General features: G+C 51.9%; 5 protein-coding genes across 14 annotated transcripts; 1 reads left to right on the top strand and 4 right to left on the bottom strand.

Moving 5' to 3' along the window:
- The first annotated feature begins 6,302 nt into the window (after window positions 1-6,302).
- On the top strand, window positions 6,303-24,944 carry TBC1D20 (TBC1 domain family member 20). Of its 3 annotated transcripts, XM_081795325.1 has the most exons (10): window positions 6,307-6,518; window positions 6,754-6,981; window positions 8,020-8,131; window positions 14,346-14,531; window positions 16,185-16,265; window positions 19,785-19,971; window positions 20,165-20,266; window positions 21,203-21,344; window positions 22,156-22,343; window positions 22,615-24,944. In XM_081795325.1, the coding sequence occupies exons 4-10, from the start codon at window positions 14,432-14,434 to the stop codon at window positions 22,868-22,870; spliced, it is 1,056 nt and encodes a 351-aa protein (XP_081651451.1). In that variant the 5' UTR covers window positions 6,307-6,518; window positions 6,754-6,981; window positions 8,020-8,131; window positions 14,346-14,431; the 3' UTR covers window positions 22,871-24,944. The 3 variants fall into 3 exon arrangements, with proteins under 3 accessions (XP_060470485.1, XP_081651451.1, XP_060470491.1); XM_060614508.3 differs by lacking the exon at window positions 8,020-8,131 and having other exon boundaries at window positions 6,754-6,977; XM_060614502.3 differs by lacking the exons at window positions 6,754-6,981; window positions 8,020-8,131 and having other exon boundaries at window positions 6,303-6,518.
- A 3,031-nt stretch (window positions 24,945-27,975) lies between these two features.
- On the bottom strand, window positions 27,976-44,980 carry RBCK1 (RANBP2-type and C3HC4-type zinc finger containing 1). 6 transcript variants are annotated; one of them, XM_060614518.3, is made up of 13 exons: window positions 44,942-44,980; window positions 44,235-44,324; window positions 43,007-43,151; window positions 38,160-38,253; window positions 37,817-38,015; window positions 36,532-36,653; window positions 36,236-36,409; window positions 34,918-35,078; window positions 33,687-33,798; window positions 30,740-30,919; window positions 30,147-30,245; window positions 29,655-29,798; window positions 27,976-28,668 (listed from the first exon to the last, which is right to left on the bottom strand). In XM_060614518.3, the coding sequence occupies exons 2-13, from the start codon at window positions 44,254-44,256 to the stop codon at window positions 28,588-28,590; spliced, it is 1,533 nt and encodes a 510-aa protein (XP_060470501.1). In that variant the 5' UTR covers window positions 44,257-44,324; window positions 44,942-44,980; the 3' UTR covers window positions 27,976-28,587. The 6 variants fall into 6 exon arrangements, with proteins under 6 accessions (XP_060470501.1, XP_078300305.1, XP_060470499.1 ...); XM_078444179.2 differs by lacking the exon at window positions 44,942-44,980 and adding an exon at window positions 44,827-44,935 and having other exon boundaries at window positions 29,655-29,759; XM_060614516.3 differs by lacking the exon at window positions 44,942-44,980 and adding an exon at window positions 44,827-44,935.
- A 7,148-nt stretch (window positions 44,981-52,128) lies between these two features.
- Window positions 52,129-62,044, bottom strand: TRIB3 (tribbles pseudokinase 3). Its single transcript, XM_060614530.3, has 4 exons — window positions 61,824-62,044; window positions 57,384-57,674; window positions 55,317-55,609; window positions 52,129-53,383 (listed from the first exon to the last, which is right to left on the bottom strand). The coding sequence occupies exons 2-4, from the start codon at window positions 57,672-57,674 to the stop codon at window positions 52,891-52,893; spliced, it is 1,077 nt and encodes a 358-aa protein (XP_060470513.1). The 5' UTR covers window positions 61,824-62,044; the 3' UTR covers window positions 52,129-52,890.
- Window positions 62,045-82,447: 20,403 nt separating this feature from the next.
- Window positions 82,448-95,989, bottom strand: NRSN2 (neurensin 2). Of its 3 annotated transcripts, XM_060614540.3 has the most exons (4): window positions 95,851-95,989; window positions 91,903-92,101; window positions 86,668-86,862; window positions 82,448-84,186 (listed from the first exon to the last, which is right to left on the bottom strand). In XM_060614540.3, exons 2-4 carry the CDS (start codon window positions 91,990-91,992, stop codon window positions 83,761-83,763), a joined length of 711 nt encoding a protein of 236 aa, XP_060470523.1. In that variant the 5' UTR covers window positions 91,993-92,101; window positions 95,851-95,989; the 3' UTR covers window positions 82,448-83,760. The 3 variants fall into 3 exon arrangements, with proteins under 3 accessions (XP_060470523.1, XP_060470518.2, XP_060470526.1); XM_060614535.3 differs by lacking the exons at window positions 91,903-92,101; window positions 95,851-95,989 and adding an exon at window positions 90,155-90,287; XM_060614543.3 differs by lacking the exons at window positions 91,903-92,101; window positions 95,851-95,989 and adding an exon at window positions 89,997-90,148.
- Window positions 95,990-101,886: 5,897 nt separating this feature from the next.
- On the bottom strand, window positions 101,887-105,241 carry SOX12 (SRY-box transcription factor 12). The gene has a single exon (XM_060614547.3). It carries the CDS (start codon window positions 104,732-104,734, stop codon window positions 103,790-103,792), a length of 945 nt encoding a protein of 314 aa, XP_060470530.1. The 5' UTR covers window positions 104,735-105,241; the 3' UTR covers window positions 101,887-103,789.
- Between the last annotated feature and the right edge of the window lie 6,669 nt (window positions 105,242-111,910).

The following is a 111,910-nucleotide window of genomic DNA, read 5'->3' on the forward strand; positions in this document are numbered from 1 at the left end:
AGACTATCATTCTGTCTCTTTGAATTTTTAATTAATCTTCTGAAAGCTAAGTAATCTTGCAGTATAGCAAATTTCAGTGTGGATTTGGCTCCCTGTGGCCAGGATAATCACCAGGGATTCTTCGTGGTCTCGCTATAATGTCTCCAGATGGGAGTTTATAAAATGGCCAATCCATTTCTTGGAGAAGTTCCTGAGGGGATTGGGTATTTCTGAGTCAACTTCATTCTTGCATCACCCGCTTTGACGGAGTTTTCTTGCCTTCTCTAATGAGAAAAAGGAAAAGCAGCAGCAGCTGGTAAATGATTTCCTGGTCTCACCCTGTGAGTCAGTCTCAGCTACAGATTTGTAGACGTCCCCAGAAAGGGAGGACCTTGCTTCTTTCTGTATGAACGGTTCTGGGAACCCCACGGTGAATTTCCTACGAAGAAGCTTACATACCCACAGCTCTCCACACTCTGATAAATACTTTCTTCCGTTCCCTGCTCACCCACTCAGCTCCGTCCCCCTCAGCCCAGTGTCCTTTATACATTCACCTGATTGACTGGTCTTTCCAGATGTCATGTGTTTATATGAGAGGCCCTTCAGCAAACATTAGTTGGTGTTCATGAACCTGGCCCTGTGCTAAACAGTGGAGATTGAAAGAGATGAGACATAAGCCCAAGGGGAAATGTGTTCTTGTCAAACAGAAAAGTGGGAAACAAAACTGTGCAAATGGGGCAACTGTACTCAAAAGAAAATGTTTCCAGGAAAAATCACATTGCCAATCAACATAGTAGACCCAGCTAACTCAGATAATCACCTGCCTCTTGTTCTAAATACATGAAGATGCTGACTAAAATAACACTTTACTTTCAAGTACATAGCCAATTTCAAAGAAAGAAATGGAAATTCCCAGGTGGCAGAAGGGAAGACCATTCATTCTGAAGGTAAGTGGATATTGGAAGTCACAGTGACCCCCAAGACCCCAGGCATGGAGACAGATGGGCCACAGAGGCTAGGGGGTAGGGTTTGAATGCCCCAAGGGAGATAGGAGACAGCCTCAGGGCCTTTCAAGGTAGAAACTGAAACAGACTGCCCCTAAGGAAAAGATTGGAAGAAAATAAAATACTAGCTGTAGTCACCTCTGGGAGGTGAGGTTAAGATAAATGTCACAAAAACTCAATCTGCAGAAAGGAATCCTGAGCACTTGGGGCAGAGAGAACAGTCAAGGAAGCCTTCCCAGAGGTAGGGCTGCTGGAGCTGGTTAGGAAAGAGGCTCAGCCTGAGCAAGTTTGAGCTACCACGGCCTGCACCTGGGATCAGACCCCATGTCTCCTGGCCCAGTTCTTCCTGGACTGCCTTTCCATAGCTGCACTGCCAAGAATCTCTGTCCAGGTTTCTAGCCAGTCATTATAAACTTTTTCTTTCTCTCTTTTGCTCTCTGTTCCTTTCACCAAAAACACTAACTCTTCACACAGATCTCTAGGTCAACTATAACTATAGTTCAGCTGATCTAAACTGGATTCAGCCAAACAGCTCTGCTTCAGGTTAAGGCTGGGCTGGGCTCCTGTGTTTTTGGACTCTGGTTTGCTCCATGTGGTTCCCTTTGGGACCCATGCCGAAGCTACCCAGGGTATGCTCTTCTCACGGTGGGTTGTTGGAGCACAAGAGGCCAAATGAATTCATACAAGCAAAGAAATACTTGAAGAAATAAAGGTTGGGAATTTTCCAGTATTAAGGACAGACAGCAAGCCACAGATCCAAGAAGTTCAGAGAACACCAAACAAATCTATACACACACTAAGCATATCAAAAATGCTAAAACAAAGAATCTTAGAGGCCAGCCCAGAGGGAAAATAACATATGATATACCGGGGAAGCCAAAAATTACCAAATGATGCAAGACAGAAGACAATGGAGTGACCAGTGCTGAAAGAAGAAAACCTATCAGCCTAGAGTCCCACACCCGGTGAAAATATCCTTGAAAATAAAGGACAAATAAAGCCTTTTCTAACTAAAAAAGAACTGGAGGAATACATTGCCAGAAGATCTGTTTCTACAAGAAATATTGAAGTTCTTCAGGCAGAAGGAATATGAAACCAGACAGAAATGTGAGCGAGCCTACCGTGAAATAAAGAGTGCCGGAAATGGAATAAATGAAAGCAAAATTTCAAAGTTTTGAATTGCCTTAAGACTAAAGAGGTCAGCAAGCCTATAAAGGAGCAGGTAAATATTTTAGGTTTTGCGTGTCCTCTTGTAAGCACTCTAACGCTGTGGCATGAAATGAGTCTTAGACAATAGGTAGATGTGCATGGCTGTGTTTCAATAAAACTGTGGACTCTGAGATTTGAGTTTCACGTAATGTTTATGTGCTACAAGTTAATTCTTTTGACTTTCTCCCCCAAATAATTTAAAATTGTTTTAAAGCCATTCTTGACTCATGGGCCACCCTTTAGAATGTGTATTTATAGCGAATGTAAAAATAAAAAATATGTATACATGAATGGTGGTATATCTGTACAATGAAATACTGAGCAATAAAAGGAATAACCTTCTCCAATAACATGGATTGATTTTGAAATAACTCTGAGTGAAAGCCAGACAAAAGTATGTACTGTTTGAGTTCATCCACGTAAAATTCTAGAAAATGCAAACTAATCTCTAGTGACAGAACGTAGTTAAGTAGTTCTCTGCAAGTGCAGGGTGGGGGCCAGGGGTGGGAGAAGGGGAAGAGAAGGAAGGGATTTAAAGTAGTAGAAAACAGGAGCACCTGGGTGGCTCAGTCAGTGGAGCGTCCGACTTCGGCTCCGGTCATGATCTCGCGGTTCGTGAGTTTGAGCCCTGAGTCGGGCTCTGTGCTAACAGCTGGGAGCCTGAAGCCTGCTTCAGATTCTGTGTCTCCCTCTCTCTCTGCCCCTCCCCTCCTTGCACTCCGTCTTTGTCTTTCGAAAATGAATAAACATAGTTTGTTTGTTTTTTTTTTTTAAGGAATAGGGGCACCTGGTGGCTCAGTCGGTTAGGCGGCCGACTTCAGCTCAGGTCATGATCTCATGGCCCCACGTGGGGTTTGGGCCCCACGTCGGGCTCTGTGCTGACAGGTCAGAGCCTGGAGCCCGCTTCGGATTCTGTGTCTCCCTCTCTCTCTCTCTCTCTCTGCCCCTCCCCGACTCGTGCTCAGTCGCACGCTCTCTCTCTCTCTCTCTCTCTCAAAAATAAACATTAAAAAAAATTTTTTTTAGTAATAAAGAATAAAGTATATGACCACAGCATGAAGAACAGAAGGGAAGAAATGGGAATCCACTTTTTTAAGGCCTTATACTGTACACGAAGCAGGATATCCTTTGAAGGCAAACTGGTTAAAGACGTGTGTTGTAAATCCGAGGTCAATCACTAAAATTAGTCTCTCCATCTCTTTCCCACTCTCAGCCCCAGAGTTTGGTACAGGGTTCCACCCTGGCTTAGTGGTGGAGCAGGAGACTCAGGCCTAACCAATCAGCATGTAGAGGCCACAGTGACTGGTCCAGGCCCAGGCAGGTGGCAGCACCAATGGGACATGTTCTGGCTGTTCTCGGAAATTCTGGGACAAAGACAAATCCACTGTTATTTCACAGAGTCAGACGTAGAAGTACGTGAGACCCTGCCAGAGCCCTGTTGTGACCCAAGACCTGTAGGTGAGTGCAGTCAACAGGAAGGGGCGAGCAGCTGAGAGATGGAGAGAGGACACAGAAGGGCAAGAACCTTTCAGTTCTGTGAGCCAATAAGGCTTTTGGCCTGAGTTTGTTTGGGCTGCGATTTTCAGTCACTTGCTGTGTAACAAAGTACCACAAATGTATTATCTTTCCCACGGCTCCGGCATCCGAGTGTGGGTTAGCTGGGTCCTTTGCCCTGGGTCTCACCAGTCTAAAATCAAGCTGCCCACCAAGTCTCTGATCTCAAATGAGGCTCAGGGTCCTCTTCAAGCTTACTGTTGGCCAAATTCAGTTCCTTGTGGTGTAGAACCGAGCCCCTCCCTACCTAGAGGCTGCTCGCCTCCCTGCCATGTGTCCCTCTCCGCAGCATGGAAGTTTACGTCTTCAAGGTGAACAAGAGAATGTCTCTGCTGCTTTGACTTTCTCCTGCAGGAAGGCCTGCACCTTCTTTTGAAGGACTTCTGTGATGAAGTCCACCCAGGCCAATTTCCCTTTTGACTACTTCAGAGTCAACTGATTTGGAACCTTCATTATGTCTGCATAATCCCTTTACCTTTGCCGTGTAACATTATGTACTCATGAGAGAAAAACCCATCATATCCACAAGTCCTGCCCACGCTCAAAGGGAAGGGATTATTCAGCCACGTACACCACGGAGTGGGAATCTTGGGGACCACTTTAGAATTCTGCAAACCACAGACACCTGATGCCCTTGTGCCTTACACTCAGTCATGAATCAGTTTCTGGGATTTTCCATGTTCTACTAGACTTCAAGGTTGTTTCCTGTCTGACCTGTTTTCACTTGGCTTTACAGTTACCTGGTTACTTGTCTCTCTTCCCCATCAGAAGCTAAAAAACTGAATGAATATTCATCATTCTACATCCCAGCTCACAACCTGGCTCCATAAACATTTGTTGTATGGATAAGTGGAGGTGATTCTTACACTGGGGATGAGGATTAATCTAGATGGCTTTAAGGACCGCATTGATTGTGAAAATTCTTTAATCCCACCCTGCTGACTGCATCCAGTCCAAACTCAAGTATGGTTTAAGAGGTCCTACTCGGGGCGCCTGGGTGGCTTGGTCGGTTAAGCGTCCGACTTCGGCTCAGGTCATGATCTCATGGTCCGTGAGTTCGAGCCCCGCGTCGGGCTCTGTGCTGACAGCTCAGAGCCTGGGGCCTGTTTCAGATTCTGTGTCTCCCTCTCTCTGCCCCTCCCCTGTTCATGCTCTGTCTCTCTCTGTCTCAAAAATAAATAAATGTTAAAAAAAAAAAAAAATTAAAAAAAAAAAAAGAAAAAAAGAGGTCCTACTGACTTGCCCCATGCACACTTCTCTGCCCTCACCACTGTCAAAGTCCACTTCCCTATCATACTATGCTGTAAGAAAGAACATTAAACCACTTCATTTCTAGGCTATGGTTTGCTTAGTTGTTTCCTTAGCCTAGAATGCTCTTCCCTACATCAACTGACTTAATCCTGCTGTTCATCATCTAAATAAACAGAAATCACCACCCCAGGAAATTTTTCTTCATCACCCTCTCCTGCCTCTGTGTGTGGCTGATGCCCCTCCTTGGGCTTCTATAACCCTCTAAGCTTCTTTCCCCCTTTCCTAGAACTTGTTATCTCTTGTAAGTTGAGTCCACCTCCCCTACCAACTTGAGCTGTCCCGGAGAGCAGAGAACAAAGCTTCGTTATTTGGGGTCCCAACACTGGCCTGGTCTGGGTAAGGACCACGAATAGTTGTTGGACAAAGAAATGCGTTCCATCTCTATTTTGTGATTTAGGATCTTTCAAGATATTCATACTTCCCGCTGTCCTGGGCCCCGTGGCAGGCCAGTCTAGCAGGCCCTGGTTTACCTACAGGTTCCAAGCCCAGGCCACAGGGCAATGGGCATTGGCCATCACAATGTTCAAACGACAGGCTGTTTTCTATTGGCCCGGGAAGGCTTTTTAAAAATTCTCGTTCACCACCTAGTGCTCCTTTCAAAAAGAGTAGGCATGGGGAATTATGAGGCTGGCATTCCTGGTCCCGCTCTCACTTAGAGCTTCACGGTGATGAACTGTAGTTAGACAATGTGCTGCCCAGAGATGAGGAACCAGCCTGAGACAAGAACTGGTTACCTCCTCTGGGACACCTTGTTCCAGTTGCTGAGCATTTGACAGTAGCTTTTCCCTTTCCCTTTTCCCTGAGAGCCAGCCACCCCCCTGTTTTACAGAGCATCAAAGTTGGCCCAAGCCTTGCTAGGACCACACACTTTAGCCCTAGAGCTGTGACGGGCAGGAGAGCCTGTCTCGGTCCCATCACTCCCGCAGGCAAGAATTGAGCTGTGTCCCTGTGCTCTACACTCAATCACGAGTCTCGGTTTCTGGGATTTTCTATATTCAAAGACCTGGTTAAGACAGTACTTTTATCATCGTTATCATTTTACAGATAGGGAAAGCAAAAGAAATGACAAAATCTGGTCCCGTACACACCCACTCAAGTGTGCCGCACGCTATAGCTCGGCTAGAACTCCGGGGCGCGCGCTTCCTCTCGCCGCTTAGGGCGCCCGCGCGCGTGTCCCCCGACCGCCGTCGGCCTAGCGTAGCGGCTGGTCACGTGCAGGCGCGGGGGCGGGGCCCGCGCGGACGCCTGCGCGCCTGCGCGCTTGCGCGCCGCGGGCTGACCGATCCCTACCCTGTCCGGCGGAGCCGGCGCTGGGTCCCGCGGCCATAGCCGCGTCTTCTCTCGGCTCTGCCACCAGCCGGGGCTCGGGCCCGGGCCCGGGCCCCCGGGACATGGCCCTCCGGAGTGCGCAAGGCGACGGCCCCACCTCCAGCCGCTGGGACGGCGGCGCCGAGAAGACAGGTACGGAAGCCGGCGGGGGTGCCGAGGAGCGGCCTTCGGGGACGGCGCGAGGGGCAGGGGCGGCCCTGCGGGTGGAGAAGGGGGGAGGCAAGGAACAGCTGTCGGAGGAGCGGCCCCGGGCGCAGGCGGCGTCCAGGAGGGGCCCGAGGGACCGCGCGGGGTGCGCCCAGCGCCGCGGGCCGGGGTCGGGACGGCGGGAGAGGAAAAGGGTGATGGGCCCGGTCACGTCTGAAAGGGAAGCGATCCTGGAACTGGGGAGCCAGCGGATGCTGAGACCACAGGAACCCTGCTGGCAGACTCGCGTCCCCTGTGCGAAGGAAGGGCGGGGGAATCTGGTCCGGCTTCGTCACGTCTGGAGAGAATTGGGTCTCCCGGAGAACTGAGGCCAAGCCTCCACCCCCGGCCCGAGGCTGTCCGGCCACGTCCGCACGCTCCTGGTGCCTCCTCCCTAGTTGTAAGGCAAGTTTCCCAAACTTCATTCATCGCTCACCCGCTTGATTTACGCGGTGTACGTGTACCACCTATTTGTTTTAATTGCCATAAAAATCCAGCCTTTTAAAATGTACAGTTCACTGGTTCTTAGCACATTTACAGTGTTGTGCAATCATAGCCGCTGTCTGATTCCAGGACGTTTCTAATTCCCAAAAGAAATCCATCACTCCCCATTCCCCAGTCTCCACAGCTCCTGGCAACCACTAATCTACTTTCTGCCTCAATCCTGTGCCACCTATTTGAATGTTACTTAATTTTGTAGGAGAAAGCGATTCTCCCAGATTTTCATAGTTTCATACCAAGCAGTAATTTCTGTGAAACCATGGTTTCATTGTGCACTGGTTTTGAATACGTTTTACGTACAGTTAAAATACGGCACTTAAAATTATTCACGTTTACTCTGTACCGAGTAAAATAATCTTTTTCCCCTAAGACTAAGGTGACTTTCCCACCTTTCCGTCCTCTGATGGGCGCTGCCCAGAATAGAACCAACCACGTATTCAACCCATATTTTTGGTGAAGCACCTGGTGTCCACATTTTGTTTCTCTGGGCTCATTTTCTGTTATTTTCTTTTTCTCCTGTTCTAATCCTGGATGGAAGTGGAGCTCACTCGTATTATTTCTTTGGGCTCTTTGGCCTTTGTCAACCCTTTGCTGGTGTTTTAGTATGACTGGCATCTGTCCTCATGGCGTAGTAGTGCCCCGAGTAGTATGGGTTTTGTGACCTGTTATATCGTGTGGCTGTGCCTAGGTTGTGAGACCTAGTTTCCTTGATGTTTTGCTTCTCTGGATGAATGGGAGGAATTTAGAGATGAGAGTTTTTGTTTTTGTTAAATGTTTTTGTTCTGTTTTTAATCCTATTGGAGACTTGATGGCAAAGTTACTAATACTGGAAGCCCCCCTTTGTAGACTTTACGATCAGAGTGGTTTACTCTCTAGAATATTTTTTCTTTATTGTTAGGGTAAAGCAGTCTTTCTTAATACATGCTTGTCTTCATGTTTCAGGTAGTTAATGGATCTCTGCTAATTTGGATACTGTTTGTTGAAACTAATTAGGACTTCCAGAAACAGAGGCTACTTTGTTTTCTTTTGTTTTTAATAGGAACCTTACTCCAAGTAAGGTAAGGTGTTCCTCTCCCACTGTCTTTATCTGGTACAGATATGAAGTTCAAACATAAAACTTTAAGTTATTTTCCAGTGTCAACATTAGGAGTTCAAGGGATGGGGCAGGGGCGTGTCTGTTTAGGGGGACTCTCTATCCCCTCTGGCCGTGTCTTCCATTGTTTTGATTAAGGCTAGCGTGGCTTGATTTGAGTTTGACTTCTGTTTAAAAACTGTCAAGCTTTCTCAGGGTGCCTGGCTAGCTCAGTCGGTAGAGCATGAGACTCTTGATCTCAAAGTCGTGAGTTTGAGGAGGTAGAGTTTACTTAAAAAAAAAAAAGAAGACTAAAGCATTCTTGATATGCAAACTTAAACCGAATAATCAGTATGGAATTTTGTACTCTCACACAGATTTCATTATTAAGTGTCTAGCATCATTTACCTCATCTAAGTCACTAACATGTATTGTGCTGATATGGAAAAACTTTTAGAGGAAGCATAGCTAGTGTTTGTTTATCTTTTCTCATTGTCCTTTCCCTGTATATTAAGATATATCTTAATATACCATCTGTATATATCAGATGGTTTTGGGAGATACTTATTGCTCGGAGGATCTTTACCTGGGTTCTGCAGCCAGAGTTGAGAGAGGCGTGAGAAAGTAATGGGTTCAGCCATCCTTCTCTGAACTGTTAAGAACCACTGTTTCAATTCTCTTATTAAAATAATTTTCACGGAGAACAGGTCAAATAGTACTTATATCATTGTTCCCTCCTTGTTGAGGGAATTACTTTTCAGATATCAGGCTTTTTTTTTTTTTTTTTTTTTTTTTTTAATAGCAGTGTCTTACATTTTGCAGCCAGTTGTAGGATAGTTACTTCACTCTGTCATGGTTATGATAGCCAAGACCTCTACTGTAAAGGAATTTGGAAAGTATCAGCTTCAGAATATATATATAATACATCTCTCTCTTAAGTGGGGGCAAAACGAAACTGGAGAAGAAAGGATTCAAGGGACTTTGGATGACCTATATGCAGATGTCTCAAGTGTAGCAATGTGTGTCTCACCCCAAAATCCATACATAAAATTTCTCTTAAAGTAGATCGTAGATGTTAAACCTCGGTGTTTTCCTGCACATCCCCAGAATAGGACTATGATTTTTCTCTCTGAGGTGAAATTAGCTGTTTAGCTGACACCACTAACCTTTTCTTCCTTGTTGTGTAGCTTAGCAGTTGACCTTATCACTCTGTGCTTTCTCCATCTGCAATTCACTTGAGTTTTCTGTTTTCTCCTTTTTTACATCACAACGAGAGCCTATATATTAGGTGCATAAATATTTGTTGAAGGAGGGGAGTGGCACACACAGGCGTGCCTTTGATATTGGACCCTGAACAGACAGCAGCTCAAGTCCACATTGGAGCAGTATCCTACTCTGGGAAGTACCAGTAACTTTAGAAAAAGGCCAAAGAGTCTGGAAATCTATGGTAGAGTTGTGCAGTGAGCCCATTCTTAACAGGAGCATGGGGAAAAAGAATGTCATTTGCTGTAGGCCAGTTTTTCCAGAGGAGCAGTGGCTGAGCTAAATTATTTATTTTATTCTGCACATATTTGTTGGGTTCCCACAGAGTGCCAAAAACCAAGAAGACAGGAGTGCATTTTGAAATGCAGGATTAAAAACAAAATCAGAGTAGAGTGTTAGGAGAGATAAGTGTTGGAGCTGTGGTTCCGAATTAGTTAAAGTTCTGGCAGATTATTTGCCAAAGCATAATGGGAATCTGGCTGATTGCAGACAGTGTTATTTCCCCCAAGTTACTAGCAACAGTTTTCCTTTCCCTCAGATTGCCAAGCAGCTTACTTGGGAAGGGGGTGATATGGATAGATATCTAAACAAATTGAGGAAATCTTTCCACACTCTTAACAAGTAGGTTAACAAGATTTCTAAATGTCAGCTTACCTCAGGCAGCATTCAGTGTTATCATTCTAAGTGTTCTTAGTTTGTGATGTGTAGAAAGTACAAGGGCACTCTAAATTGGGGGGGGGGGGAATATATATATATATAAAATATCTGCTGCTTTTTCTTTCTTTGCCAGAACTTAATCCAGTCCCTGCCATATTTCGTCTCAGCCTGTGTTGTTATATAAAAAGTCTTCTTTTTGGGGCACCTGGGTGTCTCAGTCGGTTAAGCATCTGGTTTCGGCTCAGGTCGTGATCACAGTTCGTGAGTTCAAACCCCATGTCGGGCTCCGTGCTGACATCTGGGAACCTGAAGCCTACTTCAGATTTCTGTGTGTGTGTCTCTCTCTCCCTCTACCCCTCTCCTGCTTACACTCTGTCTGTCTCTCTCTCAAAAATAAATATTTAGGGGCGCCTGTGTGGCTCAGTCGGTTAAGCGCTGACTTCAGCTCAGGTCATGATCTCACGGTCCGTGGGTTCGAGCCCCGCATCGGGCTCTGTGCTGGCAGCTCAGAGCCTGGAGCCTGTTTCAGATTCTGTGTCTCCCTCTTTCTCTGACCCTCCCCTGTTCATGCTCTCTGTCTCAAAAATAAATGTTAAAAAAATTTAAAAAATAATAAATAAATAAATAAATATTTAAAAAAAAATTTTTTAATAAATAAACATTAAAAAAAAAAAAAAGTCCTGGGGCTCCTGGGTGGCTCAGTCAGTTAAGCGTCTGGCTCTTGACTTCGGCTCAGGTCGTGATCTCACAGTTCATGGGTCTGAGCCCCAATTGGACTCTGTGCTGGTGGTGCAGAGCCTGCTTGGGATTCTCTCTCTTCCCCCTCTCTCTGCCCCTCCCCTGCTTGTGTGCTCAGCCTCTCTCTCAAAATAAATACATAAACTTAAAAAAAAAAAAAAGGTCTTCTTTTCTTCCACATGTCTACATGTCTTCTCCTCCAAAGGATGGCCCTTTGACCCGTAGTTTAAAATTCCTTCCTTGTCTTCCTCTTGAGTGCAGGATAAAACCCAGACTCATTTATGACCCACATTTCCTGCAGTCCTCCCAGGTTCTGTTTTCTCTCTTTACCTAACACTTGAGCCTCACAGACTCTCTCTGTGTTTTCTGGACATGGTGTTTCTCTCATGTGATAAGGTCTTTGCACGTACTCTTTCCTCCGCCTGGAATGCTCTCCAGCACAGTCTTCCATGTGCAAAATTTGCTTTAAGAAGGTGGCAGAATATATTTTCATTGAAGCCTTTCCTGATTGCCCCAGGAGTAGGCATTCTTTCCTCTGGATTTTCATAATTCGTTATGATTCTGTTCTATAATAATTGTGTTCCTCCCCAACGTGAGCCTCTCAAAGGCTGAGGGGTCATATTCATCTTTTTATCCCAGTGTGGTGCTTAACTACCAGTAGATGCTCATTGGGTGATGGACTGATACATGGATGGATAGACTAATGAGTGGCTGGGGAGATGGAAGGGAGGAAGGAAGGAGGGAAGGACGGACGGACACACACACACTCAAGCCAAGAACTTGAAGCACCTTATAAACAAACGTCTGACTAGCTAGGTGCTCTGCTAACAGAGGGCATTGGGACTTGTTTTTTCATGATTTCTAGGTAGAGTAACCATTTAATTGAGCATCCAAACTGGGACGTTTCTGAGAGTGCAGCTGGCAGGAGGGATTTATGTGGATGATTATCCTGGGACTCTAGGCGCAAACCAGGAATGTCTCAGACAAACAGGAGTAGATGGTCATCCTACTAGGTGAAAATAACAGTCTAGCCAGGAGGACAGGTTTCCCCAGGTGAAGAGTCACCTGTGTTGCATTTGTAGCTGCACCTCCCGTTGCATGTGACCGCAGTGCAGTGATACCTGTTTATGTGGTTAGTGTGTCACAACTGTGGTAGGTAGGTTACCAGGACCACCTTTCACTGGTGTTAATAATGTGCGTCTTTGTCCTGGAAACAGTTTGTGGACTGTTGTCTCAGAATAAACTACTACTCAGGAAAGTTGCTTTGTGGCTCTCCTTTTTTTTTTTTTTTAAATTTTAATTTTATTTAAATGTTTATATTAGAGAGAGCACGCAAGCCGCAAGCCAGGAGGGCTAGAGAGAGAGGGAGACAGAATCCAAAGCAGACTCCAGGCTCCTGCGGTCAGCACAGAGCCTGACACAGGGCTCGAACTCACGAGCTGTGAGATCATGACCTGAGTCGAAGTTGGATGCCTAACCGACTAAGCCACCCAGGCATCCCCCCCCCTTTTTTTTAAATTTTAATGTTTATAGTTGAGAGAGAGCGGCTTTGTGGCCCTCCTAAAGCCTAACCGACTTCCAGCGTTCATCTTCTCTAAAGCCCAAACTTCCTTCCAGTGTTACCTTCCACTACATTAAGTGTAGTGTCTTGCACCTTGTATTTGCTACATAAACATTTTTTAAGGAGTCGATTTACTGTTAGATGGAAGGGACTTGTGTTTCTTATCTCTCGGCCTTTCTTCTCTCTACCCTGCCCTCTGCCTCTTGAAATCCTCCCCTTCCTTTTGAAATTGCACTCTCCGGTAATGCCTTCTCAAGTTAGCCTGACCTACAACGGTCTCTTTGAACTCTTGGTGTCCGCACATCCCTTTTTTGGGGCAATTATGGTACACTGCTTTGTAACATCTCTTTGGTATTGTCTTGTTTAACTTGCGTTTGCAGTTCGCAGTTCCAAAAGTTAGGCATTCCACATCAAATTGTGAAAGCATGTTTTCTGCGTTATTTTCTTTTCCTTTTTTTTTTCTTCTAAAGATATGGCTTATTTATTTATTTATTTATTTATTTATTTTTAAGTTGATGTATTTATTTTTGAGATAGAGAGAACACCAGCAGGGGAGGAGCAGAGAAAGACAGAGGATCTGAAGTGGGTTCTGTGCTGACAGCAGAGAGCCCAGCATGGGGCTTGAACTCATGAACCGTGAGATCATGACCTGAGCCCAATTCGGATGCTTCCACTAAGCCACCCAGGTGTCCCTCCACATAATTTTCAATAGAAAAATTATAATATGATACACATCAACCACAAATCTCAGCCAATTTCCTAAAAAGGAATTTAAACACAGTAAAATGCCAGTGTATAAATAAACTATCACATAGGGATGTAAGATGCTTAGAACATCACCCTTACTTAATATGGTCATCAGGAAACAGTTGCTTTGTGTGCAGCTATCATGCCTGTCTTATCACCAGCCACGCTGGAGACCCAAGTATACCCTTTGATCTGTTTTTGAAAATATGTAGGGTCTCCTGTCTGGCTCAGTTAATAAACTGTGCAACTCTTGATCTCGGGGTCATGAGTTCAAGCCCCATATTGAGTGTGGAGCTTAAAAAAAAAGAAAGGGGCGCCTGCGTGGCTCCATTGGTTGAGCATTGGACTCTTGGTTTCAGCTCAGGTCACGATCTCATGGTTCGTGAGTTCGAGCCCTACATCGGGCTCTGCGCTGACAGTGTGGAACGTGCTTGGGGGCACTCTCTTTCCCGTCTCTGCCCATTCCCCACTCGCTCTCTCTGTCTCTTAAATAAACTTCGGGGAAAAAAAGAAAGAAAGAAAATGTCTCTGCGTAATTCTGAAATGTTATCAGTTGTATTAGCATGTAACTGGGAAATTTTTGTCTCGTGGTTTTATTTTAAAATGCAGTATTGAGGGGCGCCTGGGTGGCGCAGTCGGTTAAGCGTCCGACTTCAGCCAGGTCACGATCTCGCGGTCTGTGAGTTCGAGCCCCGCGTCAGGCTCTGGGCTGATGGCTCGGAGCCTGGAGCCTGCTTCTGATTCTGTGTCTCCCTCTCTCTCTGCCCCTCCCCCGTTCATGCTCTGTCTCTCTCTGTCCCAAAAATAAATTAAAAAAAAAAAATAATAATGCAGTATTGAATTTTGGCGATATGCATATAAACAGGAAAAACCATTATATATATGTTCTGTGAAGTTTGGGATTAAGAAAGAACAAGCATTGTATTCTATTCTGTCCTATCCTATCCTATCTTATACTATACTATCCTATTCTATCTTATCCTAAAACATTAACAGTAAATGTTAGATATGCCTGAGTTTAATGAGCACTTATTGTAATTGTAATTCCTTGTTTGTTACTTACATGGTATATATCTCCTTAGTGTTTTGCACATTATGTGCTAATTACATGTTTGTAGGTGGACTTTAAGAATATCTACCTGTACCCCAAATCAAATAAGGAGATTGAGCCCTGCGCAGAAAATGTACACATGCTGAATACGTGCCTAATGCCTTTTTCCCCTTTGTTTTGCAGACTTTACCGCCAAAAGGAAAAAGAAAGTGGCAGAGATTTACCAGGCTCTGAACAGTGATCCCACTGACGTGGCTGCCCTTAGACGCATGGCTATCAGTGAAGGAGGGCTCCTGACTGATGAGATCAGGCAGAAAGTGTGGCCCAAGCTCCTCAATGTCAATACCAATGACCCACCTCCTATATCAGGTAATGGTGGGGAATGGTTGTGAGGGGAACTTGTCTAAGATGCGAGGACAAAAGAATTTCAGGATCTTTCATTCTTAATGCTCATTTTAAACCAGTTGTAGATGAGTAAATCTGAAGCATTTTAGGGCCCACGCTAAAAATTGGGCCCACTCTGAAAATAAGGCCAAACTGATAAGACTTTTCTTCAAACGTGGAGTGAGCTTTTACGAGGTTGATAGGTAGCTTTTATCGGCTAAGTGGGGGAGTTTATATTCTGGTCTGTGTTCACTTAGAGGTGGGTTGTAGGGATCTGTATTTTAACAAGCACCCCAGCTGGTTCTGGTGCAAATGAACTCCATTTTGAGAAACTTTAGGCCATGGGGAGAGAGAATATTTCTCCGGTCCTTAAGAAAAACAAGGCCAAACGAAACTTCTTCGTTGGGAAATACTAAGATTCTTTTGAAAGCTCAAATTCTGTAACTGTATAAAAAGCTGTTCCTTAACTAGTTTGCAAGGCCCATGCAGTCGAAGGAGTTTCTTGGAATATAGCACAACGTACAAAGAAAGTACAATCCACTTTGTCATTCATTCACTCAACACTGGTGGCTTTCCTGCCTTGTATAGCAGAAGTCCAGTGCTGGAGATTCTTCCACTCATTTGGCAGGTGGTCCTTGTGCTCCTGTTGTGCGCCCGGTACTAGAGATGATTAGAACAGCCTCTGCTGATCAAAAGCTCGCAGTGTCATGGTGCACACTGCAGCCGAGTGGGTGTTAAGTCGCCTCTTGTTCGTCTCTTTGAAACCGGCTGCCTCGGCGCAGTCAGCTGTGGGTTGGAAGGAAGCTACATCACCATATTCACACTCTTGACTCCTGAGATGATGTCCTTCTCTCAGATCGCAAACTTCCCAGATCTTTATAAGATGAAGTCTGTATGTGGGGATGTGTTACACCTGCTCCTCGGTAGCTTTCGATTGTAGTTGTGATGGAAATGCGCACTTGTTACAGAACACTCGGTTTGGTTGAGGAAAGTGTGCACTTGCTGCGTATATACAGCAGCTAGAGGCTGCCGCGGTATTTTCAGTGTTGGATTGGCAGCTGAACACAAGTACCCACTCCTGTTTGCACTCAGTCCTAGAATTTCAGGGTCAAGAGAGGTGAGGTACTTCTTTGTGTGCGTTTATCTTAATACTCCTTTCTGAGTGGCTCAGTGCTCCCTAGGCTGTACAGATGTTTGAGTTTCTCTAGCAGTCTGTGGTTTCCCCATCCACGATCTCATCTGATCCTTGCAGTAACCTGAGAGGGGCATATGGAAGGAAATATCCCCATTTTACAGACGTGGACCTTGAAGTTCAGGGCCGTCCCCCGGTGACACACGGTAGCTGCCTCCAACAGGCCCCCGGCCTCCTGACTCCTTGTGCACTGCTCCTTCTGTCTCAGGGTTGCCTCCTAGACAGTCCGTGTCCCTCCTCTTACAGTCACTTTAGCTTGAATGAAACGGCGGGTTTGGAGCTAACCTGGGGGTTCCTCTCCCCATGTTGTCTCTTGTGTCATATGTCCTCTTGAGGAAAAAGCTTAAGTGTGCCCTCCCGGCCTTTGGTGCCATAGCAGAATGTTCTTGTCCCTGCTCCGGCTTCTCAGACTTTGCTGCGGTAACACGTTCCTTTTCCTCCCACAGGGAAGGACCTGCGGCAGATGAGCAAGGACTACCAGCAAGTGCTGCTGGACGTCCGCCGGTCCTTACGGCGCTTCCCGCCCGGTGAGAAGCAAGTGCTCCCTCGGTCTTGCCGCCCCAGGAGCTCCCGCCCCAACTGCACCCAGCGGGACCCGGTCGGGGACCTTGTACTCACGACTGGGTCACCTTCAGACCCCGCACTGCCAAAGTCTGAGCCAGAAGTCCTTTCTCTTGGCCTAGAGGTGGTGGGTGAAAACCCTAGGGGTTTTTCCCCCTTCAGAGCCACGGGAGGGACTCCGTAGGGACCGCTGTAGCCATTGTCTGGCTTTAAAGAGCAGCTTGGCTGACCAGTGGGCGCTAACAAGAGCCAGGCATACCTTCATCCGATTGGATTTCTAAGTAGGGATTTCTCCCACATGCCTCTGTTGGGTCCCTGGACTGGAAGGGAGGCCATTCCCTGCGCGGTTAAAGGGGCTGTTTGAGAAACTGCTTCCCACGCTGGGGAGAAGGAGAACAGTGGCCGGCTCTGGTCTCTGTCTTCGCAACAGAGGAAGCTGGGTGACAGACCTCGTGCTTCTGATCCCGTCCTCTCCCTCTGGCAGCCTCGCCTTTGCGTAGGTCTGGGGAGGAAGGAGAATTGCTGCAGGGGACGAGAGCCTCTAAACCCATTGCCTCCCTCTTCCAAAACCGTGCTCTGGCTCAGATTTTGCCCGTTAAAGCGCCTTCTTCGCCCCTTGCAGCCTTGCTCCCAAGGCGATGACACTCGCCATCCCTGTGTGGCCGGTAGCTCTTGAGAAGAACGTGTGCCCGTGGCCCAGTCCCCTTTCCCTAGGCTACAGGTCCACATAAGACCGCATGGGCCAAGGCCCCATTTCCCCCCAGCTAATCTTTTCCTTGGAACCCTTTCTGCTTCTTCCGTTTATGGACCGATGGTGCGTGAGGCTCTTTGTGTGGGCTGACCTTTCCACGTGCTTTCATATTCTTCTTGTGTCTGTGTTGTTCTGAACTTAGCCGACCTCTCTTACTCTGAAACTTCAGAGTTTAGGTTAGTCTCTCCTCCTTCATTACTTTCCCTAACCATTGTAGCTGGTCTGCTCCATTTTCTTTTTGGCTTATCTTTTACAGTATGCCTTTTTGAGAAGAGGTGGTGTAAACACGAGCAACAGATGAATTTGCTTTTACCTTAAACCCTTTGTTCAGGGTCGTTTGGGCGCTTCCATGAACTGTTTTCTCTCAATGTCTGTCATAACTGGAAGAGCTAATGGTGTGGGAGAGCAGTGCTGGGGCCACTCCTCCAAAGCAGCTCACAAGGCCACGTTTTGGCAGTTTCCTTCTTTCTTCCTTTCTCTCTCTCTCTCTCTCTCTCTTTCTTTCCTTTTTTTATTTTTTTATTTTTTTATTTTTTTATTTTTTTATTTTTTTTAATGTTTATTTTTGAGAGAGAGAGCAAGAGAGAGAGAGCAAGCAGGGGAGGGGCAGAGAGAGAGGGAGACCCAAAAGCAGGCTCCAGGCTCTGAGCTGTTAGCACAGAGCCCGACGCAGGGCTCGAAATCACGAACCGCGAGATCATGACCTGAGCTGAAATCGGAGGCTTAACCGACCCTGCTACCCAGGGGCTTTTTTTTGGCATTTTCATACTAAAAGCCACATGAGAGGCGCCTGGGTGGCTCAGTTGGTTAAAGGTCTGACTCTTGGTTTCGGCTGTGGTCACAACGTCATGGTTCTTGAGCCCCGACTCAGACTCTGAGCTAACAGCAGAGAGCCTGCTCGGGGATTCTCCTCCCCGCTCCTTCTCTGCCCCTCCCCAACTCATGCAAGCTCTCGCTCTCTCTCAAAATAAATAAACTTCCAAAAAATAAAAAAATAAAAGTCACATGAGCAGAGGAGCCATACTGACCACTGCCAGAACCAGCTGCGTTATCTGCACTATCTCCTGAGGCAGGCTCCCCCGTTTCTGGAATATCTTAGATCAAGATATAGTCCTGGGGGAGTGCCTGAATGGCTAAGTTGGTCAGGTGTCGTGATTCTTGGTTTCAGCTCAGGTCATGATCTCACGGTTCAGGAATTCGAGCCCTGTGTCAGGCTCTGTGCCGACAGTGTAGAGCCTGCTTGGGATTTTCTCCCTGTCTCTCTAACTCTCCCTGCCTCACACGCATGTGTTCGATCTCTCTCTCTCTCTCTCTCTCTCTCTCTCTCTCTCTCTCTCAAAAATAAACTTAAAAAAAAAAGGGGGGGCGCCTGGGTGGTTCAGTCGGTTGAGCGTCCGACTTTGGCTCAGGTCATGATCTCGCGGTCTGTGAGTTCAAGCCCCTCATCAGGCTCTGTGCTGACAGTTGGGAGCCCGGAGCCTGCTTCGGATTCTGTGTCTCCCTCTCTCTCTGCCCCTCCCCCGCTCATGCTCTGTCTCAGAAATAAACATTAAAAAAACTTAAAAAAGAAAAAAGGTTAGATTCCTGTGATGCTTAGGTTGGCTTAGAGGGGAACACACAACTCTTAAATTTTTTATTTTTATGTAGTTTCATATCTATAGAAAAGTTGCAAAAATAAGACTAATAATTCCTCAGATACCTTTTGCCCAGATTTCCTTATATGTTAGCATTTTGCTATATCTGTTTTCATATTGCTTTGTGTCTTTCTTACACACACACACACACACACACACACACACACACACTTTTTTTTCTGAACTATTTAGGAATAAATTACAGACCTGCTGCCCCTTTACCCCTAAATATTTCAAGGTGTGGTTCCTAAAACAAGGCCCTTACATAATCACAGTGCACTTATTAAAATCAGTAACACTGAAAAATACTGCTTCTCATGTATATTTTATTCAGGTCTCACCGTTTACTGCAATAATGTCCTTCACAGGAAAAAGAGATACAGATGCATTCATTTCCCATTTAGTCATTGTTTCTCTTTAGCCTTCTTTAACCTGGAATAGTTCCTTTGTGTTTTATGACTCAGTTATTTTTGTAAAATTTCCCTCGGTTTGGGCTTGTCTAGTATTTCCTTATGATTAGATTCAGGTTTATGCGCTTTTTTTGTTGTTGTTTATTTATTTTTGAGAGAGAGCACAAGTGAGGGAGGGGTAGACAGAGAGGGAGACACAGAATCCAAAGCAGGCTCCAGGCTCCGAGCTGTCGGCGCAGAGCCTGACGCAGGGCTCCAACTCCCGTGCCCTGAGGTCCTGGCCCGAGCCGGTCGGACGCTCAGCCAACTGAGCCCCCGGGCGCCCCGGGTTTATGCGCTCTCGATGGGAATTCCACGGAAGCGATCCTGTGTTCTCGGCGCGCACATCAGGAGGCTGGTGCCGTCACGTAGCCACACCCCTGGCAGTGTCCGCTGCGGGGACCTGGTTAGGACGGCGTCTGCGGGCTCGCCCGCCGTGAGGTGGCTGCTCTCTGGCTCTTTCCCGTGTGCCAGGTGGTATCGATGGTGTATGGGTTCCTGTGTGTTGCCCAATTGTTCCTAATTCGGTTTTTTGTTTTTGTTTTTTGTTTTTTAATTAAACGCTTTGGAACTCCTTTGCTGCCCGTCCTAACCTCCTGGTTACCAGGCTGCTTGCTGTGTTCAAGTGCATCTCCCCTCCCCCCTCCGCAGGCATGCCAGAGGAACAGAGGGAGGGGCTGCAGGAGGAGCTGATCGACATCATCCTGCTCATCTTGGAACGCAACCCCCAGCTGCACTACTATCAGGGCTACCATGACATCGTGGTCACCTTTCTGCTGGTGGTCGGCGAGGGGCTGGCGACATCTCTGGTAGAAAAATTGTCCACCCACCACCTCAGGTACTGGTGCGGAGGAACAGAGGAGGAAGGCGATCGCTGCCCGAGGCCCCCCGCCCCTCCCCCGCCCCGCTCCCGGGAGAATGCCTCGGCCCGGTGTCTGCTCATTGTTTTCAGCGTGGGAGCCCCGTTCTGCCCCCTCAGCCCGGATCCGGGTGTCCGGTCGGACCGAGCTCAGTGCGTTGTTTCCCTCTAGGGATTTCATGGACCCCACAATGGACAACACCAAGCACATATTAAACTGTCTGATGCCCATCATCGACCAGGTGAATCCAGAGCTCCACGACTTCATGCAGAGGTATATACGCCCCTCCGTGCACGCGCAGACGCACCCCTTCGGCTTTCTCTTGGCCCGTGTGTCTTCCCCGCGAGTCTGGCTCGGTGTCCCCATCATCGTATGTTGATGAGCGTTAAGTTCTTCAGGTCGTCCTTTCTGTCTGCCAGCGACCTGGATAATCCAGTTCTGTACATTCTGGGAGCATTTGGGGGGTACCGTGCTCCCGTGGGGATACAAGAGATGTCACAGCACAGGCCCTTGAGGACTTTACATCTGGTGAGGGGTGAGGAGAGGTCGGTGAGGTCCGCGTGCCGAGGTAGACTCTGAGGTTACTGCCACCAGAGAACTGCATAACTACTGTGGGATGCCCAGGCGTGAAAGACAAAGTCAGCTGTGGGTTGTTTTACTCACCAGATACCAAGGAGAAGAAATATTTCTTTGCAAATCTCACGGGACTTTTTTCTCTTCTGTGTAACTGGCAATGTGTCTGACCGGCACCTCACCCTTTTTTTTTTTTTTTTTTTTTTTTAAATAATATCTGTGTCTTAAGGTGTTTCAGTGATCTCTTAACTGAACAGTTAATACAATTATGTCTTTAAGCCTGAGAATATGTATATTGCCTGTGCCCCCAGACGGATATATGACTTTCTCAGAACGAAAATGATGGTACATTGTGAAAACAGCTACTTCTTTCTGTATATGACATTTTTTGGCCATTAAGAAAATAGCCAGTGAGATAAGGCAACCAGTACCCTATCATAGTATTAGTGTCATGATGGTGGGTATGTTTTAAGGACTTTGTATTTTGTGAGAAGACACTGAATTCCTTGGTGGCTGAATTTTCCAGAGAGTGTCTTTCCCAAACTCTTCTCATAAGCGCGGAGGACAAAGACACCCCCGACAGTGGGAAGGGACAGCCCAGCAGGGAACCTAACATCTGGATTTCCTTGCCCCTAGTGCCGAGGTGGGAACTATCTTTGCCCTCAGCTGGCTCATCACCTGGTTTGGGCATGTCCTGTCTGACTTCAGGCACGTTGTGCGGTTATACGACTTCTTCCTCGCCTGCCACCCGCTGATGCCCATTTATTTTGCAGCCGTGGTAAGTACAGGCCGTGAGCCGGCAACTAGGTTCACCGTCCACGATCATTTTCCCTCAAGGGAGACCTGGTGACGAGGGAAAGATGGGAAAAACAGCATTTCCCAGACTGACGTCCCTGGACACCGTTCCGTGCATTGTTAATGGGAGTGTCATGGGAAACGAAGGTTCTGTGTAAAACAGGCTTGATAAATGCTTGGTTGAACCAAGTGAAACCAGTCTGTTGACCGCATGTCTCCTCTGAACCTTTAAAACGCTCGCGTGCATTGGGGGTGGTCAGTGTTCCTGTTGACGTCTTCCGGAAGTGGTATAGACCGCAGCTCCAGACTCGGGAAGAGGCGAGGTGTGGTATGACGAGAGGACACTGACGTGGCTTGGTGGGGGCTCCAGTCAGGAGGGCCTGGATCGTGGAGGTCAGAGTGGAAGTGGAAGCACACGGGAACCCTTCGCTGTTTTGGGGAGGGGAGCAAGCCTGTTCTTTCTACTGCTTTGATCCATTTCTTCCGTGTTGGAGCTCCAGGCATCTCCCCGATACCCCTTTCCTCTTCTTCCCCCCGAAAGAACCTCGCTCATTTTATTGGTCAGCCTTCCACATCCCGGGGTGGGAGTTTGCCGGTTGTAGGAAAGACCAGCTCACCGGGAAAAGCACTCAGATACGTGCGTTATTGCTTCCTAGATGGACACGAGACTTTGTTGAAGGTGCAGGGCCAGCCCAGTCTGTCACCAATTTAAATTCATCGCTAAGGAGAATGACGTGCCAGCGGCGAAGGCCCCGTATGTTCTGGTCTCTGACGCAAGGCCTTGCTCCCCACAGATCGTGTTGCATCGAGAGCAGGAGGTCCTGGATTGCGACTGCGACATGGCCTCGGTCCACCACCTGTTGTCCCAGATCCCTCAGGACCTGCCCTACGAGACACTGATCAGTAGAGCCGGAGACCTGTTCGTTCAGTTTCCCCCGTCCAAGCTGGCTCTGGATGCAGCTGCCCAGCAGCAGGCCGAGAGGTGAGTGAGGCCAAGGCTCCGGTTGAACCGGGGGTGTTCGTACGTGAGCAGGAGCGGCGAAGACCGTGTCTGCTGGGGACAGGGCGGGGCCGTGCTTCTAGAGATCTGAGCTTACGCCAGCAGGACCCCCACTTGGGTCTTCATGAGTCTGTATCAAGAAGAGCCTTCTAAGCAGTGGGTGGCTCTGCCCTCAGCCTCTTTCATAATCCAGTTTTTCTTTCCTTGTCTTCTTTCGCGCCATCTCGTTCTTTCCGTCTCCTTCCCTCTGCAGGACGGCAGCCTCTACCTTCAAAGACTTCGAGCTGGCGTCGGCCCAGCAGAGGCCTGACACGGTGCTGCGGCAGCGGTTTCGGGGCCTTCTGCGGCCTGAGGAGCGAACGAAAGACGTCCTGACCAAACCAAGGACCAACCACTTTGTGAAACTGGCAGTGATGGGGCTGACGGTGGCGCTCGGAGCGGCCGCCCTGGCCGTGGTGAAGAGCGCCCTGGAGTGGGCCCCGAAGTTTCAACTGCAGCTCTTCCCCTAGACGCCAGAGAGGACGCTTCCTCTTCCGTGACATTAAGGTCTCACCCTTCCATGGAAGGATTGGGAGGGGGTGGAATTTCCTTTATTAAAAGGGTTTCTGTCAAGGGTTTTCTATTCCTGCCGGCCCTCCCTCCCTGCCCGTGGTTTGCCTTTGCTTCAGAGGCCAAGAGGGGAGCCCGCCTGGCATCTGGCACCGGCACTTGGAGGCCTGGCTGCGGGACTCCTCTCCTTCCGGGGGCGGTTACTCAGCGTCCCCCCACCCCCCCCACCCCCGCTGCCACCTCTCGTGTTGGAGGAACTGGGTTTCTTGAGCTGCCCACGGCTGTGGGAACCCACTGGGCCTGGTGCCTGGGGACCCTCTCGGCTGCCCAGTGGTAAGTAAGCTGGGCCACCGAGCGCCCGCCTCGCGGCTCCTCCGGTTCTGTCTGCGGCGGCCAGTCAGAGACGGAGGGAGCCACTGCTGAGGAAGTCGGACCTTGGAGCAAAGGCGAGGGACAGAGGCTGCCGGCCGGGACCAAGACCGGCCCCTCTCAAGAGCAGCTCTGCTAGCTGGCGGAGCTGGTCAGAGATCAGACAGGCGTGAACTAGGTTCCTAGATAAATCCTGCCTGTTTTCAACCTAGAAGGCACTTGGGCATCTCCAGTCGAACAGGAAGGGACATCAAGTTGTAGGGCCCAGATACAAACTGGTTTTGCCTGCCTTGTGTCTTTTTTTCCTGTCTGTTCTCTTGCACACGCCACATGATGTTGCTTTTAAAGGACACTTTTATTACTGTTTTTAGAATTACACATACCCAACGTGTAAAGTGCCCTCACTTTAAAAATGATAGTTCCTTCATGGGAAAAATAGTTCTCATCAGAAGGATGAGCTTCTAAGACCCTGAACTTCCTTTCTCCCCAGTTATTTAACACCTCACTTGAGCTCGAGTTGCTGTGTGCTAACAGCCCCGCTCCTCCGGAGTGCCCACGTGCCCAGCTTTCCTTCCTTCCTGTTTCCCTCAGACCACTTTCCTGCTCCCATGTAGGCACCCGCTCACCACGCTGGCTTCATTGGGGGGGGTTCAGTTTATGCCCTCGACTGCTGGTCTCTCCTTCCTGGTTGGAGATGTCACTGGAAACTCGTCAGCAACCAGAAAGGGACACACTGCAGCCTGCAGAGGTTGGGGGAAGCCGAGAGCAGCCAGCTCCCGCCCTGAGCTTCTTGGGGACCCTCCAGGACTTAGGGGACAAGATGGATCGTTCGGTCCTTCCTGGACGGCTTTTCCCGTAAGCGAAGCCAAGTTTCTTTGAGATTAACTCTGGCTTGAAAACAAAAGTGCCTTCTGCTGCTCTGAAGAGTTGAGGCGTATGGTATGAAGCAGCAATGTCCTTTCATTTCCCTGGTCTCTGGGGCACTGTTCTCTTGGCAGGTGTTTTCTTAACGTGAACATGCCAGAAGTCCTCTCCCTCGGCGTACCCAGACCACGGAGTGGAGGGCATTTAGTGTGCCAGGCAGCCAGCGGGCCCAGAGCAGTGGGGAGTGGTGTCTACGCCAAGTCACGTGAAGTGACACTAAGCACTTTAAAACAGAAGGTCAAAGTGATGGGTCATTCTCTGTAGCAGGAGCCCCACTTGGGGCGAGTGTAATGTGGGTGGGTTAATCTAGACAGTGGGGGATTCGTGAAGACCAAGGAAATTCTTCTAGGCCCCCGAGGTGGTGATGTGACAGATAGTCCCAGTCTTCTCCCCCCAGCAAGTTTGTCCCCTGTCATCTTTAGGGACAGATGGCAGCACGGACGCCTGCTACCCCGGCGCTGGGGCCTGGAAGGAATTGATGGGGAAGAGGGAAGGAGGGCATGTGATCAGGGTCCCAGGGCCACGGCCTTTAGATGCCAGGAAGCAAGTGTCATATGCTCCCGCCATGGCCTAAGGAGGGGGTTCGTTTGTTTTGTGGCTTTGCTGACATCAGGGTTCCCCCTGCCAATGAGAGGAAAGCATTATCCTTTACCTTCAGGTGGTTTACTGTTCTGTAAAGAATACATGTAAATATTTTGTACAGAGCCCTGTATAAAATAAATAGCCATACGTGGTTACTAATCAGTCTCCTGACATGGTGTCCTGCATACCACTTGTGGGGAGTAGACTCTGGCCTTACGCACCTGGCCTTGGGGCGCCCCCTTCTTCCACCTCGGGCCTGGGACTGCGCTGTAGTCTGCAGACTCTTGGTTGGCCTTGACTTGCTTGGGGAGCTTGGGGATTACCTGCCGCCCTGTTTCTCTTTCAGCCGCACACCAGGTGCTGCCTGGGGGTACTGGTCACCGCGCAGGCCACGTGGGGTATTAGTCTGGGGTCGTCTTGCCTATTCTCCACATATTTCTGGAGATGCCTTTGGCTCTAAAGGCAAGGCTGACATTTGGTTTGGGACCTTCATCGGAGTCTGATGTGAATGTAACTTTATTTCCACATGTGATTTCCAGCCACAGAGGAGCCATCGACAGCTGTTCTTGCCAAGCTCTTCCAACATCCTCAACACTCCCAGCCGTTGGGTAGTGGGGGCCCAGGGCAGTGCCAGGTGCCTGTGGCCTCCACCTTGAGGATGGGGCCATCCTGGAGGAAGCATCTGAGTTGTCTGGGATGCTCGTTAGCGTTTCCCTGGCCCAGAGGGGAGGGGCACCCGAGACGGAGCAGGCACCGCTCAGCTCTTGGACCTTGCCCCACCACCTCGGGCCAGCTGCCCCTTGACCCGACGCAGAGCACGGGGCTGTCTGGGAACCGCCCCGCCCGTGGGAGCTCAGGCATCAGACCGCTACGTTGAACAAGCAACTTGTTTTGAGAGGCAGATTTGGCGTCCGTTTCATCAGAGTTGATGGTTAAATATAAAGAGGAGAATTTTGGTCCTTCCAACATTGAAGGAAGCGTATGGGCATAAGAAGAAATAACTGGGTTTTGTCCCCTAAAAGCCTTGGAATTTCCCAATAGGAGCGTCTTTTGTTCACAGTGATTCCGTTTGATTCCCTGTGAGTTTCTGCTAATGAGGTGACGAGGTGGGATCACTAGAGTTTCCAGAATGGACAGGTTTGGAGGGTGGGACTTTTACCCTTCCCACTGACTTCCAAGGAGGCGAGGGGACTGGTGGAGGGTGGGGGGGCGGCGGGGGGAGGGGGCGGTAGCTGGGGAGCCATGGCTATACCAGCTCCGGATTCAGAGATACGGAAAACTTCTGGATGAACACCTCACAGTGCCAGGAGGCGATGCACCCAGAGAGGGTTTGGGGGCGCTGCACCTCCCTCCCCTCAGCCTTGCCCCCTGCATCTCTTCCATTTTAGTTTGGGGAGTTGTATCCTTTATAGTCGGTAAACGTAAGCAAAGTGTTCTGTGAGCCCTTCTAGCAAAGTACTGAACCCGAGGGGGTGTTGTAGAAACCCTTGAATTTGTGGTTGACCGGAGAGAAGTGTGGGCAGCCTGGGCGCCCCATTTGCGGCTGCATCTGAAGTGGGACCGAGTTAACCTGTGAGGTCTCCAGGTAGTGTCAGAATTGAGTTGTATTGTTGGGCCAGTTGGTGTTGGGGAACTGGAGAAGCGGTGTCAGAAAATGCCACGTGATAGGCGAGTAGAGGGGGAAATAGTGTAAAAACAACAGCCGACTAAAGTGTGGGTGGGGGGTGCCTGGCTGACTCCGCTGGAGGACGTGCATCTCTTGATCTCAGGGGTCGTGAGTTGGAGCCCCACACCGGGTGGAGAGCTTACTGGGGAAAAGTGTGGTGGTTTTATAGAGATGAAGTAGGTCATGCCAGTGGAAGGGGACTTGGGGTCCAGGCCAGGGACAGCTCTGAGCCCTAGAGAAGGGAGCTGGGACTGGGTGTGAGAGACCTAATGGTGGCATGATGGCTGGTGTGTCACTTCCTGGCAGCGTGAGCTGCTCTGAGTTGCACCCTCCCTGAGACTCAATGTCAAGAACAGTAAAATAGGGATAGTCCCATCCCACATGGGCGGTTTAATGAGACGAGCTTTGTGGAAATGTACAAACTGTGAGGCGCTGCGAGTGTTTTAATTCGGTGGAGTTGAACGTTTATTGATCCATAAACGCCTTTAGCCAGCCCGGAGCTAGGACCCCCAAGTTCACCCAGGGAGCAGGCGGTGCCTGCAGGGAAGAACAGGCCGGAGGCTTTTGCCACTTGTGCCAAATCCAACCAAGAGACCATGGAGCCTGAGGCTCAGCCTGGCTTTATCTTCTTTCCCTGCCCCGCCTTCTCCTGCAGCCTTCATTCCTGTCCTTACAAAGGCCCTCCAGTTGCTCGGAGTCTTTTCTCCAGACTTCCATGTGCTGGGATCTGCCCAGCAGCCTTTGTGAGCCAGCAGGCCTGTGGGCTTGCCTCCAGCTTCCTGCCTTTTAAGTGAGTGGCTTTGATGCCCGCCCCAGACCCTCAAGGAAGATGTGTCGCCTCCGGCAGGGGCTGTGAAGCCCATCCTCCGCTTCCTGCCCGTACCAGCAGCAGCTGCTCTTAGCAGCGGGCTTCCTCTTGTCTTCCCCTGCTCTGGGAGAGACAGGCTGTCCCGCAAGTCCCACAAGTCCACGGGGCCTCCTGCCGCTTCCTCGGGCAGGTGGCTCGAGTCCAAAGCCCATGGGGTTTGGTTGCAAGTCCGCCCTGGTGAGCTGGCACGGGGCTGTCTGTGGTCAGGGCCCCCGGAAATGGGCTGTCCCCTTGGGAGTGGAGGCATCTGCACTTGACCCACAGTAGGGAGCACTTGCAGTCTGCCCATCTAGGATCCTTCACCCGCTGGCACGGAAGGTGCTAGAGGCCAGAACCTGGGCCAGCCCTGCACCCCTCTGTACTCCTGACCCTCTCTGCTTGGCTGCAGCCAGACTCTGCTCTGTGCACCCTTGCCACCCTGCAAACTGCCTGTCCAGTTGCGACTGGCCCAAGAGCATCCTGCCCCTCAAGGTGGGCACAGGGGCGCCTAGACGGAGCGAGGACCCCAATGCTCCGTCACGCCTTCGCTCCACCACTGACAGAGGCCAACCTATCAATTTCCTGCTGCAATTCCCAGATGGCTGGGGATCCCGCCTGCGTGTAGGGGTCCCAGCCCACCGCCCTTTCACTCCCTCTCACGACATCATACTCATCCCTTCCTGAAAAGCCATTTTAATTAGCTTACACAGCAGCAAAGAGGGAGCCATGGGCGATGAACCCGATGGGCTGTGCTTTAGAAACCGCCAGGTCTCTCTCGGGGCTCTGAACAGGACTAGCAGCAGTTCTATAAGAGGCCCCAGGCCTCTGACCGCAAAGGCAGAGAAAAGCCAGCCCCACAACGCCGCTGGTGAAGTGGTGGGCTACACGTGTTCGGCAGACGAGGGTGGTGGAAGCGAGGAGTGTGGACTCACACGAGGCTCTCAGAGATTCCATCCTGCAAGACCTCTGGCCAGGGCCGTGTTTAAGTCTGGGTCAGGCAGAGTTCCGAAGAGCCGAGAGGTCTAGCCAGCAAGCCCCAGAGGGAGGGCAAAGGCACTGGGGCAGATGCAGCCAGGGACAACACGCACTGGGAGCTTAGGCTGCAACATCCCTTGCAAACAAAGCCATCCACGTAGCTCAGAGGCCTTGGTCTCCACAAAGCCTCTGTCTCAGCCAAGCACAACGGGCATCTCCCAGGCCACAAATGAGAGCCAAAGCACCAGCCCTGTCCCACAGCAGCATGGGGATGGATGGGGGGCTGGGTCAGCATGGGACCGGACCATCCTCAGCTAGTGGCAGTTCTGACAGCTGGGGTGGCAAGGAATCCCGTTCACCCGGCAACGGCAGCCCCCACTGGTGTCTCCTGGGCCCTAGAGGGTGGGGAGGAGAGAAGGTCATGGCGGTGAAAACAGTGCCCCCGCCCCCAGCCCGCCCCGCTGCTCCATCACACCCTCAAAGCCCTGCACACCCCCACTCCGGCCATTCGCTCGGGCAGGGCCGCCTGCCACGAATGGCTTTCTTGGCCTCAGCTACCTGGCAGAGGCAGTCAGTTAAGATCTTTCTGGGCTCCCACAGCACCCCTAATTACAGGGTCCCAGTCTATGCTCCCCTAGACCCAGAGTAGGCAAGGGACGTGATGGCTCTCTGCAAATCCTGGGTGGGTCAGCACATTGGCAGCTTAAGAGACGCTCCCTCTGCCTCTGTCCGTCCCAGGGTCCACCCGGATACAACTACGAGCCCCCGACCCCAGGAACTCAGCCCTGATAAACACAGCTGCCTTTGGCGGAGCCCTTCCCTTGCATGCTTTCATTTGGTTTTGAGGACAAGCCTGCAAGACGCCTGCCATCATCTCCATTTCACAGATGAAGAAACTGAGGCTCAGAACAGCCTAACCACACAGCCGGCGTGCACCAGAGCCGGGGACCCGCTCTGCCTCTGAGCCCAGACTGAATCCTCACTCACTGCCCTCTAGGATGCGGTCAGCAAACTTTTTCTGCAAAGTGCCGCTTCCATCAGGTGTCTGGGGCCATCGGGCCTCAGCCTTTGTAGTGCAAAAGCAGCCACGGACGGTACACAACGAATGCACGTGGCTGTGCTCCCAGAACACGCTGCTTGTGGACGTGAAACTCGCGTCTCGCATCATTTTCACGTGTCACACCAAACAAATTCTTTTCTCGATACTTTTCAACCATTTAAAAAATGTAAAAACCGTCCTCACTTTACAAACTGGACGGATCCAGGCAGGGAGTTGGATTTGGCCCAGGGGCTGTTCCCCACTCTGGGGGGAGGCCCACGGGCGCCCCCCCCCGTCATGCTCCCCAGCCTCTGCTTCCCCCCGCCCGCCCCCAAGACTCACCCCAGGCCCCCAGCGTGGGCCCTTGGTGACCCAGCAGATTTCGGTGTGGCAGACGGTGCAGCGGATCCAGTCACAGCCGTCCTTCTTCTGCACCACGATGTGGCACTGTGGGCAGTGCATGGCCTCGCCCTGCTGCAGCATGGACTGGGGCACGGCAGGTGCCAGCCTTCAGCCGGGCTGGGGTGGCTGCCGGCCAGAGCCCTCCCTGACCCCTGGCCCACCGCAGGGACAAACCGGCTGGCCCTCTGGGGGTGTGGGGTCACTCTCCTACGCTCTTCTGCCTTTTGTAGACGTGCTCCCCACCGCTCACCCCCTGACCGCTTGTCCTAACCAGTCCCGCTTCTGGATGGCAGTGACGCCAGAAAGGGGTCGGAGCCTCTGTCCAGGGCTGTATGAACCACAGCCCTTTCTGAGAACTGAGAAGCCCCCAACCCGCGGACCGAACCCTCCCAGAACCCAAATCCCCAGGCCTCAGCCTTGACCCTGCCTCACCCTGAGCATCTCTGTTGTCTGCCTGGCAGCCACATCGTTCTGGGCCCGCAGGGCCAGGTCGTCCTGGTACTCCTTGCAGTTCATCTGCTCGTGGATGGCCTGTGGCGGGCGAGGGGCTCGATGTGAGAAGGCTCCAGACCAGTCTGGAGAGACCAGAGACGGGCATCGTCTCGTCTGGTCTCGAGACCAGTCTCGTTAGGGGTCAACCACTGAGACGATGAGGGCGGGGAGCGGCCTGAGGTCAGGGTCCGGCAAGACTCAGTCTGGGTTTGGGGTCCGGGCTCAATTCAGGACAGGGGTTGAGCATCAGTCTGGGGTCAGGGGCGGGTTGGTGTGTGACTAGGAGGCCAGGGTCAGGGCTCAGTTTCGGGCCGAGGCTCAGGCTAGGCTGAGGTTCCATCGAGAGCCAGGGCTTAGTCCAAGGGTTAGGCTCAGTTTGGGGCCCGGACCAGGCCCCGCCATCGACATGCGGCTGTCCGTGGTGAAATGACCAGGCTGGGGTCACAGCTCCCTTCCCAGGAGAACAAGCACCGAGGTGCAGTGAGCTCCTGGCAGGACTAGGGTGACTGCACAGCGTGGGCCCCTGTCCCCACCTTACACAGCAGGCAGTTGACGTGGAAGCACACTGGGCAGGTAAACTCGTTGACATCATCCTCAAAGAAGCACCATCCCTTACAGTCCGGGGTCTTGCAGTGGTAGCTGAAGGCACTGCGGTTTTCCGCGATGGAGACGCCCAGGTCCAGAAATCGCTGGTAATCCTCGGGGGGCAGCAGCTGCCGAGAGGCCACAACCTTGTTTGCTCAGGGTTCAGAACAGCTGACAAGGGCCCTCCCAGCCACCAAATATCCTCCAGGAAGCCCTCGACCCAGGAAGTCCAACCCAGCCCTGCTCAGTGTTTAAAAACTCCATTCAAGGGGCGCCCGGGTGGCTCAGTTGGTTAAACATCCAACTTTGGCTCAGGTCATGATCTCACGGTTCGTGGGATTGAGCCCTGCATCGGGCTCTGTGCTAACAGCTCAGAGCCTGGAGCCTGCTTCGGATTCTGTGTCTCCCTCTCTCTCTCTCTGCCCTTCCCCTGCTGGCACTCTGTCTCTTTCTCTCTCAAAAATACATAAAAGCATTAAAAAAAAAAAATTTTTTTTTTAAATAAAAACTCCATTCAAAAAGTGGATTAGAAGTCCTGGAGATGGACAGTGGTGATAGGTGCACAACAATGTGAGTGTACTTAATGCCACAGACCTGTACACTTAACATGGTAAAAATGGGGGGAGAAAAGAAAAGAAAAACAGTAAAAATAGGAAATTCTGTTATGTATATTCTACGATTTTTTTTAAAAAAAAGGAAAAATGAACAAAAATAATAACCAGCAATGCTGGCGAAGATGTGGTTAAAATAGTATCCTGGTACATCACACTGGGAGACAGCCGTGTGGCAATTATGTTTCAACAAAACTTCTCTGACCCTTTAGGACTCACTCCCCATCTACAGGTTCATCCCAAGAAAATAATGTACAAGAAGAGACACCATTCAAAAAGTTCTTGAAGCATTCATTACAAACTGAGAAACTGGAATTATTAAGAGAAGAGATATAAGCAGGATACATGCCATAGAGATTTATAATAATCCTCAGAAAAGTTCTATAGCAACATAGCAAAAGGTGTATCTATGCTGGTCACAAGTAAAAATCATGCCTACATTCCCCATGTTGATTGGGGGCTGGTTACGAGAGTTACGTCTGTCAAAATTCACCCAAATGCATGCTTACAATGGGCGCTTTTTATTGCCTGCAAAGTTCACCTTAGTAAAGCTGATTTAAAAAGGAATAAAATCATGTCTGCCCACAGACACCAAGGGAAACGGAAAAAATGTATCCGGGGATTTTCTGGGATGCGGGGGTTGTGGGTGACTTTTCTCTTTGATTTCTGTTCCGGTTCTATGTGGTTTAGGCATGTTTTTTGTAAAGATAAACTCCACTGCGTCACCCTGCTGATCTCTGCCCCTTTCTCCCTCTGCCACACCTGAGCATTCTGAGTCTTGGGTCAACTCCCAAGGCCTCTGGGGAAGCACGGGGCCCTGCGGCCCCCTGGAAGGAGCTCTGGCCCCATCACAATGCCCTTGGCAGGGGTGGACCTCAAGGGAAAAACCCCTGGATGATGACTATGGGTGCCGGGACATCTGGAAGGACCCTATGTCTGGGGGCCTCTCCAGGCCCGAGTGAGAAGGCCTCAGCAACCACCCAGAGCCGCCCTTCCCCGGTGCCCCACAGACAACAGATAAAAATGAGGCTGTTCTTGGATGTGGGGAGAAGTTCCCCAAATTCTACCCTTTCTGCCTCCCCTTTTGGAGCAGAGGTAGACCCCTTGGGCTCCAGGAAATACGTGGTACAGTCAGGGACGTTCTCGGAAGCAGGATCCTAAGGGAGAGGCAGGAGGTACAGAGGTCTTATGGATGTGCCTGTTGGGGGGGGGGGGGGGGTCTCCCATTTGGACCTCAGCCACTTTGACCCTGCCTCCATGTTTTGGTCTGGGAACCCCAAGATGTCCAATTCTGAGAAGGCCAGTCCCGAGCAGTTTAAACACCACGAATCAGGCCCAGCAGTCGATTTTCCAGGTGGGGAAATGGAGACTCCAAGAAGGGTGGGATCTTGATGATAATCATAATAGTAACAGCGAACACACTCGTGCAGACGTGTGCAGCACCGGAATGGATTGCTGAAGAAAGGGCCCTGATTTATTCGTGTCTCCCTGACTCCACACCCTTGGATGGTGCCCTCACGGGGACTATGGGCTCGAGCATGCTCACGGGGATGGCAGCAAGTAAAAAGAGCAGACACGTGGCAAGCACTCTTGCACTGGAGCTCCCTGCTGGCTGCTCCGGGGCACCCTGGAAGCCACCAGCCCGGGAGCAGGCCTTGGCCAGCCTGCCGGTGGGTGACAGAGCACAGCGGAAACAGGCCCAGCCGCCCCGCCATTGCAAATAAGGCCATCATAAATCAGCCCATGACAGCTGATCCACCGGCTAAACCCACATGGGACCAGCCAGGCCCAGCTGGAGCTAGAAGAATCATCTGGCTAAGTCCAACCCCGATGACTCACTTGCAGATTCGTGAACTAAATAAACAGTGGTTGTTTGAAGACACTACGTCTGGGATAACTTGTCAGGTGGCAAAAGCAAACGGATACGAGGGCTCACCCATTACTCTGAAGTCTTTTACACACACACTCTACTATATTCTTCGCAACCTTCGAAGAAGCTAACTGCAACCCTAGCTGAGATGAGAAAACCAAGGCACGGGGTGAGGATCTGACCGGAGGTCACCCAGGCCAATGGCCCCAGAATTTCCCCATTCTAATGGCTCTGCTGTCTTTCCTTCCCAAGAGTGCTTTCTTTACCACCTACTTCCCCCAAGTCCCGTCCTGTTCACTGCTTGGCCCTCAGCAGCCCACACAGAAGGCTCCGGATAAATGTGTGCTGAGACCGGTGCCCCCAACCCCATCCCCACCTGCCAGCTCAGGGTGCGCCCTCCGCCCCTTGCCTTACCGCCCGGATCTCCCTCTCCAGCAGCTTGCCCGAGCACGAGTACGTGTTGTCAATGAAGGGGCAGGAGACCTCGGCCTCCTGGCTGTTGCGGATGGTGCCCTGCAGACACTCCCTGGAGGGGGTGAAGGGCGGGAGGGGGAGGTTAGGGTCATCTGAACCCCATCCACCTGGATTCCACCCCTCACGTAGTGAGGCCTGACCCCAGGCGGGCTTCTCTTCAATTCCCCTCTTCCTTCATATCCCTCCCATAAACCCATCTCCAAAGCGTCCACTTCTGTGCACCCCACAGCCACCCCCCATTGCTCTGGTCCAGGCCCCCATCACTCCTTGCCGGAGCAGAGCAGAAGCATCCTTCCTGGGTTCCCTGGGCCCACCTCGCCCTCCGACACCATTCCCAACACACTGGCCTCCGGATCCGCCCAGAACAAACCTGCTCGCCTCACTACGGCTCACAAGAGCCCGGAGGACTTGCCCTCTCGAACTAATCTCTCGGTCCATCTCTGCTCCAGCCACACTGACGCCTGCTTGGCCACAGACAGGCCAGGCACACCGCTGCAGCAGACCCTCCGGTCTCTGCTCAAATGCTACCCCCTTAGGGGTTCTCCTGACCTGCTCCTGGAGCAGGGCCCCTGTTCTTTGATCAGAATCCACTAATCACAATCCGCTGGTGCTTAGCATTTGACACAATTTACAATTCCATCAGCGATTAGTCGATTAATATCAGACTCTCTCCACCGGAACGTAAGCTCCAAAGAGGCAGGAACTGAGCTTCTTTGTTCCCTCCTGGATCCCCAGGCCTAGCACAGTCCCTGGCACCCAGGGGCCGTGCGAATGTCCGCTGCGTGAAGGCGGACATGGTCTGCACAGCCCAGGACCGGTGGCCTGGCGGAGCCTCAGAGAAGGACGGTCTGCCCACCAGCCAGGCGGAGAGCGGGGCTGGCTCAGTCTGCCGGCGCTAGGGCCTCAGTGCCCTTGGCTGGGCCTGCCGCAGAGAGCGGCAAAGGGCGCAGGCTCTGGAACCAGAATGCCTGAGCAGTGTGGCCTTGAGCAAGCGGCTGGCCTCCGAACCTCACATTCCCCCTCTGCAAAATGGGGAGACAGCGCCTACCTCGCAGGTTTTTGTGAGCGTCCAATGAGATGTAAGCGCACAGGCCCCACCCACTCTCAGCCCTCCGGTAATCGGCGGCTGCGACAAACGCTGCGTTGCTGGGGGTGGGGTTGGGGGCCGCACCTGCAGAAGGCGTGCAGACACTCACGCAGCACCACGGCATCGCCGGGCGCCAGCACCAAGTAGCACACGGGGCACTCGGTGGGCTCGGTGTTCAGCACCAGGCTCCTCTGATCCAGCTGGACGTGTTGCAGGTAGTTTCCCTCCTGCTGCTGCTGCTTCCGCTGGGCACACGGGGCGGGGCCGCGGGGCGGGTCAGGGTCTCGGGGGAGGGTCAGACCAGGAAGGGGGCAGGACCAGGGGGGGCCAGGTCAGACCCCGGAGGCGGGGCAAAGCTGGGGGAGAGTCAGGATCCCTGGGTGGGGGTGGAGGTGGCCTGGCAGTGGGCGGGAGACGAGATGATGGGAAGGATGGGGCCAGGGCAGGAGGGGAGGCGGGGAAGCCAATGACAGGAGGCGGGCCAGGCAGAGGCAGGTTGGAGCTGCAACCAGGGGTCAAGCCACGAGAGGGAGTGATGGCAATAGTGAAGGGAAGGAGCTAGGGTCTGAGGGGGTAGTCTGGGGGTCTTAAGAGGGTTCACATCCCCGCCCAGAAGCAGGGCGGGGGGTGGTGGAGTCGGAGCCCGTCAAGGTCACAGAGTGGGTCAGGGGTATGGGGGTGGTGATAAAGCTAGAGAGCAAAGCAAGACTGGAGAGAGGACGGGGTCTGGGCCAAGGTTGTAGGTAAGACCACGAATGAGGTCATGGCTGGGGTGGGGCAAGGGCAGCACTGGGTCCGAGGAGAAAGCAGGTGGGGGGCATCCAATCAGAATGGGGGACACTCAGGGTCTGGCATCTGTGTAATCAGGGCTTGTGTCAGGATCGGGGGGCATAACTACGGAAGGGGCAGGACAGAGGGCGGGGCCAATCTTACAGGGAGCAGTGAAGGGCCCGGTCCAGGCTCCTAGGAAGTCAGGGGTGAACCCCAACAGGGAGGGAGGGGGTCGGGAGTAGCAGGGTCCAGGGTGAGGTCATGTCTAAGTGGAGCAGTAACTACCACAGGTGGATAAGGGGAAGGTGGATACGAGCGTGGTCGGAAACAGGGTGCGGGAGTCACAGCCTGGGGCAGTCGTGTGCACAGTGGGTGTGTGTCAAAGCTAGGGGCGGAGCCACAGCCGAAGTGGGGGCGGGGCATGTGATCACAGCCTGGGACCAGGGTCTCAGCACTTAAGACCTCCAGGAGAGGGCGGGCCACAGTCAAGTGCGGGGTCAACAGCAGCGGGGGGGTCAGGAGGGGGCAAGGCAGCCACGGGGTTGGAGCGGCAATGCGGAGGTGCCTCCCGTCCCACCGTACGCCTCCCCGCCCGGTCCACAGGTGTTTGGTCCGAGGCCGCCGCGCCCACCTGCTGGTACTGGCGCAGCGCCTCCTCCTCGCCCGCCAGGCGCGCTCTCTCCTCCTCGTCCGGCTGGTACGAGGCGGGAACCTGGTAGGCCTCAGGCCGCGCCCGGCAGCACATCTCGCAGCCAGGCCTCGTGGGCTTGTTAATGAAGGTGCAGCCGGGGCACTGCCAGCCCACCTGGGGGCAGAGTCGGAGGGTGTGGGGCTGAGCACCGCGCGGGGAGGGGTCCGGGAGCGTGGAGGCGGAGTCGGGGGCGGGGCGCGCGGTCAAGGGCGCGCGCGGAGGTGGGGGTGGCTTACCGGCGGGGGTTCGGGCGCGGCTTCGGGCTGGCCCCGCCCCGGCTCCTGAGGGGCTCCGGGCTTGGTGGGGGCTCGCTCCAGGGGGCCCCGGGGCTGAAGCGTGAGGTCCTTGAAGCCCAGATCTAGGGAGGAGGATTTAGGGCGTGGCAGATCCACGCAGCCCACTTGGCGCACATTCTGTGCCAGCCGCGCGCCCCGCACAGCTCCGCTCCTCGGTCCTCTCCCTCCTCCCTGGGGGAGTCTCCAGCTCGGTTCGCCAGGTGAGCCCAGACCTGGCTGAGTGTCGGACTCCCACAAAGTCAGAGTCCCTCCTCCACCCGTGAATGCTCCCGCGTGCTCCCGGCTTAAAACCCCGCCGCCTAAAGACAGGCCTCCTATGCTCAAGTTATGCACCTAGAGGGACAAACACTTCTGTCCTGCTCCTGCTAAATCCTGAATCTGCATCCATTCATGAAGGGCCATCGGACAGAAAAGCGGAAAACAAACAAACAAACAAAAAAACTGGCTGGAGTCTTCAAGTATCAGGACAGTCACAGGAAGACTAGGGCACCAAAGACTGAAAGACCCTGGGAGACACGACGCCACGGCCAGGTCTCCTGCTATAAAGGACATTAGTGAGACAACTGGTCAAATCTGGGTAACATGTGTGGATTAGATAACAGTACTTTATCATTGTTGGTTTCCTAAATTTGGTAGCTGTATGTGGTAATGTAAGAAAATGACCCTATTTTAAAGAAAATGCACACTGAAATTTTTAGGGGAGAGGGACATCATGTCTGCACTTCAGAACCGTTCAGAAAACAGAAGTATTTATGCATATAAAAACAGTTGTGTATAGAGAATGATAAAGCAAAGCAGTTGTGGTGAAATGTTAATATTTGGGGGAATACACGCGAAAGGTCCTTGGGAATTTGTTATGCAATTCTTTGTACAACTTTGCAACTTTTCTGTCTGTCTGAACTATTTCCAGATAAAAATTTTAAAAATTGAGAATAAATGCTATTATTATCATGGTATCCAATTTACAGATTTAGAAACTGAGGAGTGGAGACAGGAAGGGACTGGCCCAAGGTCACACAGCTGATAAATGCTGGGGCCGGGGGCTGGACTCAGCCCCTCTCCCCCAGACCACCGGCTCCAGAAATGGCTCCCTCCTGGGGTGTCCTTTGTGCACTATGGATAAGGTCCTCCTGGTGAGAGTTCCTGACCAAAAGTCCACAGACTCTGCTCCCTCTTGCCCTGAGACCTCAGATGAGTCCCGTGCCACTCAGAGGCAGAGTCTCACCTTCCAGCATCCGCAACTGCCTCTCCCGCTGCAGCTCCTGAGGGTTAAGTGAGGTGTTGCAGGCTGACAGCAGGTAGAGGTAGGCGCTGTCCCCATTCCGCCGCACCCCATGGGAGTGCAGGGTTTCCTGGTCCCGGGCCAGCCGCTGCCCAATGACCCACTGCTGTAGGACGGGTGGAAAGCCGTAGTCCAGGAATACCTGGCGGGGACACGGAGAGAGGGAGAGGGGAAAGGGAGGACCAGAGTAAAGAGAAGTGGACGTAAAATGGGAAGCGTCTGCCCTGATGTTTCGCTTTCGTGTACCCCCTCCACTTCCGCCTGCACCCCCCCCCCCCCAACTCACCATGTCCTTGAGGGAGGCCACGGTCATGTCCGGACGCACTGTGAGCCAGATGGTGACTGTGTGCATCTGAGCATCCTCCACACTCACCCACAGCCTGCGGAGAAGGTCACAGGTCCAACCTCAGCCACCAGCTGCTGGCACGTACCTGTCTGCACGCTTGTGCACGCAGCTGCACGTGTACATATACACGCGCACGCGCCCACAGACGCCCAGTCTGGGTTAGGGGGCCTTTCCTGGATTCCCGCAGCCCTGTGCTTCCTCCTGAATCAGAACCCGCTGCTTAAACCCCTGCGGTGGCTCCACGCTCTTCTGAGAATCCAATCCGGACTCACTGCGGCACACGGGGGCCTCCGTGATCCGGGCCCCTCCCTACTCTCCAGCCTCGTGTCATTCCCTCCTTTGCTCTTTAGCCAAACCACCAATCGTTGTTATTTACTATATGCCACGATGCTTCAAAGCACTTAATATGTTTCTTTTTTTAATTTTTTTAAACATTTATTTATTATTGAGAGATAGAGCATGAGCAGGGGAGGGGCAGAGAGAGGAGGAGACACAGAATCCGAAGCAGGCTCCGGGCTCTGAGCTGTCAGCACAGAACCCGATGCGGGGCTTGAACGCACAAACCGCGAGATCGTGACCTGAGTCGAAGTCGGACACTTAACCGACTGAGCCACCCAGGCGCCCCAGCACTTAGTATGTTTTAGCCCATTTAATCCTCTCCACAAACCCAGGAGGCAGATACTGTTGTCACTGCTGTTTTACAGACAAAAACACGAGGCACGGACAGGTTACGCTGAGGTTACCAAGTAACACTGAGACTGTGAGAGGCAGGACTTCAACCCAGTGTTATTCCAGAGAAACACCAGCTTTCTCAAGGAAGGACCCTTCAACATTTCTGGAAGGTCAAAAGCATGAAAGGGAAGGGCTACATGAAAAAAACCAGAACTGGATCCCAAAGGAAACAGACACATCAGAGCACAGAACAAGAACAGCAAGAAATAATCAGTAAATGAGGACGAGTTCCTGGAAATGTACAAAGTGACTCCGGACTAACCTAACCTTTAGATCCAACTACAAGTTCACAAGAAAAACTGGAGATACTTAAATGACACCCCAAGGTGGCAGTTAATAAATCCAGCATGTGGGGGAATTCTGGAGGTCCAAGACCAAGGTTCTTAAATTAATGGCATAAAAATAAAGAGGAGGAATTAAAAAGACAAGATTAAGAAAGGATACATGTCGGGGCACCTGGGCGGCTCAGTCGGTTGAGCATCCAACTCCAGCTCAGGTCATGGTCTCGCAGTTCATGGGTTCGAGCCCCGCATCGGGCTCTGTGCTAACAAACAGCTCAGAGCCTGGAGCCTGCTTCGGATTCTGTGTCTCCCTCTCTCTGCCCCTTCCCTGCTCATGCTCTGTCTCTCAAAAATAAATAAATGTTTTAAAAAAAAAAGAAAGAAAGAAAGGATCCGTGTAGATCTTCTCTGGCTCCTAATTGGAATAAGCCAACTATAAAAACTGTCAATGAGATAATCAGGGAAATTATACTATAAACTGTATTAGGGGATTTTAAGGGATTATTCTTAATTTTTTAGGTGTGATAATGGTATTGAGGTTAATAAGCAAGTCATAGGGAGGTAATGTACAGGCATGGTGACTATCGTTAACATTTCTGCCTCATGTATCTGAATACTGCAGGCAATAAATCCTAAAAGCTCTCATTGCAAAAAAAAAAATAATAATAAGGGCGGCTGGCTGGCTCAGTTGGTAGAGCATGTGACTCTCAATCCCAGGGTGGTGAGTTCAAACCCCATGTGGGGTATAGAGAATACTTAAAAAAATAATACGTAAGTATGTGAGGCAATGGATGTTAACTTACTGTGTTCATCACTGCACAATTACACACATGTACCAAGTCATTATGTTGTGCATCTAAACTGGTTCTGAGACTCGATTTCCAACGTGTGGATGGGAAGAGGGAGGCTCCTGCAATTCTCAGGCACCAGCAGGGCGTCCTCCATTTCAACTCAATTCTGACCCGATCTACCCAGAAACAGCAGCAGTGTCCGCAGCTTGCGGGCTCAGTCCTACGAGACCGCCCCCTCTCAAATGGCAGTCGTAAGCCGGTACCGAGTCATCGGATACAGAATCGGGAGTTCCAACAGCCCACTCCTGGGATTCCATTAATTTGCTAGAGCAGTTCACGGAACTCAAACATTTTGCTTACGAGACCACTGGTTCGTTATGGAAGGACATAATTCGGGGACAGCCCGATGGAAGAATCTGGAAGAGATGCACAGTGCGAGGCACACCATCCGGGAAAGGGTGGTAGCTTCCCTGCCCTCTGGAGTGCTCTAGCGTCCCCAGATCTCCACGTGTTCACCAACCCAGAAGCTCTCTGAACCCCGCCCTTTTCAGTTTTTATGAAAATCTCATTACATAGGCGTGACTGATGAAACCATTGCCACTGGGGACTGATTCTACCTCCAGTCCCCGTCCCCTCCCAGGAGGTCAGGGGGATGGGACTGAACACTCCAACCCTCTAATCACACTGGCTGGTTTCTCTGGTGAGCGGCGTCCCCCATCCTTAGGTGATCTAGGGAGGTTCCAAAGGTCACCTCATTTGCACAACAAAAGGCATCTTTACCACTCAAAAAACGTAAGAAGTTCCAAGGAGCTCTGTGCCAGGAAAGGACAAAGACCAAGAAAATATTCCTTATTATAAATCACAATATCACAACACCTTAAACTAATACAATGTCCTGTGTCCATTATAGCTCGGTAAAACTCAAAAAGAAGATTGAGCACGAATGTTCACAGCATCATTATTCACGTTAGCCCCAAAGCGGGAAAACCCCAAATGTCCATCAAATGATTAATAGAGAAAATGTGGTATATTCGTACAATAGATTACCATCGAGCAACAGAAAGGAATAAAGTTCTGATACGCGCCACCACACGGATGAATCGAGAAAACGTGATGCTAAGTGAAAGAAGCCGGACACAAGAGGCCACGTGCGGTATGATTCCATTTCTGCAAAATGTCCAGACTAGGCAAGTCCCTGGAGATAAAAGTAGATTCGCGGCTGCCTAAGGCTGGGGTTGGGGAAAGGGAGGGAGATGAGCAGAGACTACAAATAAAAGCACGGACCGGGGTCCTTTACAAGGCGATAGAAAGTTACTAGGCAGCAATGAAAAAGCAGGTGGGGGGGGGGGAAGATAAGCACCACGATTCACTGAGTGAGTGACATGTGCCAGGCATTGTGCTAAGCATTCCGAGAGCCATTCAGTCTCCTGGGGAAAGGTGACCAGCCTCCGTTCTCCCTTGCCTCTACTTGCTAACAGAAACCCTGAGTTCTAGTTGGATGCCTGGTCGTGTTTCGCAGCCTCCCTTCAAGCCGAGCGTGGCTGTGAGAATACCTTCTGGTCCACAGGAATTGAGTGGAAGAAGTGTGTGCAACTCTCTGAGCTGTGCCCTCAAGGGTGGGAGTGGGGGTCCCTCTTCCCTTCTGCAGAGGCCGCTTTTGGCCAACAGGCTTGAATGGCAACTTGAGTAAGACAGACAGAAGGGGCCACGGCGACCATCACCGCGCTGAATGCAAACAGGCTCATTAAGCGACCCACCTCGAAATATCCCTAAGCCCCCGCTGACAAAGGGGTCACTCACACCAGGCACAGTGGCCAAAAAAGGGGAAACTCCAAACGTCCCCATATTTTCTCATTCTCCCCTGTAGCTCTAGCCCCCCACAGACAGTCCCTGCTTTGCTGTCCTGCCCACCGCTCCCTGGTGATGTCTTCAATACAGTTCTATCTCTTTTGTTCTGCGCCTGCACAGCCAGCTTCTACCCAATTGGGTCGCCCCGCATTTGGGGGCCCCCATCTGGCTGGGAGACACCACACCTTCCTCCCTACCGGCAAGAATGCTGATGGGATGGCCGGAGCTGGAACAGCCATTTTAGACCATGAAGCGAACTGCAGAATGGAGCCCATGAATGGCAGAGCAACAAGACAGAAGCCTGACTCTCCGGGGACCTACAGGAAGCACAGCCCCCACATACAGACTGCCTGCCATCAAATTTATTTATGCCACCGTTACTATGTTTTTTCTGTTATATGAGGACTAACATTCTATATGTGTTGGTTTTTTTTTTTAATGTTTACTTATTTTTGGAAGAGAGAGAGACAGAGCACAAGCAGGGGAAGGGCAGAGAGAGAGGGAGACACAGAATACCCAGCAGGCTCCAGGCTCTGAGCTGTCAGCACAGAACCCAACAGCGGGCTCGAACTCGCAAACCACGAGATCGTGACCTGAGCCGAAGTCGGACACTTAACCGACTGAGCCACCCGGGCGCCCCGAGGACTAACATTCTAACACACCTTCTAACAATCCTATGAGATGGCTTACTAGTATTGCCTCATTTTTAAAATCAAAAAACCTCTGAAAATTCTGAGAGGTGAAGTGACTTGCTATAGATCTCACAGTGGATGACAGACAGAGCTCGGGTTTGAAGCTAGGTCTCCTGACACCAGAACCTGCCATTAAGAAGAACTGGCGAGAGGGGAGCCTGGGTGGCTCAGTCGGTTGAGCGTCCGACTTCGGCTCAGGTCATGATCTCGCGGTCCGTGAGTTCAAGCCCCGCGTCGGGCTCTGTGGTGACAGCTCGGAGCCTGGAGCCTGCTTCGGATACCGTGTCTCCGTCTCTCTATGCCCCTTCCCCGCTCATGCTCTGTCTCTCAAAGATGAATAAACATTAAAAAAATTTTTAAAAGGAGAATAACCGGCAAGAATATACTGCGGCCCACTGGGTTTCAGGAAGCCCTAAGACCTAGGCCAGTCGTGCCCTCCTCACCTGATGTCCTGTGTTGGGGAGACCTCAGGCTTCAGTTGCACACTCAGGGGCACCCGTTGCTCTGCCAGCCAGATGGCACACTGCACTGCCACGTGTTCATCCCCGCCTGCCACTGCTCGGGTGAGTCTCAGGGCCATCTCCTCGGCTGAAATCCAGTACAATGGAAGCAGGTTAGCACACGGTTTATTTTCCAGGAGCTGGGGGAGAGGGAGGTGGTGGTCCCTTGCACCTACTGCTTCCTCTGTCTCCCTGGTGAACTCCTACATATCCTTCAGCACCCAGCTTAAAAGTCCCTTTCTCTGATACTCCCCATTCCCCCTCCCTGTTCATGTAGTTCTATTTGTCCTTCAGACTCCCAGGCCCCCAAACTTCCATTCATTTATGTGACAAGGATTTACCGAGCTCCTACTGTGTACCAGCCACTGTCCCAGAAACTGGGATTCGGCAGTGAATAAGATAAACGGGTCCCTGTGCTGACGGACCTCCCGGCCCAGCAAGGAGATAGACAACAGAAAAAAATTCAGGTTGTGATCCACACTGGCAAGGAAATAAACAGCATAAGGAGATCAGGGAAGGCCTCTAGGAGGAGGGGACACTGAAGCTGAGACCAGGAGAAGCTAGATGTGTCCAAACCCAGTTAGGGAAGAGTATTCCAGGTGGAGAGAAAGGTCAGGGCAAAGGTCTTGAGCCAGAAATGATTGGATGGGAACAGAAAGAAGCCAGTGGGGCTCCATCAGAATGAACAAGGGGGTGAATGGGGTAAGACTGTGAGGTCAGTGAAGCCAGAAGGGAACTGTGGGCTAACCGAGGGCTCTGGCCTAAGAACACAGAGGGACACAGGGTGGGTTTTGAGCAGGGTGATGACATGACCTGACATTTTCTACAATGCTGGGTGGAGGGGGGCAAGAGGGGGCGCAAGGACCCCTGGTATTTAGGTCAACTGAGATCTGTCTCCTGCACCAGCCTGAGAGATCTCCTGTGTTCTCTGGGAGCTCTCCACCCCCATCACAACACAGTGCTGGCTCGTGGTGGCCTCAGGGACACGCCATAGTTGAAGGACCAGCCCCTGGAAGCAACCAGGCCCCAAAGAAGGAAACTGAGGGGCAGGTGGATAGAGGGAGGGTGCGGTTAAAGCCACCTTTCCCACCCTTCAAGGCAGGGGAGGCCAGGTCCTGCTGGGGCCCACCGCCTAAAGGAAGTTTCCCAGCCGCTTCCAGGCTGTGCCCACCTTTCTTGGTCTTCTCGTCCATCTGGCGTGGTTGAGCCCATGCCCCCAGGCGGGGGCAGCAGCTGCGGAGAAATGCTATCCCTGGGTCACCTGGGAGAGGGCGGATGACCACAAGTAATTCAGTCCCGGCCGGTGGCCTCCGGCCCGGCCCGAACCCTCTTTATGCCTTGGTGTCCCCGGATGGAATCGGGTAACATCACAAGCACCGGAGACCGGGTATGGGAACCGGCTGGGACCCTGCGTGGGAGATGAAAGGGCAAAGGGCACCGAGCCAAGCCCACAATGGGCGACAGAGGAAGCAGAACAGACCTGGTGCAGGGATGAGGGTGACGCCGCACAGCCGGGCGCTGTTAGTCCCTGGGGAGGGCCCTCCCCCCAACTTCTCGCTTCTGGGAACACCCCTGGCGCCGAGGATTGCAGCCACACTCCCTCCCCTGCGGGGCGGCCCCAGACAGTCGGGAGGGGAGGGGAGCAGCTACAGCGAAAGGGAAAGTGAAAGTGGAGGCCCCGGAAGTGGGGCAGCAGACTGTCGGGACATCCGGACACCCTCCCCCCCAACCGCCCGGCACACCCGGCGGCGACTGGCACCTACGCAGTCCCCGGCGGCGCCCGCCCTGCGCCGGGGTCGCGGTGGTCCGGGGTGCTCAAGGACCTTGACCGGGGTGACCCCTGTTGGGCTGATCCGGGACTCCCCGACCCTCACTCACCCGGCAGGCCGCGCCCGCACCGCCGCGGGAAGGGGCGGGGGGCGGGTCTGGAGGGGAGGGGCGGGGCAGTGGCCGCCGGGGGCGGGGATTGGACGGTATGGGGGCGGGGCTCAGCCCTGTATACTCACCGGCACACAGGAGGGTCAGCCCCATCCTCAGCTCCGTTTGCGAAACACAAACCGAGGCTCTATCCCCATTAGGCTCCTGGCTTCTCCTTTTGGCCCCAACAGGGCCCCAGCCCGCTGCCAGACAGTCCCTAGAGTGTAAATCAAACCACGTCACTCCTCAAAACACTCCCGGTTCTTCCCAACACTCTCATAGCAAAGTAAAAGCCGAGATCCTCTCCACAGCTGCTAACTGTCTCCCCTCCTCTTACTACTTTAAGCCTAAAAAATAAAATAGCCAGTTATTTTCCAAAAAAAAAAAAAAAAAAAAAAAAGGTTATTCAGGAATAGCCAAGAGTTGCAGTTTGGGACATTCAAGCTGTGAAAAACCATGGGCAAATCTAACAACGCATAGAAACATTACTGAGATGGAGGGAATTGAGAGACATGTTTTGAGCCAAAGTCCATTGGAGAAAAGCAAGAGTTCAGGGTGATGACACTTTCTCATTGGCTGAGTTACAGAGGTAGTGAATTTCTTGTAGGAGATCCAATGCACATCTTTTCCCTGTTGGGCTTGTAGTTGAGTCTTTCCTGTTGAGGACTCTGTTGGGGTATGTAATTGACAATTCTTCCCGTAATCGACCTCCCCAGTGGTACCTGTCAGAGCTCCCCTTCCTGGATTCCCCACTCCACTTCCGGGAGGAATGTTCAACCCATGGCTCACTCCACTCAAACCCACTGGCCTCCTAGGTCCTGGAATAAGGCAGACACACTCCACCTCGGGATCTTTGCATGTGCCATAACCCCAGTATCGTCATGACTTGCTCTCTCCCTTTAGTTTAGTCGTTACCCAAAACCCTTCCCTGTTCACTCTATCTGAAATTTCATATACCCACATACATCCAGCATTTAATTTTTTTTAATGTTTATTTCCTGAGAGAGACAGACAGAAAGACAGACAGAGTGTGAGCGGGGAGGAGCAGAGAGAGAGGGAGACACAGAATCCAAAGCAGGCTCCAGGCTCTGAGTTGTCAGCACAGAGCCCAATGTGGGGCTCGAACCCACCAGCCACAAGATTGTGACCTGAGTCGAAGTTGGACACTTAACCGACTGAGCCACCCAGATTCCCCTTTCCAGCATTTTATATCCTCCTTCCTGGCTTCATTTTTTTTTTTTCTAAAGCATATACTACTGGGGTGCCTGGGTGCCTCAGTTGGTTGAGTGGCTGACTCTTGATTTCGCTTAACCAACTGAGCCACCCAGGTGCCCCTGATCTGTGTCTGGTAATATTGCCATCTGAACTCTGAGTGTTTGTTTCTGCTGATTTTCACTTCTGTTGCCTTGTTTTCCTCTGGTGACCATTGCTGGTTTTTGACGGTCGTGGTCCCTTCAGCCCTGAGGTTACCTGCACAAATGTGTATTGAGGGCAGATATTTTCTTTCAGGTGTTCTTGTCTTACCCTTGGGCCTTCAAGGGCAGAGCTGGCAGTCACTTTGGACATCCTTCAACCCCGTGGGGAGACTCTTTGGTCATTCAAACCTGGGTTCAGCTCCGCTGTTCATGATGTACGTGACCCTGGACAAGATCCCCCCTCTCTGGGCCTTAGCTTCCCCCTCTGTACAATGGTGATCGTGATGGTCCCTCCTTCGTAAGGCTCTTTTGAGGATCTGTCTCAGTTCCTGGTTATTGATGTCTAACAAGTTACCCCAAAATTTAGGGGCTCAGAACAACAACAAACATGTAGATCTCACACAGTTTCCGGGGTTTAAGAATTCAGGAGCTTCTTAGGTGGTTTTGGCTCAAAGTCTCTCAGCGGTTTTAGTGAAGATGTTAGCTGAGGCTTCAGTCATCTGAAGGCTTGACCAGGGTGGAAGATCGGCCTTCGAGAAAGCTACTCTTATACCTGGTTGGCGCTGCTTTGCGGGATGTCTAAATTCCTTGCCACCTGTGCCTCCCCTAAGGGCTATTTGAGTGTCCTTGAAACATGGCTGCTGGCTTTCCCAAGAGCAGATGATATCCTGGCGAGCAAGGCAGGAGCCATGGTATGTTTTATGGCCCAGCCTCCCTCCTTCAGATGGACAGTGGTCCCCATGACCGGGGAGGGCAGAGTGACCCCTGTGCGGGACTGAGGCATTGCCGCAACCCTGGGCCACGAGTTCCGGGATCTGACACGGGTGCAGCATGTGACCACCTACAGCCTTGTTGCCCTGCGAGCACCGCCTTCCCGCACCACTTCGGCAAGGCCATCCCCAGCAGGCGGTGCCACACTCGGGCATGCATCCTGGATGTCGTGCCGCCATTTGTAGTGTTTTATCTACACACGGGGGACCCAGGAGTTTGTGAAAGCCAAGCGGAAGAATCCGGCTGCTTATGAGAATGACAGATGAGCCACTCATCTGGGTGATGGCTCCCTGGGCCGGAAAGATCCTTCTCTGGGAGAAGAGCCTACGTTGTAGTGTCTTGAAGACATAATACACTTCTTCTGGGAAGCAAAAAAAAAAAAGAAAAGAAAAGAAAAGAAAAAAGCCATATTCCTTCATTTTCATAATATCCTATTTGTTACACCTATCGACCCGGCTCAGGATGGGAGGGAACTACACAAAGGCATGGATTCCATGTGTCAAGGATCATAGGAGGCCATCTTGGAGGCCAGCCATCACATGTCAAATGAGATAATGCGGGTAAAGCGCTTAGAACCATGCCTGGCACGTGATGTGACCTCAGCAAACACTAACCATCCCTAACAAGTGCCCTGCTTTGTTCGGAGCATATAGCAACCGCTTTCATTTAGTCATTCAACAAACATTTATTGAGCAGCTCTGTGCGCCAGGCACTGTTCTAGGAGCCGGGGAGACTGCGGTGAACAAAACATAGCCCCTGGCCTCATGAAAGTCCCAGACATAGAGTGTCCTGCCACGTGGGGCTAAGTGCTATGACGACTGGCCTCACAGGCAGGTGGGACTTCGACCCATTTTATACCTGGGCCCGGGGTCAAACAAGCTCTGCGAGGAGCCGAAATGAGCTCTGAGTCCCCAAGGAGTTCAGGATTTCACCAAACACAGAGGTTCTCCAAATTGGCTGCTCAGTCACATCGCCCTGGGGAGCTTGTTAAGGTGCACACCCGAGGCAGTCCGACTCACAGGTCAGGAGAGAGTTTGGGGATCTGCCTTGTAAACAAGCACCCCAGGGGACCGATGCAGGCTACTGACCCACCACCTCTGAGACTCTGTTCTGCGTGAGTCAGTGATGCAGGGCAGGACCGGTCCTGCTCCAAGGAGGGTCCAGCCTTTGGGGTGCCTGGGTGGCTCAGTCGGTTAAGCGTCCGACTTCAGCTCAGGTCACGATCTCGCGGTCCATGAGTTCGAGCCCCGCGTCGGGCTCTGGGCTGATGGCTCAGAGCCCGGAGCCTGTTTCAGATTCTGTGTCTCCCTCTCTCTCTGCCCCTCCCCCGTTCATGCTCTGTCTCTCTCTGTCTCAAAAATAAATAAACGTTAAAAAAAAAAAAAAAATTTAAGGAGGGTCCAGCCTCCAAGGAGGGGCAGGGCTTAGCCACACAGAGAGGAGGGGAACAGGCTGGAGCCCAGAGACACGGAGCAATTTGTCCAGGGACACACAGCCTGCAGGGGCAGTTTGAAGCACACGGCGGTCGGCTTAGTTAGTTGATCAAGTATATCCCGTGTTGTGTATGTAAATCAATCAATCAATCAATAGCCATAAATTCTTTTCAGGGACTCCCAGCAAGAGGGAGAATCTATTTTCCCACCTCCTGAATCTGGCTTCGGGGCACGCTTTGGCCAATGGGACATTTGCTGATGCGACACAAGCACAACAAGCACCTTGGCCCCTGCCCTCTCTTGTTTTTTGAAACCCAAGACCACGACAGGAGGGGGCCCGGGGCTAAGCCTGTTGGAGGCTGAGACTTCCTGGAGCAGAGGTGACCCACCCAGGTGGGCTTCCCTACAGCCTGCTGACTGACAGACAACGGGGCTGTGAGTGAGCCTGGGCGCCCCTCTAAGCAGCAGCTCCCTAGGGCGCCTGGGTGGCTCAGTTGGTTATGTGTCCGACTCTTGATTTCAGCTAAGGTCATGATCTCATTGTGAGATCGAACCCCATGTCAGGCTGCGCTGAGCATGGGCCTGCTTGGGATTCTCTCCCTGACCCTCGCCTGCTCTCTCTCTCTCTCTCTCTCTCAAAATAAATAAATGTTTGTTTTTTAAAAGCATTGGCGGCCTGCCACAGCGCGAGTGAGCCAGCTGAGCCCAGCCCAAACTGCTGAGCCAGAGAATCAGGGACCATTAAGTTTTGGGGTTTGCAATGCAGCAAAGACTGCTACAGCCTAGTTATGGGGTGGGGGGGGTGCGGGGGAAATTTCCTCCCTTCACTTGGGGCAAACTGTCCTTAGTCGCGGTCATTAACACTAACTGCCCAACAGACAAACTCCAGATCACCAAGATCTCACACAGGAAGCCTCGTGTGTTGCTCAGTAAAATCCAATGTGGATCTGGTGGTCCTCCTCCAACTTGTAGCTAAGGGCACCGGGGCCTCGAGGGGGCCTGCGTTAGGGACAAGAGGGGTGGAGCCTCACCACCTCTCAGCGCCCTCACTGTGGGCGTTTCCAAGCATGCACAGCTCCCCATTGGTCAGAACTGGTCACATGATTGTAAGGTGGGGCAGGGCAGCTAGGGGAGCCCTTGAAGTACTGGGCACGCCCACCGCCCTACCTTAGCCACAAAGAACTCACTAACCGCAGATGTCATTAGTTTTTTATTTGTGTGGTTACTTGTTCCACAGCTGGCTTCTCCATTAGACTGAGTCCATCTGGCATGATGCCCGGCCTAAGCCACCGTCCATAAGAGTGGTTGAATGGCTGGCTAAGCGAGCGAATACATGGTAGGGCAGGCCGCAATACTGTCGTTTGTATTTAGCCCCCAGTTATAGAGAAAATCCCCAGTTAGATTTCCTAGAGCCCCTCACTCGCGATGTACTCAGAATATACTTGCACTACGTTTGATTCTGTAAAAGTTTTATGATGATCATTATCTGGGTATAAATGGAACGTGGAAGTGCTCTGTAACTGCGGCCATGTGCGTTACTTGGGGAGAGTGGATTTTACATTTTTACCTGTCCGTTGACTGAGCAGCCTTGTCAAAAAGTTCCTGCTTCGCGGCAAAACCAGGTGAGTCTTTTTGTCTGTTGTGTCGTCTTGGACGAGTCTTCTGCTCTCTAAACCACATTTTTCTTACCTGTAAAGTGACCGGCGCATTTACCTTACAGGGTCGTCCTGAGAATTAAAGGGGTCTCTAGGTGTAAGCCAGGAGGGGAAAGAGGAAAGCTTGGGGGACTGCCTGCCCCATGAGACCCGAAACACAGCTGGGTCCTGCCCCGGGGAATGCTGGCTGCACACAGATGAGGCTGACTTCTCCCAGTCTATCAGTTAGCTTTCGCCGCCTAACAAAACACCCCAAAACTCAGAGGCTTAAAACAACGATCACTTTATTTAACTCATGATTCTGTGGGTCAGCTGGGCAAGTCTTCCGGCCTCCATTGGCCTGACCGATCTCTGCATTTGCGGACTGGTGGCCGGGTGATCCCGGGATGGCTTTCCTCACATGTCTGCAGCCAGCAGGCTATTGACCTCAGTGCTCCTGCTTTCTCCCACTATCTCCCCTCCCACGTGTAGCGTGAGCCTCGGGGAGGCTGTACCCACCTATAGCTGGGGGATCGGCATGGTTAATTAGCGGGACTGCATTTCCCTTGCTGGTGATTGGTCAGGAAAGGGCAGGTGACCCAGCTCTGGCCAATGAGCTATCTGGGAAAGTCTGTTAGGAGCGCTTCTGGGAAAACTTTGCCCGTCCCGAGAGAGAGCTATGGGGCTCACAGGAACAGCTAACTCTTATGGAGGGTTTAAGTGCTTTACGTGAAATAACTCATTGAACTCCCATGAGTTAGGCACTGTTGCCCTCATCGCAGAGATGAATCATCTCAGGCATAGAATAGGGTGGTTAAGAAGCAGAGGGTCAAACCGCCAGTGAGCGCGGGAGTCAGGATTTAATTCCAGGCAACCTGACTCCAGAATACTGAGTTGTTCGGTACTACAGAGCCGCCCTCCTGCCTCCTCTGGTCGTGGATCACTTATGTGACACCTGGGACTTGCTGTGGCCATTGTGCCAGTAGTCACCAGGGACAACAGAGCAGAGACGGAATGAGCCTGGAGAGCCAGAGTCCTTGCTGACGGTTCTGAGAGCTGAATCAACCAGCCCAGAAGCCCATCCCATCTCCTGACTTCTTGCTTTGTGTGAAATACATTTCCTTCTTTTATTTCTATTATTATTTTTTTATGTTTATTTTTGAGAGAGAGATAGAGAGACAGAGCATAAGCAGGGGAGGGGCAGAGAGAGAGGGAGACACAAACTCCGAAGCAGGCTGCAGGCTCTGAGCTGTCAGCACAGAGCCCAACGCAGGGCTTGAACTCACGAACCATGAGATTAGGACCTGAGCTGAAGTGAGACACTTAACCCACTGAGCCCCCAGGCGCCCCCTTCCTTTATTTATTTATTTTTTGAAGTTTATTTATTTTTAAAAATTGTTTTTTTAACGTTTTATTTATTTTTGAGACAGAGAGAGACAGAACATGAACGGGGGAGGGTCAGAGAGAGAGGGAGACACAGAATCTGAAACAGGCTCCAGGCTCTCAGCCGTCAGCCCAGAGCCCGACGCGGGGCTCGAACTCACGGACTGTGAGATCATGACCTGAGCCGAAGTTGGACGCTCCACCGACTGAGCCACCCAGGCGCCCCTGAAGTTTATTTATTTTGAGACAGGGAGAGAGAGAGAGAATGTGCACGAGTGAGTGGGGGAGGGGCAGAGAGGAGGAGAGGGAGAGAGAGAGAGAGAGAGAGAGAGAGAAAGAGAATCCCAAACAGGCTTCCCACCGTCAGTGCAGAGCCTGACTCGCGACTGGAACTCACGTACTCGGGGCTGGATCATGACCTGAGCCGAGACGTTAAGAGCCCAACGCTCCACCAACTGAACCACCCAGGTGCCGCCATGCCATGAGAGGCTAGAAGGAATGTCCCGGAGACATTAAACTATCTCACCACTCCTTTATTAGGCACAAGGTAAAAATAGATTCTTCTGGCATCCAAAACCCATAGTATTGATCCAAAACCCAGAACAGGGCTTGGGACGTTCCAGGAGGCCAGGGGGAGACGACCATGCCCCCTCCATCCCCCAACTCTGGTGCTCAGGCCAGAGGTGGACAGGCGTGGGCCCTCGCTCCAAACCGCTCCTTGCGTTAGGCGAGGACCAGCCTCATAGTCTGAACTGGGGCTCCTCCAGCCCAGTCCTTGGCTCGGAGAAGAGAGCGGCTGGGAGCCCAATTCCCAGCACAGCCTGGGCTCTGGAGTCCTGAGTTGCAAGGGAGAGGCCAGCAGCCTTTGTTTGGCACAGGGATTTGTGAGAGGCACTGTCCCAGGTCGGAAGTGCCTGGGCACCTGCACGAGTGGATGCGGACACCTGTGCTGAGAGGGCCCAGTGTGGACACCGACCGTGGGCTGGAGATGTGTCGTCCGCAGGAGGTTCGTCTTTTGTTCACTGCGGCGCTCCCAGCACCGAGAACAGGGCTCGGCGCGCAGTGAGCTCCCAGGATTTGTTAAATGCGCAAGCCTGTGTGCACAGGTGTGCGGAACCACACAAGGGTGCATACAGCACACTCCACACATGCCTCCTTTCTCCCTTCTAGAAGGCACTAAGGTTTGGCTCAGTGCAAAAACAAAAAAAGGCGGGAGAGAGCTTGGAGATACCCCAAAGTCAATTCCACTGCTGCAGCTGAGAGTCTAAGGCTACCTAGCCATATAGACCGGCTTCTCTCACCCCCTCCTCTTCCTCGGCCTCCTCCAGCCCCGGCCCTTCAGGGACCACCTGATCGGCCTCCCAGAGGTGGGATCGGGGTGGAGCTGAGGGGATCGGCTTCTCCCGCAGCCAGGGATGCAGCAGGATGCCCGTGGCCGTGAGGCGTTCGGCTGGCTCCCGTCGAAGGAGACAGCGGACCAGGCAGCGAGCGGGAGCCGAGAGGCCCTCGGGCAGGGCAAAGGCACCGCGGCGGATCTTGCCAAAGAGCAGGGCAGGCTCTGAGTCTTGGAAGGGGTAGTGGCCAGCCAGCATGGTGAAGAGCGCCACGCCCAGGCTCCACACATCGGCCGCCTTGCCTGAGTAGGATGCCCGGGAGCTGAGGATTTCAGGTCCCACGTAGGCCGGGCACGCGTGTTTGTCCCACAGGGAGTCGTCGGGCCCGTTCAGCACACAGGCATCCTCCAGGTTCTCCAGCACCAGCTTAGTCCTGTGGCAGGTGGAGAGACAGAAGGGTCACCTCCTATTGGGCCCCCCGTGCCCCAACATGGCCCCACGCTGTCACCCTTAATGGCACCCACTTCCTGAGTGCCTGCTGGCATTTGGCAGAACTGAACCAGTCTTGGGTCGCCCGGGTGGCTCAGTTGGTTAAATGGCCGACTCTTGACCTCGGCTCAGGTCGTGAGCTCATGGTTCGTGAGTTCGAGCCCCGCGTCGGGCTCTGTGCTGATGGCATGGAGCCTGCTTGAGATTCTCCCTGCCTGCCCCTATCCCACTCATGCTGTCTCTCTCAAAATAAATACATTAAAAAAAAAATAATAGTAATAAATAAAAATAAAAAAGAATTGAGCCAGTCCTGTGAGGCTGGTTGACCGACCTCATTTTACACATGAGGAAGCCCAGGCTCAGAGACATTAGTCATTTCTCAAGGCCACAGAGCAATTCAGTTTGAACTAGGACTCTGAGAGGAGCACATTTCCCAGTAGTCCCTTGGAGAGGGGGCTGAGATGGGTGGGGGCCTTAAGGCTCTTCTAAATATTTATTTATTTATTTTAATGTTTATTTATTTTTGAAGGAGAGCGAGAGAGAGACAGAGCATGAGCGCAGGAGGGGCAGAGAGGGAGGGAAACACAGAATCCGAAGCAGGCTCCAGGCTCTGAGCTGTCAGCACAGAGCCCGACGCGGGGCTCGAACTCACGAACCAAACTGTGAGATCATGACCTGAGCGGAAGTCGGACACTTAACTGACTGAGCCACCCAGGAGCCCCCTGACTGGTACTCTTCTAAAGTGTCAAGGTCAAGGAAGACAAGGAAAGACTGAGGAACAGTTTCAGACTGGGGGAGACTAAGGAGTATGACAACTGAATGCAAGCTGGGCTTCTGGACTGGATGCCAGACAGGAAATGAGTATTAGTGGGAAACTAGCGAAATTGAAATCAATCCGTGGTTCAGTGAATAGGTACTAGACCCAGGTTAATTTCTTAGTTTTGATGGTTGTTCTGTGGTTGAGAAGTTAATATTAGGGGAAACTGGGTGAAAACAATATGAAAACTCTTGGCACTATTTTTGCAACTTTTCTGCAAGTCTAAAACTATTTCAAAAAGTTTAAAGGGTACGATGGGGTCACCCTCCTTCCCCCCACCCCCCCCCCCAAAAAAAATCTTGAAATGAAATTCATACTCCTGATGGATGTTCGCATGCACCTGATTGGCTTGGCATGCTCCCTGACACGTCCTGCCCACCCCCCCGGGGGAGTCTAGGGGAGGGGACAGAATGCCAGGTCCCTTTCTGTTCCCTCCCTCCAAAAATCACTGATCCTCAGCATCACAGAAATAGTTCCCATGTGAGGAGCTTCAGGGCCTGTTTTGGCTTGTTGTCTGTGGCCCTGACATCCTGGAAGCATCTTGACAACCTGGCCCTTTCCCCTACCAGTGGGGAAACTGAGGCCCAGAGGCTCCGGGTCACCCAGAGTCAGCAGGTAAGGCCAGCCAGACTCCCGCCTCTCGAGTTTAAGGTGAATTAGGACCTCTCTGGAGTCACCTCTGGGGTCAGTTCCCAGCTCTGCTATATATTTAGCTGGGGGGTCTTGGGCCTTACTTGACTTCTCTGGGCCTGTTTGGTCCCCTGACCTAGAGGAAGCAATATCAGCCCTGCCTCCTATTCGTAAGGATCCCAGCCAAGTCAGACAGGGCAGCCAAGCTGCTCATCGCCGTCGGCTACTGTGACTGTCACAGAGGCAATGCTCCACCTCAGGGGCTTTGCATTCGGTCTGAGTCAACCTTTTCCCGGGACCTGGGCGGAGGTGCTCGTCCAGGCTTCTCCATTCCTTGCGTAAGTTACTTTACCCTCCTGGGCCTCGGTTTCCCCAGCATGGCTCACCTCTCAGGCGTGTCTGTGCGCAGGGTCTCTGTGCCCACACTCACCTCTCCTCGTTGGTGAAGACAAAGCGCCGCAGCTTGAGATCGCGCAGGACCAGGCCGTGCTGGTGACAGTGCGCCAGGGCGGCGGCCATCTGGCGGAAGAGCGCGGCGGCCTCGGGCTCGGGGAGGCGGCGGCGGCGGCGCACCAGGCTGTGCATGTCCCCGTGGGGCCGTGGGAAAAAGGTGTAGAGGTGGCGGGGGCCCGCCACGACGTCGGCCGGCCGCGCCACGTGTCCCCGCGGGGGCAGCCGCGAGTAGGGCTCCAGCACCGCCTGGGCCTCGCGGGCCGGGTACACCTGTGGGCGGGGCGGGGCGTAAGCGCAGGTGGGGGCCGCCCAGCGGACCCCGGCCTGGCCTTGGAAGCAGTCACGGCCAACCATTCAGGCACTGTGTGCTGGGCACTGTGCCACGCGCTCCAGCAAGCCGCTCCACCCGGACGAAGCTGAGAGGCCGCACAGCCAGCGGGTGGCAGGCCTGAGACCTGAATCCGTGCTCCACGGTCTGTGCTCTCAACTGCTACCTTAGACGCCCTTAAACTTCACGCAACTGGGAAATGACAGGGAACCCAAACGGAAATAGCCCAAGGCCGTGGAAATGCAGAAGAGTAGATAGCCCACGAGTCACTTTACGCATAGCATCCCGTGCTCATAGCTACACCGTTCCCTAGGATGCACCGCCTGCCTGCCCTCTCATTCACTCCACAAGCAGATACTGGCGACTGCCTGTGCCGGCCTTGGGGATCCAACCTGGCTGACTGCCGTGGCCCCTGCCCTCCTGATGCCCACGGTCCAATACAGGAGACGAGGAAACAAGCCAACAGACAACATATTTACAAATTCTCATGAGCATCACAAAGGAACCAGAAAGATGCTGGAGGAGAGAATATTTTGGAAGGGGGCACCTACCCGGAAAGGTGTGGTCTAAAAGGGACTCTGGGGAAATGACCTGAATGATTCAGAGATGCCCACGGGATAAGCTTTCCAGGTGAGGGACATGGGCAGTGCAAGGGCCCTGAGGCAAGAAAGTGTTTGAGCCACTTCAGAAAAACCAGCCCAAGATCAGTTCAGCTGGAGTGGGGCAGGGGAGGGAAGGGGGCAGTGGTGAGTGTGGTGAGGGTGTTGGAAAATGTGCTCGGGGCTCTACGGACATCAGATGGAAACCTCCCCACAGCCCTGAAAGGTGTGTTCCGTTTTACCGATGGTGAAACTGATGTTCAGAGAAGGAAGGCCACCTGTCGGAAGCCATACAGCTGACCAGAGGCGGAGCTGGTATACTGACTTTGTCTGCCTTTAAACCCTTCCCATGTTATTTTGGCCATGCCCACACAGAAAATAAAAATAAATAAAGCGCATACATATTTAATTCATGGAAAAAAAAAGTAAGCATATGTTTAAAAAAAAAAAGAAAAGAAAAGAAAACCAAACAGCTGGGTGGCACGGAAGAAAGAATTAAAAAAACAGAGACTACTTTTTTTTGAGTCAGGGTAAACATTCCTGCCTCTGTGCATTTGAACTTGCCTGTCCTGCCGCCGGAATGCTCTTTCCTAGAGACCCACAGGGCTGGCCCCCGCCCCCCCACTCATGTAAGTCACTGCTTGAATGTCACCTCCTCGGAGAGGTCTTCCTGGACTAAAATCACCTGCTCCCCCATAATCCCTGTCCCCCTCTCTTTCAGCTCCCAGCTTTCTCTCCAAAGCACTTACGATCCCCTGGTACATATTTTACTTATTCTCTTGTTTACTGTCCATGTCCTCCACTTAAGCATCGGCTTGATGAGAGCAGGACTCGGTCTGTGTTAGAGCCACAGCAGGGTGCATGGCACGCAGGGTGCTCAGTGAAGGTTTGTTGAATAAATGAATAGGTGATCCTCTACAGACAGGCCGGTGATCCTTCTACACACTGACCAGAAAAGCCTAGGCGATGGGGAAAGCTGGAGGCTCACTGGCTGCTTCCCCAACAAACACAGGAATAAAGTAATATAAGGACCCCTCAGCCCTGGCAATCCTCTAGAGCCAAGGCCCTTTCCAGGCCCCCTGTGATGCTGGGGGAGAATGACCCTGGGGGAACGTACCTTGCAGGTGTACTCGGTGCCTGAGGGGCAGTGCAGGGCCCAGTAGGCCCGGCCACCCTCCTCAGGCTCCAGGAGGACATAGGGCCCAAGACGGGAGGCAGTGGTCCCAGCACAGGCATGGGCTGGAGCAGGAAGTGGGCTCGGGGGCAGCGGGCAGGAGGGCAGCCTGGGCTGGGGCCCGATTCGCGCTTGTTTCCGGATGGGACACTCGGTGTCTAGGTCATTGTCCAACTCCCACCGCTTCCTCCTGGAGGGGGCACCCACAGCAGCAGCCAGAGGGGTGGCTCGCATCTGCGAAGAAGGGAAAAAGCACTGAAGTGAGGCTGTTTGGTGCCCCCCCCCCTTCCCTAGCCTTTATGGAGGAGGACTTGGCAGTGTGCATCTAAGTGACAAACGCCCTTAACCTTGACTGCGTGTCCCGCTTCTGGGGATTTATCCTCCAATTAAAATGCCCACCAAAAAATTAAACATGTCAAGGGCTGTTCATCAGAGCCTTGCATCCAATAGCAAAAGGCAGGAAACACCCCCAAACGTCCAGCAGTATGGGACTGGTTAAACGTCATGATACAAGCCACATGGTGGAATATTATACAGCCCTGGAAAGGGACCAGCAAGCCCTGTACACACCGATATAATGATGTCGGTACACGGTTATCCTGCACTCACGTGATAGAAACCACTAAATGTCCATCATTGGGGAACTGGTTAAATCAATTCTATGTCATCTGTACACAAGAAAACTGTAGCCATTTATGATTAAGAAAACTCTTTAGGGGCACCTGGCTGGCTCAGTCAGTACAGCATGAGACTTTTTTTTTTTTTTTCAGTTTATTTCTTTATTTTGAGAGAGAGAGAGAGGCAGAGAGAAAGAGAGAGACTCTCGGGGCGCCTGGGTGGCTCAGTCGGTTGGGCGTCCGACTTCAGCTCAGGTCACGATCTCGCGGTCTGTGGGTTCGAGCCCCGCGTCAGGCTCTGGGCTGATGGCTCGGAGCCTGGAGCCTGCTTCCGATTCTGTGTCTCCCTCTCTCTCTGCCCCTCCCCCGTTCATGCTGTGTCTCTCTCTGTCTCAAAAATAAATAAAATGTTAAAAAAAAATTAAAAAAAAAAAAAAAGAAAGAGAGAGACTCTCAAGCAGGCTCTGTGCTGTCAGCATAGAGGCCAACATGGGGGTCCATCTCCTGAACCATGAGATCATGACCTGAACCAAATCCAAGAGTCGGATGCTTAACCGACCAAGCCACCCAAGTGCCCTGCATGTGACTCTTGATCTCAGGGTCGTAAATTCAAGACCCAAAATTTTAAAAGCTTACTAAAAGAAGGAAGAAAGAAAGAAAGGAAGGAAGGAAGAGGGAAGGAAAGAAAGAAAGAAAGAAAGAAAGAAAGAAAGAAAGAAAGAGCAAGGAAGGAAGGAAGAGGGAAAGAAACAGAGAAAGAAAGAAAGAAAGAAAGAAAGAAAGAAAGAAAGAAAGAAAGAGAGGGGAAGAAAGAAAGAAAGAAAGAAAGAGCAAGGAAAGAAGGAAGAGGGAAAGAGAGAAAGAAAGAAAGAAAGAAAGAAAGAGAAAGAGCAAGGAAGGAAGGAAGGAAGGAAGGAAGAGGGAAAGAGAGAAAGAAAGAAAGAAAGAAAGAAAGAAAGAAAGAAAGAACAAGGAAGGAAGGAAGGAAGGAAGGAGGGAAGGAAGAGAGAAAGAAAGAAAGAAAGAAAGAAAGAAAGAAAGAAAGAGGGAAAGAAAGAGAGAAAGAAAGAAAGAAAGAAAGAAAGAAAGAAAGAAAGAAAGAAGGAAGAGAGAGGGGCGCCTGGGTGGCTCAGTCGGTTAAGTGTCCGACTCTTGATTTCAGCTCAGGTCATGATCTCATAGTTTGTGAGTTCGAGCCCGCATCAGGCTCCACGCATCAGGCTCCGCACTGACCGTGCAGAGCCTGCTTGGGATTCTCTCTTTCTCTCTGCCCCTCCCCAACTTGTACTCACGCTCTTCTCAAAAATAAAATAAATAAACCTAAAAAAAAGAAAGAAAGAGAAACTCCTTATGTGCTGATTAGAAAAACCTCCAGAGTGAACGGTTAAGTGGAATTTAAAAAAAGCAAAGTGGAGAACTGGCCTTGGCAGTGAGAGGAAGAGAGACTTTGCACTCTATCTTCTGAGTGGTGTAGTGCAGGGAGCTATTACCTGGGGCAGGGAGGGAGGGATGATGAATGAATGAGGAAGGTATGAATGTACATATGAATGCGGGCTCTGGAATGGATATGTTGTCCAGTGCACAAAGCAAGCTGCTATAGGACAAATATACCCTGAGATGATTGAGACGATATCATTCATGTAAAAAACGCCACCAGCATATCAAAAAAAAATGTATCTCCATACTTGCTTATATGTCGGTATGTAAATGCACAAGTTTTGGAAGGACCCAGACTAAACCGGCCACAGTAGCTCCTGACCTCCTGGGAGGCCCAAGAGAGGAAGGGGTTTGGTAGAAAGGCAAGGGCATTTTCAATTTCAGTATTTTTATTTATTCATTTATTTTTTTTTTATTTTATTCTTTAACGTTTATTTATTTTTGAGAAGAGAGAGAGAGAGCATGAACAGGGGAGGGTCAGAGAAAGAGGGAGACACAGCATCTGAAACAGGCTCCAGGCTCTGAGCTATCAGCACAGAGCCCGACGCAGGGCTCGAACTCACGGACGGCGAGATCATGACCTGAGCGGAAGTCGGACGCTCAACCGACTGAGCCACCCAGGCGCCCCTCAATTTCAGTATTTTAAAATAAAGATCCTGCACTCATTTATGGCTTGAGTATTTCAAAAATGAGTGTATTTCTTTTTTTGTTTTTTCAAATGTGAACTTTACTATTGCCTGATGACTCAAAGCTATCAGAATCACAGGTCCAGAGTTAGTCAACAATAGACAGTGCAGTTTCACCATCAGGTAAGAAGTAAGGCAAGGAGGGGATGTCTCTCAAAGGCGGTAAGATTCATTCATTCAGTTATGGAGGAAGCCATCCTCCCCCCCGGGGTGGGGTGGGGAACGCAGCTGTATAACTGTGTGGTGGGTGGAGGAGAGGGCACTGGCATGCCAGAGCAGGGAGGTTCTCTCCTGGATCTATCTGCCTACCCATTCAGGCTCCAGATGAGGGACACGGAGCCAAGGTATAAGACATTAGAGGGAGATAGACTTCAGCCCCGGTAAAGACTTTCCCGAAGGTCTGAGCCAGGATCAATGGGGAAACATCACTCAGAGTCGGTTCTCAGACTGAGGACCACCTACTCCCAAGTCCGAGCGAGCGGTGGGCTGCCTTGGGAGGGAGGCAGGGAGACCTCAAATGGCGTGCAAGGCCATAATCCCAACGTAGTAAGAATGCAACAGCGGGTGGCTGTAGTCAGACATTCCCAGGTTCGAATCCTGGCCCAGACCCGGCCTGGCAGGGGTAGCCCTGGGCAATGGAGGCTGCCCCTAACACCCACCTCTTGCTGTTCCCTGACGCCTCTGGCGGAATAAGGGCAGGTCATACCAAACACACACTCACAGAACCCAGAGCAGACAGCTGTACACACGCCCCTCAAAAACACAGTTTGTCCAAGCCGGCCAGCTGCGACACCACATCCAGGGCAGAGAGGGGCACACACATCATTAAGGGACACACACCTCGTCGTCCTTGGGCAAGCGGGCAGGCATACACACGCAGAGCCCTCCCAACTCTCCCACTCACCACTGACCGATACCTGTAAGGTCACAGGCAAGGTCTGACACGTGCCCCACCCCCTAGACGGCCCCGCCCCGCCTGCCGCCGCCGGGCTCCTCCCGTGGGAGCGGAAGCGGCGGGCCGCGCGTGTCCCGAGGCAGAAGATTCAGCGGAAACCGAGCAGCGGGAGGGGGAGAGGCGAGGAAAGGAGGCTGGGCCCCAGGGCTGTGAGAAGGGGCGGACCGGGGCCCTCCTCGTTCCTCACGCCCCAGAGTCTGCAGGGACGAAACGCAAGCGCGCACGGTGCAACCCGCAACCCGCAGCCGCAGCGCCAGGTGCATACCTGCGGCCGACGCCCCGCACGCTCCGGGGGTCCCGCACCCCGCGCGCTGCACCCTCGCTCCCTCTCCCCCTGCATCTGCCCCCAAGGTACCCGAGCCCGGCCCCAGCACAGCCCACACCTGCCACCGGCTCCTCGCGGCTCTGACCGTGCGCCGAGACACATCCGCTCCAACCCCGCAGGCCCACGCGGATCCCGCACACACACCCCAGAGGGACACAGACCCTACGCGGTCCCCGGCGTCCCCCGCGGGCCCCTCACACACACGCCTCCCCCGCCCCACGCTCGCCTCCCGGGGCCACACGCCCGCACCTCTGTCCCCTGCTCCCTCCGCCCCCAGGATATGCTCTACCTTCGCGGGTCCGCACCCTCCAACCCGTCCGCCCCCGACCCCCGGCCCGACCCCTCTCCGGCCCCGCAGGGTACCTTGCCCGGGCGTGCGGCGGGATCCTGAGTCTCCGGGGCACTCCCACGTGGCCGGGGGCCCGCTGCGACGCGGCTGCGCTCGGGACCCCGGTCCCCGCAGCCGGACACGTGTGGAGCCGCCGCCGCTTCCGCTGCGAGTGTCTCCCGGCTCCAGAGCCGGCTCCGGCCCGGGCCCGGGTGATGCAAACCTGCGCTAATCCGCCGTCGCCTGATGCGCTCCAGCCCGGGATTGCAACATCCCGCGCGCTCCGCCCCCTGGGGGAGGGGGGGGGGTCACCGCCCCGGCGCGCCCCGCCCCCCACGGGTGTCTCGGCTCCACCCCCTCCCCCACCTGCCCCGCGCAGACACCAGCCACTGGCTCTCCCTCCTTCCTTGGAAAGAGCATTTTGCTTTTCTGAGCCTCAGTCTCCCCATATGCGAAATGGGGAGAACGTCCTTCCTTCTCAGGATGCAGAGGAGAAAAAGAGCAAACCGTGACAGTTCCCCGGGTGCTTTCCTGTTTTATAAAGTACCTTCCCACCAATGCTTTATTAACCTTTAGGAGGACTCTGGGCAGGCAGGAAGCTCCGCTCGCCCCATCCTAGCCCGAGGCCCAGGCATGGGAAAGCAGCCCGGGAGTTTTGCAAAGACCTCAGACTTTAAGATCTGAGTTGCGGGGCTCAGAAGAACCGATGTGGTCCCCCGGGGAGGCCTGGGGTCGGGCAGGCGTCACAGCGTCCACTGGATACAGGCAGCGCAGCCTAATGATTAAGAGCCAGCGCCCTAGACCCAACCTGCCTAAGAGCGCACCCCACCTTTGCGCCGACGCACTGTGCAACCTCAGGAAAGTTACTTAAAACCCTGCTAGAGCCGAAAATCCCTCCTCTGTAAAATGGGCTTATAGGAGTACTCACTTCATAAGGTTTTCGCTTGGACAAAATGCTTAGAAGTAGATGGCACAACCTAAGTGTTCAATAAATAGAATAGAGGCTCGGGGAGGGGAAGTCACCCCATAACAGGACTTACACCCCAAGCCTAAGAGACCCTGGTGCCACTTCCTATTTGGTGAAGCATCCCCGTGCAGCCCCAGGGATCCAGTACCTTTCTTGCAAATCCCTTTTAGGTCTTGATGTCTCTGAACGCACCAGTGTCAAAAAATAGCTTCTCCAGGAAGAGGTTGGATGGCGTTGGAAAGGTGGGTGAAGCTCCCTCTGTTGCTCAGGTTCCAGAACCCCAGGGACCAGCTCACCTGTGTTTCAGGAATTTCAGGGCACACCAGGGGACTCTGGGATCTCATTTAACCCTGGAGACTCCCCCGCCAGGGAGGAACTAGTGAACTCATTTTCTACCCCTGGGAAGTCTAGACTCAGGTCGAAAATCCCTCAGCAGTAAGGGACAAAGAAAAGTGGAATTGGTTGTTTTCTCTGTGCAGCCAGCACTGTGCTGGGTTTGCTCATACATTCCTTACTTTGTTCATGCTGTATGAGACCCTGTTCTAAGTGCTGGGGACTCAGCAGTGACAAGAGTGACCCATCCCTGCCCTCACAGTTCTTATAAATCAGTGGGAAGACAGACCATTATCAAGAAAATGAAATCAATAACCAAGATCATTTAAAATTCAGTATACATGTCATGTGTTTTCTTGAATAAACAAAGAGGATAGATTTGTCCTGTAGCACAGACGACTGAGGGGTGGCTATTTTCATTGGGGCTCGTCAAGAAGGTGATGTTTACACTAAGATCTTACGGAAGAGACGGGCTGAGGATGCAAAGATCTGAGGGGACATAGAAAAAGTAACCGCAAAGACCCCGAGGCACCTAATGAACCATGAGATGAACACTATGACCTTTATTCTACAGATGAGTGACGGTGAGAGGTTTACCCAAAAGCACCTACCTCGTGGTATGAAGCAGATTTGAGATTTGAACCTGGGGCAGCTAATGCCAATGCTTATACCGTCCAGGGACATTTTACAAGCTTTGCCACCCGGCAGCCTCCACCTGGACCAGTGGATATGGCTCCTGGAACTGCACCCTGGGAATGACTCCCCAGGTTTAGGAGGGCCTTGTCACATTTGGGGGGGGGGATCAAATCCTGGTTTTCTAGACCAATGGAACATAAAATATAAACCACATAATGTAGGATTACATTTTCTAGTCATGCATTAAAGAATACAAAGAGGGGCACCTGGGTGGTTCTGTTGGTTAAGCATCTGACTCTTGATTTTGGCTCAGGTCATGATCCCTGGGGTGGAGGGATTGGGGCCCCCCTCCCCCTGCCGCAGGAGCCCTGCTTTGAGCCCCACCTCCAGCTCCCTCAGCTGATAATGGAGCCTTCCTTAGATTCTCTCTTTCTCTGCCCCTCTCTCCCTGCTCTCTCTCTCTCTCTCAAATAATTTTTTTTTAATTTAAAGAAGAATAAAAAGAAACAGGTGAGGGGCACCCGGATGGCTCAGTCAGCGGAATTTGTGACTCTTGATCTCAAGGTTGTAAGTTCGAGTCTCATGTTGGGCGTAGAGATTGCTTTAAAAAAAAAAAAATCTTAAAAAAAAAAACAGGTGAAACTAACATTAATAATATATTCAATTATCCAATATATCTAGCATGTGATCATCTCAACAAATAATTACGAAATTATTAATGATATACTCTAAAATTTTTTTTCCCCGCTAATGTCTTCAATATCCGGTGTTTTATACTTTGGAAACAAATCGGAACAGAAGCTAAATTGTGAGGGCTTAAAGTAAAATGCTGTGTAGCCCCGCGTAGGGCTCTGTGCTGACAGCTTGGAGCCTGGATCCTGTTTCAGATTCTATGTCTCCCTCTCTCTGACCCTCCCCCGTTCATGCTCTGTCTCTCTCTGTCTCAAAAATAAATAAACGTTAAAAAAAAAATTAAAAAAAAAAAAAAGAAAGAAACGCAGCCTCCTTGGGGTGCCTGGGGGCTCAGTAGGTTGATCATCTGACTCTTGGTTTCAGTTCAGGCCATGATCTCACTGTTGGTGGGATTGAATCCCGTGTCCAGCTCTGTGCTGACAGTGTCTCTGTGCTGACAGTGTGGAGCTTGCTTGGGATTCTCTCTCTCTCTCTCTCTCTCTCTCTCTCTCTCTCTCTCTGCCCCTCCTCAGCTGGTGATCTCTCTCTCTCTCATTCCCTCTCAAAATAAATAACAATTAAAAAAAACCTTAGAAAAGAAAGAAACACAACCAGCTGGGCTCAGAAACCAGGGTAGGGGGATGTTCTAAGCCTGGAGCGAAGGAAATTCACGAAAGCCAAATTCTCTCTCTAGGAAAGTGCCCACGGTTTGCATTTAACTGGGGAAGGGAGCTGGTCACCATTTATTTTCTTTACATTTTAACGAATACTTAGACAGCATTTATATTCCAAACACTTCACAGGTATTAAGTCATGTGATTCTCATGACGAACCTATGAAGTAGGTGCTATTATTATCCCCATTTTGTGGATGAGGAACCTGAGGCACAGAGAGCTTAAGTAATTTACCTAAAATCTCATCACTTGGAAGTGGTGAGATTTGAACCCGGGAAATGGGATCTGACTTGAGGGTGCCTTAGTGCATTTAATCCTGAGGACTACCATGCTAGGAAAGGTGTAATTAATCCCACTTTATAGGCGTGGAAACTGAGGCTCAAGGCTATTTGGCATCTATGCTGTAAACCCAACAGGTCTTAACTTCTTTGCTATTCTCCCTGGATCAGGTACCAAGAGTTCTTGCTCTAGGGTGCTACTCATTGTGGTAGCCGTTTACTACACGAAGCTATTGAGCATTTAAAATATGGCTAAGAGGCTGAAAATTTGCACGTGATTTAACTTTAATTCTAAAGCAAGTAAAACATGTTGTCCACTAAACACAATTTAATTGTCTTGGTAGAACAGCATTTTACTTTTTTTTTTTTTTAATTTATTTATTTTTGAGACAGGGAGAGACAGAGCATGAACAGGGGAGGGTCAGAGAGAGGGAGACACAGAATCTGAAACAGGCTCCAGGCTCTGAGCTGGCAGCACAGAGCCCGACGCAGGGCTCGAACTCACTGACCGAGAGATCATGACCTGAGCCGAAGTCGGACGCTCAACCGACTGAGCCACCCAGGCGCCCCAAGGAGGCTGCGTTTCTATTTGCTGTAATTCTGCTGGCCCTCAGCTCTGCGCGCAGGGACACAGAGGCTGTGCTCCAAGGGAGAAGAGGCGTGGGGGTCCAAGGGCAAATGACAGCAGCTGCTGGCCTCCTTCCTTTCCACCCCAGCTGGCTGGTGCCCGCCACATGCCTGGAATCCCACCACAGGTGTCCTTAAAGCTTCCATCTTTAAAAGTTCCTCCCACAGAAGTGGAAAAATGCCTTAGCGCGCTGGTTGGATCCCAGGTCTGGCTAAAGCCACCCATCCCGATCCCGTGAGATGGTGGGCAAGTCACATCCCCTTTGGCGGTCTTACTGTTCTTCCCTGGGAAATAGGAAAAGAGAGTTGGATTAGGTCAGTGTTTTCCAAAACATAAAACGTACACCAATGGGGTTTTAGGGTCTCAAGACTCTATGACATAACACCGACTATCGCAATATAGGCATTTCCTTTTGATTTTCTTCCTGTTCCTCCCATTACTAGGGAGAAAGTCTCATGTAACGGCTTCTATGTCTTTGACGCCTCACTTGTTAAGGAAAGGAGAGCAGGCTCTGTTCAGAGCCTTCAGCAAGAGACAGGACTTAGCTAGAATCTAAGAATCTTCTTGCTTGTTCTTATATTCAGTTTTATGGTCACTTTCTCTTTATGGAAACTGATAGCGGCTTTCCATTTGAGGTTAGTGATTAAAATTTTCCATTTGAAAGAAATTTCCCTAAGTTTTTATTTTATTTTTTTTCATTTTTATTTTATTTATTTTTAGTTTAGTTTAGTTTTTAACGTGAAACTTATTGCCAAATTGGTTTCCATACATCCCTAAGTTTTTAAAAATGAGCTGACTGCAAGAAAAACCTTACAGAACCCATAATACAAATGGGTAAACGGATCTGAGTCAACGGATTTGGGAATGGCGGTGGCTGATTCAAAGGTTGCAGCTCTCAGCTCTGCTGGGGGAGCCCTTAGGAGACGACTGGGCACCTCCTTCTTCTCTGGGGCTTTGCAGAGATCCTTCATCATCCGAATCTGTCTCAGGCCAGGCCCCAGGAAAGGCTGGAAGGTCAGTGCCTGGGCACAACATCAGCCCAGCAGGGGTCCACTGACAGTCACAGCCCTGCTGGGCCATCTGGCTCTGTCCTCTGAGCTTGGGAGTGTGATTCTTTGCCCTTGGACGCAGCGTGGCCCTGTGTGGATGCTCCCCTTCCATCATCTTACTGCACCCTGAAACTTCCCCACCCAGTTCTTGTTTTCATGCCTGGAGGCAGATGAGGAAACTGGGGCTCAGAGAGATGACATCACTAGTCTATGGAGGTAGTGAGATTAGCAGCCAGTCAGTCTGGCTCAAAGCCCAGGTGTCCTTTGTCTACGGCTTTGTGCCTTCTCCTTGGCCTTCTCCCTACCTGCATGACCCTGGGCAAGTCATTTAGCCACTGAGACCCAGAGCCCTCGTCTATAAAATGGAATTGACATCTATCCTCCTGAGAGGGGTGTTGAACAGCATCTTGCAGCTGGGAACTGTTACTGGATTCAGTGGAGGGTTAAATGAGTTAATACAAGGTGCTTAGAAGAGTTCCTGGCACAGGGTAAGCACTTGATGGTAGGTGGCTAACTTACCACAAAGTGGTAGTTTCCACAAAGCCAAAGCCTAAGATGCCATCTCTCAACCCCTTCCCCGCCCCCCCCCCCCCCAACACACACCCTTGGAGAGCTGAGGGTGAAGGGAGAGGTAGGGACATATTTCCTGAGCATCCCCCATGTGGCCAGCCTGGGCTGTGCCCTTCGTCTGCTTTCTCATACAATCCTGACCACAACCCTGTGAGCTAAGGACGAATTTATGCTCTTTTGACAAGTGAGAAAACCAGGTGTCAGAGAGGAGAAGTAACCAGCCCCGGATCACACAGCAAGCCAGAGGGGTTTGAGCCCAGGTCTGTATGGTTCCAAAGCCCTCGCCGTTGGCTGTTTCAGGAGCCTCCACCAGATCGGTCAGAAGTTCCTGGGGAAGTCCCATGCCTCCCTCAAAGGGTGAAGGGTGCTCTCCCCCAGTTGGTGGCAGGAGGAGCCAGAGACGGCAGGAGGAAAGCTGGGTTGCAGTTCTGACCTTGCAGCTGCCGGTTGGATGACCTTAGGCAGCCTCCAGTCCCTCTCCGGGCTCAGCCACATAATTACGGCTTTGTGTGTATTGGAGGTGGGGCTCTGGAACCTTCCAGAGATCCTCATTCTCTTCTTTGCCTTCCCGCTGGGAGGAGGAGGGAGCCCCAGATCCGAGTCCTCCCAATACTGGAGTCTTTGCTGAGTCATCCGATCCCTGCCCTGCCTTCCTTCCCCCCTGCCTGCTTCCTGCTGGCTCTGAAGCCGTCAGGGCCAGGAAGGAAAGGGATCGTGTGTTTGAATCAGGCCACTGTCCAGCCCTTCCGTTTCTGGGAAAAGCTTGAGGAGCGGGGTGGGGAGCAGGAGGGGGTACTGAGGTGTTCAGCCAGCTGCCAGTTGCATCAGAAAGCCTTGTGCAAGGTGCCCTCCCAGGTCGGGCACAGAGCCCTGCCCCATAGCCCCTACACCGACCCTGGTCTCCTGGGTGCCAGAATGAGGACTGCTAGGCCTTGTGGGGACACTGAGCCAGGCCTGGCCTGCATGGAGTGGCAGGAGGGAAGACAGGGTTCGGGGCAGGTGCTACTCATCTACCTGGATGATGGCACTTTAGACTGGTCCGGAGCCAACCCATCCACTTTGTCCCTGGAGAAAGCCAAGACTAGGCCAGTGCCCTGGATACTGACTGAGCCCTGATCCTTGACTCTGGTCATAGACTGAGCCCTGTTCCAGACTTTACACTCTTACTGAACTCTAACCTAAAAACTTGGACGGAGACTGAGCCCCCATCACTGCTGACAGCCACAGCTAAATCCTGACCCTGGCCCCAAACCAAGCACTGACTTGGTCACTGAAGAGGCACCCACTTTTTCCCATCCTGACCCTTGACCTAAATTGCAATTCCTGCTCATGACTGAGTTACAATCCTCCAGGCAGACTTAGCTCTAATCCTTTACCCCTGACTCCAGTGCCCCAGATAAACCCCCAACTGGAGCCCTAGGCCTGGTCTGTCAAGAATCAAGAGTGGTGCTCAGGCCCAGAAGTCAAGAGCTTGGCACTTGGGTGCCTGGGGGGCTCAGTTGGTTGGCGTCCCGCTCTTGGTTTCGGCTCAGGTCATGATCTCACGGCTCATGCGTTTGAGCCCCGCGTTGGGCTGGAGTCTGCTCAGGATTCACTCTGTCTCCCCCTCTCTCACTGCCCCTCCCCTACTCTCACTCTCTCTCTCAAAATAAATAAAGTTAAAGAAAAAAAGAGCTTGGCACTTGCTGGTCTCCCTTCTGGCAGTCTCACCACCACATCCCCTCCCCGCACCACCCCCCCGCCGGCCCCCCTGCAAGGTTGAGGACGGCCAAAGGGCTGGATTGAACCACAAACCACAGCTCCATGGAGGTGTCCTCTGAGTAGCCCAAGACTGTGACTCAGCAGGGTGGGGGCAAGACTTGGAGTCAAGCAGGGCCATGGGGGATGGGCTAGGGCAGGTGCCGTGTCAGTACAGGGAGAGGGAGGACAGTCTCTCTGAGATTAGAGCTGCAGGTGAAGTGTGGGGAGACCCCGGGGTCTGGAGATGGATGGTGCGTGTGGCCGGCCAGGGCCACTGAGGCAAAGCAGCCCGGTCTAAGTCCTATCCACCTCCAGCTACCCATTTATCGCCCATTTTTCCATCCCTCGTCCATATCATTCTTTCTCAGAACATCCTTTATTCCCTTCATAACACACAATAGAATTTGGAATTTCACATGTATTTAATTATACATAATCATTATATATTAATATTAAATATATTAATTAGATACCATCACATATATATTTTAGATATACATGTTTGTCTCCCCCATGAAACTGTAAGCTCCTTTAGGGCAGGCACCTGCTGGTTGGGCTCACCAGCATATTGGTAAGTGCTCAGTAAATTGTAGCGAAATGGATTAAATCCCTCCACCTATCTATACATCCCTCATCCATCCATCTACCATTTATTTATGACCTATTCCTCACCATCTATCCATTCAACTTTCTCCTACCATTATTCCATCCTTCCATCTACCCTCCATTTGATCATCCATCCATCCATCCATTCATCCATCCACCAGCTACATATCTTTCCAGCATCAATCAAACCATTTATATATTCATTCACTCATTCGTTCATTCATTCATTCATTCAACAACTATGTATTGAATACCCACCTCTATGTCAGGCACTGTTCTAAAGGCTGGGGATATTTCAGTGACAATAACAGATAAAAACGGTGCTTATCTCCCAGTAGAAAGAAGACGTGCAAGGAACAATTAACACAATAAATGCTTACACGATAGGGCATGTTGGAAGGTGCTAGGTGCTAGGGGAACGAAGTAAAAGTAGAATTGTGGGTAAAGAGGATCCTGAGGATCTTAATCAGTAAGGTGGTCCCCCGGATGCCACGAGACTATCTGGAGGACAAGTTGTTCAGGCCAGGGAATCACTTCCGCAAAGCTCTCAAGGGAAGGCTCGACTGGTTTGCTGAGGCCAAAGGGGGTCAGTGTGGCTGGAGTGGAACAGGTGAGGGGAGGTGGTGGTAGATGACGTCATTGCTAATACAGATTTAGACCATCTGGAGCTTTGAAGGCCTTTGAGAAGACTCTGGGGAGAAAGGAGCGGATGTTGCAATAATTCCGTTGGGAAACGCTGGTGGCTCAGAGCAGAGCAGGGGTGAGATGAGATTGGACTCTGGATATATGTAAAAGGTGGGGACAGCAGGGTCGCTGATGTTGCAGATACGGAGAGGAAACGAGAGTTCTCAAGGGTGCCTCCGAGGTTCCTGGGCCTGAACACCTGCAAGTGTGAATCTGCCGTCCGATGAACGGGGCCAGGTGGCAGATCGGAAGGTCAGCTTCGGTTGTGTTGAGTCTGAGATGTCGTCCCAACGTCTTCAAGGAGACGTTGGGCAGGCCATCGGATGTATGCACTGGAGTTCAGGGCAGAGGACTAGGCTGACGACGTACATCTGGAGCCATGGGTAGGAAGGAGCGGACGAGGAAGTAAGGGGGACAGCCATCAGAGTGTGGAGTTCCGGACACCAAGCGAGGAGAAGTGTATCAGGGAGCAGGGAGGGATCAACCATCAAAGGCTGTCGATCAGTCGAGAAGATGAAGACCGAGAATTGAGTGTTGAATTTTGAGTCGTGGTACCCTTGACAACTGCCGTTTCAATGGGTGTGGGATGGGGTGGGCAGGTAGCCACATGATTGAGGTGGATTGAAGAGAGGAGAGGAATTAGAGACAGTGAGAGGATAGACACCTTTTCAAAGACCTTTGCTGCCAAAAGGGGGCTAAAAAAAAATGAGTGGTAGCTGTGGGGAGGGCTGTAGGATCAAGTGAAGGCCATTGTCTTGAAGATCCATCCACTTGCGACTCAGCCATGAATCTATTCAGTTGCCGTCTACCATACGCTATCCATCATGCATCTATCCCAATATCCCTTCCTCACTTGGAAGCTAAGAAACCTGTCCTGAATTTCTACGGGGTACCAACTTCTATGCCCGGGCACTGGAGTTGGGGGCTTGTAGGGCAAGAAACGGGGACCCCGGAATCTGGCACGTAGGAGGTATTCCGTTTAGGTGGATTGGATGATTTAAGACGCAAGGAGACCTGGTGCTCGTCTTCTAGGTGCTGGGTCCAGCAGGAGGACACAGAATGCCTGAGCTGGAGGCATGGTCTGGGTGCCGTATAATGTGAACCAGAGAGGGAAAGCATTTTGCTCCAGGACTCACTGTGCGTCCGTGATGGAACGGAGATTCACACTCAGGCCTCTTGTCTTTTTTTCTCTTCCAGGGTGTTCCGTCCAAGGGGACAGAAGTTAGCTGGGAGCAAGGAGCGTGTAGGAATGTGGCACTTTCGAGAGGATAGATTTTGATTTTGATTTATTTAATTTATTTTTTTAAGTAATCTCTACATCCAACATGGGGCTGAAATTCACAACCCTAAGATCAAGGGTCACGCAGGCTCCACCGACTAAGCCAGCCCGGTGCCCCAGGAGGATAGATTTTTAAATATTTGTATTTATTTCTGTTTTGGCTCAGAACTCAAAAGGTACCAGGGGTAATATTTGAAAAGTCTCCCTCCCATTCCTATCTCCAGCCGCCTACCGCCTCTTTCTGGGGGCAACCAATTTTCTCATGTTTCCTTAAAGACGTAAGGGATGACTATTTTCCCCTTTAAATACAGACGGGAGCATACATTCGCTCCTTCAGATTGCTTTTTTTCTACCTATTTGACAATTTGTCTTGGGGATTATTTCACATCGGTTCAGAAAAAAACTTCCTGGGGGGCGCCTGGGTGGCTCAGTCGGTTAAGCGTCCGACTTTGGCTCAGGTCATGATCTCACAGTTTGTGAGTTCGAGCCCCGCATCAGGCTCTGTGCTCACAGCTCAGAGCCTGGAGCCTGCTTTGTGGATTCTGTCTCCTGCTCTCTCTGCCTCTCCCCCGCTCGTACTCTCTCTCTCAAAAATAAATAAAACATTAACGTTAAATTTTTTTTTTTTTAAAGTTTGGGCATTTGCACTTTTAATGGAACTTTCTGGGTGATCATCCATTGAGAGTGTGCCAATCTACCCCCTGCTAACAGAGCGCGTGACTGCTTGTTTGCCCACAACTTCGACAGCACAGTGCCTTATCAACGTTTTTCGATCTTTACTCATCTGATTCAGAAAAACGAAAGTGTCTTCACGCAGCTTCCGTATGTTTCTCTTGTTCTGATGGACGAATCTTTTCACATTTTACAGGCACAAAGACGGATGGGGAAGAGGAACTTCTCAGGGCCAGCACCTGCCTTGCTGGGCGCTGAGCACCCCGTCTTGGGAGGTGACCCAGCAGAGGTAAGAGGAGGCCAGGTGTTGGCCTGGCAGGGACTAGGCTTCTAAGAACAGTTTCAACTCCCTCTGCTTCCTCCGTTCTCTCCTCCCCCTCCCTCCAGACGTGCTTCGTGGGCTGGCCAGGGTGTCTGTATCTCCACAGGCCACCCCAAAGGTCCTGCCCCCTCCCTTAGGAAACCTCTTCCTTCTTCCTGTCATTTGACCTTTCATTGGCCCAGAGCTTCTGGAATGCTGGGCTAAGGTGACATCTAGCCCTTCTACTTGGCCCCACAAGACGGAGAAAACCATAGAATCGTAGGCTATTTCTGCTACTCTGACACTTAGTGATGGTCAAGCCCACACCCCCTCGTCGTGGGGGGAGGCAGGCAGAGTCGTGTAGCATGTACGTGCCCATGTGCGTATATTGATGTGTATATTCCACGGATGGTATATCTCTGCGGCAGCCTGCAGTCAAGGAAAAAAATGACTGGGTCTGGAGCCTAGCAGGGCCCGAGTTCGAATCCTCGCTTAGCCTCTAACCAGCCATGTTGTTGGAACAGTCATCTGCCCTCTCTGAGCATCAGCTCCCTTTCTTGTGCTTTTTTTTTTAATTAAAAAAATTTTTTTAATCTTTATTTTTGAGAGAGACAGACAGACAGAGTGCGAGGAGGGGAGGAACAGAGAGACAGGGAGGCACAGAGGGAGACACTGAGCTGTCAGCGCAGAGCCCGACGCGGGGCTCGAACCCACAGACCATGAGATCATGACCTGAACCGAAGTCGGCCGCTTAACCGACGGAGCCACCCAGGCGCCCCGCGCTCCCTTTTTTCTAGTTTGTACAAACCAAATTCTTCCTGCCTCAAGGTTTTCATCCTTACTGCTCCATCTGCCTGGAACTTTTCCACATCTTCCCCGCTTCCTCCTCCTCCTTTGGGTCTCAGGTCAAATGTCACCTCCTCAGAGAGGCCCTCCCTGACCACTCATGAAGCATCGGTCTGCCCCAGTCCCTGGGGTCTGTCTCTATTCCGTAACCCTGTCTTAATTTATTCACAGCCCTTGCCAAGGTTTGAGATGACCTCTCCGTGTGTAGTGAATTGTGTATCATCTGTCCCTCCTGCCCCCACCAGAAAGGAAGAACCCAGAAAGCAACAGTGTTGTATCCTTATATCTAGCACAGAGTGGGGGGGAGGGGGCTTACTGGGTGTTCAGTGAATGATTGTCTAGAATGAATGAATGTGAAAGTGCTCAGCATCATAAAAGCTCAGAATTGCTGGGCATTTTTTATTCTGTAAATGCAAACCTTTACCCCTGGGCTCCGAGGTCTGAGTTGAGGGGAGACTTTGTCCTGTGATTGGAAGGGGCAGGACGGGGTCAGGCGGAGGCCTGGGGAGGGGAAAAAACGAGGCCACGCTCATGCTCACAGGACACATGTAGACACTAGGCTGTGCAGGTGCTTGTGTGTGCACGCACGCGCACACACACACACACACACACCCCTCTTGCACACTCTTCTCCCTGCAGGCACACTGATGACTGCCCAGACTGGCTGGGCCCTCCCAGCTGCCTGGCCTAACTGGTGTCATGTGAGCTCTGAGCTTTGCAACAGCAGGGCTCAGTCCACCCGGCACCCGTAGTGCCCAGCCCAGGGCGGGCACTCACGATCGGTGGAGAAGATACATTCGCTTCCTTCCTCTTTCCATCTTCTATTTATTACCCTTCCTGCTCCCCCTCCCCGCCTCCCTCAGGGCCTCCAGTATCAGGCAAGGCGCAGCCCCAATCCCTCCCTCTGCCCTCTCCCCTTCCCTCACACAAGTCTCCACTAAGTGGGTATTAGATGCTGAGGCCTGGCAACTCTTCCTCTGCTGAACTCAGCCCGTGGGCCCCGCCTGGACACACATCTGGTGAATATCCTGTTTTCCTCCCTCCCTCTCCCTGCTGTGACCGCATGTCCTGGGCCAGATGCTTATCAAATCCTATGGGTTCTTCCAGCACCAGACTCCTGATGGCCTGGTGCCCGGGGCTTGGCTTTGAGTCATGGGCTTTGAGGTTTGGTGAGGCTGGGGCAGGAAGCTCATGGGCCCCTGGTGATGCCAACCCAGGCTGAGACTTGGCCCCACCACCACTCCAGCCCGCGGAGCACACCTGTGATTAGACACGTGAAGACGTGGCCTGTAACAGGACATGATGTGTCCGAGGTCACAGGGAATGTCAATCTGGAAATTCAACCACAGCGCTGCCCACTTTTGAACACATCTGCTCGGCAGTGGAGACACAGACACCGCTGCCCAGTATTACAGGACCAGGGTTTGAATCCCAGCCGTTTACTAGCTGTGTGACCTTGGGCAAACCACAGAGCATGAACGGGGGAGGGGCAGAGAGAGAGGGAGACACAGAACCGGAAGCAGGCTCCAGGCTCTGAGCCATCAGCCCAGAGCCCGACGCGGGGCTCGAACTCACGGACCGCGAGATCGTGACCTGAGCCGAAGTCGGACGCTTAACCGACTGAGCCACCCAGGCGCCCCTCTGAGCTTTATTTTTACTTACACACGGCAGATCCTCAATAAACGTAGCTGCTAAAGAGAGGCAGTACGAGTCAGGGCAAATACGCTCTTGAGGGTCTCAATGCGTCCACAAACACACCATTATAATAATTTACACGCCGGCTGGTGTGCGCACGAATGGGTCGCGGTACACGCCCACACAGGCACCATGCTCACTCAAGGGCTTGGGCAGGGGTCACCAATTCGCGCATGGATGCGTGTGTCTGTGAATTCACTCGGGCAGATTGTTTTTCCCCAACAATGTACACCATACTTGGGAGGGGGGGGGTTCCAGAGGCTTCTCTGGTCACTTGTCACAGGCAGGACAGACTAATGTGTCCACCTGGGTAAACGTGATATCTGGACATCTACCCAACACCCATATGCTTGCCTGTGTCCGTGTGGGCCTGGGTGAGGGGTTATGCAGATGACCTCATCCTTTATCGGGTTGATTAGTTGGAAGACTCTGGGGGGCATTGGGGTTATTTCTACATCCACAGATGCCAGAGTTATGGAACTTTTTGAACCTGGACTTTTGGGTTCAATGTCACCTGTGTAGCCCTGGGCAAGAGGCCTAAGCACTGTGCTCAGGTTCCTTTTCTACGAGTTGGAGATAGTGGTTACCTCGTTATGGTGGCACAAGGGCGAAAAGAGTTTGTGTGAAATACTAATGGCACAGCATGGCACAGACAGGTGCGGTACGTGCTTCTCTCTAAATCTCCCCGCGTCTGTCCTCTGTGATGTGACTTCACCTGGTCCTTCAATTGCGGCCCTTCCTCTATTATACTGCCATCGTCAGTCTGCAGGGCTGTCCTTTTCCGCTAGACCACGTCTGAGTCATCCATAATTATACTTGTACATTGCGTGCTAATCTGGACCTCCAATTTCTCCTCTGGCATAACAATAGCTAGCATTTATCGGGCACTCCTATGTGCCAAGCTCTGTGTTAAGCTCATTCGGTCTTCCAAGTATCTCAAGAGGTTGGTGTTCTTGTTGTCCTCGTTAAAAAAAAAATTTTTAGGGGCGCCTGGGTGGCTAGGTCAGTTAAGTCTCAGACTTAAGCTTAGGTCATGATCTTGTGGTTTGAGTTCGAGCCCCAGGTCGGGCTCTGTGCTGACAGCTCGGAGCCTGGAGCCTGCTTCGTATTCTGTGTCTCCCCCTCTCTCTGCCCCTCCCATGCTCATGCTCTGTCTCTCTCTGTCTCTCAGTAACAAATAAACCTTAAAAAGAATTAAAAAAAAATTTTTAATGTGTATTTATTTTTGAGCCTGAGCAGGGAGGGACAGAGAGAGAGTGGGAGACACAGAATCCTAAGCAGGCTCCAGGCTCTGAGCTGTCAGCACAGAGCCCCACTGGGGCCCAAACTCACGAAACTTGAGATCATGATCTGAGCCAAAATCAAGAGCTGGACGCTCAACCCACCGTCCCTTGTTGTCCCCTATTTTAGAGGAAAATAAACTGAGACTCAAAAGGGTTAGGGAATTGCCTTGACTGACACAGTGACTTGAACCCTGGCCGACTGTCCCCCTGTCAGCCTGCCCTCAATATAAGATTTGGGACAAAGAGTTGGGGCAGGAATGTCGCTGATAGTCTGCCTCACAACTGGCTCTCTCCCTCCACCTCCCACAAATACCTTCCCCATCTCTGTCAATATCGCTTTGTTTGTCTCACCCTGTGCCCTGGCACAGCGCCCCCAGAGGCCAGGCAGTGGCCTCAGATCACCTCTTCTTAGATCCAGTTGGGGGTGAGGTGGAGGAGCTCCCCTGGAACTGGGCTTGAGAAGTAACCTTGTCCCCGGGACCATAGGAGTGGGGAGGGTATACAGGACTCAACAGGACGGAGGGTAGCCCCTGGGGTGATGTGAGTTGGGTGCTCAGGCTCTGGAATAAAAGGGGGTGAGGCAGAAGGTGAACCTCCCCCACCAGCCCGTCAGTCCCTCTCCAGCTCAGGTCTCCCCACCTCAGAGAGCAGGGAACGCCGGCTAAAGGAAGAGGGGCTTCCCTCTGACCTAGGGGAGAAGCTGTCAACCGGCTGAGCCGCCACCACCTTGAAGGAACACCAGAGGGCGCCCGAGGCAGCTATGTGCTCTGTGTCTCTTCTGTACCCCCAAGCGCCCCTTGGGTCTCCAGGAGCCACCAAAGCCCAAGGCCCTGTTGGGTTCGGCTCTTGGGGTGGGGGGAGCACCCTCTACATGTCAATTAGGTCAAGCTGGGGGACAGTGTTGTCCAAATTACTGATTTGCTGTCTACTTGTCTCCTCATTTATTGAGAGGATTCAAATCCGTGCCACAGCCTGGAAGCTCCCAGGGAAGTGCCCTGGGGCAACTGGGGGGGGGGGGGGAGGGGCTCTTCTCACTCACTCATTTCCTGGTCTTTTTCAGATGGGAGGATGAACCTAATTCCTGTTACTCCATTTTTTTTTTTTTTTAATGTTTATTTGTTTTTGAAGGAGCCAGAGACCGAGCATGAGCAGGGGAGGGGCAGAGAGGGAGACACAGAATCCGAAGCAGGCCCCAGGCCCCCAGCTGTCAGCACCGACCCCACTGGGGCTCGAACTCACCGGCCTTGAGGCAAAGTCTGCCGCTTAACCCGGGTGCCCCCTCTGTTACTCCATCTTGACAAGAACGATCGTTACCATCGTGATTATTTTTACTCGAAAATAATTTCCGATCTATAGGAGAGTGGCGAAGGCAATACAGAGAGTTCCTATATACCCTTCAGCCGCCTCTCCTCACTGTCCTCCAATCAGCGACAGTCTCTTGGTCTTTCTTTGTCTTTCGTGACCTCAACACTTCCGAAGAGTGCTGGCCAGATGTTTCGTTTCCCAAGGTCAGGTTGCGAAAGCCCTTGGGTTTCCCAAGGTCAGGTTGAAGTTATGGAAGTTGGGGAGGAAGAACACCAAGGGTGAAGTGCCTGTCTCCATCACACCATTTCAGGGGGCCATGCTATCACGAGACACGTTACCAGGGATCCTAACCTGATCCTTTGGTTCGGGTGGTGCCTGACAGATTTCTCCACTGTCACGTCTCTTATTTTTCCCCTTTCTACATTCGATCTGTGGGAAGCAAAGTGCAACTCACGCTCCAGGGGAGGGGAACCAAGCTTCACCGCCTGGAGAGGAGGACATCGGAGGACAGGTTAAAGCCACCACAGAAATCACACGTGTTTGTGGGGGAGGGAGCTAGAGGTCGTGCAAATATCCCCTTTCACTTTAAAGTTTCACCCCTAATTTGAGCTTTCATAGGTGGGTTTGGCCTGCAGAAATTCTTCCTGTGGTGCTCTGGGAGTGATTTTTCTAATTCTCTCAATAATCCGTTATGCGTATTTTTTTTTACATTTTATAATTAATCATGCTTTTATTTTTTAATTTTTTTTAACGTTTATTTATTTTTTTAACGTTTATTTATTTTTAACGTTTATTTAACGTTTATTTATTTATTTATTTATTTATTTATCAGACAGAGAGAGACAGAGCATGAACAGGGGAGGGGCAGAGAGAGAGGGAGACACAGAATCTGAAACGGGCTCCAGGCTCTGAGCTGTCAGCACAGAGCCCGATGCGGGGCTTGAACCCACGGACTGTAAGATCATGACCTGAGCCGAAGTCGGACGCTCAACCGACCGAGCCACCCAGGCACCCCAATCATGCTTTTTTTAAAGTGTATTTATTTTGAGAGAGAGAGAGAGAGAAGGTGCACACCAGCGGGGGAGGGGCAGAGAGAGGGGGAGAGAAAGAATCCCAAGCAGGCTCCATCCACACTGTCAGCGCAGAGCCCATTGTGGGGTTCGAACCCACAAACAGTGACTGAGCCCCCCAGGCGCTCCTACCATTAATCATGTTTTAAAGTGTAGTACATCCTACGTGGTGGAAAAGTGAAAATGAGTGGAAGCATACGCGATGCCAGTCTCCCTTCCAGTCCTACCCCCGCCACCCTGTCCCCGGTCTCCTCCCCGAGGCAACCAGTCAACAGGGATTTCACGCATGCCCAGGCTACGTCCACCAATATTCTCCTTTTTCCACAAACGGTTTGAAAGTATTCATAGAATTCCGCACCCTATACCTTTCCATCTAACAATATAACTTGGACATCAGTCCAGATCAGTACTTAAGGATTTTCTCCTTCTTTTACACTGTGTTCCGGTGTCCCTGTAACATAGATGTGCCCCGCTTTATTAACTAAGTCCCCTACCAATGAGCGTGTCGGCTGTTTCCAAATGTCTTCTCTTACAAACGATACTGCCGTGTTCCTGCATGTGGAATTGAACCTATAGGTATACCTGCACGAGAGGGAGGGACCAAAGGGCATGTGTATTTTCCATTTGGATATTGCCATACTGCGTTTCTTGGAGTCGGGGCTGGTTTACACCCTGTGTTAGTTTCCTAGGGCTCCTCTGCAAAGTACCTCAAACTACGTGGCTTAAAACAACAAAAATGTATTGTCTTACAGTTTAGGAGTCTGGAAGTCTGAAATCGAGGAGTTGGCAAGGCCATTCTCCCTCGGAAGCCTTTAGGGAAGAAGGCTTTTTTGCTTCTTCTAGCTTCTGGAAGTTACAGGCAACCCCTAGTTTTCTTGGGCTTATAGACGTATCACTCCAGACTCTGCCTGTCTTCACATGGCCGCCTGCCCTCTGTGTGTGTCATCTCCAAATTGCCCTTTCTTACTGGAACACTGTTTATTGGATTAGGGGCCATCCTAATCTAATAGGACCTCATATTAACTTTATTATATTTGCAAAGACTCTATTTCTTTAAAAAAAAAAAAAAAGGATTTTATTTTTAAGTAATCCCTACACCCAGTGTGGGGCTCGAACTCACAACCCTGAGATCAAGAATCACATGCTCTACGGACTGAGCCAGCCAGCTGTCCCACAAAGAGCCTATTTCCAAATAAAGTCACAGTCACCGACTCCAGATGGACATGAACTTTAGGGAAACAGTATTCAACCCGGTACATATTCCCACTGGCAAACTATGACAGTGAAACAGCCTGCTTTGACATTCTTCAAGGAGTCACGTGACAGTTGGTATTGTTGGGAATTCACTTTGGTTATTGGATTCTGCTTCTCGGAAATAAGATACTCTGTGGGGATGGGGCTCTGTGGGGGCGCGGGATTTATTGGGGTTACAAGAGCAGGGTCGGCTTCCTACGGGGCAGCTGGAAAGAAAAGCTCATGTGACATAGATCTTCTGAGGTGGATGTGTACCTCCCTTTTCTGGGCCATTTTGTCAACGTGAAATTCTATCCCTGGTCCTGATCAGCTGTGGGCACTAACCCAGAGTACGCAGGTCAGAGGTCACGCACGGCCACTCACGGGTTGTTCCCTGGGAATGTTTTGTCTTGGGCAGCGCCTAGTCAAATTCTGAAGCAGATACAAATGTTTAAAAATAGGTACGTTTCAGATAAAAATTTGGATTCTAACTTCTCTGGAAAGAAATGTCGGTTAACACTGTGCTCGCATTTCCACAGGGCAAGAAACATTCCTGAATACATTTACTGGCATTTGATATCGTCTCCCCAGCTCTGGGCCTTCAAACCAAGGGGCAGTTCAGTCCGGTGGCGCAGGCTGTGGACTCAGGAGCCCGACTGCCTGCATTTGAATCCCATCTCTTCCCCTTGCTACCTGTGTGTCCTTGGGCAAGCTGCTCCGTGTTCCTGAGCCTCACCGTCGTTCTCTATAAAACTATGATTGATTGATTCAACCCATTTTATTGAGTATCTACTATGTGCCAGACATTTTCTAGGCACTTGGGACATGCCAGTAAATAGAGCAAGGAAAGATCCTCCTTCTTGTGGAGATCATACTGCGGCAGGGGGTAGACAAGTGGCAAACACTAATAGGTAAGTGATATAGTATACTGAAAGGTGATAAATGCTATAGGAAAGCAAAAACCAAAGTCCAAAGGGAATAAGGAATGGGGGCATGGTCGCATTTTACAACAGGCTGTTCAGGGAAGGCCTCGCTGAAAAGGGGGGCGTTTGTGCAGTCTTGAAGCGGGTGAGGGAGTTGGCCCGCTGGTGAGCTGGGGAAAATGTATCAGCAGAAGGAACAGCTATGCAAAGGCCTGGGGCAGGAGCTGGCCTTGATGTTGGAGGAACAACAAAGAGGCGGGAGAGGAGACAAGGAGGGAGAGAGCTGAGGTCACAGGGGAAGAAAGGGGGAAGGGAGTGTCAGTAAATCATGTAAGACCTTACAGGCCACCCAAGACTTTGGTTTTACTGTGTGAGATGGAAGCCATGGAGGTTCTGAGCAGAGAAAGGGCATGGTTATACCCGGATCTGTCTGCTCTGCTGAGGTTAGACTTGGGGGGGTGGGGGTGGTGAGGGAGCACAGAGGGGGAAAGCTGGGAGACTGGGGAGACCAGGGAGAAGCTGGTGCAATAATCTCAGAGAAAGTTGATGGTGGCTCAGGCCAGGGAGAAGCTGAAAGGACGGTGAGGAGGGGTGGGGTCAGGCTGTATTCCCAAGGTGGGCTAGCCTCCGGGTTGGATTGGAGCATGAGGAAAAGACAGGAGCCAAGTTCGCTCCAGGGGTTTGGCTAGAGCAAGCAGGGGGCTGGGGGTGGGTAGTTCCTGCAGGGGTGGATCTGGAGGGGAGGGTTGACAGAAACAGTTTGGGATAGTTGGGCGAGGCCTCAACCCTCAGGCGAAGGCAGTTGGAAATACAAACCTGCAGCCTGGGAGCAGGGTTTGGGGAAAATAATCTGTTTGTAAGGCATTGAGAGCGCCCGGTGTTCCTTAAGTGCTAGTAGGGGTTAGCTGTTCCTGTTGCCCAGCTTTGGCTCCGGCTCTCTCTCCCAGTACTCCTGGCCTCATATCCCTCTCGGGGATGGGAGCAGTGAGGATGCTGGAGAAATTTCCTTCCCAACAAATTAGCATGTAAACCCACCCTTGGGTCACTTCTCTGATCATTAGTTAAGTCATCTGTAAAACGAAAACAATAGTCCCCTTTCTCGGAGAATTAGCGTGAGAGGTGAATGCGAAATAGTGGATGTAAGTGCCCAGCACCTGGTAGGTGCTTTAACAGCCTTTTCTCCTCCTTACCCTTGTCCCAAGCTCAGGGAGAAAAGAAGCAAAGTCAGTATCCATCCCAGCTGTTTATTGAAAGGGAAGGCAACACAGAAGGGGTGGGCAGGATGGGGAAGGGGCGTGGGGCACCAGGGCAGTAGTGCCGGCCGGGTGGGGGAGAACGGAGGACCCTCCCGGGAGACCCCCTCCAGGCTGGAGGTGCGACCGAGGGGGGAGGGTATGGGGCGGAGGCCATCGGCGCCTCTCTCCGGCTGTCTTGGAGCTCCCTCTAGTGGTGAGAATGGAGATGATGCGTCTGGCCAGGGAGGCTGCAGGACGGAGGTGCTTGCTGAGGGCCCAGCAGGGCACATTTGTTACAGGGTGAGGTCAGGACCTGTGGGTAACCTGTGGGTGATGGTTTCTAGATGAGTGGATTTTCAGCGGCAAAGACATCCCAGTTCTCCTGACCCCTGGCTCTTATAAACCATTTAAACGCATGTCCAAATCATCTTCTGAGCCACCAGGGACCATCAAGCCTCCAGCCAGGCTCTCTGGGCCCAAACTGTCCCCCAACCCTTGAGGCCCCCTGGAAGACAGGAAGGTGTCCAGCAGGTCCCCTGTTCCATATGTGTAGAACAAGAGCTGGCCCAGGAGGAGGCTGAAGATGTGGGTCCTAATTCCTGCAGACTGCCAGCCTCCCCCAGTCACCTCATCTGTAAACTGGGGCTAATAATAGCCCACGATGGGGGGGGGGGGGGAATGAGGGGCTCTGATGCCAAAATGGACGTCGAAAACGTTCTGAAGGAGGTGACTGTTTTCGCACCATCCTGGAGAAGTCCAAGTGGGGGTTTTTGACCCATCCTCAGGCATCCTGGGGCAGCTGACAGATGAAGGGTTTAGGGAAAGAGGATGACCCTACCACCTTTCCCCCCAACATTGCCTATGGAGAGTAATGCTTTTATCTGGGTAGAATAGGAAAGTCATGGAACTCCAGAATCTGAGCCAATCCCCTCATAGTACATAGACAGGAACTGATGGTCTGCAAGGGTAAGGGGTTTGCCCAAGGTCAGAGTAGAGTAAGGATAGATTAAGGGGGATGTTTTCTACTCCTGAAGGGCCTTGAAAAGGAGGGAAGTTTGGGGAGGACTTGGGGAAAGTTGGCATCTTGGATGAGTTGGGGCCCAATCCCTGGGAAGGGGCACTGGGATCTGAGCTCCAGCCTCTCTGACCTGGAGCTGGATCTTATGGGGGCATAAGTGAAAGGGACCTGCTTCTCAAGGAGAAGTTAGGGACACAGTTGGAGGGCAGGGTGTGATGGGACAGAGGAATGGTCCAGATCCCAGGTCTGGCTCCCCCTCTAGCCTTGTGGGCAGCTCAAGAGTCCCTCTTGGGCTGGATGGTCTGCACAGAGGATTGCCCAAAGGGGCTGGCAGGTGGTGAAAACCAAGACTGGCCATTGGCATCGCGGAAGATGGGGGACAGCTGTTGCTCTGGCTCGTCCCCGAAGATCTCCACGTGGCCATCAGCTTCGGCGTCCAAGGGTTCTGCCTTGGTGTCCTGGCTCAGCCAGCCAGCCACAGCCCAAACCAGGCAAATGGCCAGCAGGATCCCAGCTGCCACGCAGAGTACCGTGCCTGCCAAACGGCAGGTGCCCAGGGCCTGGTTGTAATCGGCTGCCCGCTGATCCAGCACCAGGAATTCCCCCTCTCCGATGCCCTCCAGCTTGGGGGGCACTGCGTAGCCAGTGGTCAGGGCCGCCACACCCAGCAACAGAAGAAGGGTCCCCGTAGACAGGCTGATCTGGAGAGAGGCAGACAGATTGGGAGGTAGTCAGGGTCAGTGGGGGGGCCCCAAGGTGATCCCAAGTGGACTTAAAGGTAACTCCTTGGTCTAACCTTAGAGATGGGAATCACAGGGGAGTCACAGAACATACCTTCTAGGACCTAACTGATGAGGGGCACAAGATATCATGTTCTGTTGGGAATCTTGAGACCCCTTGATCAATGTCCTTCCCGACTCCCACTTAGGAACCACTTAGTAGGTTTCTCCTGCCCACCTTGAGTTTCCCGCCATCATTATTTAGGCCCCATCTCTTCTCTCTGTCCCATCTACCCCCATCTCTCTGTTGGGATAACTCCTACACATCCCCCAGATCTCATCTCAAACCTCACCTCCTCAGGGAAGCCTTCCAGGATGCTCCTGGAGTGGGTCACGTCCCCTGCTTTGGATTCATACAAACACTGCACGTTTGTTCTTCAGTGCACTCACCTTGGCACACACTTGAACATCTACTTTCTTGCCCATTTATTTATTTTCTACACTTTATTTATGTTGAGAGAGGGAGCACACACGCTCAAGAATGAGTGGGAGAGGGGCAGACAAGAGAGAGAGAGAGAGAGAGAGAGAGAGAGAGAGAGAGAAGCCCAAGCAGGCTCCGTGCTCAGCACGGAATCTAGACTCAGGGCCTGATCTCACAAACGGTGAGATCATGACCTCAGCTGAAATCGAGAGCTGGACACTTAACCAACTGAGCCCCCCAGATGCCCCTTGCACATGTACTTTTGTTACCGTGTAAGCGATGTCTGCCTGCCCCGCTGGAAAGAGGGCCCAGGGAGCTATGACAACAGACACTGTCTGTTTTGGGTCACGCGGTGTCTTCCTAGCATGGTGCCGGTAAAAAGCAGGAGCTGAGGGAATGTTTGCAGAATGACTAAACGAAGCACAGCTAGGAGCTGCTAGAGAACAGGGACCGCATCTTAAATTCTCTGTGCGCAAGAGCCTCGCTCCCTGCCCGGGAATTAGAAGATGCTCAAAATTTTAAGCTACGGACTCACTTTTCTTTTGCTCTTCTCTGATCACCCCAGGCACTGACAGTATCTCCTTTCCTGGCACCCTCTGATCCTTTGGCCTGGGGTTGTGCATTCACTGTAGATAGCTTGACACTTTGCCTCCCTCCCTGGAGAGAAGCCATTTGAAAGCAGAGGGAAAGGGACCCCTGCCTCGGTCTCTGTACAGTATTTAGCAAAGAGCTACGCCCAGGGTAGGCACTCAGCTTACTGCCATCTCCACACCTTTCCCCACACTGTGTGCCCTGACTGACCTCTCTCCTTGGTGGTTAGAGACACCGATTGTTTCCCCCCTGTCTTCCCCGGCCTGGCAACAGTACCCCAATATATCACTGTGAAACCACAGTAGGATTTAACTGAGATGAACCCCAGTTCATGCCAGTCAGTATCTACTTTCCCTGTGGCCATAGTGATCAGTTGAGAGATGGGCAAGTGACCCAGTCAGAGCGAATGCAATGCTTGACAGGACTTCCGGAAATGAAAAGCATTGTTTTTGTTTTTGTTTCTGAAGGAAAGGCTGGAGGAAATTCTGATTTCCCGTGGGTAGTGTGGAGGGAAACCCAGTGGGTCAGCAAGGTAGCAGCTACCTGGGGATCCTGAAACCTAGCAGGGGCCACCTGGATGGGGGCGCCAAGGGGAGCCTAAAGACTAAGAGAAATCTTGAGTCCTCGGGGTGCCGGTTTGCACTGCTGGATGGAACCTTACCTGAAGTTGCTCCACCTCTGGTCTACTGTTTAAATCCATTTGAGGTGTGTGTGTGTGTGTGTGTGTGTGTGTGTGTGTGTGTGTTTTCAAGATTTTATTTTATTTTTTTTTTAATTTTTTTTTAACGTTTACTTATTTTTGAGACAGAGAGAGACAGAGCATGAACGGGGGAGGGGCAGAGAGAGAGGGAGACACAGAATTGGAAGCAGGCTCCAGGCTCTGAGCCGTCAGCCCAGAGCCCGACGCGGGGCTCGAACTCACGGACCGTGAGATCGTGACCTGAGCTGAAGTCGGACGCTTAACCGACTGAGCCACCCAGGCGCCCCTCAAGATTTTATTTTTAAGTAATCTCTACACCCAGTGTGGGGCTCAAACCTACAACCCAAAGATCAAGAGCTGCACGCTCTACCGGCTGAGCCGGCCAGGCGCCCCAAATTTGTATGGTGTTGGATGACTTATCAACAGTAGCCATTTGGCAATTTTTTTTTAAGTAGGCTCCACACTCAAGGTGGGGCTTGAACTCATGACCCTGAGGTCAAGAGTCGCATGCTCTACCGACTGAGCCAGGCAGGCACCCCTCCCCCCAGTTGGGTGTTTGTTGCTGTTGTTGTTTGTTGCACAAGCAAGACGCCTATATCTGCTATATCATCCCTCTCCTTTCTATCCACTGATCCCATGTCCTCTCTGCAGTCACAGGAAATCACATGAGTTGCTCCTCCTCTGGCCTTACCTTCCAGCATAGTGAGGGCCAGGGTCGGCGGGGACACAGGACAGGAGGCCCCTCAGGGTCATCGCTGAGGGCCATACCTGCACAGTCTTCATAGAAAAGGTGCAGATAGGAGCGGACCCCATACCATTTGCCGTCTTCCACGTTGGGGCCGCGGCTACAGCCGCAGGAACGGTCACAGTTTGGCATCATGGATCTCTGTGGAGGAAGCAAGGTGCAGTGGGCAGAGGGCCCAGTGAAACCCTCCCAGGCCCCCTGAATCTTTGTACCTCCTCCGCTCTTCCTCCCATTTTAGATAACCCACACTCATAACACAGCCCGGCTTTCTAGATGCTGGTTTGTCTTTCCCCACGTACACTGTGAATGAGCCAATGCGCAGGAACACTGAGCCCAGTGCTTGACAATTGTAGGCGCCAACAAATTGTACTTGTTTAGTCTGGAAGCCACCCAGTGGCTGGCACTGTGGGTTCGGGAGCCTGACTGACTGGGTTGGAATCCCAGATCCACCACTTCCTGGCTGTGTGATTTTAGACAAATGCTTCCACCTCTCCAAACCTCGGTTTCCTCATCTGTAAAGCAAGGCTGATAATCACACCCGCTTCACACTGTATCTGAGGCCAAGGAATGGCAGCTGTTGCAGTTACTATTCCTGTAATTTCTTCATTATTATTTTTAATCCTAAACTTTTTGAGCTTCATATCTGGAGTAAGAAGTTCTCATCCCTATCTCCCCTCAAAATCTTCCCCGTTTTCAGGGTACTCTTGGGGGTGACTGTCATGGCTGACACTTTGCCCAATCAGGCCGAGCTCCCAAGGTGCAAGGCTCTAAAAAAAAAAAAAAATCCCTCCCCAGGGCTGCCCCTCACAAAGCAACAGCCTCCAAGTCCCAGGAAATCTTGACTCCAGACGTGGTGAAAGCCAGGGGCCCTCTGAGGCTCAAGGGTTGTTAGATTTCTAGGGAAACCTATCTACGAGCCCCTCTTTTTTTTTTTAATTTTTTTTTTAATGTTTATTTATTTTTGAGACAGAGAGAGAGAGAGCATGAACGGGGGAGGGTCAGAGAGAGAGAGGGAGACACAGAATCAGAAGCAGGCTCCAGGCTCTGAGCTGTCAGCACAGAACCCGACGCGGGGCTCGAACTCACGGACCGTGAGATCACGACCTGACCCGAAGTCGGATGCTCAACCGACTGAGCCACCCAGGCGCCCCGAGCCCCTCTTTTTTAATAAGACGTTTTTATTGAGGTGTAATTGACATATAACATCATATTAGTTTCAGGTGTACAGCATAATGATTTGGTATTTGTAATGATCACCATAAGTCTAGTTAACATCTGTTACCATGCGTAGTTACCAATAAATTTCTTTCCTTGTAATGAGAACCTTTAAGAGCAACTCTCTCAGCAACTTTCAAATATGCAGCACAGCATTATTAACTGCAGTCACCATGCTGTACATCATGTCCTCGTAACTTACTTGTTTTCTAACTGGAGTTTGTACCTTTGACCACCTTCACCCGTTTTGCCCCCCCTGCACCCCCCACCCCTCCTCTGGCAACCGCTAATCTTAAGAATCTCTCTTTTCACAGATGGAGACCCTGAGGACTGAGTCACGGAAAGTACTTGCGTATGCACACACGGAGAGGACTAAAACCAAAGTGGGGAATGGGGAGAGGGGTGGTTTGGGGGAAAGAGGGGTTTGTGAGGGGGACGGACTGGGCTCCTGCACCAACACCCCTTAACAGCTTCAAACAAAATAAAGCAAGGCATTTCTACTGAAAGATAAGATAATTTCTAGCCCTCCTCCCCCTCAATTTCCAATCAATGTGGCCTTCAGTTTCCTGCATAGAGAGACTCACCAGCACACACATACACTGTACAGACAGGCGCGCGCGCGCGCGCGCGCACACACACACACACACACACACACACACACACATCAGAGACGCACAGATTGACGCACAGACACACAGCAACACGGATACACAAACATGGCAGAAACATACCCCCGCAGGCACACATACACCACATAGAGACACGCACAGGACACAGAAACAGACACACAGACACCCACATTCAAAGACACGCCACAGACAAACAACACACAAAGACACGCAGAGCATAAGCGTGTGTTGGGGCGATTCTTGGAGTCCCCAGGGATCCACACAAGCGCCAGATGGGCTCTTCTCAAGGCCTGTCTATAAATCGCGGTTCTTCACCATCCTCACTCAAAACTCGGGGAAAAGGAAGAAAAGGAAAGGGCACAATTTTTTTTCTTTGGACAGAGGATGGGAAAAGGCATAGACCAAAAACGAAAGACGGAGGAAGAGGGCGAGTGGTCCCTGGAGAGAACAGGAATCTCCCTAAGAGGTGGGGGGCGGGGTTCCCAGGGGGTGTGGCCAGCGAGGGACCCTCCCCCCGGCCGCGGCTCTCTGGAGGCCCCGGGTAGAGGGGGATGCATGGGGGCCAGAGGGGCAGTCAGAGTCAAAGCGGCGACTATTAAAAGACCCTAGGGGAAGGGGCAGGGAGGGGACGCCCCGAGGGGACGCCCCGGAATTGTTGGTCTGGATTAGCTCCTCCCCTGCAACTCTCACGGCCCCTCTCCCCCAAATACACCTAATCACTCAATCTTGCTGGCAATGGGGAAGGAAGGTGACCTTGGCGCTGTCTCCCCGGCGGCCTGGCCCCTCCTCCTCCCCTGCCGAGGTTGCGGGGAGGGGGTCGGGCGGTCAGGGGGAGGGAGAGGGAGGATGCTCGGGACACCGCGCGGATACCCGGGACGTGGGTTGCCATAGGAAACGCTGGGGAGGTGTCCCTAGGCGGGAGGAGGGAGGAGCTCGGCGAGGGGGGGGAGCGGGAAGAGGAGGGGGCTGCAGAGTCCGAGGGGGGAGACTGCGGCGGAGGCCGGCGGAGGGAGGCGTACGCGAGAGTGACAGGCGGGACGGCCTGAAGATGGATGGAATCTCTCGCCGGCACGGCCTCGCTCAGTTCTCCTTCCCAGACCCCCAGACCCGCCCGCCTCAGTGTCCGGCGCAGCCCAGGCTGGGAGTAGGGGCTCCCTCCTGGGGGGCGAGGCCAGCGAAATCCGGCCAGTTCCTCCCCTCTCTCCACCGCACCACTGTTTCTGACCGGACCACCGGTTCCCTGGGCGAGATTAACTGCATCCTTTCTCCCAGGGGGAAACCGAGGCACGGAGGGGTGGGGATGGGTTTTAGGAGAGAGGTGGCTACGGGTCTTGTCCTCTGAAGCCTCCTCCCATCCTCTCAGCCCTGAGGGGTCTCTGGGCGAGGCGGCTGGTGAGACCTCTGCCCCCTGCTGCTTCTCTGGGACCTCACCTCCTAAACCCCGAGGCAACGCCGAGGCTTGGGCGCCGCCGTCCCGTCCGGGGCTGGACGTGGCCGTGCTGGGGATGCGGGCGGGGGTGGGGTTCCCCGGAACCCGGGAGAAGGCGGAGTGGGGGGTCGGGCCCCGCGCGGAGCAGGGCTGAGCTCACCTCTCTGCCTGCGGTCTCCGCGGAGCGGGAGCCGGAGCGAGAGAGCCGAGCCGAAGCTGGTTCTGTCGGCGCCTGCGCCGCAGTCGGGGGCGGGGGTGACACGAGGGTGGGAGGGGGGCGCCCGCCCCACGGCCTAGCTCTGCAGATGGCGCACCCCTGCAGGATGGAGAGCCCCTGTCTCTTTCCAGAGTTCCCTTCTCTCTCTGAGACCCCAGACCCCTCGCGGAAACCCCCAGGCCTCCCTGGAACCCACCCCCTCCCGCAGCCCCTGAAACTCCACATCTGACTCTCCATCACTCCCTCAATCTCCCATCCCTCTGCCTGAAGACCCTCGCCTTCGCTGAGCCCTCACTTCCTCCTTGTAGCCTCACTCCCCTCTCTGGGTCTCCGTCCCCTGCATGGAGCCCCTAAGCCAGTAGACAAACGCTCCTCTTGCAGAGCCCTCCCCCCCCTTCTCCAGAGACTCCAGCTCTCTCTCTCTCAGCCCTCACCCATGGCTGAGCCCCATCTCGCTCTCAGGAGCCCCCTACCTCTCCCTGGGGCCCTCACCTCTCACTGAGTCCCCTATCCTCTCTCCACTCTCTTTTCCTCTTTGAGCCCCTGTCCCTTGCTAAGGATCAGCCCCTCTCATCTTGAGAAGGGAGCTGGGGTTGGGGAGAAGGGGTTGGGAGAGAAGCTTCATGTCTCCTCTGGAAGGAGCCAATGAGATGGCCTCCCTTGTTCTTGCTTCTAACCTACTGCGAGTTCCACCCTGGGCAGCGCGTGCCTATGGGCCATCTCTCTGGACAGCCAGGCCTTGGCAATTGTGTCTGCTTCATTCCTTGTCACGTGCCCACAGCCTTGGTTTTGTCCCACACTTGCTGCTGTGTGCTCTTAGGAAAGTCACCGCACTGCTCTGAGCTTCTTCAGGCACCATTGCACAAACATGCCTTCATGCCTTGAGCATGCATTCTATCTCTCCATGTGCTGGGGGCAGGGACACAGGGATGAATGAACTCTGCGAGATGAGGCCAGATCTTTTTCGTTCATTGCTGTATCCCAGAGCCTCACGTATTGCTTGGCATTGAGTAGGCAGCTCAACAAACATTCACTGAACACAGACTAGTAATAGTAACAAATATATGCTGCTTGTTATGTGTGAAGGGCTTGTCTAAGTGCTTTACAGGTACTACTTAGTCTAACTATGTGTGTGTGTGAGAGACAGAGGCAGGCAGACAGACAGATGGACAGAGACAGGAAGTCCTGGAGCCCCAAACTAAAGGCCTCAAAGAGTGACAGGAGGTGAAGCTGAAGAAGCATTGGAAACGACTTGTGCCGGTTTTAAAACATGGCAACAAATTCTTTAGCACTTCTCCCATGGAGGGCTGGGGTCCACGTACCCTCTGTTAGTATCTTGGGTGAGCTGATGACTGCCTGGGACAAGTGAGGCTCTGACTCCCAAGGCTAGGACATAAAAGAACATGCAGGGGGGCGCCTGGGTGGCTTAGTGGGTTTGGGCATCTGACTTTGGCTCAGGTCATGATCTCGCGGTTCTTGAGTTCGAGCCTCGCGTCAGGCTCTGCGCTGACAACTCAGAGCCTGGAACCTGCTTCGGATTCTGGGTCTCCCTCTTTCTCTGCCCCTCCCCTGCTCATGCTGTCTCTGTCTCTCAAAAATAAATAAACGTTAAAAAAAAAAAAAAGGACGTGCACTTCCCCTGGAACTCTAGCTCTTGGAGACGAGAGGAGCCATGCAAGAAGTCTGTTTACCTTGAGGCTGCCATGCTGTGAGGAAGCCAAAACCACATGGAGAGCCCACGTGAAGCAACTATTCCCAGCGGACCTTGCTCTTTCAGTCATTCCAGTTCAGGCATCAGATAAGTGAGTGAAGAAGCAACCAGATGATTCCAGTCCACAGCTGTTCAAGTCAGTTTCAGCTCCGATGGTAGTGGAGAGGGCTCTGGGAGTTCTGGAGGCAACAGGAAGGGATGAGGTCAAGCGTACAGGAGGATAGGCTGGCCTTGAGCCAGCACAGGAAGGATCCAGTATTCTCTGAGACCGGGGGAAAGGAGAGAGGGTGGCCACTGAGAAGAGATACAAGGTAGCGGTTGTGAGTTGAACTCTGGAGTCTTTCAGGTCCAGGTTTGAATCTTGGTTCTGCCACTTGGTACTCCCATGATTTAACGGCTCTGAGCCTCAGTTTCCCTGACCGTAAAATAGAGGTAATATTAGTAGTTGCCTTTCAGAAGAGTTGTAAGAGTGAAATGAGGTGTTCTTATAAGACCCTTAGTGTAGCACCTGGACCAGAGTAATAACTCAACAAATTGTCCCTAATACTAGTATGGTCACCTTAGTTTATAGGTGACAAGGGTAGGAAGTTGAGTGACGACATCTGATAAATCGAATGCTCTGGAGAAAAACAAGAAACATCATCCACTAAGAGGAAGGTTTATGGGTGGCTCAGTCAGTTAAGCGGTTAAGTGTCTGACTCTTGATTCTGGCTCAGGTCAGGATCTCGCGGCTCATGGGTTCAAGTGCCATGTTGGGTTGTGCGCTGACAGTGTGGAGCCTGCTTGGGATTCTCTCTCTCCCTCTCTCTCTCGGCCCCACCCCTCCTTGCATTCTCTAAGCAAACAAACAAAGAAACAAACAAACTTAAAAAAAAAAAAGAAAAGAAAGAGGAAGGTTTTAGGAGTACCGGATGGCTCGGTCAGTGGAACATGCGACTCTTGGATCTTGGAGTTGATCTTAGTTACTTTAAATTTTTTAAACAGTCACATGTGGCTAGTGGCCATCATATTGGACAGTCAGGTGTCGGTGGGACAAACTTGCTGCCAAACTTGATCGTGGGGTAGTGAGTTTGAGCCCCACGTTGGGTTTAGAGGTTACTTAAAAAATAAAATACGAAATAAAAAGGAAGTTTTAGTTCAACAGGAGGCTTAAAAAGGGTGGTGAACCAGCCACAAAAGGCCATATATTGTATGTTTCCATATATATGAAATACCCAGAGTCCGAAAATCCAGAGACAGAGAACAGATTAGTGGTTCCTAGAGGCTAGGGGAAGGGAGGAATGGAGAGTGACTGCTTAATGGGTTTCCTTTCAGAGTGATAGAAATATTCTAGAACGAGATAGCGGTGATGGATGCACAACATCGTGCATGTACTATCATTAGGGAGAAATTTTATGTTATGTATGTTTTACCACAATTTTTAAAGGGTGGTAAAGATTTGGAATGATCAGTAATAATGATGGTGTTGGTGGGGACGGATATCACTTACTGAGCATTTACTATGTGCCAGGGTAATTTATCTTCTCAGCAACCTTATGACGCCACTTGCCTGAGGTCATTCAGTCACAATGTGGCAGAATCTGAATTTGCTCTGATGGCTCTGAGGCCACGATCTGTAGAAGCCACAGCGTGCGCGGCTGTGACTTTCTTCGGCAGTGTCAGGAGACCTGGGAATGAAGAAAGAGGCTGCTGGTACCCCAGCTCCTGGGGTAGGTCCTCCTGGACAGGTGGGGCAGAAGATGCAGGGGTTCCAGACAGAGGAGCTCAGTGAGGTCCAAAAATAGGTGGATGGGAAGAAAGGGAGTCTGAGGTCAGAGTGTGGGATATTGTAGTCAAAGACTTTAGATGTAGAACCCGGTAAGAGGTGAGAAGGTTCACTAAGCCAGTGCTATCCAATAGAAGTTTCTGCAAAGAAGGGAATGTCCTAGATCTGTGCTGCCTGAACAGGCCATATTTAGCTATTAAGCATTTGCAATGGGGCTAGTGTGACTGATGAATTGAATTTTATTTAACCTTATTTATTTAAATGTTTATTTTTGAGAGAGAGAGAGAAGTGGGGGAGGGGCAGAGAGAGAGGGGGACACATGATCTGGAGCAGGCTCTGTGCTGACAGCAGAGAGCCCGATGTGGGGCTCCAATTCATGAGCTGTGAGATCATGACCTGGGCTGAAGTCGGATGCTTAACCAAATGAGCCACCCCAGCACCCCTATATTTATTTATTTATTTGGAAGTACGATTTACACCCAACGTGGGGCTTGAACTCACGACCTTGACATCAAGAGTCACACGCTCTACCGACTGAGCCCCCCAGGTGCCCCCTAACCTTAAGTACTTTTTTTTTTTTAATTTTTAAGTTTATTTATTTTGAGAGAGGCAGAGACAGCACGAGTGGGGGAAGGGCAGAGAGAGAGAGAGGGAGAGAGAGAATCTCAAGCAGGCTCCCAGCAGCCAGCGCGGAGCCCGATGTGGGGCTTGAACTCACGAAACCATGAGATCGTGACCCAAGCTGAAACCAAGTGCCGGTCGCTTAACCGACTGAGCCACCCAAGCGCCCCAACCTTAATTACCTTAAATTTAAGTTTGAATAGTCACATGTGGCTAGTGGCCACCTTATTGGACAGTCAGGTGTCAGTGGGACAAACTTGCTGCCAGGGCCCTACATTGGGCATGGCTGCCATCTCAGACTTCCATCATCTATCCCTTTTCACCTAGTGCTTCTGCCCTGCCCCCCTATTGGGTCCCTTCTCTACACTGTAGCCACAAGGATCCTTTTTTTTTTTTTTTTTTAATTTTTTTTTAACGTTTATTTATTTTTGAGACAGAAAGAGACAGAGCATGAACGGGGGAGGGGCAGAGAGAGGGAGACACAGAATCTGAAACAGGCTCCAGGCTCTGAGCTGTCAGCACAGAGCCCGACGCGGGGCTCGAACTCACAGACCGCGAGATCGTGACCTGAGCTGAAGTCGGACGCTTAACTGACTGAGCCACCCAGGCGCCCCCACAAGGATCCTTAAAGCATGAGTCAGATTCTCATAGGGGAGTCTCATTCCCTGCCCCAAACCCTGTACTGACATCTCATCTTACTCAGGGTAAGAGGGAGAAAACTGGTGGAATAAAGGTGGCCATGAACTCTCTGTCCCTTTGCCCTTCAAGAGCTGGAGTTTATTTCTCTTCAGAGCTGGCCCTGGTGACTGCTTCAACCAACCCAATGTGGTGGGAGCAATGTCGTGCCTGTTCTGGACTTAGCTTTCAAGAAGACCAGCTTCTTCTTCTCCCTCTTGGGACACTCCCTTCTGGAAAGCTCCTTCTTGGACTCCAGTCCCCACGCTGAAGATGCCCAAGCCACATGGAGAGGCCACACGCTGGTGCTCCTGCTGGCACCCCAGACAAACTCCCAGCCCGCAGCTAACACCAAACACCACACTGAATGAACAGCATCGTGTAAGTGAGTCATCTTAGACGTGTAAGCCCACTCGAGCCCCCAGATGACATCGTGTGAGCGGAATTATCCCATTGAATCCCGTAAACCCACAGTATCTTGAGAGAGAATAAAACAGTGTTGGGCCATTAAGTTGACAGACGGTCTGTTACGCAGCAATGACTATGCCAAACCAGTTCTTACTAGGACCTACGGTTGCCCCTCCCCCACAACCTTACCTACCTCCTTGATCTCATCTTCTTCCGTTCCCTCACTCACTACTCCAGCCACACTGGCATCCTTGCTATTCCTAGAATGAGCCAAGCACATCAGGCAAACTCCTATCTCAAGGCTTCAGAGCCTTTGTACTTGTTTGTTTCTCTGTCTTGACTGATCTTTCTCCAGATATCTGCATGACTAGCTTCTGGCTTTATTCAGATCTCTGCTCATATGTCACCTTGTCAAAGAGGTTTTATTTAAACACTGTCGTAGGGACATGGACTGCTCACCAAATTTCCGTGTGCTTCACATATATTTCCCAGTTCCCTTGAAGTTAGACAAAGCCATGTGATTAGCTCTGGCCAATGAGACCCAGGTCTCCAAAGAGATCCTTGGCCGCAAAATTTCTTGGAGGAGAAAGAGCAGAACTTAGCATTCATTTAGTTAACAGGAAACCTTGAAAACAACCGAGGGTGAGAAACTGGGTTGCTAAGAAACCTTCTAGAATGGGGGAGACGGTTGGCATCCATTGCTAGGCAACCTAAAAGAAGCTAGACAGGCAGGTTTGGGTTGCGAGCAGCTTTCCCCCTCCTTTTCATAGTCTCCCTGATCGCCAGACTGGATATGCTCTTAGACACTTCTGCTCCAACCCCCTAACTGAATAGATAGGGAAACTAAGGCCTCAAAAGGCAAGATGATTAGTCCAGATTCCCCCCGGTTTCTCAACGAGAGCAAAGACAAATGGCATAGGAGGGCATCGTCATGGGGAGTGACCTGGCAGGGCTGAGGCAGAGTTTTAGGGTAGAGCTGATAGCTGAGGAAGAGTCTATAAAACAATAAGGAAGTCAACTGTGAAAGGCCTTGAATGCCAGGCCAAGAATCTTAGACTTGATCCTGAGGGTAATGGGGAGTCACTGAATGGTTTTCAGCCGTGGTCCCATGTGTTTTCCAAAGACCCCCTCGGGCTGCAGTGTGGAGACCCAGGACAAAGTCTCAGTGCCCTCAAGGCCCTTCATGCTCTTGTCAGTCTGTCTCCTCTCTCGCCACCGCCCCCTCCAGCCAGCCACAGCCAACTCCCTTCCATGTCACCTTCTTTCGCGGAGCCTTTCCCCTTGCGGTTGCTGGTGTCTAGAAAGCTTTTTCCTTCACCTGAATCCGCTTAATCTTATCGTTCTAGTTATAATTGCTACATACCGAACTGCCCCCCAAACTTAGTATAGTAGTGTGAATAACCACCGTTCCATTATGTCCATGGACTCTGTGGGTCAGGAATTTAGACAAGGTAAGAGGGGATGGCTTGTCTCTGCTCCATGGTGGCTGGGCCTCAGCTGGGAAGACACTGCTTCAGCTGGGAGTGACTTAAATGACTATGGGCTAGAATCACCTGGAGGCTTCTTCACTCATCTGGCGCCTGGGCAGGTGCCCTTGTCACCTGGAGCACCTGCATGGAGTCTCTCCATAGGTTTTGGGCTTCTTCACTGCATGACGACCTTAGGGGTGTTGGACTTCTAATATACTCTTTTTTTTTTTTTTAACGTTTTATTTATTTTTGAGACAGAGAGAGAGACAGAGCATGAACGGGGGAGGGGCAGAGAGAGAGGGAGACACAGAATCTGAAACAGGCTCCAGGCTCTGAGCTGTCAGCACAGAGCCCGACGCGGGGCTTGAACTCACGGACCGCGAGATCATGACCTGAGCCGAAGTCGGACGCTTAACCGACTGAGCCACCCAGGCGCCCCAGGGGTGTTGGACTTCTTAGGTGGTGGTTCAGTGTAGAAACCTAGAGCATCTTTCTGCTACATCTTATTGGTTATAAGTGGATCACGAAGGCCAGTCCAGACTCAAGAGGCAGGAAATTTATGGAAGGAATGTCAAAGAACTTGTAGCCATGTTCTAAAATGGCAACAACGTACTGAGGGGTCAGTTACAGCTTAAGCATCGCCTTCTCCGTGAAGTGACCTGACGCGCCCTGCTCCATGTCTGGATTAAGTGCCTCCTGTGTTCCCCACCACCCCCCACCCCCCCCGCTGCCAGCCCCACTGTCCATCTCCAACAATGCATTTCCAGCCCTCTGTTTATGCGTCTTTCTCCTCCTCAGGACTGTGAGTTCAGTAAGGACAGACCATGTCTGGTTTTTTTCACCTTTGTACACCCAGCACAGAGCCTGGTAAAAGCAGACCCATGATGAATGTTTGTTGAATGGGTGAGCGAATGAGTGATTGAGGCAAGACGGTGATTGAGGCAAAGGAGAAAGCAAGGATGGGGCGGGGGGCGGGGATCATGAGGGTGGCCATTGAAAAGGTGAGAAGTGTTAGGACACAGGACACACTTTGGAAGTGTAGTCAACAGGGATGAGGGATATGAAGCTATGGGGGAAAAAAGGAGCCCAGGATCACCAAGAGATTGTTGGCCTTTTAGTCTTTTTTTTTTTTTAATTTTTTTTTTTAACGTATATTTATTTTTGAAACAGAGAGAGACAGAGCATGAACGGGGGAGGGGCAGAGAGAGAGGGAGACACAGAATCGGAAGCAGGCTCCAGGCTCTGAGCCATCAGCCCAGAGCCCGACGCGGGGCTCGAACTCACGGACCGCGAGATCGTGACCTGAGCTGAAGTCGGACGCTTAACCGACTGAGCCACCCAGGCGCCCCAGCCTTTTAGTCTTTTAGCCAACAAAGATGTGGGTGCAGAGCAGGCTTGGGAGGACCATGGAAACCAGAATTCAGGTTTAGCTATGCCAAGTTTGAGGTGCCAATTAAATACCCCGGTGGAGATGATAAGAAGGCAGCTAGACATAAGAGTCTGGCAGCAGCAGGATGGAGATTCGGGCTTGAGAATCCACAGCTATAGTAAGTAGAATTCCAAGATAGCCTCAAGATTCCCACCTGCTGGTGTGGATGCCCAACAAAACCAGTTCCTCTCTGTATGGGTGACACCAGGGAGCACGATGGATGTCATTCAGGCGATTAGGTTACATTATGTGACAAAGGGGAAGGGATTTTGCAGAAGTGAGGTCCCCAATTAGTTGATTTTTAATTCATCAAAAGAGATTTTCCTGGGTGGGCCCAATCTAATCAAGTGAGTCATTTGTTTATTTTTTTAATGTTTATTTTTGAGAGAAACAAAGTGTGAGCAGGGGCGGGGCAGAGAGAGAGAGCGAGAGCGAGAGCAAGAGAGAGAGAGAGAGAGAGAGGATCTGAAGTGGGCTCTATGCTCATAGCAGAGAGCCCGATGCTGGGCTCAAACTCATGAACCGTGAGATGACCTGAGCCAAAGTCGATGCCCGACCAACTGAACCACCCAGGCGCCCCTCAAGCGAGCCCTTTAAAAGAGAGCCTTCCCTTAAAATTAAAATAAGTAACTACATAAATAAAAAGAAAAGAGAGCCTTTCCTGGAATGTCTGGCTGATTCAGTCGGTAGAGCATATGACTCTTGATTTTGGGGGCATGAGGTCATGAGTTCCAGCCCCGTGTTGGATGCAGAAATTACTTTAAAAATGAATGAGTGAGTGAATGAATGAATGAATGAAGAAGATCCTTCCCTGGACCAAGCAACTAGAAGCTGCAAGAAGATTCTCTTCGCTGTCCTTGGCAAAATAAGGTGCCACTCTGTGACAGCACCTGGGAAGACAGAAACTGTGAGTGGCCCTTACAATAATGGCACCAGCTGACAGCCCAGAAGAACACAGGGACTTTGACCCCAGGGAACTGAACTCTGCCCACCACCAGGTGAATCCGGAAGCAGACGCTGAGTTCCGTAAAGGAATGCAGCCCCAGCCAACACCTTGACGCAGCCCTGTGAGATTCTGAGCAGAGAGCCGGCTAAGCCTTGCCCGGCCCACAGAGACTCAAACAATAAATGCATGTTGTTTTAGGCTGTTTGTGGCACTTTGTTACCCAGCAATAGATGACTAACCCATCAACATACAGGTGTTTTTAAAACCTTGGAACCAAGATGGTGCAAATAGCCCAGGCCTGGGACCCTACAGAGATGAGTCAATGACGGCGTGAACAGAGACTGGAGGGGGACACACCCCGCCCCTCACCCTCGAATGCTTCTTACTCCTTCCAGCCTCTAGGTGTCTCCAGAGTCCGCATAAGCAGGTCTCTCCCCACCTCTTACAGGTCAGAATCCATTTCCTTCTGAAATGGAAAGACCCAGATAACATAACAATAAATGGTCTCCCGTAACAATAAGCGGGCCCCTCCCCAACTTTGTGTCTGGGAACTAAGGCCTGCAAAGGAGCCTTGCCCAAGGTCCCACAGAGATCTAGGACTATCCCCCCCGCCAGGCGCTCGACCCGCCCCCACATTCCCAAGGGCAAAAAGACAGACAACCTCCCTGTTTCCAGCTTTCACTAGGGGAGAGATCCGGGGTGACTGGTAGGCTGAGACTGCAGTTTCTAATCGATCCCAACTGGAAAGGGTGCAGCCTTGAGGTTGGGGCTGCCGGTGTGTGTGGAGAAGGGAAGGAACCCCTCCCAGGGACGGAGCCAGCAGAAAGTGCCCAGCTGTGGTTATAGGGCCAGTGGCCCAAGCCCCGCTGTCCAGCCCCTGGCACCCTTCGTTGCAGATTGAGTTTCCCCCGAAGCAGACACGGAGACGGGAGTCTGGGGTGCAAGAGATTTATTAGGGATATAAACACCTGTGAAAAGAAGAGGGAGGAAGCAAGGTCGGGTACGGGAGGTCGAACTGCGCTGCAGGCCTGGCAAAACCTCGGCCACCCCCGGGGGCCCTGGGTGAGTGTCTGGAGGGGTGGGTGGTGCAAGTACTGCCTGTCAGCGTGTCCCCACACTGGACAGGAATGGCCAGGCGTTTCTACCTGATCCCCCTGGGCCACCAGACACGGGCTGCCCTAGGGCTAGTGGATCTTGGCAGCTGGAGGCCATCCGCTGACCAGATTCCTCACAGCCAGGGAAGTGCTCCTTAAAAGGGGTTCAAGGGTGACACCCATCTCTATCTTCCTCAACTTCTCAACTCTTCCTGGAGGGATTTTTTTTTTTTTTTTTTCCCATCTTGCTTTCAATCAGAGGCTGAGCCAGAGGACTGGAATTCTTGCACCTCCCCCAACCAGACACCCCCTTTCTGTACGCACCCAGCCCTCCCAAACCTGCTATCGTCCTCTTTTAACGCGTCTATGTGTACCCCAGTCCCCAAATACCCTCTCTCGATGAGGTCTGCACACTTGGCCTTCGTTCTTACAGGGGACACAGGCTCTGTCCAACCTCAGGAATCCACTGGACCTGGCAGTGGAGGCACTGGGGGGGTGGGGGTGGGGAGGGGGACAGAGTTTGAAAAGGCTTTCCTCGGTTTCCAAAACACGCTGGTAAGAATCTCAAGGACAGGAATCGCTGTGGCTTCTGTTGCTTCTCTTTTAGTCATTCAATAAATCTACACTGCAGGCCAATGACGGGCCGGCTCTGGGACCAACCCCGCCAGCCCAGGCCCTGCGCTGACAGCCTAACGCCATCTGTGGATTCAAACAGGGAAGGAGAGGCAGCACCCTGACATGACACTCCGCCAGGGCAGAGAACCAAGATGCGGGGCCCTGACTTTGACCTTGGCCGCTTGCAGGCCCTCCTGCAGGTTGCTGCACCACCCTGACCCCGTTTCCTCTTCTGGACAAATGGAGTAATATATTTCAGGGGGCACCTTGTTAAATGCTGCTCACCTCGAACTTCATTTCACCCTGAAGAAGGTACTGTTATCATTTTCATGTTATTCATATTGAGAGAAGAGTCAGGGTGAAGTGAATTTGCTCAAGGTCACACAGATGCTCAGTGGTGGTGGTGCTGGGGCTTTTGAGCCCAGACGATGTGGCCCGACCCTTCTTAATTCTCATGAAGGGCAGGGTCAAACGGGCCCCCTTGGGCCAGGGATGCCTGCGACACTTGTTTCATTTGGTCCACGAGGATTTAAAGAGAGTCGTGTCAAAAAAATGAAACAAATAAAAATAAATAAATAAAGATAACGGAGTCAGCTTTCATTTTGTAGTTGAGATGTTCACAGACACATCCAGATTTCTACCTTCTCTTGAAAAACCAGGCCACCGTGGGTTGCCTTCCCACAAGGTCACAACTGGCGGGAGGAGAGCAGCTGTCCCCGCAGAGTGTCTACCCAGACTCTCTCATGGACATTACCTGCCTGGCCCTGTGGGGAATGAATGTGTCACCCTTAATCAAGACCAGGGAGTCCTGAGACAGAGGCCTAAAGGGGCCAGGTGCCTTGCCCAGCGACCCCCAGCTCTTTCTGCACATGGACTTCAATCTGGCAAACTGTCTGGGGGAGGGTTGAGGAAAGGCACAGACATGTAGAACCACAGGGCAAGGTCGGGGCAAATACACTTTATTCAGTCCTGGCATCAGACTGGCGAAGTCCTGCTGTGGGTGCCAGTGCCCCAGATCGGGGGACCCCTCCCCTCAGCTACTAGACTAGTTCTCCAAGACCACAGACAGTGACATCTCTTCACTCACATGACGTTTTCTGGGTTTTTTTCATTGTCTTTTTGTTGTTGTTGTTTTTCTTAAAAAAAAAAAAAAAAAAGAGAGAGAGAGAGAGAGAGAAAGAGAGAAAGAGAAAGACAGAGAGAGAGCGCGAGAAAGGCCCAGAGCCGGAGCACCAAGCTTAAAGGAGGCAGCTGGTGGCTTTGTCAGCGACGGGAACGCGTGGGGCAGAGACCTGCAGAGACCCTGGGCAGGGGTCCAGGAGGACTCTGGGACCGTTTGTTCCTGAGATTTGTGTGTGTGAATGAGAGTGTGTGCACACCCAGGAGGATGAACACACGCCGGTGAGATACAGGTAGTGAGGGCAAAAGGGGGTATGGGGAGGCCGGAGGGGCGGGACTTGAGCGGAGAGTTGGGGAGCAAGAGGGGGAATTTGGGGCAGGGGTCCCCGAGGGCACCTCGAACCGGACACAACCTCCTCCGACAGCAGCGCTATCCAGATTTTTCACACGGAAAAACAGGCGCAAACGGCACACCTCCACTACTCTGCCCCTCCCTTCGGTGTCACTGGCCCAGTCGATGGTCTCAAGCCAGCTGTTCAAAAGTGGGTCTCTTCTTGTCACTCCGTCTGCTCTCATGCCTCAGCCTCAACACCCCCGCCCCCGTACCAACGTGCCTCAGCTTCTCCCACTGAATACGGTCACTGTGGGCACAGGACTTGAGTGATAGAAAAGGGCGGTGGGCTTAAGGGAGGAGTCCAGGCTGGGAGTGTGCCTTAACGTGAAGGGGCACTTGGGATGGGGGTGGAGAGCAGCAAGGCCCTTGTCCCCAAATAGACTGATAATTGCCTTGGTTCAGAGCTTTCTTGGGCGGTCCTCTCGTGGTGCAGTTCCAGATGAAGACCCTATTCCCAATTCCCGGATGGGGGAAAGAAAAGGCAAGTTTCTGGGTGCCAAGGTAGACTGTGGAGGCAGTCTAGCGGTGTGTGTCTAGCAGGCGGGAGGGTGCACGTCAGTCTGGGTAACCCCGCAAGGAAAAGGGGTTATGCCACTTAGGGAGAGTTCCAAGCGCCAAACCCAACCCTTCCGGGCCAGCTAGTCTCTTTCTCCCCTTTCCTAGTGCTCCTCCCATTAAGGCAGAGACGCCCCGTCGGGTTGAAAGGAAGCCGCGGCTCCCGGATCAAAAGATTTCTTAGGATCGCTCAATGCCCGCCCCACTTCTTCCCGGAGCGGGCCACAGAGGCTTGCGGTTCAACTGGGACCGGCCCCCTCCTCCTAAGAAGCATTAAGCATGCGCGAGAAGGGGGCGGGCCCCAGCGCTCGGGGGAGGGGAGCGAAGGGGTTTGGGAGGAGCGCGCGGTGCCGCCCAGCCGCAGCGCCCCCCTAAACCAGAGAGGAGGCGGGCTGGGCGAAGGCGGAGGGATCGGGAGCAAGGGCAGGGGCGTGTCCTCCGGCCACGAGGAGGGGCGTGTGCGAGGTGGGGGGAGGGGTGCAGGTCTGTAGGAGTGGACGGGAGGTGTAACGGAGGGGGGCTGGCTGCTGGTGGCTGTGCGGGAGGGGGCAAGACGGGGCGGGGCTTGGATGTCAGGGAAAGAGTGGGGGTTGGGCTGCCTTGGGGTGTGTCTGCGGGGGAGGGGCATGTCTGGGTTTGAGGGGGATGGGCACGTCTGGGAGGGGGGAGGCTGCGCGGGAGATGGGGTGCCAGCCTCGGCCTCCGAGGGGCCCCAATACCTGATTCCTGTATGTAAACAGCTGGTTTGGGGGCGTGCGCGCCCCGCTGACGGTGGGCTCAGTAGGTGAAAACCAGGTCGGCGATGCTAGACGGGCGCCAGTCCCCCGCGATCATCTCGGTAACTTCGGGGGTGCAGTAGTCCGGGAACTCGAAATGCGACGTGCCCGAGGGGGGCGGCAGGTCCGGGTCGCGGTCCAGGGCGCTGCAGTCCAGGCCGGCGGGGCCGGGGGGCAGTCTGGACAGAAAGCCCAGCGGCTCCTCCCCCGACGCCACCGTCTCCTCTTCGCCTTCCTCCACCGCCGCCGCCTCCTCCTCTTCTTCCTCTGGCTCCTCGTCCTCCGACGGAGTGGGGGAGGCGGCGGTGACAGCCGCCCCCTCGCCCGACGGCCCCTGGGCGCGCTCCGCGGGTCCCCGGGCAGCCCGCCCCGCTGGGACCATCCTCCACAGCTCCCTCCCTGGGGTCTCGACCAGGCGCACTTCCAGCAGCTCCTCGTCGTCGTCCTCGTCGTCGTCCTCGGGCGCCGCCGCGCTGCCCCCCAAAGGCCCGCCCGCTGCTCGGCGGCCCCCGCGGCCAGGCAGCTGCGGCCCGGGCTTGAGCCGGCTGCCGCCACCACCGCCGCCGGGGGGGCGGGGCCGCGCCTTGGCGGGCGCCCCCTTGCTCTTTTTGCGCGGCCGGTACTTGTAGTCCGGGTAATCCGCCATGTGCTTGAGGCGCAGCCGCTCCGCCTCCCGCACAAACGGGATCTTCTCCGAGTCCTGCAGCAGCTGCCAGCGGCGGCCCAGGCGCTTGGAGATCTCGGCGTTGTGCATGTCGGGCCACTGGTCCATGATCTTCCGCCGCTCGTGCTGCGACCACACCATGAACGCGTTCATCGGTCTCTTAATGTGGCCGCTCGGCGTCTTGCACCAGCCGGGCTCACGCGCCCCCTCCTCGGCCGGCCCGGGCCCCGGGGGCGGCGGCCCGCCGTCCCGCTTGGCCCTCGCGCCCCGCTGCTGCACCATCGCGCCTGGGCCCGGGGCCGCTAGACGCCGCCGGGGGCCGTCCGCATCCTCCGCGGCTGGGGGTGGGGGAGGAGGCAGCAGCGACGGAGGGGCGGCCCCGCCCCGCAGCTCGGCCCGGCCCCCGCGAGCTGGGGAGCGAGGAGCTGGGCGCTCGGGCCCAACGGACGGCGGGGGGAGAAGGTCAGCGGCGCGGTCTCAGGCGGGCTCGGCGCGCCCCCGCCGCCTCCGGCAAGTTGCGCCCAGCCGCACGCTGCACATTGTTTTGCGGGGGCGGAGGAATCGCACCCTCCGGCCCCCGCGGGCTCTCCTCTCAGTCTCCTGCTCCGCCGCGGCCCGCGCGCGCCGCTCCCCGCCCCGCCGCCTTCCAGTGTCTTTCTCCCCGCGCGGCCCCGCCGGCGCGCGCGCCACCCCTCCCCCTCGCCGTCTGCGGGCCGCTGCGGCGCGCGCGGGGCCGCCCCGTGTAAACACCGAGGTGCCCGCTTGGGCTGCGGCCGGGCCACGCCTCGCGCTCAGGCGGCGCGTCACCCGTTGCTGGGCAGAGAAGCTGGTATTTGCATCTCCCAATCGCTGGCTGCCGGGGCGGGGCGGAGCTCGGGCTGCGGGGCTGGGCGGTCTCGCTGGGTTGGAGGGTGTCGGATGAGGTTGGTTTCTTTTCTTAGGCTGGGGACTGGAAGGAGGGTGGGGGAACGCGGAGCGTGCTTCCCATCTGCCTCCGAAAGCTCCCGCCCCACGTTGCCTTTGAAATTTTAGCTTATTCTGTGACACCTGCCGCCAGGTGGGACATCCGCCCCCTCCTCTTTCAGGAGCGTCTTTCTGCACAGTCCCAGGACAATGTGGGGGCACTCAGGCTCGGGAAAGCTCAAGAGTACAGTGTCATCGTTTCAGAGATGTAGCCCCTGCCTACTACACATAGGGTCCAGCCACACAGAGGCTCGACAAATGCTTTGAACTCAATGAACGAAGCGCTTTCATATTATTTTAAACCTCGTTTGAAGCCCCACAGGAGTCCTGAGAAAGAAAGGAACAGGACGCCTATTTTCCGGATTCAGAACAAGAAAGACACGCAGACTAGTAAGGTTCGAATCCTAGGCTCGCAGTCCCTCCCTCTCTTCCCAGCTCAGCGCATCTCGCTGGAGCGAGTCGCTGGATCATCTCGCCTACCAGCCAAGGGTCCTGAGCAGGGCTGACTAACTGATTTTTCACAGTCCTCAGGCGAGGTTCGAGGATGCGTGAGTGTCCCATCCCCAGGTCCCAACCTACACAGCCACCCGCCGGGTGCGGACAAGGGCGCGACGCCCCTCCTGGGTCTGGAGAAGCGTGCGCGGGCACGGGGGCGGAGCCAGCGCGAGGGGCGTGTCCGCGACGCATGCTCTAGGCGCGTGGCGGGGAGGGGCTGCGCGCTCCCAGTTCACCACGTGTGAGCCGGCTCGGGAACCGCGGGCCCTGTGCTGCCCCCGGGGGAGGTCACCTTCACGGCGCCATGGGCCTGGGCGATGGGAGGGGGCGCATAGGCCTCGCCCCTCAGGACTAGGAGCTGGGAGGGGTCGGGACGAGGTCCTCTAAAGTGTCTTTCTGCTGGGGCGTAGTGGGCACTGTCCGGGGCGGAGAGTGGAGAGCCTGGCGACAGACCTCACCCACCACTGGGCGGGTTGGGGCAGAGAGCCCAGTTGGAGGGTGTAGAGCAGGGAGGAAGGGCTGAGGTGCGGCATCGCAGACGCGGGGGGCGGGGTGATGCTCTGGGTGCCCGGGAGGGAAATGGGAGCGTGTGGCCGGCGGGAGGGGGCGATTCTTAAAGGCACAGGGCGCTGGGAAGGAGAAGGCCGCGCTCCCGACCAAATGGTCCTTCCTCGGATTTACTGGACGCTGAGATTCGGAGCTTCCCTGAGTTTGAACCTTCAGAACTGGAGCCTGGCCTGTTCCATCCTCCATGGAGTCAGAATTACAGTATTCGTATCCCGATTCCTCCTCCTTGTCCTTGAAATGGAGGAAAAAAACATTTCTCCCTCATATGGTTGTTTTTTACAAGTTAAATGGGGATACTGGCTGTGAACAAATCTGACACCTAGTAAATGCGCAATAAATATTAGTTATCTGGGACTCTGGGCACCAACAACGTAGAGACACCAACATAATTTTTTAAAATTGGCGAGGTGGGGATGGGTTTATTTCAAAAAGGGCATCCGGGCACTTGGGGGGGGGGGGGGTGGTGCACAGTTAGTTAAGCTACTGACTTGATTTTGGCTCAGGTCGTGACCTCCGGGTTCCTGAGGTCCAGCCCTGGGTAGGACGCTGCACTGACAGCACGGAGCCCGCTTCTCTCTCTCTCTCTCTCTCTGCCCACCCCGTGCTCATGCTCTCTCTCAAAGAAACATTAAAAAAAAAAAAAAGTGTGCAAGTGCACTGCAATCAATTTTAGAATATTTTCATCAACCCCCAAGGAAATTCTGTGCTTGTTTTCCATATCTCCACCTCTGTCTCAATGGATTTGCTGCACCATTTTATATTCCTACCAGCATGTGTGAGGGATGCAATGTCTCCTTGCTCTTACGTTTGAAAATACGGCTCTTAAAAATGTATTCTCTTGCCTCTAGCTTTGTCAAAAAGGTATCATGCTGTTATATATCCTGGTATTTACTTGCTCATTCAGTATTATAGTGCTAAGGTTCACCTAAAGTATTGCACGCATATGGGGTTGGTTCATTTTCCACTGTGGGGATATGCTACAATTTTCCTATCTGTTGTCCTGTCCACGGACAGTTGGATTATTGCCAGGTTTTTGCTCTTATAAGGAGTGTTACTGTTAACAATCCTAGATGTGTCCCTGGAGTTCAAGTGCAGGGTCTCCAGAGTGTGTATCATGGAAAGTGTGATGGCTACATCTGAGGACGTGTGAATGCTAACTTTTACAAGGTAATGTTGTAAAACTGCCAACTTGCACCAATTTACTTTTTCACTAGGAGCAGAGAAGAGATTCTTTTCATCCACATCTTGTCCAAAGTTTGGTATTATCAAGCATCTTAATGTTTGCTTGCATTATTCTGTCTCATCATGATTTCTGTTTGCTTTGTGGCACTTACCACCTTCTGGAATTATTTTATTTGTTCACTCGGTTTTTGCCCATCTTCCCTCCACTAAAATGTAAGATCCACGAGGGCAGAGATTTTTGTCTGTTTTGTTTTATGGCTCTATCCCTAGGAGGGTGCCTAGCACATCATAAGTACTGATTAAATATTTATTGAGTGAATCAAAGTCAGTGTTCTATCAAGAGTACACTCAAATTCCTACAGGAGCCCAGAGAAGAAGTAAAATTTTGAAAAAGAAAACCTAAAACTCAGATCCGCTGCTGAGATGCAGCGGTTATCAGTGCATACAGACTACCTTGAGTCCTTTCTAATGGGTGCCCCAGAGTCTAAATCTTGTAGGCCACGGGTGTTCAAGGTTGGGCTCACCACTGAGCTGTTCAGTGTAGACTGCAGTAGGAAGACAGTGAGTTTCTTGGAAAGATGCTGACCACCACTACCCAATGGTCCAGGCCACCATCACCTCTCATCGGGCACCTGTCCAGCCTCCTTTCTGGGCCCTGCACCCACCAGGTCTCCTTCCATTTCATTCTCTTTCCTGAAGCCAGAGCAATGGTATGTTTTACTCACAAATCTGATTGTGTATCTTCCCTTTTTAAAAACCTTCATTGGTTTCTTCATTACTTTCAAGATGAACACCAGGCTTTTATCGGCCCAGCAGGCTTGGTCTGACCCCTCCTCACCAATTTGACCTCCTCTCTTACTTTCTTTGTCCTGAGCCAGTTTCCAGCCACACTGGCCCTCCTCCCTTTGTGGAACAAGCTGGGCTGCCTCCCCACACAGGGTGTTGAGAAGTCCGTTCCCTCACCCTTCCAGCACTCCTACCTCTGTCTCCCTCCTTGTAGCCCTCCTAGCCCCATGTCCCTTGCCTTCAGTGCACCAGTGGCCTACCTGGCCCATGTGACACTTGGGATAGAGAACTTTTTAACACCTCTATCCTCTAAATGGAAGTATTTTCAATAACAGTTATAAAATATAATAAATAATATTAATGATAATGGCCAGAAAAGAAATGTAGATGGTGAAAATATTCTTTGAACTTTTTATATGTAAGCATGTCAGCAAAAATAAACATGACAATACAAAAAAGGGAAAAGAGTATTGAATCGATAGTTTTCAGTTACATTAATATATTTCTTTGAAAAATAAAAGAAAATAAAGAACACACCTACATAGTCGTCTATTGCAATAATGATTATGTTATGTTACAGTTTAAAAACACGAAAATGCTTTAAAAATAACAATCAGGGGCACCTGGGTGGCTCAGTCAGTTAGGCATCCGACTCTTGATCTCAGCTCAGGTCTTGATCTCAGGGTCGTGAGTTCAAGCCCTGTGTTGGGCTCCATATTGGGCATGGAGCCTATTTAAAAAAAATTTTTTTTTAAAAAGATTCAATTTTAAGATTAAATATATTATTCAAGTTTGGTAAAACATAATTTTACCAGGGGCACCTGGCTGGCTCAGCCAGCAGAGCGTGAGACTCTTGATCTCACGGTTGTGAGTTTAAGCCCCATGTTGGGCAAGGAGCCTACTCAAAAAATGCCACCGAAAAAACCCACATAATTTTACCAAATGAAAATTATAATGTAATGTAATATAATATAGCATAATAATATAATTTTACTAAATAATAAAATCTGCAGTTACCACACAGCGATTCACTCTTTGTTTCCCTGTTTCAGCTTAAATACGAAAGCTTCAAGTGGTCACATAGGATGACAGAATTGAAGCAACTCAAGCTTCATAATCACTGTGCTATCATTGTTTATTTTGAATCTATTGTTTATTTTATTTTTTTAATTTTTGTGTTTTTTTAACGTTTATTTATTTTTGAGACAGAGACAGAGCATGAACAGGGGAGGGGCAGAGAGAGAGGGAGACACAGAATCGGAAGCAGGCTCCAGGCTCTGAGCCGTCAGCCCAGAGCCCGACGTGGGGCTCGAACTCGCGGACCGCGAGATCGTGACCTGAGCTGAAGTCGGACGCTTAACCGACTGAGCCACCCAGGCGCCCCTGAATCTATTGTTTAAACAGAGACGTATGTTGTACCAAAGGGGCTACAGACACAAGTGCTCAGGAAGCTAGCTGGAATAATTCTGTACTGTTATGAGCTTATTTTCAAAACTAACATGTGTAGCTGCATCTGACTCGGCATGTGTTAGGGGCTGACTGAACGGATAGTGCTCTGAATTAACTTCCTTGTAGAATATAATGTTTATGAGTGCACAAGTAATTAAAGTAGGCTGATTTGAAGCTTACAAATATATTATTAAGACTCCAGTTAGACCAACAAATTGATCTTCGGGGAGGAGTATTTTACCACTGACAAGGTTTAGAAGGGTGGGCCCATGGAGGAGATAATAAAAGGCAGGCTGACGTTCAATCCGTTTTATTATTGTTTTTAAATTCTCTGCAGACGACACACCCTCTCATTGCCTGCACAGCCCCACTTGGAACGCTACGGCAGAGCAGAACCTCCATGAGATCAGAAGACCCGCCGAATTTCCGCTCGCACCATTGTGTCCCCAGCACCTAGCAGATCTTGACACAACAGAGACTCTGAATATCTGTTCAAATAAGGGAGGAAGGAGCCAACCCAGACACCATCATGCAACTCCACGCACCCCAACTCTATCTTGCTCCAAAACATCAGTGTGTGAACTGGCATGATCATGAAGGATGTTCCTAACGAAGAGAGAGGACAGTAAGAACAAGGTAATTCGCTTTTTGATTTACCTGTCTTCTTTAAAAATTCAGAGATTAGGGGCGCCTGGGTGGCTCAGTCAGTTAAGCATCCGACTTTGGCTCAGGTCATGATCTCACGGTCTGTGGGTTCGAGCCCCGTGTCGGGCTCTGTGCTGACAGCTCAGAGCCTGGAGCCTGTTTCAGATTCTGTGTCTCCCTCTCTCTCTGACCCTCCCCCATTCATGCTCTGTCTCTCTCTGTCTCAAAAATAAATAAACATTTAAAAAAAATTAAAAAATAAATAAATAAAAAACTAAAAATTCAGAGATTAAAGGCATGCCTGGGTGGCTCAGTCGGTTAAGCGTCCGACTTCGGCTCAGGTCATGATCTCACGGCTTGTGGGTTCGAGCCCCACGTCGGGCTCTGTGCTGACAGCCTGGAGCCTGCTTCGGATTCTGTCTCCTTCTCTCTCTGCCCCTCCCCCGCTTGTGCTCTGTCTCTCAAAAATAAATAAATGTTAAAAAATTTTTTTTTTTTTAAATTCAGAGATTATGATGGTGAGTGTGAGTGTGTGTGTGTGTTTGTGTGTGTACCATGTCTCTTTCTTTTACCAAATAATAGTATAGATCTGCACATGGGGCTCTTGATCGCTTAAAAATGGCTGGTGCAGGGGCACCTGGGTGGCTCAGTCAGTTAAGTGTCCGGCTTCGGCTCAGGTCATGATCTCACGGTTTGTGAGTTCGAGCCCCGCGTCGCGCTCTGTGCTGACAGCTCAGAGCCTGGAGCCTGCTTCAGATTCTGTGTCTCCCTCTCTCTCTGTCCCTTCCCTGCTCATTCTCTGTCTCTCTCTGTCTCAAGACTAAGTAAAACATTAAAAAAAAAAATGGCTAGTGCAAATCGAAATGTGCTATAGTGCAAAATTTTCACTGGTTTTCAAAGACCGCATAAAAAATGTGAAATATTGCATTAACATTTTTCTCTTGATTTTGTGTTGAGATTATAATATTTTGTATGTATTAGCTAAATAAAATACGTTAAGATTAATTTCACCTTTTTTTTACCATTTTATTTATGTATTCATTTATTTTTTTTTTTTTATAAAAAAATTTTTTTAACGTTTATTTATTTATTTTTTGAGACAGAGAGAGACAGAGCATGAACGGGGGAGGGTCAGAGAGAGGGAGACACAGAATCTGAAACAGGCTCCAGGCTCTGAGCTGTCAGCACAGAGCCCGACGCGGGGCTTGAACTCACGGACCGTGAGATCATGACCTGAGCCGAAGTCAGACGCTTAACCGACTGAGCCACCCAGGCGCCCCTCATTTATTTTTAATTAATTAAATTTTTAAATTTTTTTTGAGAGAATGCAAGTAGGGGAGAGGGGAAAAGGAATAGGGAGAGAGAGATTCT

This window comes from Panthera onca, chromosome A3 (genome assembly GCF_046562875.1).
Source record: "Panthera onca isolate mPanOnc1 chromosome A3, mPanOnc1 haplotype 2, whole genome shotgun sequence".
Taxonomy (NCBI): Eukaryota; Metazoa; Chordata; class Mammalia; order Carnivora; family Felidae; genus Panthera; species Panthera onca.

Coding starts and splice junctions, on each gene's coding strand:
- TBC1D20 (XM_060614502.3), top strand. CDS start 6,449: ATGGCCCTCCGGAGTGCGCAAGGCGACGGCCCCACCTCCAGCCGCTGG. Junction 6,519..14,345: donor CGGCGGCGCCGAGAAGACAG/GTACGGAAGCCG, acceptor TTTGTTTTGCAG/ACTTTACCGCCAAAAGGAAA. Junction 20,267..21,202: donor CTCCACGACTTCATGCAGAG/GTATATACGCCC, acceptor CCTTGCCCCTAG/TGCCGAGGTGGGAACTATCT.
- RBCK1 (XM_060614518.3), bottom strand. CDS start 44,256: ATGGACGAGAAGACCAAGAAAG. Junction 38,016..38,159: donor TGGCCTCCCTCAAGGACATG/GTGAGTTGGGGG, acceptor TGTCCCCGCCAG/GTATTCCTGGACTACGGCTT. Junction 30,246..30,739: donor TCAACTGCCTGCTGTGTAAG/GTGGGGACAGGG, acceptor CGCCCGCCACAG/GCCATCCACGAGCAGATGAA.
- TRIB3 (XM_060614530.3), bottom strand. CDS start 57,674: ATGCGAGCCACCCCTCTGGCTGCTGCTGTGGGTGCCCCCTCCAGGAGG. Junction 55,610..57,383: donor GCACCGAGTACACCTGCAAG/GTACGTTCCCCC, acceptor CCCCGCCCACAG/GTGTACCCGGCCCGCGAGGC. Junction 53,384..55,316: donor GTCTTCACCAACGAGGAGAG/GTGAGTGTGGGC, acceptor CACCTGCCACAG/GACTAAGCTGGTGCTGGAGA.
- NRSN2 (XM_060614540.3), bottom strand. CDS start 91,992: ATGACTGAAAGAGCAAGGTCCGCTGGGAATAGTTGCTTCACGTGGGCT. Junction 86,863..91,902: donor CACAGCATGGCAGCCTCAAG/GTAAACAGACTT, acceptor CTTCCTCCACAG/AGATCCATGATGCCAAACTG. Junction 84,187..86,667: donor GGCCCTCACTATGCTGGAAG/GTAAGGCCAGAG, acceptor GCCTCTCTCCAG/ATCAGCCTGTCTACGGGGAC.
- SOX12 (XM_060614547.3), bottom strand. CDS start 104,734: ATGGTGCAGCAGCGGGGCGCGAGGGCCAAGCGGGACGGCGGGCCGCCG.